This window comes from Semicossyphus pulcher, unplaced genomic scaffold, assembly GCF_022749685.1.
Source record: "Semicossyphus pulcher isolate SPU_LCO1_2020_fin unplaced genomic scaffold, fSemPul1.0.p SCAF_9, whole genome shotgun sequence".
NCBI lineage: Eukaryota > Metazoa > Chordata > Actinopteri > Labriformes > Labridae > Semicossyphus > Semicossyphus pulcher.
In genome coordinates, this window is record NW_027211770.1 from 7,575,302 (window position 1) to 7,719,480 (window position 144,179).

Here is a 144,179-nt window from a genome sequence, read left to right on the forward strand (position 1 = left end):
GCTATTATGGCCTTCCTACCAAGCAGAGGTCATCTTTGCCACCCCGCCCAAAAGAGGGGCCGCCTCACCGCCGTGGTTAAAGGCCCTGCTTTCACCCAGACCAAAATGACAGACGTGATTTTATCTTTGCATTTCGAGCGGGGTTTGTGGTGGAGAGTGCTGAGAATCCTATCTGAAACTTTACAAGGATTTAGCAGATACTCGCTGATTAGTGGCATTGTTTCAATTTTTTTTTTTACATTGGGTGAACCGTCTGAATCTTGGCTCTTTCTTCACTTGCGACAACTGATTCTGGGTGCGGCAAAGTGACCAAACATTATGACAGTTGTCACACGGGCAAGGTGAGAGGGAGTCAAACATATTGTTCACTTACCACTATGAGAAACAGAGAGAAAGCATTTGGCGCAGAGGCACGCATCTGCTACATTCCAGCTTTGAGCCAATCCAAGAAGACAAACGTCTCCCTTTGAACACTCACATGGTGATAGGCTGCGTATGTGCTGCAGAGAGGGTCTGGTCATTGTTACAGTGAGACACAGCAGTCCAATCAGATCTATCAAAACCATTCCAAGTGTATTTGTTTTAACAGGCCACAATTCAAAATACATGCAGCCAACTGGTTTTATTAAACATATTACTTAGATACCCAAAAACATCAGGCAGATATTTTACAAAGCGACACATTGAAAGCAGCATTAAAGCACACATCTTAATCTCTTTACTTTGGAAATAAAAAAAAACACAAAGAAGTAATGAGAAGTATAAACTGTGTAATGTTTGTAATTGTGTGTGTGTTACATTAAAACTTTGGGTCTATTTGATTAAAAACCAAGCCATCCTCGCTCTGACGTCCAGCATTTTACAAATAGCGCCACGGGGAAATATCAGCCGGTTAACTGATTTGTAACACTTTGAAGTCGTTCTCTCCTTTCTCCTAAACTCCCCTGATGGGTTGACTTCAGTACTCGAAACACAAAATAAAAGCAAAGACCTTGAGGCGCGAGGCCATCTGGTCTAGCGGGTCTGTCTTATGCCTCCACTGTAAACATTTCATTAGCGAGCTGATGATTTGAACCCCACAGGCCTCAAACTGCACGAGGAGTAAATGACCATAAGGCAGCAATCCTGTACACAGAGAGGCCCAGCAATGAGAGGCTGTCTAAAACACATCAACACGAGCATGATGCTTGTTTGTGGATTGTCGGCTGAACAGAGAACAGAAAATAACTGTCACATGGGGAAAATATGCAATACCACAATATGGAATAAATAAGTCCTTTTTTTGTTTACGTTACAGAAAGAAGCAGTTTCCACATGCTTGTGTGATTCTGTGTGCAGTCAGTGTGTGGCTCAGAAGTACAAGAGACCCTAAAGGAACGGCCTGGCTGCAGTTTGTGTGGGTAGATGTGCTGTTTCTTAACAAGAGGAAATCCAGCTGGAAATGTCAATAAGTTGCTTTAATATTGTACAGCTAAATTCCACTGAATCATTCCATTCAGTCAAACTTGGAATCTTTTCTTTCAGCTCGGAAAAACTCTGCAGTCATGATTAAATCAAAAGAGAACTGCAGCTGCTCCACAGACCGTGAATAATTAAACAACACCTGATATTAACTGAAAGTGCCTCCAGGATTTTGTGATTCACAGATTAAACATTCAAATGAAACTCATTTGGATGCAATTGTCATTTGATGCCGGTCAGCTATATTAAAAGTTTTAAAGCTGCACTTATGAATTCTTTAAATTAACAATAGATCCATGACTATGTGTAAAGTGAAAGTGGTGTCATAGTGACACAGAAATGTATCACCAACTCAGCCCCTCTGGGGGAGACGGTAGATCAGTCTGTAGGGACTTGGCTTGGGGAATGGTTCAAGTCCTGGTACAGAGCAAAAACAGGGAATTGGGACTGGCAGCTGGAGAGGTGGCATGTCCTGGCTACTGCCCTTCAGCAAGGCACCAAATCCCACACTGCTCGAGACGCATGTCCACGTGCAGCCCCCTCACTCTGACATCTCTCTCCATTAATGCATGTCCATAGAGTCCTGTTTGTGCATGTGTGTGTTTTGGGCCTCTGTGTGTGTAGCATGTTTGTAATGACAGAGTGAAAACATTGAACTTCCCTTCTCAGCTCTACGCAGCGTTTTAGTGTCTTTCAGCTCAAATTTGTGTTTTTTTCTTCTTAGTTTTCATCAACACATGTTTTAAACAAAGAAGCTCTGATGAACTGTGTGTATGATACATTAAATGGACGACAGACAAAGTAAGGGACTAACTGGTAAATACCGGGGAGCATTTAGGAGCTTACAAGACAAACATTTCCCTGTGATTGAAACACTTTGATGGAGGATGAATCTGTAAATTAATGCTAATGATGGTTTGAATCGGCTTGATGTGTAATAAAGCAACAGCTTGCTAATGCTTGCCATGATAACCCTTTAAGGCATTACACCAGACAACAGTGGTGTTTGGCTTTGTTTTTTTTGTAACATTTTAACATAAAATGATCTAATATAAAATACAAAAGCCTCTTTAAGGTACTTGCTTTTGCTTTTCCCCAGCCCTACATTCCAGCAAATATCAATCTTTTACAAAAAATATAAATTGGATAAACCAACAGGCCACTCTTGATTTTCTGAACATATTTGTCTTTTTATTTCACACACCAGCTGTCAGGATGTCAGGGCAGTTGAAGACGCCTTCGTTTCTCACCAGCGTCTCCTAATGGACGCCCGGCCAGAACTTCCACTTCTGCAGTTTTCATTCCTGTAACGGTAATAATTTACCTATGATTCATGATTCCTCAGACACGCTCGGCAGAAGGACACAGAGTTCTAACAATGGCCCTGATTGATCCCATGACTCTCGCAGAGAAGTTTTAGACGGTTGGAGACGGATAAAAGTTTTACAAGGAGAGACAATTTTCCCCTGAAACACAGTATGTGGAAAGTTCTTAAAACTATGTGAGCACAAATGTTTCACATTGACCATAAAGAAAAATTAAATGAATATTTTTCGTAATTAGCATTTGTAGATGAAAATAAAAAGAATGTTTGCATTAAGGGTTAACAGAGTGAGCAACTGTCTAAAACTGGTGTGTTTCTCTTCATCCCATGACTTCCCATCGAGGTAACCATGTGAGACAACTTGTTTGCTTTTTGCTGCCAAAAAGGCACAGTCAAGTTCCAACAGGTTCAAAGCAAAACAAATCACCAAATCATTTGTTTTCACCAATTCTGATTAGTTTATTTTCCATAAAAACCACAGATCCATTATATTAGTACAACAAGGGTCAGTTCATGTCAAACTAAATAAAGATTAGAGCAGAGCTGAACACAGTCAAAAATAATAGCACAAAGAACCATACAGTCACAGATGCAACCTTATAATCCCTACAGTAACTCTCACCAAAGAGGAAATTAAGTGGTATGAAATATGTTGATGCAAAATTAGAGTTTTAGCAAACAGAGTGGATCAAGTTGTTTTGTAGAAGAATGAGGCTTCTGATCCAGAGGTATTGTAACAGTCATTTAGCAGAGGACACAGAGGGACATGGAGCCCATCTGGGTGCTGCTTCCCGATTGGATGGTCAACAAAGTGTCTTTTCCTGGCTGCCCTCCACGGATTGGATGAATTACGAGGAAAAGAGAAGTGAAGAGTGTTTGGGGCTCGTGGTGACCAGAAGATAGCACTGGAAGAGGAGAGAGGTTCAGTGAGTTAAAGGGGATAACTTGGCGACCCAGGACGGATGACTGATGAGGAGAAAAAGCAGAGCTGCATGGAGAAGGCGAGCAGTGAGCGTAAGAGGTGATGCGTTCAGATTCAATTAAATATTTCATTAATGGCCTCCTCCAGTTTATTAATCAAGGCCAACGTTCTCATGGCTGTAACTCAAGATGACACCGACAATTAAAAAGGGATTACGACAGAGTCTGGCAGACTGACGGTCCAATATCAGAGGATTATTCAAAACTTCTGCAACCAATGAAAGACAATAACATACCTACAGGGTGAGGTAGCAGTATGAGGTTGCACAACTTAATGGGGCATATCAGTGACATTTAGGCCCTGTTAACACTTGGCACTAAAATCTGGATTGGGTGGTCTGATTACAAGTTGGATCTAAATACAGGTGTGAATACACCCAAAACAGATGCTTTAGAATCATCAGTCAAGCTTCACATTGGAAGCATGTCCACACATAGGTGGAGTAAACACAAACACATCTTTGTACTGATTAGTGCCGTGTCAAAATGTTACAGAAGCTGCTATGAAGCTATTTGTTCATGAGGCCTCTTCAAAACAAAAGGAAAAAGTGGTAGAGAGTATTTGAGGACCAGTGCGCTTTCTCTGACCCCTCGATCCCACAGAATCGGTCTCTGGCGCGTTACGTCTGCATTCGCGAGATCACAAGACCGCGCGAGAACTACGTTTCGCGCGAGAATTGAGAAATTACGCAATAACATCAATGTTAGCAGAGCAACACACAAACTACAGTTCAGTTTGCACATCCGAGGTTGATTATCTGCTCATTTGGAAATCATTCTGTGATTTTTGTTCTTCTACCATCGAGGACTACAGTACTAAATTAAAAGTGTTCTTTTTTCGAGATTTCAGTGTGTTGATCTTAAAATAAACGGAAAAAAACGGGAGTCTGTACCAGTTTGAACATGGTGTTTTATTTTGAAATGAACGGATGCAGTATGCTGCTTTCGTGTGTTACTTCCTGTTTGGAACGATCTGTTCTGTTCAGCTTGACGCGTGTGTGAAGCGGCCTCCGTCAAAAATAGATAGGAGAAGGACAGGGGCGCGTGCTGTGGAATCACTATTATTGACTTGAATGGGCGCGATCGATTCCGGAGGTCGCGGCGCACACGGAACGTGCCGGAGACGGATCCTGTGGAATCGAAGGGTGAGGCACTCTTGACAGCCTTCTCCAACAAAAAGTTAATCAAAAACAATGTTGAAATATGGGAAGTTGGGAACTTTTCACAGAGAGAGTAAAGTTCCAAACAAGGTACTGTTGTTAACTGGTACAAATGTTTTGATAAAGCTTATAGTTGGGGCTAGGTGTGGCTTGGACCACCACATAGTTATGCTGCAATAGGCTTAGACTGCCGGAGGATCTGACACACTGAGCTCCTGTCTCTCCCTCTCTCTCCCCCACTTTCTCTGTATGCATTTATGTTATATTAATTAATGCATCTTATTAACTATGTAGCTTCTTGTCCCATTAGCTTAACTAACCATATATCTTCCTGGGAGTTTTTGAGCTCCCTTGTCTTGTCGGTTCCTGGGGATCGTTGCTGCAGACCACCTGCTGCTGTGGACCTCCTCGACTCCAACTGCTACAACTATTATTATCAGCCTTTCATCATTACAATGCTGTTCTTGCTAATTTTACACACATTTGTACCATAATTATTGGCATTGTAACCATAAGTATGTGTCTGTTGTTGTTCATGTAACAAGAACACATGTTGTTGTTGCTCTCTTTGCCTGTCTCTTTCCTGCATCTGCTTCTATCCCACTTTCGGCCCATCCAGTCGAGGCAGATGGCTGTTCAACATGAGTCTGGTTCTGCTCGAGGTTTCTGCCTGTTAAAAGGAAGTTTTCCTAGCCAATGAATAAAATGTTGCGTGTCATGGTGATTACGTTGGGTCTCTCTCTAAATAATATAACAAAGAGTACGGTCTAGACCTGCTCTGTTTGTAAAGTGTCTTGAGAGAACTTTGGATGTGATTTGCTGGCCGGGAAACAAAATACGGCCCCTCCTGGATACTAGAGCTACATTTCAGATGTATGTCATACAACATCTGAATGGGTCTCTGGAACTTGCCGGAATGTCTGGATAAGAATAAACTATATGTCTAGTGGAGTATAAGCAAGATAAGTAGAAGAGTGTGGAGGAAAATAAAATACACAAAGCAATTACATTTTTCCCCCATGATGGATGGATATTTATTCCTGGTGGCAGGTCGTACTTTTCATGTCTTGATAACAACATTACTGGAATATATATTGCAGATTATAGGGTAATAGTTGGCAGGTTCTAATATGCACTAAGTGTTTAAAACGACATAATGTCTCCTCAGCAATTTAACTCAAAGGAAACTGTCAGATCTTTCTCACCTGACGGGGTTTAGAAGTTGATCATCTTCTTGATCGCTTCAAAGCACTTCCACTTGTCTGGGATGTAGAAAGGCTCAAAGATGTGAGGGAAGGGGGTGTCGTAACCACAGACCCTACTGATGGGAGCCTCCAGGTTAAGGAAGCACTCCTCCTGCAAGAAACAACAACACAGAAGAGGACAAATACTTTCATTATGGGCTGAATGCTGTCAGACATTAAACATCATGCAATCAGGCAGGAGAGCCAATTTAACATGTTCAGACTGCGAAGGCACTTACCCTGAGGTGTTTGATACTTTAGGTTAACACTGACAGAAAGCATGGAACTGTTGCATGGCCTGTCTTGACTGTTCATTTCAGACATAATGGTAGGGCTTGTCCCCAATTTAACCTACGTTTTTGAAGTTTTTGACTGGAAAAACACACATAAAGGGTTTTGTAAGAACTTGGAACAACTTGACATCTTGATTTCATTGTATTGCCCTATTCGATTTATATGCTAAAAGCCAAAATGATTCATTCAGGCTCCTCAGAGAAGGCCAGTGCAGGCAATTTGGCCAGAGTGCAAAACAAGCCATGACTCGTGTCTCTATATTGGCTTTTGACCTCTTCCCATGGAGACAAAACAGAATGAAGTTGGCCAAAACACTCCAAATGGGACAAACCCCCTGATGAGTTAAATGAACACACTGGGACGCGTGCACACACATTTGCAGGAACAGACCTGAAGTACCCTCTTTCAGTTTCAACTGAACTGCAAACAACTCAAGCAACCAAAATAAAAGCATACTAGTCGACTCAGAGGAAGTTGCACAGCACCCTCTTTTTGTGTTGCCTGTTTGTGCGAGCACAGTTTGTCTCTGGCAAAGACACAGAGCAGATTTTCACCTGTTAGTTGTGGCGCTCTTAGCATTTCGACCCATGTTATCCCACGTAACCAACTCACCAATTGGCTGCTTTTTGCCATTTAGCATGGCAGGACTTGTATGTTTCCCACTATGTTTTTCATTTCTTACAAACCATCTGGTTTCAAGACTTGATGAGAAGCCTTTTGTGCTTTGGTACTTTTACAGCCTGTAAAAACACAAACAGAGGGAGAGAGAGACAGAGAGAGAGAGAGAGAGAGAGACAGAGAGAGAGAGAGAGAGAGAAACATGGAGAGAGACAAACAAGTTTGTCTCGCTGTCTGCTTGAAAAGTTGTTACGGGGAAAACCTTTGCAGCCTGGCGACACTTCTTGGGTTGTCAATTCAAATGATTGCCAAGTAGGAAGCCGAGTCTAGAATGATGTAGTTTGGATGCAAGAAGCAATTAATGAGGAGAAGGAATAGAAACAAAAGCCACGCTAGCACCTCTCCAACGCTGTGTTCAGGCACAGTGATGCTCTGAGCTGAATGCTTATGTTCGCATTCGAACATGCTCACAATGACAAACCTAAATTGCTGATGGGTTGTAGGTATAATGTTCACCATGTTCATGGTCATAGTTTGCTTGTTGGCAAGCTAGCATTTGCTAATTGGCAAATTACTCTAAGGACAGCTGAGTCTGATTGATGTATGAGGAAAGCATTCCAAAGTATAGGAGGAATACATATGTTGTCCTGATTATGACAACCCATCAAATGGCTATTGTGATATTTCAGTCTGGACCATGGTGGTGAACTAAATCAGACATCAGACATTGACAGTCCCCAGAGCAACGTTGTAAGCATGAATAAGATACCAGCCTGGGTCTGTCGAAGGTGGCAATGCTGTTTGGGTTGTGGTGGTCATTAATGGCCATGTGGTATAATAGGCAGTTGGCAATGAGGGCACAATTATCTTGTGTTTAATTCAAATCCAGGCACATGTATGTATGATGGAGGTTTTAGATGAACATGGAAATCTGGGATGTGTAAGTGTTGAGTCACGCTTCCACTCAAAGTTCTCAGAGCTTTTGCTCTCAGGAAGTACTTTACTAAGAACTTTAAAACTCATCAGCCCACTGTTGTCTTAATTTCCACGGCAGTCTGAAGATGCACTTTCTTCTGTGGCTCCAGTGATGGGTTGAAACATGATGAACAAAAAACAAACATACTAGTTTGTGGCTGCAGATTGTGCGAGTATTTTACCACTCAAAAACCTTCAGCGCAAAATGTCCCAGTCCCAAAGTTACTGTACTTTTGGAGAGATTTATGCCTCAAGCAGGGACTTTAGACCTGGTCTCTGCAGTGGAAATGCAGTGAGTTCCTTTAAAGGTTCCTGGTCCTAGTTGAAAATACTTTCAGTGGAGCAGCAGCTTAAGTTGATGGGATGATACAAGCCACAACAATCCTTTTGCACCAATAGTGGACCTTATTAGGCTGATAAAATCAGCCATCGGTGAGATCTTCAAAATTGATTCTTCTGCACAAAAAGCCAGCAAAAAGAAGCAGTTAAAGGATGACTCTAATTTCAGTGCAAGTAAGTAAATGAAACACCAAGAATCAGAGGGGGGTTCCACCTGATGTGCTGTTTTGGGCTCTATTCAGCGTGAAGAGCAATCTGCCTGCACCATTGGACTTGCAGTTTGCTCCACCCAGCTAATGAACCGTGATTAGCTTAACTTAATGTACGCTGAATAGAGACAACTAGTTCTACAAACCCTTCCTTCCTCTTCACTGCTCCCTTCCTGCCTTCCTTGTGGACCTGAGAAACAACCTCAGACTGATTTGTGGAACAGGCTGTGGCAGATCCTGACAACGGCGCAGTACGACTGTTGACGTGAAAGCCTCCAGTATTTTCTCTGTTCATGTGCTGACAAATGTCCATATCCTTAGGCTCTAAAGAGTGCATTTAAAGCCAGTGTTGCATTAAAAAAGTGTATGAGTAGAGAAAACGTGCCAGTGGTTCTGGATTGTGTAAAGCTCATTCTTTGAAAACTCATGGCTTTGAAGATTTGTGCTACAGTAAACTAAGGACATGTTCTGTGTTACTGCTAACATAGCCTCAAGCAGGCTACACTTTTACGACTTTTTCTTAGGTTCTTTTGGGACATGATCTTCAGAAGTGCATTTAAATTAGAGACTGATTCTAAACCCATGAGCTCACCAGAACAGTTCAGTCTTGTTTTAAAGATCATTTAAACATCATTAATGCATGTCATAACTGGAACACAGTTTACAAAGGTTATGTGGTGTTCTCGGTCAAAGTGCAGTCTTATCTACTGAAAACAGAAACTTGGGCATGTTGAAGTTGAACAGGAGCGTACTTGAACAGACTGGGCCTGGAGCAAGGCTCGATGTAGGTGTCATCCACTGTGAATCAACAGGCAGGTGGGAGGCCCACACAACATTACATCCATGAGGTTTGGTCATGTTCCATAAATTTGCTTCTGTGCAGCCTTGACTGAAAAGCTCTTTTTTTACAGTATTGTTTGACAGCCTGATGCTGCTTTTCTTTTTAACCCTAACCCCCATATGGAACAAAGTGACAAGGTGATAATCCATGTCCATCAATATTACAATCTCAAGACCTTTCTCCACCAAACTACAGACAACCAGTCAGACAGTGCAAAGGGAGTTTGCCCTTTTGTCTAGGTCACATCTGTAATCTCCTCTAAATACATTTACTGGAAGTGGGAGCAAAGTACAGTAGTCTGACTGGCTGCCACCACAGCTGGACGAAGAATGGCCACACAACTCAGATTTCATTCAAATCAGTGTTTATCTTTTGGGAAGTGCATCATTATATGTAATAAACTTAAATGTCAGAATAAAAATATGTCAACAGCAGTATGAAAACGCTTGCATCCTGCAGTGGTGTAGGATTTAAAAATACTTCACAGTGGGAGCTTAGAGTTACAGTGATGATATTGTGTCTCCTGTCACAAAAAAATCAGAGTTTGTCAGAAACACCCAAAGATTGGGGGTTAGAGTCAGACTAGGGTTGGAAAGTGCCAATATCAACTGCTATATCAGCCTGGCCTCCAAATAGCTTGATTTCAACTGAGAACAGGCTGAAGCGATTCTAAACTTGTCAAAGGAAGGTCTCCAAATGATGTTAAATTCAAATTACACTTCATCCATCACTTACAGCCTTCATTCTACATCCTAAAGAAATAATCAGCTAATATTATTCTTAATATCTACAAAAAACCTACATAAACATGCAAAATGGCAAAAAATATACCAAGCATGTACACTTTAATCCAGTGAGTGTCAGCTCATAGCACAGCCAAGCTTTACTGCAGCTGAGGTTGACTAAGTGCATCTTTGATGTATTTGAAGTCTGACTATGTAGAGCTCTCCCTGATCAGCTGAGTCTGCACTGTCCAAAAAACTACTGCTTACAGTCAGGTACAGTCAAACCTACAGGGGATACTATGAATATGCAGTGACATTTTTTTTTCTTTCAATTAACAGCTTGTGTTAAATGGCTACATGGGCCAGATGGGTTAAGGCCAGGTGAGGGGTCTCTACAAACAAATAACAGGCATAGAAAGACGACATAAAGAACATGTGTTTTCATATTGTATATTCTAATCTACGTTTCCAAAGAACAAATCCCACGTGTAAAGCAAGATTCAAGTCAGGCTACCATGAATGATATTAAACACATCTACCGGATTTTTCAAATTAAGTCTTGATAAGTTTAAGTGTTCAGTTTTGTTGACCGGACTAAAGAAGGAAAAACACAAACTAATTTAAGTGTATACAAGTCTTTTTTTTTTTTTTTTACCACGAAAGCTGTTTAAAAGAGACTTAATTTTCTACTTAATTAGTTTTACAGAAAATAAGTATCTATATGTATAACCATATAAGAAAATACAAAGAAATGTACATTGATTACATCCATGCTTGGCTTCTTATCCATTTTGTAAGGGAGGGCAATATAAATCCACAATGTGGACTGCACCACTTACTATGAAAAATGTACTGTAAGTATATAGAGGAAATAACTGAATGCAAATACATTGATTAGATTGTTTGAAAAAGCGCTTCTATAAACAGTAAAAGAAATGGGGGTCTGATTTATGACAATCTGTTTGGTGATGAACCCTCACTGAGCTGCTTGTCGTTACACTCTCAGTCTCGTGTCACATTTAGATTTACCTCAAGGCTTTGAAATTCAGACAAAATATTTTCATAGTGTATGTGAGACATTCAGCATATGGAAACACTGACATTGAACTCCACAGATGAACTGTCATCGATCATTGTGATTTTAGTGAAGCACATGACCATGCAGGTACATGAAGGTCAGAAAATGGCTAATGAGTGAATCAGGCGTTAGGGAGCTGTAGACCACCATTATATAACCTCCATAACCCCTTACCCAACATCCAACCTTATAAAGAAGCCCTCTTGTATAAACACTGTCCTTTGAAGGCAGTTTAGTGGACCGCTCGGTGGAGAAAGACATGTGGAGAGACTGCCATGACTTTTACAATAGGGCCTGATGCCCCGGGCCTTGGGCCTCCTCTGCTTCTCATTCAGGCAAGCATGACAGGCAACTAAGTAGTCTGACTCTGATTCAGAAGGCATTTATAGAAGAAGCCTTCATCTTTAGCGAACACCAGCCGGGCCAGAGTGGAGCCGGTAGTCTGTGAACCCTGTCCTAGAACAGCACCCGACTCAGTGGGACGTACTGGGTTGGATGTTGGGACTCTTGGTTTAAATTACACACACAGAATGGAAAGCACTACCAGTGCAACTAGATCCACACAATCCAAGGGCCCCATGGATAACTCTGAGACCCCCTGAGTGATGAAGCTATATGATTCTGTGCTGTGTGATCTTTGGTTGTGTGGAGAATAAACTGTATTTAATACAACTCTAGCTTTAAGACTACCATCGCTAATGGACTTTCCACTGTCTCTGCAGCCAAAAGTTCTTGTAAAACATAGTGGAAACAATTATACAGAATGTCATTATTTCTTTCACAACAAATGGAAAAATGATGACTTCTTTTTATAAAATGAAATGATCAGCCAGAGTGTGTCCTTTTGGAGTCTGACACAACTACAGTAAAGTCTGTTCGGGTTTGGCGACATGAGGGAATTAGTGTGATTCACCATTTCTCTCTGTGCATCCTTGAAGTCCATGAAAGCCTCATTTTAAGCCACATCTTCTTCTGCCACACTCTGTTCTATCCAGTCATCAGCCAAACGCTATAAAAGGGTGGCCAATAAATACTTCTCTCTGTTCGTTACACAAAAGTGAAGATCAAACCCATAAATGGATTTTATTGCAAATGCCTGCGGTTGATAGGTAGTAGTTAAAACAACTCTCTTCAGAAATAATAGGCCGCAGCGCTTCAAGTGCTAAACGGGCAGCCAGTCTAATTTATACTTCCATTGATTTTGAGCACGAGGGGCTAGTTAACAAGGAGGTGTTGTACAAGTTAGGATCGTTAACAATATTGTCAAACCCACTCATCCATGTTTAGAGTCACACATGTGCATTACTGATAACTAGGATGAAAGATGTAACTGTGTAAATATTAAATCTATGGTTCTGAGCATGTAATAGCAGAATGGATACAAGCTACCCCAAAGTGCCGTGGAGTTTAATGGGTTAAAATCCACCGAAAATCCCCCTGAGTATCAACCAATAGTCTCGTGCAGACGTTAAAAATGGTTTTGATTTGACTTGGCCCTCTGCTGACAGTGCGACTGTTAGTCAGCTTGGATTCACAACTGTGTTTTTTTTTGCCAAAATATGCCTCAACTTTAGTTTTCAGCCTGGATTTCCACTCTCGCTTCGCTTGTATTGGAAATTACTTATGAAACTATGAGCACAGAGTATGTTATGGACGAGAAGACAGCATGCACTGTGGAATGTATTGCTTCAATTCACTACATTTGCCATCAGCACTGATGAGTAAACCACATACAACTTGAAACAATGATCCTTTAAGAGGATCTGTAAGATAACGCAGGGTTTAACAGGGTGACGGAGGCATGTTCTTTTTACCAACACAACCAGTCTAAGATGTCTTAGATTTTGTTTCCAGTGATCAAATCAAATCACATGAGGCCATGTGAAAACTGCAGATCAATGCAATCAGTGAACAGACTAACAACTTACATCACCCGTACACAATGTGAAAACAGGGAAACATGGAAATTGGGGGGGATGACTCATCAGCGATTCAGGCTCTCGCTGACAGAGGGAGAGAGCAATAGCTGACTGACATTAAATGAGCAGAGGATCGATTGATTTTACTGCCTCAGCTCAATAGTTCATGCACATTAACAAGGAAAGAGCTCCAGGTAACACATGCAATGTTGTGAATATTATTAGCTGTGAGTATAAAGGGGAGAGTTGTTCCTGTTGAAACACAACAAGAACAACTCTTGTTGTTCAGAGCCTCACAGGAAGAAAACACCCCACATACTTAAAATGATTGTCTCCCAACGCGAATGTAATTTGGATGATGGGAAGGGGATGACTTTTCATTTAGTCATGTCACACTTAGTTAAGAATTTGTCATCAGCTGTCTCTGGTATGTGTTGGTTACAGTGTCCAAGTCTTCTGTATTGTCAGCAACAAGCAATATTTCATGAACCTTACATAGGTAGTTAGAACCACTGTAACAACTATCTCAGATGAGTAGCATAAACTTTCGAAACGCCTTCTGTGCAGCTATGGACACAACTGTTGAGGAGCTGCTCTCCTAAAGAATCTAAGCACTCCTCTCGTATTCATTAATCTTTTGACCCACAGCAAATCTCTGTGTATGCATGGAGAGAGGGGAGTCTTGTTGTTTCAGGGATATAAATAGCACGCTGATGAGAAATTCTGATTCTTACTATTGGCAAAAAAAAGTACTGGTAGTGCAGAGCTAAAATGTTCATTTGGTCAATCTGGTAAAATAACGTTCCAGTTCCAAAGACTTTTGAGGGATATGAGTAGGAAGTGTTCTGTCAAGTAGTCATTAGCCCTTTTTACACAGAGCAACAGCGCTGTAACGAGGCTCCCCCATTACCCCGCCTTTATGTTTTTACACAAAACCACACAACGGTGTAATACTGCCATTTACACAGACGCCTCTGTTGCTGACTCCGCGGCAGAACAACTTGGCCTGACCACCCTGCCTCCGTACCTTTTACACAGACTGCGAGGCGTAAAAGCTTGGTCTTGAACAGGCTGCAATTTGAGCCCTGAGTATTATATATACAGTACTGTGCAAAAGTTTTAGGCAGGTGTGAAAAAATGCTGTAAACTAAGAATGCTTTCAAAAATAGAAACAATAATTGTTTATTTTTATCAATTTAAGAAAATAATAAGTGAGCGAACAAAAGAAAACTCTAAATCAAATCAATATTTGGTGTTAATACCCTTTGCTTTCAAACCAGCATCAATTCTTATAGGTACACTTGCACAAAGTCAGGGACTTATGTCAGGTGTATGATCAACCAATTATACCAAACATGTGGTAATGATCATCAATTTTACATGTAGGTTGAAACCCAGTCATTAAGTGAAACAGAAACAGCTGTGTAGGAGGCTTAACACTGGGTGAGGAACAGCCAAACTCTGCTAACAAGGTGAGGCTGTGGAAGACAGTTTCATGTCACAGGTCATACACAATGGCAAGACTGAGCACAGCAACAAGACACAAGGTAGCTATACTGTATCAGCAAGGTCTCTCCCAGACAAAGATTTCAAAGCAGACTGGGGTTTCAAGATGTGCTGTTCAAGCTCTTTTGAAGAAGCACAAAGAAACGGGCGACGTTGAGGATCGTAGACGCAGTGGTCGGCCAAGGAAACTTGCAGCAGATGGAAAACACATCAAGCTTATTTCCCTTCCAAATTGGAAGATGTCCAGCAGTGCCATCAGCTCAGAACTGGCAGAAACCAGTGGGACCCAGGTACACCCTTCTACTGTTCAGAGAAGTCTGGCCAGAAGTCGTCTTCATGCAAGAGTTGCAGCCAAAAATCTGTACCTCCGACATGGAAAAAAGGCCAAGCCACTCAACTACGCATGAAAACATAGGAACTGGGGTGCAGAAAAATGGCAGCAGGTGCTCAGGACTGATGAGTCGAAGTTTGAAATATTTGGCTGTAGCAGAAGGCAGTCTTGTTCCACAGAAGATCTGTGGTTAGTTCTCCAAGATGTTTGGAACAACCTACCAGCTGAGTTGTAACTGTGTGCAGGTGTACCTAGAAGAATTGATGCTGTTTTGATGGCAAAGGGTGGTCACACCAAATATTGATTTATTATCACTATTAACACTTCCATTTTTTAAAGCATTCTTAGTTTACAGCATTTTTTCACACCTGCCTAAAACTTTTGCACAGTACTGTATATATTATAGTTGTTTTTTTTTGGGCCACCTTTCCTCCATTAGATAGGACAGCTGAAGAGAGACCGGAAACACGGGGAGAAGAGAGTGGGGAATGACGTGCAGCAAAGGGCCGAGGATGGAAGTCAAACCCGTGGCTGCTGCGTCGCTGACTTTAGCCTCTGTATATGGGGCATCCGCTCCACAGACTTATCCAAACCAGCATCCAGACCCCACATTTTTCGCCTAAATGTATTTACATTTCGGCCCATCGCAGCATGAAAAGGAATAAAGCTAAACGTTTGTTACCTGGGCTTCAGACATTTATAGTGAATTAAACCGTTGAATTGTTATTTATTTTTGTAGGGACCACCTTGAACAACCAATATTTGACTCTTCTACATCCCAATTTTCTACATTGCAAAATAAATATTTTTGGAACAGTTGGGAACGTCTGGGAATGTATCATGACAGAAAGTATAGAGTTGCCATGGAGTCAGCTAGAGAGCTGCGGGTTACAACTCGGGTCCCTTTTTGTCAAATTGAGGGGACATTTAATAGAAACATATTTTTGGTTGGCATTAGACTCTCCCTTTCATCTCAAGCTTTACCTTTGCCTCACATCTCTTCATCTGGGCCTCCCTTCAACTCTTCTGCAACCTCGCGGGGAGGTGCAGCCCATGGTTTTAAAACCACTGCTCTGGGGCAGTCAGTGAAAGGCAATTTTAACTTTATTACAAAGTTTGGCTGTTATTGACAAAACCATTGCAACCCATTAAGTCCATTAGCTTTGAAGAGTTCCCCCTCCCCCTGGGAGCAACAGATCCCAATAAAGACCATAATATTCAGTATGTTCCCGCACATAGACTCACCTGTACTGTAGAGCTGATTTCAGCAGCAAAGCCTCCGGTCAAAGGTGCCTCATGACTGATGAGCAGACGTCCGGTTTTCACCACCGACTGTAAAGCAAACACATATAGAGATGTTTTAAAAGGGTTCAGATTTAACCTCCTTAATGGTTGCAGCATTAACAGCAATAAAAATATCAGAGTTCATGGTGATGGGGAAATAATGGGTAAAGCATGAACAATTCTATCAAGAAGCAAAAAGCTTCTCTGCATGCTCAAAGAAAGTAATCAAGCAGTGTGTACTCAGACACAAAGATCTGCAGAGGAGAAACCGTAACCACTGGAGGTGCCATGTTTAGGCTGTACATGTGCCAGGAGACGGGTGTTACCAAGTAAGATTGGTTGCATGCTGCCTGCTGTGGTATGCTATATCTGATTACTATTCTCTGGCTGTGTGTGTGTGTGTGGCTGTGCCCATGTGTGTGTGTGCGGCTGTGTCCATGTGTGTGTGTGCATGTATAAAATGGATATGACACAACTGTATAAGCTGCAAAGGGCTGATTTAGGCTGGTACACGGGGCCAACGGGACAATCATGGACATTAGAGGTCTCGGACTCCCAGGCATTTGCATTTGGGTTTTCTGTAACCTGACATTACTGCAGAAGGATGCCTCTGCTCCACCCGTTATCTACCACAGCATAAAACCAATACTATACTATAATCTCATCCGCTGGCCACTGGTCCAGACCAAAGCTATGTCTGTTCTCTGCAACTTCAGCAAAGGTCTCTTCACTTCCACACAGATTTTTTTTGTGTTTCTGTTCGGGCAAACACCTCTGAGACTCAACTCAGAACCTTTACCAAAAGTGATGTGCATGTTGCTGGCTTATTATTTTGGGAATTTAAAGTTATACAGGCTTTAAAGAGACTAAATGTGTGAGTGGAATCCTTATGCGTTGCTCTGAAATATCAGCACTGCACTATAAACTCTTCATTTAAACACAGGGGGGTAAATATGAGATACCTCTCCCTTATAGCCACAAACCAAGGCAAACAGCCGCCATAAGTAAACCGTAAACCACCTTAAATTAAGCATCATATGTCCCCATTGCACTGTAAATTAGGCCTGACGTTTTTTCCCCTCCAAAGGACCACATACTATTAAACACAGGGACATTCTCGGGCTTCACGCTGATGCTAAACAGGCAAATGTTTACATTGCTGAGGTCCTGGGTTTGGCTGTGAAAGACTAAATAACTGTGGGGAACTGCACCACTATCTCAAACTAGTATTGGGGACTAACTGAATCAGCACTGTCTCTCTCGGGCGCTAATGCTATACCGACATGCCTCTTCCTGGTGGGGCACGCTGGTGGAGCTTGAGCCATTTATAAGCTGGAATACAAAATGTTTTTCTCAAACATTAATGTAGAAGAAGCTAAATTCAAGATCATTTTAGCTCACAGAGGGTACAGAGCTTTTTTTAGTAGAGGTGAAGGAGTTCAGTGTGCAAAAATCACTGATTATATGACACTTTGTTCAGGAATGTGGAAGTTAATAGCAACATTGGAAGACAATAACAACAGTTGGCAATCTGCATAGAGAGGAGGAATCAAGCGAGGGGTTGAGAGGAGGGCGATGTCTTGATATGACATGTTGCTGTGAGGTTCGCCTCTGCGTGATGACTCATACAGGTGCGGTGCTGTCCAATCTTCTGCCCCGCCCTGATGCTGAACCCATTCCTCATCTTACACACGAGCGCTACACATTTGGCAAACAGAGACCGCATTAACATAATTTCCAATTTAAACCACGACACCAGCATCGCCCTGATATCCCTGTTGGTCATCACCCCGAGGGGACACCCATCGTAGCACTCGCTGCATCAGGAGTGCATTCCTCAGATGCTTTTGACACAAAAGAAGCCTGCCACTGTTTTTACAATATCGTGGGATAGAATGTCAGACTTGGGGCCAGGGGAAAACTCCTGACCCAGTTAATAGTCTTGTCCCCAAACCCTGTAGCGTAAATACAAGGGACAGTCACTGGCAAAGTGTTCCGTGGCTGCTTTTAAATTGGTTTAGTTGGCTTTTCTCGAAGTAGGGCTGCGTGCCAGTGCATAATATGACAATGTGCTTAATGATGGCAAAATGCTGTAATGTCTGGGACAGTAAAGTGGCAACGCGTGCACTAGTACAGTCGGTAATGGAGTCCATGTGAAGTTCCTACTGTTAGGAAAATATTGCAATACGATTTCAGAAGGGTATTTAACCAGAGATGTTATTAAATATAACATCTGCTGGATCTTTGCGGAACTTGCTAGACATGCATTGCATTTCTTTAATAGACTTTAATACTGTAGAATCTAACACATCTAGGGAAGTCTCATCTAAAAAGTTAATGTCTAAGGAGAGGGTAATGAGTCTTTTTCTACTACTTTCATGTAGTTTTGAAGTTCAACAATCCCTATAGACATTGCACACTTGTAAAAAAACAACCTTGTCCTTGCACAGTTCTTGCCAATCCAATGGACAACTGACACGGTACTTTCATAGCATGACATTTTTAAGGAGGCCCAGATCAATTGCAGCTTGTCCTACAGAACCTCTGTACACATGTTACCCCCCTTAATGCAGGGCCATAAATTAAGCTACAGCCATCGGCCATGATCTGTGAGGCTTTACTTAAACCCAGCATCTCCTTGATCAAGCTAACGGGGGAGAATGCATAGGCTAAAATGCTAATGTCAGCATGCTACGTGCATTAACTTGGCAGGTATTTAGTAATAAACAGAAGTATTATTCTGCAAAAAAAAAGTTAACCTGGAAAAGTTGATTAGGGTTCACCGTGTGGGCACCATGGATGGCCCAAACGAGAGTCACTTTGCTATCCCTAGTCGGGTAGCTAAAAATACATTTATATGAAGAAAAAAAAAAACACATGGAGTTAGATTTTTTGCATACACATTTCATTTCTACAAAAGGACAAATGTATTACCGTACAATTTGGTGTATAAGACGCACTTTTAATACAGTTTTTTCATCTAAAAAGTGGGCTGCGTCCTATATACCAGCTTGACCAATATACCAGTATAAAATGCAGAGAGGTATGTTATTGTGTTACGGTATTTTACCCAGACAATGGCACTATAATCTAGCTAAAGTTGTTGGTTGTTAAGTGGTGACATCACATCTCACATTTAACTGGGTCAAAGCCGCTATTTACAATATACGCCCTATTTACAATATACCGCAGTGTTGTTTTGTGTGTTCCTCACTGTTTTAAGCGAGGAAAACTAACTTGATTGCTGCTAATCATTATCGCTATTGCAGCCGCCACCCTCACAACAATCAATGTTACCGCAGGCTGCCAGCTACTGCTAGCTACAGCACCGGTAAGTAGCAGGATTGCAAACTCGACATGGCGAAAACAGATGTAATTTGTGTGTGTTTTGAATGTGTTTTAAATGAAAATAAATTGAAATAGGGTTGAAATAACTTACTCGCTTTTCCTCTGGGATAGCCCCAAAAACAGACTGCGTCTTATATTCCAGATTATATTGAAGCTTCTGTTGTCAGATTGCAACCAACTCATGAGCAGCCTTGGACCTCAGCTGTCCAAGTCATTCAACTCACCACACTGCCTCAGGTTGAATTACACACATTTTCAACAGACACTCACATGGAGTCATTTTTACATCTCTTACAACAGACTGTAACTCTAACGTCTACATAGTAATTGTGGCTGTAGCCTTTAACCCCAGTAGCTTCCGGTTGCTGGATGGGTTTCCAGGGGACAGAACTATTCATTCTCACTGCGTGGTTTGACCTTTTTCTCAAAAGTCACCCAGTCATCTTATTTACTCATTACAGCCACCTTTCATGTTGGGGGCAAAGCAGTTCCTTTCAGGACACCGGTAGAGGCGCAGGAAGTACATCGGATACTGTAGGAAGATGACTGGTTAGATGCATCCAAGACGAGAAATTATATGCCTTGCGTACGGAGATGAACAGTTAAATATGTCATGAATCTTTCAATATGATCTTAGGAAGACATGCTGGCCTCTTTGTAGCGCTCTCACACCATGGACTGGAGTTTATTACCGAGTGGCTGTGAATAAAACCGCCTCCTCTTACCAGAATAGAGAAGTGAGAGCAGGTTGTCTCGGGCGAATAGCAGACGATGCACCGACTTTAAGGTAGAAAGTGACAGAGGAAAAGGGCAGACTGTGTAAAAAGAGACACCAGTGACAAAACAGAGAAGGAAGGAGAGGACAAGTTAAGGATAGTGTGAGGCTAAACAGGTCTTGAATGTGGGTTTAGTTTTAAATAGATTAAGTTCTGCTGCTGAGACAGAGCCAGAGACATGAGTGATTGAGTACAAACATGCATAAAAATACTGGATTTGGAAACGGATGAATTAAAAGACGGCGGTGAAGTTTCTGTATTGTTCAATTCAACTGAAATCTATGGTTAATTTGATTACATTTCCATTACTTTTTTCACACTTTGATTCGCTCTGTAACGTCTCTCTTGCACTGCACACTATTCTGGGAATTCTTCTTAGTCAAGCATGAATTCTGAATGTTTCCTGACACCGTCTGGCATCTGAGAAAAGCCAACAATCTCCGAAGGAAGTCAGGCTATAAATTAGTTAAGTTGTCATTTACTACTTAAATTTTCCCAGACAATAATTACACGACAAAGCAGGGATACACCCCAGAGCAGTGGTCCATTTAAGTGCCAGCTAGGACACTGTGGCATCGCCTCAATGCCACCAGTTGTATTTCAGTGGAGGCTGGACACTTGCCAATGTAAATCTGAGAAGATAAGGTGGTAATTGGTTCATGAAGCATCCAAATATGAAGACAAAACAGAATTTGCTACTCAGATAAGAGATTCAATCAATGATCTGGTTACATATAAAGCAGTTTGCTAGCACGCCTTTGGTACTTGGTGTAATATTTGTGGATGATTACTGTTCTGTATTTATTATGGCAGCATCTCATTACTGTAAGCTGCCTGCTTGACACATCCTCCTCCCTGCCTTGGACCTTGCCCAGAATGAAAACGAGGCTCCTGGTTGGTGGCTGCTGGTGGGCTGGGCAACAGCTCTGGTGGCTGCAGCTTTACTACTCATTGTGCTGCAGGGCTGTCATTAGATGCCGGAGTCGTTCCGCTGGCTGCAAGAGAAATGTCATGTTTACTGCCATTCCCATACACACCCAAACCTAATGAGCAGCATGGATCTCTTCCTCCTGCATTCCCCCCCTATTCCTCTCAACTTCAATCTGTGTCTCCCTCCGTCAGGCTCCTTCCATCCTGACTCCATCGTTACTCCATCCTGTGGTTTGTCTCATCCTTGTCAACCATTTTTCTCATTGCTTCCCTCTCCAATCATCCCTCAAACCATCCATTTGTCCCTCTCTGCTTTCATGCAGCCTGTGCTCTCAGTCCCAGCGCTCCCCACTATGCGGCCTCACCACTCGGTGGCTGGCCGCCAATGACCTGGCATGGCCTCAGAGGCTAAGGTCAGGGCTGTCACTCTCCCATGGCATATATACACACACATAGGCAGATGGGAGCCCCACAAAGTCATATGCACACACACCACACAGCCACATATACACTTGTATATAGTGTGTGCAAGTACCACACACACGTGCAGACACACGGCCATTCATACATTGACTGATTTACATTTTGTGACAGTGATAGAGAGACTTTGCTGCTGATGCTGTTGTGGTATTTCAGCGAAAGGAGACACACGAATAAAAGGAAAAAAAGGTCTGGAAAAACAGAAGCATATTTATACAGTATTTAGTTATCACAGAGCACTAAGTCATTCTAAAAGGACAGTGTACAGACTATGAGGAGTGAATAAAAACAGTCCACACTTGAAGCTAAACTAGGCTGCGGTTTGACTGGTGCAGAATCACATAATGTGCCTTCAGAGTTTTCAAAACACATGTGAGAGTCTTTCCAGAAGAAGTTGCCAAAACGTATTTGTTGGATCTGTATTTTTACAGAACTAAATTGGTTGAGAATTATTTTAAACTAAAAACTAAATCTGCTGTGCCTTTACTGTATGCACGCACACACTAACACTAACACTAACACTAAACTGCAAGTGACTCCCCTCCTTCCCATATATTATGCCTCCTCTTTCCTCAGGCCGTCCATCAAAACGCGACAGGAAGAGACAGTTTAGTTCTGTGCCGCCACCGAGGAGTCGTCCTTGCCACTGGGTCCGCTGGCTTCACTCCCTTCCGCCGACCCTGTAATTTTGCGTCTACCGCAGGGTCCTAACTCATGCGCCACCATGTGATCTCCGTGACAAATGGGAGTTGGGACAAGGCTCGACTACTCGCTGGGGCCTTTAAAGTGGCACTCTGCGATTAGCGGAGAGGGGTTACTGCTCGGCGAACCGGAGGCCTTGTTAAATCACAACGCTGGGAGGGAGGAAGGGCGGGAGGAAACACAAACACTCACTCGCTCTGTCTGTGCCATACAATCACTCGCTCTCTCTCACACGACAGAGAGAGGGAAAGTGAAAACCAGTGTGAGAGAGAGAGAGAGAGAGAGAGAGAGAGAGAGAGAGAGAGAGAGAGAGAGAGAGAGAGAGAGAGAGAGAGAGAGAGAGAGAGAGAGAGAGAGAGAGAGAGAGAGAGGAGGGAGGGTGAGAGAAGAGAAAGTGTAGAACAGCCTCGGCGCTGGGCGGAGGGCCAAGCCATCCTCCAGAGCAGCCAGGACTCCAGAGGAGACCTCAGACAGAAATAACTCCAAACATCCCATAAAGACCCATTAAAACCAATTCATCTCAATTACTCCCTTACACACACACACACACACACACACACACACACAGTACCTTTTTGCCCTGAAACCACACTGTACTGCCGCCTGTGCATCAGTGTGTACAAACAGACACACGACTACTACTACTGCACACACTCAAACTTGATGACAGCTCTTTGTGAGCTTCCCACTGGCTGCTGCATGTAAGAGCACACAGAGAGGTAATAAAAATCAATCAATCACTTTTAATAGCTCTATAAAATGGGGTATAACATAACAAAGGGTGGTTTCTGTGAATCTAACATCCAGACTATTTCTTGTAAGGAGGACTTTTGCTCAGCAGGATAAACTGTATAAAGTCAGATTATATAGAATTTGAAGTTAATAGACTTAAACTTCAGACTTAGTTAGGAAACAATGTTAAATGCACAAAGTAAGTAAAAGCAACATGCACGTGTACTGTGACCTTTTGGGTTAGAACACCGAGTCTGTTCATCATCAGGGAGAACAGAAAAACAAACGGAAGCACCGAATCACATTATATCATGACTATGGTAAAGATGTTTTGTGTACATTTCTGAGTATTTAAAAAAACAGCAGGGAAGAAACTGCTGGTGTGTGTGCGACAGGGGCTGGAATTTTTTGTATGGATACACAACAGTGCAATAAAATAAGGCATGGTGTCATTTTGGGTTGTTGTTAATACTATTGTCCTTTACTTTGGCATAGGTAAATAGCCAGAATGCTTACAGACGATCCTTCAGCAGTGAACTCCGTTTCACTTAGAGAATTCTCCACCCAGCGATTTAACCCTTTCTGCCGTGTTTAAAAATATTTTGTTATTCGAGCTGAATATAGTTGAATTAATTAAACTGACATAAATGGGCAAAGAAGTTAAATCTCTTCAAAGACTAAGCAGAGAGTCGTTCAGACAGGTGAGCACACAGACCTTCAATTCACTCATGTTTGTGACTCCCACTCTAGTTAAAGACAAACCACAACCACTGTGCTTTGCTGCGCTACATGCTGAGTTAAAAACTGTGCAGCTTTCTTTTGGCTGCCTGTCTCTTAGCAGAATAAAGCTTCACTAAAGCAGACAGACAACGAGAACCTAAGATTTCTTAGCATTGCTAAGTTTTGTCCTTTTTTTTGTCTAATTATAGTTCCCTCTACAAAGGAGGGTGGTTGTTCATAATTTAATGCTCACACTGCAAGTATCCCTTTAAAAAAAAGGACATAATATACATGATATATTATATACAAGTATATAATATATCATCATCAGGCTTGGGGAGTAACGGAATACGAGTAACAGCGCTACGTAATTAGGATACAAAAAACGGCAACTGTATTCTGTTACATGTATAGAAAAAAGAGGTAATTAGATTACAGATACATTTATTAAAAATGGTGATAACTAGCAGGTTTACAATTTTAAAATACATTTTAAAATGAAGACAAGATAATACCAAAGATGCTCTATAACATCTGGCGTCTCATTTCTAAACCGTCTGCCTGACATGTTCGTGTCGTAACACGCACACGTCACAACACACAAATCTTACAACACCGCTCCTCAAAGTTGCCATCAACAGTCTGTGGTCGCCATGGCTTGTGTTGAAAAAAATGCTTTCTCTGGTTGGAAAAGGGAGCAACATCACAGTACAGTGAAGTTCTGCCTTCCGGCTGTGGAAATGCTGTCCTTATCAAAGGATTCGACATCTAATCTAAAGAAACATTTACAGGTAAAGCCAACCGCTAACGTTAGCTGCACAGAATTCCAGTGAAAAAAGTGCTAACCTGTTGTCTTCCACTACTACTACTGAAAAATAGTTTGTGACTGTGGTGATGCTGCGGCCGGGATTGTGTGGGTAAAAACACAAGCTCCAGACTGGAATAAGTTTATGGCAGTTTGGGGTACTTTAATACTAAATCACAAATTCACACTCAAAGTAACTGAAAGTAATCAGTTATGTTACTTTACAATTGTGATACTTGGGTTAGGGTTACTGATAACGTTTTTTTAACAGGTAAGTAGTAACTGTGTCGGAACACATTTTTAAAGTAACCTTCCCAACCCTGCCTGGCGAGGAAATTGTATGATGATTCACCATCATATACAATTTCCTAGCCTCTAATAATCATTGATTAGATAGGTGCAGTTTAGGGTTTCATTTTTTCAGTTACCCATTAAACTGCTCTATTCTTTTTAAACTCCTGTGCTTCTGCACAAAATATAAAACCTTTGAGTAAAGCCAATTGTCTTTGCCTAAAGGAAATTCTAAAAGTTGATATCAGAATTTTCTGGCAGAGCTGTGGGAGATTTCTACTATGATGACAAGCCCACTTCATATTGTACAATTTTCATGTCATTGCCTCATAAATACAAAAAAAGGGAGGTTCTGGAGAGAACATAAATGTTACCACATTAAAATATAAGAGTCAAATCTTCCATGCACATTATATGAGGAAAGAAATGTCTCCAGCCAACACAATTACAACAGAGTGTTGAATTATGAAATAAGTGGCTCATTCCTGTGCGTTGAACTTTTTGGAAATAAAGACAATAATGAAAAACAGCTACTATGCAAACAGTAACATCACAAAAAACACCACAATTTCATAAAAGTCACCACAAGATAGAAAACAATAAGAGGAAGCTATGAAGAAGAAAGCCAACACAAAACCCCCTGCTGAAGCACTTCACAAACCTCTGCCACAGGAAACGTGTTTAATGCGTCCCAGTACCCTCGACATTCCTACAGGAGCACACAGGCGACTGCATCTGGCTCCCATCATGCAGTGCAAAATAACGTTTTTAGTGAAAAAGAAGAAGCTAATGTGAAAGTGTCTGACTGTGACGGTCACACACTCGTCAACATAATTTACTATGACATTATGTACTGTGTTTTATGCAACTTTCTATTGTCATGTAAAAGTAACATCTGGTGGGGAGCAGTGCTAAAGTTAGCAAGCAAAAGCTACTAGTTCCAAAAAAAACTTAACTGTACAATAAATCAACTTAAATGTTAAGTGTTGTTCGTCTTCTATGAGTGTTCTCGGGCTGTACAAGGAACTGATGTGCTTCAGTCAGATCTCCTTCACGCTGACTGCTCATGACAGCATCAGCATCAGCAGCTTTTAAAAAAGATGTTGTCGGAAACACTTACAGAGCTTCTGAGTTTAGGCACAGTTCAAAATATTTAATCCAAAAACATTATTGGATGATTGACTTAAAGATATATTTTAAATATACCTTTAAAGAAATGTCTGTTAAGTCAAAATCTATCCCCAAATGCGGTAACACAAAGGTGATTGAGCCTATGGCCCACTGATGAAAGCCTATGCAGTTGCAGTATAAAGTATTACTTCATTAGGTACACCTGAAAAATGGAATGCAGTTCAATACAACAGCACTGCCATGGATTCTGCTTTTATGAAGTTTAGTTTTAGTTGACTTTTGTTTTGTTGAGAGACAGAAGTGTGTAAATTCAATGATGTTTATTACTGAGGCCACAGTTAAAGGTGGTGTTGTACTGAACTAAATTAGATTGAGATGTGTCTCTAATTTTTTGTCCTCCCTATTTACATACACGAGGGGGCAGAGTATTAGAAACACCTCTGAATATAAAGCAGCTCAGTTCAGCCCCACCACCAATTATGACCTTGACGCTGAAATATCATTGAATTAACACCTCTATGACAGCTTAGATTTTTCAGGTGTACCTAATGAAGAGGTTGGCGAGTATAGATCATCATTACCAACCCAACTCAGAAACATCGATTCATTCCCCGATTTAAAATCAAAACACAAAACACATCTGTTTAAATCTGCCTATTCCACATGACGCTAACTGCTTTGTCACTTTTATTGTTTTTCTTGTTTTTCTTTTCTCTTTTAATGTGTATTTTGTGTATATATATATATATATATATATATCTATGTATGGTGCCCTTGAGTGCAGAGAAAGGCGCCTTCAAATAAAATGTATTATTATTATTATTATAATTATAGATGTATGTAATCCAAATGTGCTTTAGGAAAAGTCTTATTTCAGTCATTTCAGTATAAAAGTCTTTAAAGTGCTGTCCAAACTGTAAACTCAGAAGTGCAGTTAAAAAGTTAAAAAAAGGGAAAGTTTAAATAATCGTTAACAATTTCCAATCATGTTTGAAAGGGGATTTCTAAATATTGCAAGTAAAAACGTATTAGTAAATCTGTTTTCTATTAATTGGGGAAAGAAACGGACATAAAAACTTCAGTTTAAGATTGATGAACATTTTTTTATGACTTTTTGGTTTAGTTTCAGGTTATGTAACCGACTTCGTGATTTATGACCAACTTTTAAAAGGACCTGGCGAATCCTGGGGCAACAGATTATCTGGTGGTGTGTGTTATGTCTGAACAGACCTCTTGGATGTCTCTGTGCCCTTGTGACTTCAAACACTCTGCCTTTCCTTTTCCACTCCTTTCCAGTCCTGCTATCGGCCTACAGGCAGACCTCGATGATCTCAATCTGCCCACACCTCTGGCCAAGGCTACTTAACTAAGCTGTCCTCTCCAGTGGAAAACTGACGACCTGGCCACAATAGGCTTTAACCCGATCCAACCTCAAGTGCCTTTAGCTTTTAGAGGCCTTGTTTCATAACAAAAATGGTCACTGCCATCATCATTATTGTAATGGTACCAAAACTGTGTTGAGCCAAACATCACTGCTGTTTCAAAACAACAGAACAACGATTGCTTATTTTAACAAAGCGACTTATTTCTCAGTGTCCATCAGAGATAGGAGCTCATATGATTGTTCAATGTGGTAATATGGACCTGGTAACATTTCTCTGGTGAGTGACAGTGAGAAGAATTTAAGAAATCTCCAGTGCCTAGCTGTGGAATTTGAGCGCTGCTGCCAGGAGGAAGAATGGAAAAGGAGTCAGTAGCAGACGGTCGGGTGGGGGGCGGGGGGATGGGAAGAGACACAGAAGGGAGACTACTATACCTTAAACATGTGTTGAAAACCACAAATAGGCTTTAACAACCACCATTTTTATTTTAAATTCACATCTCGTTAAGATAAATTACCTAAATTCTCTCGATTGATGTGAAGGGTTTATTCGTTTTGCAGGTTTGCATTACGCCATACTTTTCACCAGCGCATTACCGTTTGCATTACGCCATACTTTTCACCAGCGACACCAGGAGGGAGAAAGGGAGGCTGGACCCTTCACCGAAAAACAACCATGAGTAATTTTCCGATGATTTAGCCACCGAAACACCACTAAAGCCTGACAGAGTTATTACCCACACGCGTATGGACCACCTTCCCCCGACTCCAATCTTTATCTGGCTCTCTTTTGCCCCACATGTTTTCTTTCTTACTCTCTGGTTCGGTTCGCAGAGCGCAGTGTTAACATTGTAATTACAGACGTGGGCTACAATAATAAGAACGCGGGGATTGGGGTCCAAACCTCTGGCCACTTTCTTCCTGTGCCATTTTCTTCTACTTTGATTGTTTCCAGTGTGTGTGTGTGTGTTTGTGTGTGACAGCAGGCCAAAGATATTAGGAGTGATGTGGTGGGCCAGTGAGCAGATACTGGCTGAGACCCCTCAACTGAAAGGGAAACACAGGCATGAGCCCGGTCCGTCTGCTTGCTAATCGCTAGCAGGCTGCCTGCCCCATCTCTGGCTCAGCTCCAGACCACAGATTCAGATAAAGGCTGAGTCTGCTCAACACTGCGCTGGTGGGTGTCCAATCTGGTCAGGTCTCACCAAGGCAAGGGACAAGTTGGAGCCTCTCGATCCTTCTGGCTTTAGGGTTTTAGGCAGGAGGTGTCGGAAAAGTTATGTTACTAAAAAAAAAAAAACTGAATCTAAATGACATGTTGGCTCAGGATGTCCTCATTTCAATCCATTTTGGAATCTCCCACCAGTAGACCTAACAAAACAGGCTGAATGCATAACAAGTTCATCAAAGGCTTTACATCTGCTGCTCGACTTCGCCCCCTCTCCGACATGATGCTATGCTCAGTCTGTAACTTCTGCGACTCCTTGTCATTTCAGCTACAAATTCCGCCCGTCCCCATCCATACAGCGCTCGAACATCGTTCCAAATTTGTTGGCGCCGAATTTGATCAATAGACTGACTAAGTAATAGATACAATAAAGGCCTAACCACCGTAACATCTTGACTGTTTACCAGCCCTGTTTAGAGCTCAAATTGCTGTTCGATCTGCCCAAATGTAAATGTGGCTCTGTCTGCTGGTACCCATCACAGTAGCTCTTTATGGACACATATCATGATGTTCCAAATGCCTTCTTTTGAATTGATTTAAAACAGGAAGTTATTTAATACCCCTCATCCATGTTTTTTGTAAATTCAGAGCAAAGAAAACCCCATTAGGGTCTTTAATAGACCATTTTTTTTATTTTTCAAGATTTTTTGGGGCTTTTGCCTTTATTTCATACGACAGCTGAAGAGAGACAGGAAGTGTGGGGAGTAGACAGCGGCGGGTGACCTGCACCAAATGATCGGCAGACCGGGAGTCGAGCCTATGATCAATGCATCGAGGACTGTAGCCTCTATACATTGGGTGGGGGTCTACCAACTGAGCTAAAGCAGCGCCCCGACCCTTTACTTCTGAACAGGAACAAAAAATCTACAAATTCATGCTTCAGTTTGGTGCTAACAACAAAGGCTAAATGACGGGGGTCAAACACAAAGGAAAGCTAAAGGTAAATTACGAAAGATGTCCTGAGTGTTTATTCATCTTTTTGATTCAGTTGTTTCATCAGAGCTTTAAAGCAACAATTTATTCTAAATAATATTTGCATGTTTTTTGCTTCAACATTTATTGCTACTATTTTTATGATAGAAATTGTCTGATATCATGTTTCAATACTTTTTGGCTGACCGCTGGAGTCAGCCCTTCACATGGGTCTGTATGTGATTGACTGACTGAGTAACTGAGTGAGTGAGTGAGTGAGTGAGTGAGTGAGTGAGTGAGTGAGAGAGTGAGAGAGTGCAATATAGGCGAGCCTCCTATTCTCTACATTTTTGGCACATGAGTCGTGCAACATACACGTGTGTCACGCCAGCAGTGTAAAGACTCTCATCTGTTTTCATGCATTTAAATGAAAATGATGCCACGTCACGCACACACCACGCTTCCAGTGTTGCCCACAAAAGCGCACAGTGACCTGAAGAGGTCAGCCACATACTAGGTTTTGACCTAGCCTTATTAAAATGTTCAAATGACTTCCATTTCTTGTCTTGTAATAACTGATAAGTTATCAGAAAGTCATATGGTTTCACTGTCTCTACGTTTGGCTTACCCACCGTGTTCAGGCGGTGCCATAGCTCCTGTGCAGATAGTTTGACAGCCAGTTTTCCTGTGGCCTTGATCTTATTTCAGTAACACTTTTCTAAAATTGTGAGGAAACCAGCTCTTTAAGATAATATCACAGCAGACGGAAGAAGGTCGCTGCACATCATCTGGAGGCCACCTGTTGGTGGCTGTGATTTGTTTTTAAACTATACATCGTTATCGCAATGACAAGCCCGAGGCTCCTTTTCCTCGTTAGGAAATCAAGCAAAAAGAATGAGCCATCATTTCTACTGTATGTTCTTCAGTTGGCTTTCACTGAAACGCAGAGCTCATTGGAAGCTGCAGCTGGAACAAAGATGAGGAGGGATGTTGCCAGGTCCAGCCGCTGCCATATGCAACAGGCAAAATAGGATCAAGTAAGCATGCTCCGGAGCAGCCTTTGCCAGGAGACGTGTTTCAACAAATTTCCACGCAGACATACAAAAACCTGGTTCCATTGGACACACTCCAGACATTTAACATGATTGTAGCTGAAACATAAGGATAATAAGGCTGCTCTGAGTGGTGGATGTCAAAGCAGACTTTTAACTTGAGGGATGAGGAAAGCATCCAATCCTTTAAAATGTCCATTTGTCACTTTCTCTGGCTTCTGCACAATTGGATTTATATGTTGTTGATTATTTCCACTGACCATTCGACTCTAAATGAGTGCTTCAAGTTATGGAATTGTTAATAAGCTGACATCATCATTTACTCAGGGTCACTGAGCTCAGGGTCTCTTGTGAACGGAGGAAAACTCTTGATGTTTATTATGGAGTTATTAAAAGCACTACTGCCAGATGTGGCAGATCAATCCTGTCAAAACAGGGGGAATGTAAAAAAAACCCTGGCAGATTGTAGCCTCAAGGAAAACGGATCATCAAACTGAAAGCTCATTTCAACCACAATAATTCTGACACTCGAACATTTTAAAATTAGATCAAATTTTCCAAAACATGTTCCGAGAAGCTTTAGAGGAGTGGGGTAAGTCCTGGTGCATGGATATCCCTTGTTTAGTTTTCCCCCTGAAAGCAACAGCCAGACGGCTTCATTAGTCATAAATACTAAAGTTAGGGTTCAGGCCCAAACATTTAAAGAAAAGAAACTGCTTCAGACTCTGTTTTTAATTATTATCAAAAGACTGTTACCGTCCGAGGAAGCCAGGATCAGTTCTGCAGGAAGACAATCAAACGTTTTACCCATCATCTCTTAAATGATTATGTTCCATATTATTACGTGGTGGTAGATTTGGAATATTTTCCATCACTCAATTGTGCTCTGCTCTGCTAAAGTCTCTTCATGGCAACTTAAAATGACAGATCATTTACTCCATATAATTATGTTAGATAGCACTTAAAACAATAACCACCACATCTGTCAAGACCAGAGCTACATGCTGAAGATGACATGGAGCAGAAAACACTGGTGGCTCCATGAGTCCGTATGCTTTCATGTCGTCTTCCACCTCACTGGAAGAAAAACAAACATATTCAAGCGTCCCGTGTGCTGCCTGACTCCAGCCTGCTTCCGTACGCTGTATTTACCTGCCGTCATTGCCGGCTGGGGACACACATGACAGCTTTACACCATTAAGAGACAGTGAGGGGGGTAAGCAGAGCCTTGATAAGGAGGTCTTATCTGTACAGTGAGTCAACAGACGCTGGAACACTCAGAACATGCAGACATTAAAACCTGCAGCACCAAGAAACAGAACAGATGCTTCAACACATTCCTCCTTGAGCACTCCACCCTGCATCTCTTCCTTCTCTATCAACAACCCATTTAACGCTGCCTGTGTTCCCAACAAGTCCAACATTTACTTTATGCTGGAAGATATTGGTGCACTTGCGCACTGTCCTTAAACGACTCCTTCTGCATGTGTTTTTTTTTTGCTGAGTTCAGCAGGTTCATCCAAATATGTTGCATCACTACGAGGGCTGAGATCCAGGGATCACAAAGACTTCAGCGGGACAAGAGACACTTTGAAAGGAGGGAGAAGAGAAGACAATGTGCTGGGGGAAAAACTGTTACCAGGCACACCAAGGAACCTCAGTCCACCTCAAATCCTGACAGCACAGCATACAGTTTGTTTGGTTTAGCAAATCAAGATGTCCTACTATAAAAAATGTAACAATCAGCACTATTTGTCATGATTTTACACAGCTTGTCTTTGACATGTCATAATTCTGACAGGTTTAAACAATAGCTGTAAGTCACAGGCAACGCAGCTGTTGTTTCAAAATGTAGACTTGTAAGCCCTGTTAAGCTCTGTTTTGGTCGGACTTGGAGAGGTAACCAGTGCTTATAAGTGAAAACAGATCCAATCAAAAAGTGATCAGTTCACATTCTGCAGTCCACCTTATGAAGAGTTGTCATAAAAGGTCAAGGTACGTCACAAATGTCAACACAGTGGGTCTTTCTGACTGCATTCATGCTGCCAGGCAGATGCATTCTGGGTAGGGATGTCCCGATCCCGATCCGGGCATTTTTAAATCATCTCAGCCAATCATCTCACCCCAATCATTTACGCCAGCTGTCGTAAACGTGCGACTAACTTAGCATTAGCAACCCCACGGCTAAAATGTCAGCAGTGTGGAAATATTTTAAACTTGAAAGCAAAAACAGTCCAACAGCCACTTGCAATATATGCAATATGATGGTTACTTGAGGCGGTAGCAGTAGTGCTGCATTCAATACTACCAATTTGATACATCTAAAAACTAAACAGGAAAAGGCTGCTGCGCCGAAGCAACAGGCTCTGGACTTTAAAAGGAAGGATAAATATCCTCCTCGAGAGAGCGAAAAGGCCAAAAAGATTACAAGGAAGGTGGTTGAATTCATCGCTTTTGGATGCTCGGTATGTCCTGCCGTCTTGACACTACATTTTTAGACACTGCCTTACTGGGTAAACAAGGTAACACACTTAGCATATAGGTGTACAGCAGACACATGAAATAAGATCAACACACATGGTTAAATGGTATATGGACTGCACTTATATAGCGCTTTTCTAATTAAAGCTGCTTTTAAACTACATGTCATATTCACTCATTCACACACTGATGGCAGAGGCTGCTACGTAAAGTGCCCAACTGTCAATCAGTCATCACATTCACACACCAATAGCTATGCCACCGGGAGCAATTTGGGGTTCAGCGTCTTGCCTGAGGAGGGAGACTGAGGGAGCTGGGAAATGAACCACCGACCTTCCATTTGAAAGACGACCGACTCTACCACTGAACCACAGCCGCCCCTCGGGGCACGAACATGAATTCAACATGCACATGAATTCAAGCTAACCACAGCTAATGTTCAGAGAGGAGCAACCTACACGTTTTTACATCCACCCTTCAGGCCCACAGGGGTCGAGTGTTTTATACTCCACAGACAGATTTGGGATGGATTATGACTTTTATAGGAGCAGATGGGACTCACAGGCTAGCACAGACCTGCCATAAAGACATGCCCAAACTTAGTTACTCCCTGTGGTTGAAATGAACAAATTTCTGAGGGCTGAGTCCAAAAATACTATGAGAGTGAGAAAGGCAGAAGTAATATGGAGATGAGAAGAGAAAATGACAGACAGAGCTTTGTGCTCAGCGAGTTACTAAGAGATACCAACACAACAGAGGCTGTAACAACACACAAGATATCCCCACTCTGTACACTGACAGCCTCTTGGCGCAAGTCATCTTGCACAGTTACCTTTAAGTAGAACTATTAGTGATGTAAAGTTCACTCTTGGAATACATCAATCAGGGAAAGAAGGAAGACAAGCGAGCCTTTGACTCTCTAATGTAAGGCTGGTGCAAAGTAAAGAAGAAATGCAGTTTTTTCTGTACAGTAGAACTCTGATCAGGAGGGATGAAGGCTTTCACTTTGAAATAAAAGTCAAAACTTTACTACTTTTGAATGTAATTTTGGAGCTGCAACAACCTGTTTAAATTCAAAATTATGAGTCCATTAGCCCAAGAGTAGCCTTGCAGGGCTGCACAATGACGCAATTAAAATCAAGAACCATGTCAGCTGTACGACCACCGTCTGACAGCATCGGTTTGCTACGCTCATCCTCAACACCCGGAAAAAGAAGGGCATTCAGTTGATTTGATGTTTGAGTTTGTTTAAACTTTACTTTTTGCAAAAGTGACACTGCCGGGATGAGGAAGGGTTGGAAACAATCAAATACGTCAACAGGCAAGTAGTAGAAATGATTTGCAGCGAGCACAGTGACTGTAGAGCCATGCTGTGGGGCTTTCCTAAATACTGCAACCAATGAATGCCTGCCAGTTTGTCTTGGACAAAGTGGGGAACCTTTGAGGAGAACAAAAAGACCCTTTGCAGAGGTTCACAAGGGTTCCCTCCCTGGTGTGCGAGCTGCTGCCCAACAAGGCCAAAGTGCCATCTCTAATCATGGTCTAAGAACAGACAACTGTTTCACAGAACCGCTCTGATTCTTCTCTGGCCAGATTAAGAATCTGGTGATAATAAGAATGAATCTGAATCAGCATGATGGACAGAATAATGGTAGCTTAGATTTTTCATTCAACCAACTAACAATGTCAAAGCCAAGTCAAACAAATGTGGATCCATGTAACTGTACAGAAACGTTGGCTTACCGACCATCTGAGCCACAATAAATGCCATCAAACAACAGGGGGTGAAGAAGACCACTAAGTGAGGATTCATAAAAGCTCTGATGCAGCATGTGCTCCTTACATGAGATCTTACACAAATACATCTCCACATGTACTCTGTCCATTGCACAACTTTCCACAGCATATCATCTGAGCCGTTGGTCTGGCAGGGGCAAACCAGCCATTTTGTTTATCCCTTAAAGATCAACTGTTACATTTACTGGACCGCTCTAGACAGCGGGATAAAGTAAAATACACTTTTTTACTGCAATTTCCTCCCATGATTCCCTTTGTCAACGAGACTGTTGAATAAATTTAGATCCAAGTATAGCTGTTGGCGGCCAGAATGGATCCCTCAGGAAACAGAAAGATGGCATGTTTCTCCAGAGCACTGCCTTAATGATCGCTCATGCTTAAAGACCCATCATTCTCCATGTATTTCATACATCTGCGCTCAAAAACAACACGCAGGCTACATATAAATCTGCCCCCTACACAACAGTCACACACATACACACACATGCACACGTGAACACATCCTTGACTAAAAGATACGCGAGGTAAATGTGACTCACAGGAAATTTTAATTGGCTGCCAGCAGCCGGATGTGTGTCTGCGGCCTATCTCTCTGTCTGCACACTCACCGCATCTGACGGCCAGTTAATAAGCGGTAGAAAGGCCAGCTTTGCTGAGATGTGTGCTTGCAGGAAAAGCTGGACACCAGGTGTACAATCTTTTGAATTAAGAAGTTGACACAAGGTCTAGGTTACTCCCTCTCTGAGGCTAACAATAGCACTGGCCGCAAGAATCTGTTCATCAGCAGATAAGAAACTTTACAAAAAGGCTCATCCAACTCGTTATCCTTTATTTACTAAGCTTAAAACGTGTCAGCTATTCCCCGGTTTTTATACAACACCAATCATCAGCACTACTGTTCTATGTAGAAACCTGCAGCTGTTCTGAACGACCCATTTCAGAGGCTACCTTCTTAAAAATGTACTTCTGGAAAAACACGGAATTATGCAGTTTTCTTTTTTTCGCTGTGAACAATAAACACCCAACAATGTGAAACATGTGCAAAATATGAGAATATCCATTCAGAAGATATGGCCTCTTTAAAAAAAGTTGTACATGCCATCACATCACAAATGAGACAATCTGCAGAATATTGTCGTCAATTTCAGTAACAGCGTTCACAAGAACGAGGCGATAATAGTGGCTAGAAAAGAGTTTTTTCAGGACACTTTGATGTCACAGTGAGGTTATCCTCTAAAGTTCACTTCAATTCATAATTTTATCTCATTGGACATTTCTGAAAACACCATCAATGTTACATTTGCAAAGTAAGCTGAACATATCACTTTGACGTCCTACAGCTTGCGATGTGACTTCCAACATTTACTGAGTGTTTGCAGAAAACTATTGATCACTTTATTATAAAAGGACAGTTTAATCTGTGAAGAAATGTATAATTATTTTCAGCCTTAAACTGACAATCTCAAAGATTTCAGTTTTGTTCTCTTGGGCGCCCCTAATGGAGATATACGTAATTGCGACGTCTACGGTTGGCTGCTTTTGTCACATCTTCGAGATAATTACTTAAATACTGTGCTATATATAGAAATTCCACAGACCAGTATGTGTGATAAAGTGTCATCTAGTGGGGAGTTATCAGATTGTGCTCAACTGATAAACGTTCCCACCGGCCTCTCCTTCAAAATGTGTAGTAAACCTATGGTGGCCGCAAAACTTGCTTGGCTTCTAAAGTTTGGCTTGACAATCTAAATCCAACACACTGGTCCTTTAAACTTCTTCTGTATGGGTGGTTGCTGTGTGATGAAACTTTGAATGTCTGAGCGTCACAAGGGCTGCAGCCACAGAACCATCCAGATGTCATGCCAGCCCAGAGCGGCCCTAACGACAGAGCACCCAGTAGTTAGGGCACCGCTGTGAGGGGTTATTGAGTACACAAAGGGCAGTGTTTCTCATTTTATGCAGTTGTGTCCATCCTCCTCACTGCTGCAGAAAAGTCTGCACAAACCTTAAAAGCATTTTTTGTACCCATGGAAATTTCAATTTCTGGTAGATTCAAAACATTTTGTACAATTAATTTAAGACGTCTTCCGTTATAAAAGGTCTTTTAATTAAAAAGTAATGGTTTAATTGTTTCACATGTAACTCATTCTATTAAATGTGAAATAGACTAAATATAAAACACAAAGAGCACAAATGAAACACTTCTTATGGAAGTCAAAATGCATCTTTAACCTTGTAGTTAAAGTTCGAAGATCTCAGTTTCGTTCTCTTTGGCGGCACCTATGGTGATAAATGGTAATTGCGGGAGCACACTTCCCAGATGTCCAGACAGTGTTGCATGTGTGACGTCCACATTTGGCTCCGGTTGTAACTCGCTGACGGTCGCTTTCCTTTTTAGACTGTTTGCCTTCATCTGAGCGTCAAATTTGTTTCTTTTTCTTTGGATTTTCACTTATTCTTGAAGTTGTATCTGTCGTCATCGATCTTTTCTCTGTTTGTTCAGCCATAGTAGATTACTGGTTACTCGCAACATTTGCAGAGACCGGAAAAAAAGCCGCTTAGCTCCACCTACCCTCTCTGGCAGACCGACTACTGCTTCGTGATGGAACACGCATCACTAACTGGGCGCAGCTTGTGACCCGGCCTGTAATACTGCAAATGCAAAGGCTTTCATCAGTGGGCCATAGGCTCAATCACCATTGTGTTACCTCATTAGGCGACAGATAGTGACTTAACAGACATTTATTGAAATGATTATCACTTTAAGATCTAGTGGTGGCAGAAACACAGGCAAAGTGAACACTGGCCGACGTGTCTTCCTTTGGACACTTGAGGTAATCTCAGCGTTTTGCCTCCAGCGCCATTCATACATCAAGGAAATGTTGTACTGGTGCTTTGTGCATCAAGCCATTGCTGATCCCACCACAGTGTATTTGTGTTGACAAGTCTCAACAGCACTGTTGGGAACCACATTCCTGATGCATATCTGGATATTTGCTTTTGCACTCCAGCTTAAAGTCGAGCTGAAACGGCATTTCGAGATTATCTAGCGTTTGATCGTGACGTATTTCCGAGTGAAACAGGACGTGCAGGCGGGACGTATCATTAGATTGATTGATCGTTGAGAGGGGGCGTAGACAGACGTTCTCCACAGCGCAGTAGCTAGCTAACTGACCGAGCGTTCTTGGTGCTCTGCGGCTAAATGTTGTAGATTGATTGGTTAAAATTGTTTGGTTCTAGCTTACGTAAGCACACAGGTTGTTGTTTTTTTACAGGAAGAAAAAATGATCAGATTTTGATATAAGAATACGAAGAAATGGATTTCCTTTATTTTTTTTGGGCCTATATTGTCAAATAGATGCACAATATTATCGAGGATGTGATCTAAAAGGATTAAAATGACATTTTTCATTTCACCTTTAATTAAAAGATAACATAAATGGCCTTAATGTACATTCCTAAACATCATTCTGGATGATGAGCAACATGATTCTGTGCCTGCAATGAGATTAGCTTAATTAAATAAGCTCTGTCAGCAGAACACATCAACAAAAGAGGTGTTAATGTGAGTGTTAATGCAGGAATACCAATGTATCGCTGTAATGCAACAGTGACTTTACAGCCAAATATGAAAAAGGGAACAGGATCTGTGAGAGTGTATGCCTCGAGGTTTTGGGGAAATAGGCTTATGGGTTTTTATAAATGGACAGACATTCAAGAGGACATTAAGTTGGAGGAGACGACAAGGAGAGAGGTTGTTGACAAGCCTGGGGGGGCAGGTCTGGCATTAAGTCTGCTAAGTAGCACATAAACACTCGATTCAATTTCATGGCAGTTGTTATAATGTTGCACTACTTTTGGAGGAAAAAAAACACCCCATTCACTTGAGAAGTCCTCTCTCTGAAGCAACTATCTGTAACTGACTTCAGCTCACTTTGAGTCCTTCAGTGGCAGCACAATACTTCAGTCTCTGCCATCAGTTCCAATTGACTTCCTATTAAATTGCTACCCTCCTACCACAATTCTGTCCCGTGCCTTAACTGTTGGTTAAAAGATTTGCTTGGCAGCAGAAGCAGTCTGGTGTTCACTGTCAAAGTTAAATGTCTTACCAGAGAAGCATGAAAAACTGGACAATAAATGTGTCAAATTAAAATGTATCTGGTGATTCATCTGCAAAAAGGAGCAGCGTTGAAACGAGGAGACACAATGTGACGTGTTCAAAAGCCACAGAAGAACAAGCGTCGTGAGAACGGAGAGGATGCACACACACTGTGGAAATGAAAACCAAGGTGTGTGTTAAGGCAGACCTCCACAGAGGTTTTTCCAAACATCAGATCTGATTTAGTCTACTGAAACTCGTCAATGGTGACAAGGAAATAATCTTTCTGTGCCACTATTCTCTAAACTGTCCTTCACATGCACCTTCTCCCATTTCAAAATAAATAAAGATGTACCCACTGGAAAAGCCTTTCAAAGCCTTCCCAAATAAACATTTTGTTTTGGTGAGCACCATAGCCTGGCAAAATAAACTATTTATCAAGCCTTACCAGTTGTGGAAGGAATCCTGTTTATGAAGCACCAAAGAAAACCACACAATCCAGAGAGGAACATTTCCTCTGCACCACAATAAAAACATCTACAGTAAGAGGATGACTCCAATGTAGAACAGCCCTTTCAAAAGAGACATTACTTATGCCAAATCAATGAGATCTATGGAAGAGTATCTACTTGGAAAAGCAAACGTGGCCATGTATTGTGTGACAAAAGATTAATTAAAAAAACATGACACCAAACTAATTTTATATTATTGGTTATGTTGCACCAGAAAGAAATGCCAAAATAATAAATGTAGCTGTTTCTCAGCATAAAATGAATGTGAGAATTGTCCTTTGCTTGAGATGCTGTGTTTGTGAGAGCATGCATGCATCTTTGTTACCTTGCAAACTGTTTCAGTATCCCAGGGCAGGATGGTCTGCAGATCGATGAGCTCGCAGGACACTCCCAGTTTCTCTTGAGCCATATTGGCCACTTCTCTCATCACGTGGACCTAAACAAGGAGAGAACATAAAAGACGGCCTTTAGATCTAAAGAGCTCATGTATTTTACAGTTTGTCCAGGATATCATGCTGCAAAAGTAAAAGTCCGACACTAACAGACAGATGGTGGTTGACAATAAACTCTTATCACTTCCAGGTGTTGCCGAGTTGCAATATTTGACAGACCACAAGTCATCCTAGTTCCAGTCTTTTACTTGGTGAATATAATTTGGACGTTGATGCAGACTGCTGGAAAAACAAACAACGAAGTAACAACCTTTCCAATATTTAATTATGTGCAATATCAATAGCATGAAGAACTGCTGCCTTATTGCAGTAAATCTCAGAGCAATCTGAACTTTATGACATAAGTATTGGAATAGTAAAATAAACAGCAATAAACCACAAAGGGAGATTTTTATAGTTTTTAACAACATCGTACATGTTGTTTCTGGATTTTGGTATTTTAGGTCTGTTTACTTTATGAGAATGGGTTCACAGTCCAACACTGTCCATTACACATAATATAAAAAAAACATCTCATGATGGAAACTGGTGTTTTAAAACTGACATTTATATTAGCTTTTTTAAGTGCTGTTCTGGTAAACAGGAAGCTAGAAAAGGTGATTGCGTAATAATGACAATCATAAACTCTGAAAAGATAAGTGCTTTACAAACACAAACTGAACCCCAGACCATGTTGTTCAAGTTATTTCTAATAATCGATCATTTGTGTAAGAAAGAACTGTAGTTCACCGAGTCCATGATACTGGCAGGCTTTATTGGCTTCTTCTTAATAAGAATTGCTGAACATCATAACAGGAAGTCATGTGAACAGTTGAGTCAGATACAGTCCCCGGCCACCGACATCTTTGTTTTAATGGCAGCATCATTCTACCAAACACGTGTAGGGAGGAGGGAGAAAATGTGATTAGAGGTACTGTCAAGCCGAGGTATAAAACGTCTGTTTCTTTACTCTTGGTTGCGCTTATGTATTTGCAGAACTGCAGATATGAATGCAGAATCTGTAAGCGAGGGAGACGATTTTCTGTCTCAGCTTCCTAGTTTACTATGTAACAGTCTGTATGAAGCGAAAAAGAGGTGAACACATTGGCCTGAATGAAATCCCAAAACCCATTGCATATTATGAAACAACAGTTTAGCTGCATATGAGTGCTAGGGCTATCACTTTTCCCAAAACCCAAGTGGGGTGGGACAGCGAGTGAGAGAGAACGGAAGTGTGCGTGCAGGAGTTACGCGCAGTGTCGGGGACCGGAGCATAATAAAGCCTACGAACTTCTCAAGACTCAAGCTGTGCTCCCGTGTCTTGCTTCCTGCTTGTGCTGGTGTATTAAAGTGACGGGAGTTAGCACCGAAGCTAGCTACAGCTTCAGCCCTGGAGCAGAACAACAATAAGTCTCCCCTGTGCTTTCGGACTACAGTCGGGACGCTGAAGCAGGAAAGGTTAACAACGCATTGGCTTATTGGAATACAAGGCACGCTACTTTAAACGTGAGAGCATTCTGGGACTCTGGAAAGCAGATTACCAATTTGTTTGTGGGCAAGCGTTATCTGCTGTGCCTCTATTTTTAATTCGATCACATCATTACAGTTCAAACTATTAATATTTCACCAGGTTTGAACGATAAAGCGAATTTTGATTGAAAAGTGACAGCCCTAATGAGTGCAGATAAAAATCCAGCTGTGGACATTGTCTCTCAACTTCGACTCACGTCTCAGTTTGCTTGTCTAACTATAACATTTCACCAGCAGACAGGAGAGGAAGTCTTAACCTGGCTATCTTATATCAATCGACTAAACCGGAAGCCCTAAAATATACGGCTAAACGGTTGTCAGACAATAGCCCATGGGTTACAAGGTTGCATCTGTGCAGGCCTGTGGATTAATGAGGTGGGACAAAAACTGCACCTAAAAAAAGAGCCTTGCTTTCAACCTATTTTCTGGTTCCTCTATCTTCTCTGTCCACCCTTCAGCAGAAATACTGGCTTTAATGAAGACGTTTTTTTTCAATGCCCTCAGACCCCCTCCCATGCTCCAGGTACATTATGGCCTGGATAATCCTGTTAAAGTGGCTGTGTACAATCAATGCCGGGGATGACTCCTGGTGAGTTACCGGCATCTTGTTACCGAGCTGCAGAAAATGAAAAGAAAGGCCACAATGGAAAGTGTGCAGCAGCTATCTAGTGTTTACACATGGAGTCAAGAATGGCCCTGATGTTGTGGAGATGTCTGGGCAGATACAGCCACAGACTGCCGGCTGAGGGACCCTGCTGCGACAGAGGGGGCTTGTGTTAGACTTAAAGTTAATCCACTGCCTGCGTCTGTGGCTTTAAGCGTCATTTAGTGGACAGGACACTGGGCTCCTTTTTTCCTGTGGCCATGGAAAATGATCCAAACATAGATGAGGACTTAAAACTGCTCAGGTCGCCCACTGAGAGTCTGTCAATGATTCACGGGATCGCCTACCTGTGTCCCCCAGGCAACCAGAGTGACATCACTTCCTTCCTGTAGGACCTCGGCCTGCGAGAGTGGAATGGTGAAGGCCTCCACAGGAACCTGCTCCACTGAGGAAACACACACACATTAACAGATTATGACTCCCTCTGTGCTTACATGCAAACATTACATGCACACTCACTTTCACAATAAATGAGGTCCGGTTCTGAACTCATTCATTAATCATTTCGCAGTGTACCCTGTGGTTTGCATTTTGAATACTCCTAAACTGACCAGACCTCTAAATGATAGACTAGATGAAAAACTGCTGAAATGACTAATTGTCAAAGAATACAAACTCGGATTCTAGAACATTTTAACCGGCCCATTTCAAATACTTTATGCTTTTTCCAGAACCTCATCTTTTAGAGACACAGTGTGCTTTTATCAGCACAACCTAATGCATGACCTAATGATATCTTCTGCCAGCTACAAGCCCAGAGTCCTGATTAATCTTGACAACAACACATTGGTGGGATGGGAAATGAATCAGAAAAGGGGCCACATAAACAGGACAACCGTCCAAAAAGAGGAGCCTCGCAGCCAACATCTCTTTGAACCAAAGTCCAAGACAAAGTGCATGTAAGTATATGGTTTGAATAATAGTTAATAATGTCTTGGAAAACTGAAACCCAGTCATGGAAACCATTACAATGAAAAAGCTTATCATAAAGTCATACTGCCGTCACTTTCAAACCTGCTGCTTATTAGCAATATTGATACTGCCAGGACACAACATATAATCATTGAATGTATTATTTTTTACTTAATTTAAATCATATTCATCATCATGGCTTCGGCTGCAAACCACGCTGATCGCAGGACCTTCTGTGTGAGGGGATTTTGGGGGGAGCAAACTGCTAAAAGCACTCCGACATGGCAACGCATGAAGTCTGAATTACAATTAAGCAGAGTAATTATACTCCAGGGAGACGCTGGGTTTGAGACCTTACTGGAAACCTTGAATGACTTCCACGGCGCTTTCAAGCTGAAGAGGAAAGAAAAAGTACCCATCCTGACGACTCACTTTGTTACAACAACATGAAGGGTGAATCATACCCAACTTTAAGACGAGACACAGCCGCTTGAGTGGAACAATGGCATTTTACAGAATGTTAAAATTGAATTATGAAAACTAGGTTATGGTTTAATAAGTGGAATCTCAGGCCCCACAAAACAGAAAGGATTCGTTGAGACAAATGTGTGGTTTCTATCAAACGAGGGGCCGCTGCAATTAAAAACATGACTTCATAATCCAGGCAGAGATCATTAGAGGCATGTGGATCTGACATGAGAGCTGGCTGGCTCCGTCCCTCTAGGGTTGTTGCTCTCAAATGTAGGTACTAGTACCCCTGGGGGTAGTTTGGAGAACTGCAGGGGAAATTTTTTTTTTAAATGTTCATTCAAAAATGGTCAATTATCCATTATTCCTTAATCAGTTACACTTAAATAAGTCCAATGAAAATGTATTTGTTAGATCTTTAATCTACAATTTATTAAATAGTTAACTACACTAAACTGTCAACTTTAACAAAATAAACCATCATACTTAACTCAAGTTTGTTTGTTCGTCATTCAAATAATTATAACAGGCTTTGTGCACACCTAAACAATGGAATAAACAAGAAACAACAAAATGGATTCTTGGTTGAAATGTAGCACAGATAATGTGCAAGAAACTTAGCAAGAAACAAAAAAGGGGAGCACATGTTTGTATAATGAAAGCCATAAAGTGATATGTTGAATGTCACGTACCTTATCACTGGCTCTTAAAAATGTATCTATTATATTTGGAATCAGACCATCTGGACATGCTACAAGAAATCATGTGGCAAGTAAGATCTAATCTCATCACTTCCCATGAGGCTAATAAACAAAGATCAATATTAACTGAGCAACAACACAAACAAAAACACTGTCTACAACTTAGACACCAGAGGGGTGTGCTACTAACCGAGATTAAAAGGATCAGCCGTGTCTGTTGAGCCTAAATCCAGGGTTTTCAGTGTCAAAGCTGGCTCTCTTTTCACATGGCTAGATCACCATAGTAACTTACTTGGCTGTAATTCGGCTGTAAAGCCCCGCCCTGCCATGAATAATGTTCTGACGATGTTCTCTGTGGGTGATATAGATCCTCAGCTGAGGTAATATGTACACACAAACTTCTGTAACCGTAATGTTACGCATGTGAAGCCAGAGAACGAAGCTCTGCAGGTACAGTAGCAAACACTATATGCATCGCATCCTGAAATTCTACGTATTTTCTAATGAAGGGAAAGTATCCGACCTAACTGTAGTTCCTGACACTACTGAAATCACGTGTATCATAAGAGTTAAGAGTTGTACTGTGTGCAATTGTTACGTTACTGGATGCACTGAGAGCGTTTCGTGAGGTAAAATAAATACATTAAATTACGCAGCATTTCTCTCTTGCCTTATTTGCAGCAGCAGTGTTGGTTGTCACCGTAATAACTTTTATATATTCATCATTACTTCTCATTTAAACAGTCTGACAGAAGCAGACAGCCGATCGCTCTTTTTGTGCAGAAGAAAAAAACAGCAGAGACAGTATATAACCACCTCCATGATACCCATTATATCTAACTGGTGCTTGAGGCTTTGTCGAGCCAGCTTACTTCGAGAAAGCCCGGTTATGTTGAACTTCACACACAGGGTCAAGTCTGCCAGCAGCTGATGAGCATATTTTACTCGGAGCAAACTATGATTTTAGAAAGATATGAAGAAGTTAGATGTAATCCAGACTAAAATCCACTCAGCTGCAGCTGCTGAACGCAGGAAGGACAAATAGCAAAAAAATCACTGACAGTGTAAGTCTTTAATATCACTGCTCCATTATCAGAGCAAGACATATTGACTATAATGACACTTGTGTTTTACATTAAACTAGAACATTACACAGATGTATTTATGAGGCGTTAATGTCAGATTTAGACTTATTCTATCAGCCCAGACATATCAAACTGACCTATGGAGCAAATAAAATAAATATAAAACTACAATTTAAAGCGGTAAGAAGGCTCTCTTTTACATCTCATAAGTACAACAAGTACAGCACGGAGTCTGTGCTTTTATCAGTCTCTGTTGTATATGTATGTCAGTAAAGCATGATTAATATCTTTCATGAATATATTTCACATCAAAAATCATACGGTAAAGCGGATGTGTTTTACTGGTCTTTTTTCCTCCTCCCTCTCACGATCAGCTCTCAAAGCCACTGAATCAAGAGACCTGATTGGTCAGTAGGTGGCCCTTTCATACGCGCTGATCTCTTATCTCGAACACAACCTGCTCCGGAGCAGCATTAATCAAAGGCTCATTTTTTTACAATATCATCATTGTCAATAATTTGCTTGTAGACAACAGCCAGGTAGACAGGTGGCTTTTAAAATAATTCACCTACCCCAGCTTTGATTTATTAATAATGGTGAAAATAAACTATAAACTAACACAGTAATCATCACTAGTAGTCTATAGGTTTTAACCACCCCTCTGCCTCCCTAGGTGTCCTTGTGTCCCCTGTCCTGCTGTTTTCTTTGCGTGCAGGTTTCAGGTCCGAACAAATCTCCTGAGCCCAGTGTGGTTTTTCTCTAGCTATCACACTAGCTAGCACTTTTTGGTGTTAAGTTGACGGCAGACACGCAGACAAACATGTTTACACTTCTGGTTGTTCGTTAAAACATTTTTGACACACATGTGCCGGGCGTAATATGCGAGTAATTTTCTGCTGCTCCGTTAGTTTTACGCTTCAAGCCTATTTTTCCCCGCTGCTGCGCGTCAGTGAAGTATAGAAAGCCATTGACTGCTATGTAAATGCATGCCCACAACCAAGGAATCCATGTTAAACAATGTAATGTCTTCTCACCTTTGGCCAAGTTTAAGTTATTGATAGGCTCGATGAGCAGGCAAGATTAATTTGCAAGAGCAATGAATATGTAAATTTACTCAACATCTGGTTATACCAATCCTATTCATTTATTCTCATCTGAATTTATGCACAATTAAGAAATAAGTCTACGAATCGGTTGCAAAGTTGTCTTCTTTTACTGTTTCTGGCGGTCTGCATACTTTTTGGTCACTGCCACACCTATTTATAGACAGGAATCACAACTACCTTTGGCTTACTCATCTTTGCTGTAGTCGCAGTTGGTGTAGATCGTAAAACAGATGCTGATTCTGATTCTGAGATGCTGCCGTGACTCTAAGTGTCTCGCACGTCCGTCTGACGCTACAGTGTCGGTGTAGATTCCAAGTAAGTCTTTTCTATGTTTCTGTGAGTAGTCACAATGTTACTCTGCGTCAATAACCAAATAATTTCTCATGAAGATTTATAGATGAATTTCAGGTTCATTGGGCCTTAAAGTTTTACCTACCATTGCTCTTAAAAACACCTGAAGAAACAGTGATGGAGATGTAAGGAATGCAGTCACTCTTTATGCTTATGAGTGGTTTAAATATCAGACAGCACAGCAACATGAGAAACGTTTTGGACAATTATCACCCCCACTATGCACTATGTTCATCATCACCAACATATTGCCATAATTGAAACAATCTTAGCAGTCAGCTATCATATTTCACAATCTCATCTGGCTCTTATCAAAGCGGGAAACTAGCAAACTTGTGAAAATCAGAGGCGCCGCTTTGAGGCTGGTAGTACCAATCTGTTGTGCGTCTGTCTTTCATTACTTTAATGAGCTCAAACATCATCTTCAAACTTCCAACTCTGTTATAGATATCAAATTATTATGATGTAGCCAAGGCAGAACTGTTTTGCAACTGCCAACATATGTTAAATAGTTTATTACGTCATGGCTTAACACCATTTGGCTCTTCAGCCTGCACAAAGCCATGCTGGCATCAAGTATAATCAAGCTTCGCTGCACACAGGGAGGGAGAGAGGATTCAGCTCGACACTGTCAACACTTCACAGCCCATTTAGACTTCACACTCAGGGTCCTGCTGATCTCATATTGTTTGCAGTGAGGAACACTGTTTGTTTGTCTTGCATGACTTCTCTAAAAGGGAGAACATTTGCTTTCAATAAAGAAACCAGGCGAACACATTAAGGGCAGGGGAGGCATGATGCTGGAGGAAGCTGAACATCAGGGGGTGACAAATGAACCAAAGAGTGATCAGTTACAAGTCGAATTCAGGTTAATAAACAGTGCAGCTCACCTGCTGCTCTGTACAGGATCTTGGGTTCAAAGAATATGCAGGGGTTCTTGTCAGCGATGCAGGCGAGGAGCAGCCCTTTGGCTTGCACTGGACCACGAGGGACCACAACCTGAGGAACACATGAAGCGCATTATGAACATTTCATATTTGACCCTTCTGTTAATAATTCATTTCAAAGTGTGTAATGTAGAGCGGCCCCAGAGGAAGAAAGTAAAATTTCAAACAGACCAACCTGCCTCACACTGGATCCCAGTGCACCATTTCTGTTTGCTATGAGTACACAGAACTACTTTATCTACAGACCAACTAAAGGGCTGAGAAACTCTTCATATGAACCGCTAACTGCACTGCGAAGGTTTTTCTCTAAGGTCTTTTTCTCTATAGCATAAAAATTGTGTCATATAATAAATCTTATGTTATAAAGATCAAGTCCGTCTGCAACACGATCAATAGGAGAAATCATATTACCCGTTTCCACTCCGAGCTAACATTAGCAGGAAAAAAACAGTTGTTGTATGCAACCAGAAAGTTACTGAACAGACACTCGTATCAAAGCTGGCACCTAACTCTGACAGGGCCATAAAGATAACAGAGGCTATCGCAAGTTTTATTGCTAAAGATATGTGCGCTAACTCGTACAACGTCCCGTCCGGGTGATTCTTCACAGACACGGCTTTACCAACACTTTGCAGAAACACCACCGCTCAGGTAATGGAGTCACTGAGAACTGACTCAGCTGCTAAACAATTAGTTTTTTCAATATTAAACTGTTTTATTTTGATGTATGAAAATGTCATGCAAAAAAGAGATTTATTTTTGTTTATAGTTTTTGAGCACTATGTTCAGTCTTAGACTTAGGACTTATTTAAAAAGGGTAATTTACAAAAGTAATTTGTGACAAAATATGTATAAATAAAAGGGTTTTAATTTCACCTGATTGTTCGTTTCGATGGGGGAAAATAAACCAGGTATAGAAATCTGAAATTGAGGGCGCCGGTTTGGCTCAGCGGTTGAGTCGGCGACCATGTGCAGAGGCTATTAGTCCTCGATACGGCGGCCCTGGGTTCGACTCCCGCCCTCGGCCCTTTGCCGCGTGTCATGCCCCACTCTCTCTTCCCCTGTTTCCTACACTGTCTCCTGTCCTCTCTGTCAATAAAAGGCCCACAAAAAAAAACTTAAAAACAAAAAAAAGAAAAGAACTCTGAAATTTAGATACATCTCAATGCATCGAGAATCGTTTAATAATCAAGTCATGACCCTGTGAATTGTAATCAAATCTGACGATTCCCACCCCTATTATTGAGGTCAGAATTGGGATATCATGACAACAAGAATCAAGCCAGTGGGGCTGTTTGTCTGACCCGACCCTCAGACGGAGCGCTGATAGTTTACATTAACATTTATCAGCCTGACCTTTGCTGGGGGACAACATGTTTACTGCTCTCAGCAACAGTGGATGAGCTGTAGCTGTAGCCACACAGTCATTCCCAGTCTGTGGCGTGTGAGAAACTCTGATGATGATGATGATTATATGTACGCTCTGTGGAGGGAGGTTATATGTTGACATTTGAACATAGACTTGTTTACTTTGAGCACATGCTGTTAAATCCACGTCTCAATTTCCTCTTTGTGCCTTTTTCACACGTACAAACTACAAGTAGCAGGCCCTCTCTCGCCTTTTTACAAGCCTGAAACTCGTGTGTTTATCGTTAAGCATGACATTTATATACCACTATATTTCTATGACTGGACAGTTTCCACTGTGTTGTCACACAACTAAGTGCATTTCACAAGTCATCTGTTTCTACACATCGTCTTTCATCGTCAGGCGACCGTAAGCTTGTTACAGTTATTTCATGCAGAAAGGGGAAGCTGTTGACAGCAGCGACGGAGCATGAGTACCATTTCCTCACATCTTGGTTAGTTTATGCCTCTGTGTTATATAAGACTATACAGTACTTTAATCATTGGTTTCCCTTTAACCATCACACTTGTCACCTGTGCACCATTTCCTCTCCTCCTGTTGCACTCTAGTACTAATATATTTATAAACCCAACATACGGTATCCTTCTAGATGTATGCCCCTTTTGGAGTGTGTTTGTGTGAGGCAAGTGTGCATGCACAACCCAATGTTAGTTAGTTAGTAGTTTAAAGTAATAATCTTGAATATTTCCATTTAAATAAATGTCTGTTAAGTCTCTATCTATCGCCGAATGAGGTAACACAATGGTGATTGAGCCTACGGCCCACTGATGAAAGCCTTTGCATTTTGGGTGTCTGTGACGGAGCTAACGTAAAGCGGCTGCTTTACTCGCAACACTTGCAGAGGCCAGAAATCTACTATGGCTGAAGAAAGAAAAAATCGATGACTACAGATACAACTTCAAAAATAAGTGAAAATAAAAAAAAAAAAGAAACAAATTCGACGCTAAGATGAAGACAAACAGTCTAAAAAAAATTAAGAGTTACAACCCGAGCCAACCGTGGACGTCACACATGCAACACTATCTGGATATGCAAAGTGTGCTCTCGCAATGACGTTGATGATGTTTATCGCCATAGGTGCCGCCAAAGAGAACGAAACTGAGATCTTCCAGATTATCACTTTTATCTGGCACAAAGCATCTCTTCTCTTTTGGAAAAAAATGTATTTTGTACATGGTCCCTTGTCCAAAAAAAAAAACATTTAATAAACTCTGTGCAGATTTTATAGAAACTGCTTTAAGTGGCCTTTGTTTTCAGCTGTTGAGTCCGTTCTTGGGCTATAAACTTGTAAAGCTTTTTTCCAACATTGTTCGTGGCTCATGTTGCAGGGGGAATAATAAACATGATATAATTATATACCTCGGGCATTGTAACAAACACAATTCATCAGATTTAAAAGGGGGCAGCTCTCGCTGTGATCGAATCAATCAAGTCAATAGAGTTGAATAGTCCTTTACAGTCCTGTAATAAACCCCGTGGCTCACCTTGATTCCAGGGCAGTGGGCGAAGAAGGCCTCAGGGCTTTGAGAATGGTAAAGTGATCCGTGGCCGACACACCCCCACGGAGCTCGAATGGTGAGGTTGCCGCAGTCGAACATGTTGCCAGAGCGGTAGCGGTACTTTGCTGCTTCATTGACTATCTGGAAAAAGACATGAATGAGATTTGATTTAAGTTAACACATTCACAAGTTATGAGTTCTTTATGAACGGTTAGTTCATTGTTATGAAATGTTGTCTTTTGTGTCTCTGAATAACGACCACACCAGTGGACATTGGATTAAGGCTTTATGTGTGGAGCCACTCTATCTCTGTTATTTCTCCTGATGCTTTTAAAAACTCTACTTAATTTTTTACGAGCACATTCACCTCAAGTGTTTGGTTTCTTTTAACTTCTTCTACAGTTTCTCATAGTGGGTTTCCTCCAAAAAGGTATCCCAAGTTTCCCCCCAGAAACTCAGGTGGGCTGTTATTTCAGCTTTAATGTCTCTCTGAGGTCAGTTTGGACGCCACCACTTTAAGTGAGAGCACAGACGGAGAGAGAACGAGCCCACTCAAGGCCCAACAACAGGTTTAATAAAATGTTTAGCGCCACACCAGGAGCTTCTAAGAAACTGTCTTAGCGCTGCCTCGACACAGCAAGGACTCCCATTCATCATGTGGAGGGCGGGAGCACACACAGTGACACTAATGTCAACATGTATGCATGTTAAAACAGCAGCGCCGTCCACCTCTCAGCCTCTTCATGCTACATTAATCTGTCTTCCAGTCCTTGAGGAGAGCTTGTTTTGTTTAACAGATTTTACCAAGCTAGTCATCAATAGACAACTGGAGGTCTGTTTATTAAACAGCTGAATGAAACAAGGAATCTGCTATACAAACAGACACAAACACTTGTGGCTACAAGGTAGTGGAATCATTTTTTCCCCTCCATCCGTACTCTGCAGTGTTTCTGTGGATAATGAATTTAGTATCTCATCACTTCTACACTAATAAAAACTGTAATACCAAAGCTCTTTATCACAGTTATAGCATGAGGGGGGTCACATGGATGTTAACCAAACAGATATTACATAACCATATTGTCTAGTGTTCAGATTGATTCATCATTAAGCTAACTTGGATCATGTTGTTCAGGTTTAATGATTACGTTTGCACTTGTAATTGTTGACAATGCAGGGCTGAATAAGGTAAAGTGTACTGGGATTTCAGGTAAATAAAGATTTCTACATATATTTCTGTAGCATAGCAGTAAGTTGTATTGTGATTTTAAACTATAGTGACACAAATTCACTTAAAACGTCTGCTAAAGATTCTTTTCTCAAAAATTGTTATCGTCTTTCATGTGCTTAAGATTTTACTCGTGCCTATATGATGGCATTAACTCATTGTTTTTGGTAGCTGAGATCTCTTATTATTAGGATTAGTCAGGCTACTCAATTATGCATAACAACCAGGTAGAGGGTACTTTCTACCTTAGTACTGACATTACATGTTTTTTTGATGTAATAGGGTTTTTAATAAAATAGCTAGTTTAATGTTTTCTTTCTTTTTTCTTCCATTTTTGATTAATATGTTTAGATTATTACCATTGTGCTTTAGATAATGCAAACAGGACGTTCACAGTGTTGCCATGGACGCAGTGAGACAGCCAGGGGACTCATTCAGCCTCTTTTGTGATGCAGAAGAAAAGGTTTACATTTGATGATTGTGGGACATAATCTGAAGTCACCTTGAATAGAGTTTCTTCCTTCAGGTTTAAGAAAAGCAGCAAGTAGCTGTGATGTCTGTGCGTTCCCAGTTATGACAGCGAAAGGAAGGATTTTTGATGCAAAAGGCAGGTTTTAAGAGTTACGTCAGTGAACTTTAATCCAAACGCTGTCCCTTTAACCACACACCTATAGGGTGTCAGTGAAAGTGATCTAGCTCTTAGAGAAGGTTCCTCCTGGACCAAATTAACACTTAAAAATGACATGACATTTTGATTTCCAAGTGTTTATATATTTAGGGACTTTTTGTCTCCACAGTGTAAACACTTCATGTGCTGCGACACTGGATTAGTCTGCTATAGTTTGCTTTAGACCAACAGAGTATACCTTACCCTTAAAGCTGCAACAATAAGTCAATTGTCTGATTGGTCATTTCACAAAAAATGGAACCATTATGATGATGGATTTAAGTCTCTTTGTCTAGGAAAACCTATGTTGGCTGACTGAAGCTTCCACATACGAGAATTTGAATGCGTAGAATTTTTCTGCCTTAAACAAAAGTAAACTGACTTTCTTTGAACTCCTCTCCAGCGGCGTCTAACATTACAAAGTCTGACAATTATTCATTTCACTGTCTCGTCTCCCTTCTTTTTTCTGTCAGTAATAAATTTGTTGTCGGCCACCATGAACGCGCAGGCTAGAATCAGTTGTGGCCTGATTGGAAAGTTTAGCTTCCTCTGATTGGATGGTCAGTGGACAACGTAGAGGCGAGCTGATTGGCTGAGGCGTAAAGAAAGGGTCACATTTTGTGCTTGTAACTCACAGCTCGTAGCTTGGAGCTTTAGGTTCACACATGCACATAGGAAATTTGTGTGTCTGTAACTCAGACTGACTGAAATCTAAAAGTTGAAAATATTGTAGCAGAAAGTCCGCACACAAAGTTTCTACAGCTACAAAGAGTCTTCACACATTCGTAAATCCTTTCTCTTAGCAAAAAAATATTTCTGCACCTGTAAAACTTATTTACAAATTCACAAACTTGAATGTGTGAGGACACATTTTTTTACGCATTCACAAATTTAGATACTTAATATTTTTTTACACACACACAAAACGTGAAATACAACTGCGGGCTGTGAAATGATTTGTGAACATTATTTTGCGAGCCCCAAAATCGTTTTGACCTTTACTTGACTCCATAGACATCACCTATTTTTCTGACATTTTAAAATTCATGATTTGTTTATTAATAATAATAATAATAATAATAATAACAGATTTTATTTAAAGGCGCCTTTCATGGCATCAATTAGATTAGAATTTTTCCATAATTGCAGCTCGGGCTGCACAAGAAAACGCATTCATTATCATTGCAATATGAACATGTCGCAATAAATACATCACAGAACACTTCCTGAAACACCCACAATAGGTCATAAAACATTTGTACACTATTTTTTTTCACGCTTAGCTTGGAAACATTTGACCTATTATATGGAGCGCTGGATATATGGGCCATGTGTTCACACCATTCCGCCCTGCTATCAGTTACCCACAGATCAATTTCAATATGATGGTGACGGCTAGGCTATCTAGAACAATGGTTAAGGAAGGAGATACGAGGAGAACAGCACTTGTACTACTTGGCATTACTTTGCATTAAGGAGAGAAGACATGGTAAAAATATGGATATATAAAACATGTAAAACAGTAGAAATATATCAGAACTGTAAGTAAGATCATTTGCGCCCTCCAATATGTGTTATTGCTCGTCACATCGTCACCTCAATATTTACCCAACCTACTGCACGTCACAGAGTACCGCAGGCCTACCTGCAGCCCGTCTTACCTGGTCAAACGCAGGATAAATGTAGTCAGCAAACTGGATCTCAGCAATAGCAGTGGCACCAGCGACAGCGACACCAATACCAAATCCCACAATCCCCTGCTCACAAAGAGGAGTGTTGAAGACTCTGTCCTTGCCTGGGGAGAAAGTAGAAGACAGGAGGAGAATGACTAAGAAGCTGAAGTACAAGTAAAGGAAGGCAACCAGGGACAGCGGGGTAAAGCAGGTCACTTTTATCAACTTGCACAGAAATAAAAGTTCACACAGAGGTTCAAAGTGTAACATGTTGCAGCCTCACTCATGGCTGGGATCACTCACCAGCCAATTGTATGTAATTATTTATTTAGGACCACTGACCACAATTGTAGAGGGTGTCATATGAATAACAGGGTTTTCTGATAACAGAGTCAGGCCCACATCCCACACTTGAGTGATGAGATTGCAAAGAATCCCCTCTCTTAAAATGCCAGGCAGGCCGAAAATAAAAAGTGACACGCTGATGACTCCTCCTCAGCTGTAGCGAACCGAGCCTGCGATGCATACACAACCCCCACGGAGAAAAACTCAGGATTTTTTTTTTCCATTCTCCACCCTGTAATTTGAAAGAGAGCCGCAGGAGTGGGCAGAGAGTGTTATTTTTGCTCTCATCTTTGTGTATTTGCCATACAGTCTTTTTATGTTACGCTGGGAAGAGTGTGCAGTGAAAGTTTGCCCTGATGTGGCCTTCTGAGAGCTCACAGAGTTCAATTAGCCACCGCAGCGCCACAGACCCTTTGAGGAATAAACTATTAAGGGAACAAAATGTAACTAATAAACATAAATCTACAACATAGTGATGTTAAAATAATATGTGTGAAGAACAAATTCCTCGTTTTGTGCCTCAGTAGTTCACACAAGTCTGGAATACACCCTTAAATTAGACATCATGTTTGGGTAACTTCTATTGTCAGCTCTGTCTGAAAACGACGCTGCTCTCAGTGTCAAAAACTACACACTCAACAGACACACACACACACACGTGACAAGTACAGCTGGTCAGCGCATAGGGTCAATGTGTGCTCTCGTTTTCAGGGAAACAGCCCTGGACATAGCCAGCGGCCAGCGACGTAAGAGCTGAATCACCAAGGTGAATGCATCCGCCTCTTGAAAAGCCATTCATATAGTGTGTCCACCCTGCATTAGCCTCTGTTCTGTACAATGGCAGGGGGTGGCAGAGGTGTGCAGCATCCCTTTCAGTAGTGAGAGGGATAAAAACAGCTTAGCGCTCGTCACTGTACACAAGGATGAGATGGAAAATAATGATCTCTCTCCAAAAGGTCATCACTTCTGACGTCAATGAAAACTAAAAAGGCAAAGCCGGTTACTGTAGGCTGGACTTCAGACCCTCGCTATTGAACAAGGAAAAAATACAAAATAAGATCAGTTTTCTACTGAGATCTCATTAATTTATACTACTTTAAAGTAATAATCTTGATTTAAATAAATGTCTTTTAAGCTGCTATCTATGGCCAAATGAGGTGACACAATGGTGAAAGCCTTTGCATTGCAGTATTATGGACTGGGTGTCTGGTGCGACTTTCACGGAAAAAAATCACAGGTGGCGCCCAGTTAGTGACCCGTTTTCCATCAGCCAGCAGTGGTTGGTCTGCCACAGTCTCTGCAGGTGTTGCGAGCAAACAGTAATCTACTATGGCTGAACAAACAAAGAAAAGATCGACGACTACAGATACAACTTCAACAATAAGTGAAAATCCAAAGAAAAAGAAACAAATTCAACGCTCAGATGAAGCAAACAGTCTAAAAAGGAAAGCGACCGTCAGCCAGGAAAATCAAGAGTTACAACCGGAGCCAACCGTGGACGTCACACATGCGACACTGTCTGGATATCTGGGAAGTGTGCTCCATAAACTGTGTAAAAAGATGGACGACATGACAGCTCCCTTAAAGTGGCGCCAAAACATTTTGAGCGCCCCCTGCTGACTGGCTGCAGTATAGGTCATAAAGCCCGCCTCCTCCATGTTAACAGATGGGATATGAGTCAAACTATAAAATCAAAATACACTTCAAATACATTTTTCTCAAACATGGTTTCTGTCATTATAGTTAGTTCTTATCCTGCTGATTTACATCCAAGTGTTCATTTTTCTGACAAGTTTTTTTTTTATAAGTTATTTGATGCTGTAAAAATGATGATTGACAGCTCTGTTGACAAATCTGTTCCTGATTAGCAGAGTAGAGGAGGATTGGCGAGAGGAAATGTAACTGAAACAATCACTACAGTCAGTAAAGTTTACGTATCTGTCAACATTTGCTTCTGACCAACACAAAGAAGCTGTTCTGCTGTTAATAATGCTGGCGTGCGGGATTCCTGCCGGTTTTTTTTGGTAAGTTGAGTGTGTGTTTTGGTTAGCGGAAGTGGCTACGGTCGCTCCACCCGCCGATCTCTACTGTGCAACTCTGGCTCCCAATGACGTCACCATCACAAGATGGCAGCGCCTGTCACGGGGGCAATCTTGGCATCAATTTTGTACAATGAGATCAGATGGAGAGGCATCGTCCATTTATACAGTAATTGGCGTGCTCCCGCAATTACCGTTTAGCGCCACAGGTGTCGCCTAAGAGAACGAAACTGAGATCTTCGAGATTATAACTTTAATAACACAAAAATATTTTGTATACTTCTCACTATCTTGGGGGAATTGGTACAACCACAAACTTTTCTTCTATGCAGCATCAATTATGCCCACAGCTTTTCTTATGTAGAAAACAGCTTGATGCTATTTCCCTGTCTTTGATTATCCCTGTCCTCATTGTGATTTATGTTTATTGTCAGACTGTCAACTACAGAATTAAACTGGACCTTCCAGCTTCTTTTGAAGGGAAATCCTGACTAATACAGAGTTCAAATATAAATTACTAAAGTAATAAGCAGCAGATGCAGAGCTCTCTGTGGGTTCAGACTTCAAAGCAAATGCTTTCAAAGCTACAGGCCAAAAAGCTTTTTTCATGGAAGACCTTTTTGTTGTCATCTTCTACATGTTACAGGAGAAGAAGCAAAAGGTGGAAATGCTAAAATGAATGATGGCCAAATTCCATTCAGCTGCTTCAGGGTCCTGTTAATATGCATCCTGCCTCTGCTACAACATCAAAACTTAATGGGATAGAGGCTAGATAAAGTGTCTGCTGTGGATCAGTAATTTCACAGGATGATATAATCTTACCAAATGACATGCCAAAAAATCTGTAAAAAAGCGTATATCTGCTTTGATTGCTTCCTAATAAAAGGATTAAATCCATTAAAAAACAGAGCAGTATCAGTTTCTGCCATATGTAATTTAGAGCCAATTTACTTCCTGTTATATTCACATTTGAGGCATACACTGGAACATTTAGCAAGAAATGCAATTTAATTCACACGCCAAGAAACACTGTCATAGCAACATTTCCCTGATGAATGATTAGATGTAAAAAGTGATTCTAGTCATAATAGTGCACTCGTTATTCAGCAGTGACATACTATATGAGCTTACTGTATCAGGTTTGCAAAGCTACCCTGCTACAAAAGACAAGTAAGTGCAAACAGATCCTTCTGGTCCTCTGGGTGAACAGTGAGCAGTAACTTGACCTTACGAGAGACAAGATGGGGAGATTCTTTACAGTCCTCTGCTGCCATCTAGTGGCAGGTTCATGAAGTGCAGGTAGGGGAGCAGGTTGCTGACACTTGCTGATTCTTTTGAAAAGCAAACTCAGCAGTAGATGCTGGTAATTGGAGAGAATCAAAGGGGAATATTCTTACCATATTTGTCTCTCAGGCCCACCGTGCATCGGAACACTCCACCAAAGGCAACGTCCTCCCCAAAGATCACTGCGGATAAAGACACAGCACAGTTGGTGGTTACATGAAATGTTTCTTCTATAGGAAACTATCATACTATAGTTACCCATGGTCGTCTTTGGCTCAGAAAACAGCCAAAACTTATTCATTTGAGGATGCAGCTTAAAGGGGCCATATCTTTTAAAGGGACATTCTCATATTTTGCATGTGTTTCACATTTTCAGGTGGTACCGCTATTCAGCCCACATTTTCTGGTAATGTGAGAGGTTTAGAGATCCAATATTCAATCTATCGTACTGCTCAAACAAATTAATCTGAGCCTTCCAGATAATATCAAAAATCTAAGATTTCTAGGATTTTAAATCTGGATGATTACGACAGTACTTCAGTACTTCAGTACTTTCCAAGCAGGAATTGAAAAGCCAATGAGAGAGACAATTAATCTGCTGATGCTGTTTCCAAGCAAGATGAACACACTAGCCTTGAGACCTATGATAGCTAGCAGGCTACTTCTTCAGTTCTTGTTGAAGAATAGCAAAAACCCTTGTTGACTGTCCCCCCCCCCCCCCCCCACACACACACACACTTTTCGCTTGTGTTGATTTTCACTGCAAAGTATTACTACAGCAGCTTGTAGTTTGTCTGTTTTACATCTATTCTGTAAATACTTCCATTTTTTTATATTCCAACATTTTGTTTGAGACTTTAAAAGCCAGTGTGTTATTATAACCCTGCATTATGACAATTAAGATTTAAAAGTGTTAACTGTTCAGACTTTTAATTTAAAAAATCAGCTGTGATCATTGACTTCCTGTTCCTCCTACCTGCTGTTGGATCACTGGCGAGGGTGTTGTCCAAGGCACTTGTAACTGACTGGAACAAGTTCATCTTCTGGGTAGGACCTATAAAGGTTTTAAGATAAGGAGAAAAAAAACATTTTAAAAAAGGAAAAGACAAAAGCAAAAGTCTGTAGCCAGCATGTTAAATACAATCCAGAGTTACAATCAATCAGACTTTATTTCTAAATCTAAAATCTATTTAATCTAAAATGAAGTACAAAGTGATTTACAAAGACAGAAAATAAAATAAAAAAACAATCAGACTGAAACGGTAGGTCTTTAGTTTGCTTTTTAAAATGTATTACTTTAAGTAGAACTTTTAATTGCACGTTACTCAATTAGTCACTTTCTACTGATTAGTAGTTGAGGTCATTCGTGATGGCAGCATTAACATTTTCAAAGAGATTTTGGTTTTAGCTGGAGCTAACCAACCTAACACCACACAAAGGGCAGCAAATATCCAGTTTATAAATCATCTAACTTAGTTTTGAAGTCCTCCTCAACCCAAGAATGTGCTCGCTTTGCTGACATGGAAGTTTGAGCTCAAAACGTGCAGAATGGTGTACAGTACATGCAGAGTTTAAGCACAGAGGGACGTTTTCACATTGATCTGCTGGAGATCTTTGGTCTGCTGAAATCACACTTCAGCACAAGGAGATTTTAGTAACATCGCAACTAGTTTGGAGCTGCTTTATCCCTAATGCAACACACACACAGTTGACTATTAGTGATGTAGGTTCGACTCCCCGTCTGCCAATCATTTGGTGCATGTCATTCCCCACTCTCTACTCCCCACATGTCCTGTCTCTCTTCAGCTGTCCTACAAATAAAAGGCAAAGAACCCAAAAAATAAATGTAGAAAAAAAAATAATAATAATTGGCGAGTGAGTTGTGGTAAAGAACTTCAGGAGAGCTGGCGAGCTAAGAGGTAGACGGGAGTATTCCAGATCCTCCTAACCATAGCGACAGCTGTGACGATAGCTGAAAGAGCAACGTGGATCCAAGTTAGCCACTGCAGGAAGGTACCAGAGGTGTTCAATGATTTCCATCCCAGTGTCCATCGCTTCCATCTGCCTAGGCCCGACACCCCAACCCCATCTGAGATCTACTAAAGCATAGATGTTACGGTGGTTAGGTCTTTATTGTGTTACTCATTCAGTCTGTGTATCAAAGTCGCCGCCGGCAAAGTTGGAATGATGTTCAAGCGCTGCTTGGACGGAGATGGGCAGAATTTGTAGCTGAGATGACAAGGAGTCACAGAAGTTACCAATGTATCATAGCATTCACAAAACGGCATGGTACTGGCTGCCTCTTACCTATATGTGTAGCTGTGGGAATGACATGTAGCACATACATCCATGATAACAACACTGATGATGAGAAGATCCAAAGTGAAAATGAGAATATGACTCAACTTTGGGAGTTATTGATAAGTCCGAAAGAGTTTGTGACTAACTGGTGATCTGTGTGGCTATGTTCCAAGTGTCAGTCTCTTTTACACACCATTACCCGTTGTATTGTTCCTATCGTAGGCAGCTGTATAACTCGTTTAACAGCACAGTATGGGACATGAAGATTCAAGGGGAGGTAGTCTAGTATTTTACTAATGATGCCAGTTTTTAATTTTGTCTGCGAACAAACAACACGCGATCTTGTTTGTGTGACCTTCACATTTTAGTCCCAGATAAAGAGTTGTTCTTCTCAGCACCATGATGTATAAAGATGGACTCAAAGAAAATCTTCACTTCTGCTTAGGACTCGTTAGTATGCAGTAGTCCCTTTACAAAAGTTATGTCAAATTCTTACAAAGACAAGTCAGCTGTTTGATACTCTTCTTTTCCACGAGTAGCATCAAAAGGTATAAGGCCCCTAGTGTCTTAGAGTTAAATCTTTTGAATTGAAAAACCATTTGCATAGTTATAAATTCAGAATTTATTCATGAGGGAGAGGTAAGGGATGTTCATTTTAAACGTAGTTATGTAGTCTTAAATACAAATCAAACAGTTACATTCCCAGCACATCATTTCTTTATTTTATATCTAAAAGCAATGTCTACAGAGGAGCTTTAAATATGTCAGCAAAGCGATACATTTGAACAGACTGAGACTCAACATGACAAGAGAATAGATAGCGATAATACAGCCCTTCCATATCTCCTAATTAGACACTTTTCACAATGCTGGTAAGTGAGTGTTTTTTTAACAGCTAAGTTATGTTAAATTCCAAGTTGTTCTTGAGAAGTTAGCTAAGGTTAGCCAGCCGGCTAAGGTGCCACTCACCGAATTGTGTCGGTTCGGGGTCAGGGTAGTAGGTAAAGTGCGCTGCATGTCTTCGTTGTGTTTTTGTTTTGGAGTTGCAGCTCGGCGATAATTTAAGCAGAGTCGCCCCATAAGAGCTTTGAGCCCCGGTGCCAACACCGGAGAAAGAAAGTTTCGAGTGTGCACCTCGGATGAAGAACCGTGCAGCCGCCGCCATCACTGTTGTTTTGGCTAACCAGGAAGGGCAAAATGAATCGAAATGTAAAGATCGTCTACTAAAGCGAGGATGTCACCACTGGGTGGAGAGAAACTGGATTTTATCCTGGTATGTAGCCTTAATCCCGCCCACTTCTGGGTTACTTTGTGTATTGCGCTTTTGTATTGCATATCTTTCTTAAACCAGACACATGATAATGAGGTTTTTCTATCAGTATCCTCAATTAATTTCGCCACAGTACTTGTTAGTGATGTTTTAGCACCGGTTTAAGATAAAAACAATTACTTTGTTTGCATTCAACAATATAAACCATGGCGGTTCAAACAATTTATTTAGTAATATGCCTCTGTGTTCACAGTTGAAGAGCATATAATATTAAATCCCATTGAGGTTGTATTATGGTGAGATAACCTCTTGTCTCGTTGACGGGCCGATAAAAAAGAGAAATCGAATCAGGAACGTCGGCTCGCTATTGTACCCGGAAATTGTGTCAGAGTGAGAACTCTTGTTTCTTTATCTCCATGCCAGCCTCACCGACCAGAAAAATATGTGATTGGTCAAAAAGGAGGGCGGTGTGCGTGGTACTGATTTTGTATAGGCTACGTTGCGTACAAGTCAGGTGGCTAAAGTCGCACCATCCACAAACAGCAATTCTTCAGTCTGCATCAGTTTTTCAACAATTGATTGCAAAAGTGTTCAAGTCCTGTTATCAATTTTCCAATCCTGGCACACTTGATTGATTTGAGGTATTATTGCACTTGACCCCTCCAGAGGCCTCCATTAAGAAGCAGGATTTGTAATAAAACTTCTTTACATATATTCTTGAAGGGTATTCATCACCGATAGCATATACGGTACATCTATAACAAACACTGAAGCATTGCACTTCCACTTATAAGATAGAAAAGTAAGCCTTCTTACAGCTTTAAATTGTGGTTTTGTATTTCTTATTTGCTCTGTAAGTCTGTAAGTCATTTGTCTTGAGATTTACAATTTTTAAATTCATTTTATCCAGAAACACAATATCTCCCAGAGGCATATTCAGACTCTTCGAGGGGCAGGGGCAAAAAAATAAAAATAAAAAGGGCACCAGTACGCAGAAAGTTGTAATGTGCAACAGTGCATGGTGAAACCAAACCCTGGTTAAGATTAAAATATTATGTCAGTACAACTACTGTTACTATTGCTTTGTAACCTACCTCACATAGTAGGATGTCAAGGTTACAGCTCAGACTGTAAAACCTACTGCACTGACAGCATGTTCAGACTGAAGTGCTGAAAAGTGCTGCGAAGCGTTAATTCTCATGTGAGCAGTAGCCTGCCCTGTTCACACCAAAAGCACATTTGTTCATACAGGCCAACAAGCAATTCTGCTCCTCTGCTCTTTTCTTTACAGAAGAGGATAAGGAGGGGCAATAGGTGAACTCCCTAGTGTGAAAGGTAAATACTAAACAATTGTAATGTTATCAGAACTAAGATTATGATGCATTAGTCATCAGAATAACCGGCTTCTGCTAAATATGAGCCTTCTTCTTCCATTTGTCTTAAAGAAAGAAAAAAGAGGTGTAAGAAAGAAAAGGAGGTGGCGTTCTGATGTTTGTGAGCAACTGCCTCCTGTCTGCTATTTATAATTCAAAGAGAGGAGAGAAGAGATTGTGGGAGGGTAATTAGTCTTATGTAAATATTATTTAATCTATTGTTGTATCATAATAAATGTAGTTATGGATAATTAACCTGTTCAGATTCTTATCTAGCCACCCTTACCCAAGTCCTAGGCACAGCGTCATGGAGATATTTGACATGACATTTAAAATACAGATATAATCATCATCAACCAGCCTTGGGCTGCAAGTTTAGCTGAATTCACACCATCATATTTATTATTTTGGTGTACATACCATATGCTTAATAATTAACATAATTTATTTCTGAGTTTGGAAAAAAAAAAAGGATTTTGAAGATTATTTTACACTGATGACGTGTTGTAGTAACACCAGCAGGGCACAAGATGGTGCTATTCTCCAATAAGTCCAAAATGAGAGGATATTCCTCAATGATCCAAAATTGAAATACTGTCCCATTTAGAAGCTCTTTACTATTTGCACCTGTCAGTTCTTTAAAACATTATCCCGAACAGCATCATGTACCTCTAACAGTTATTAGGCATTTTATCTCCCTGTAGTATGATCACAAGAGAACAATACACATATTGTTTGCGACCATGGAGAAGGTTTAAATAAGCATAAAAACAGCACTTGCATTTTATCTTACCGCGATGTGTTTTGGTATTTTCATTTAGCACACATGTCAAGCCTTTCTCCTCTCACAAAGAACCGTGTTAAAGTAGTATAACGTGTTTGTTACCTATCCATTAGATCAGCTTGGACAAATAAAACAACTACCAAGGGTACATTATGTTTATTTGACTAGCCTACATTTATTATCAGAGGGTATCTGTTACAATAAGGCAATATAATGATAGTTGTTTCTAGGAAACAAACATAAAAATATAGATGTGTTAGTTCTACTAGTTAAAACAGAAAATATTGTTACTAAACAGAAGTGTTTAAGAGGGGCAAAAAAAGAACAAAGACGTATTCACAACACTTGTTTCAGGACAGTTAGGTTGACTTTGCACACTCAGCCACATCCAACTTCCTGCCGCTGCTGCACATTTTTGCCAGGTTCTGTGAAAAACAGAAATTAGAGTTAGAAGCTGAGAAACTCATGAATGGAGAGAAAGTTCCACCAACACCGGTTTTAGTAAACTTACATTAGCTGCTCTGATGATGCTGTTTGGAGACTGGAGGGCTGCGAGGTCTGTTAGGATCTTCTGGAGGTCCCCGTTACATGGACGTTCTGAAACAGGTGAATTGTGAACAAGTCGGTGTTAAAGGGTGCACAACAGAGGTGGCCTCCAAGTACACAGACATGGTACTGATGACTGTGCTTCCGTGTATATGCGTTTGTGTGAGTACCTGGTTCAGGTGATGCCTGTGGCTTCAGCTGCAGGTATGGATGCTCCAGCAGCTCTGCAATAGAAATTCTCTCTCTGGGGTTTCGCACCAAGCATCTCTGGAACAAGCACATAATAAAAACAACTTGTTCATATTTAAAAACGTCAACAACAGTTAGCCTTTGTTTTAATTTCTCGACTTATATAACAAAATATATATTTCTATTTAGTTATATTTAGTTAAAGGCCCCCTCCAGTGAAAATCAAGTAAACCTCTCCATGTGGTGTTCTTCATGCGCTACAAGACATATCAAGGACAACATCAGCAGTCATCTCCATGGCTGGGCCTGTCTGCTTTTAAACTGCAGTGTACCAAGGACAGGCTGAACAACACGTTTTCAGATTGGCAGGTTTGAGACGTCACAAACCTAAGGAGCCGATCGCTTTAAAGGACGGGGTGACGCTATGCATATTATTATGTGCAACCTATGGCAACTAATTTATTAGTATTTATTAGAAAATGTATTATTTGTATTTCACATGTCTTAAAACATGACTGGAGCTGGTCTTTAACATACTGGAGGTATCTGTAGGTCAGAATATAGTCTCAGTATATGTTTAATCCTTATTGAAATGTCAACATTTAAGCAGGAACCATGGCGGTCTGCTTCCTCTTAAACTTTTGTGTGTACTGTATGTCTTTAAAAGGCATTTTATTGCCCTTCTGCTTAATTTCTTACAGTTTTATAACACACAAACAGACACAAAAACTCAAGTAAGTACTGATTAGGCTGATACAAAGCTGATAAAAATTTAACAAAAATCTAAATAACTGACCTGCAGTTCTTACCCAAAATAATACACTTCTTCAAATCATTATTCTATATATAATATTTTTACCAAATATTAACAGGTCGTAGAAATGTATTTTCTGCCGATAGCATGAAAATGTCGACGATGTACGAGTGCATTGACATAAAGGTTCAAGCAATAAATGCTAAATAATTGGCTCGTGAATAATTTCTAACAATCAGACTATCATAGAAACAGATAAAACCAATACAATTGTTAAGGACACTGACTGACTCGCCTCTTATGTAAACAGTAAATACATATACTGTAAGACATGTCTACACAAGTATAGTTTAGTTGTGGCCTCTCACCTTCAACACATCCAGCAAATCCTTCTCTGAGATGTCAGGAAATTCAATCTTATGGGAAGGATCGATGATGGCGTGCAGCTTTGCAATCTGATTGGTGATGCTTTGGAAAGGTGTTTTCCTGTAAGTCATACAGTACAGGATACATCCAAGGGACCACACGTCACCTTTTGGGCTGATCTTCGGAGGGGAAAAACATAACACGGTAAATGATATTTTTTCACTGATGTGATTAATCAGAAAATAATGCTTTGTGTGTATAATTTAGTTATTTGGAGTACCTTAGAGCGTGCTTTTCCATGCTGGGATGAAGTGTCTTTGATGGCTTCAGGAGGCATATAGTTCAAGGTTCCAACCTGCATTTGACAAACAGCCATGTATTACTCGAGAGCACTTTCCAGTGTACATCTCATCCAGCTTTACTACGTTAAAAGCTGCATCTGTTTTCTCTTTTTACAAAATGTCATATATTTATAGAACACCAGTGAGCGTATGTATTTTGCATGCACAGTGAGTCTTCTTTCCTTAATGAAACTCTCACACTGTCTCCGTGGGATGAGAACTGACATTGAGCAGTTGCACAAAGTGAAGATGATGGTTTTCAATGCTGAAGAGCGTTTACACGTAAACTTAATTTGTTTGCTAGCTAAGTGCATTAAATCAAAACACCATGGCTGCTTGTTTACACTACATGTAAGACTTAGTGTGTTCATTTATTGAATGTTCATAATTGACAAAAATCATACTTGTGAATCCTTCATGATGCTCGTTACATCTGGTTGGATTCTGTTTGCGATGCCAAAGTCGATCAACTTCAAGGAAGCATTCACGATAACAAAGTTTGCTGGCTTCAAGTCACTGTGGACAATTCCTGCAGACGAGAAACAATGACATTTATATTTAGAATCTGGCTAGACATTCACATGATTTTAGTGTGCCTACAACACTCAAAGAAAAAGTACCATGTTTGTGGATGGTCTGGACGGCCTCGAGCATGTTCTTCCAGTAGAACTTCCTCTCCAGTGGATTTACAGATTTGCGATTTCGCAACCAAGTGTTCAGATCCAAGTTTCCACACTCCATCAACATGTAGATGTAGCTGTTTGTTATTTCACTGCAAACACATATACAACCATTATTCTGTGCAGCAGTAATGAGCTGCTACAACACTCAAACAAATAAAATCTCATCTTTAAGAGAACACAGTTTCGAGGTGAATCCTTCCGGTCATGTACTTACTAATCATAGAGCTTGATAATTTGATCACTGTACTGCTGCAAGTGGTTCAGATGCTCAATCTCATTTTTGTAACTCTCTACCGTCTGAGCATCAGCCTCCTCGAGGTCGACGTATTTCACAGCAAACAGCTGCTTTTTGTGATCAAGGACCTGGTAGACCTAAAAGAAACAGAACAATGATTCTTTATAGCTGCAAATGACAACAAAGAAAAAGTGAATGTATGCTGAGTCACAATATGAACTCTCTGTTAATGTTTTACCTTGCTGGATCCACCACGTCCAATCATCTTTAGTATGAAGAACTGCTTGCCCTTGATGGTAAGAGACTCATTTGACAACGCAGAAAAGGAACCCTAAAAGGAGATTTAATAAATGTTTAGCATGTTTAGAATGATTCCTTGTGCAAGTCATTGAAAACAGAAAAGGGACTTTATGCATCTTTTACCACTAAACAAGCTTCTTTGTTTTCTACATGCATAGATAATAAAGGATAATGTATCCATCTCTGTAACTTATCAGTACTAATTTATGAAAATAAAATAATTCACTTCACATGGTGATGTGGTGCGCCGACACTTTTATGTCAGTAACAAGATGGTTAAAGGCACCGCACAAAAAGTTTTTCAGATTAATTGGAAGTCTCTTACTGACTGTCCTTGACCCTGTAATGTTATTGTAGCCTTACCAGTTATGATGGGTGTTTGTGTTTATTACAGTTGTAATATCTATTCAGAGTTTAAAATATGGATGTTCTATATAAGAAAACATTAAAAGTACCTGCTGTGCCTGTGGAGTCTGGAAACAAGCTGCTTGGTTTAGTGGTGTAAATGGCTGCTGGACGGGTCGAGCCCTGTGTGCTGCCACTGCAGAGGAGGACACTTCAGGCCCTCTTTTTCCAACAGGAGTGACAAAGCTGAGAGGGAGAAAGATGGAGTAAGCGTTAATGAGAGAAATTGTATGACACACATATGATAAATGAGAAACAGATACTGATTCTGTTCCAGGTCAGCAGATATCAAAGTCAAGTTAATACCTGTAAGCAGGTGGGTTTCTGTAGCTGTTTGGTGTCTGACAGACTGTTTGTGGGTTCAGTCTGGATGGAAGCTGGAGGGATGGAGTGGGGAGTGACTCCAGCACACGAGGAACAGCTCTGGGGTCAGGAGGTGTTTTGCGTTTATCCTGAGAAGGAAATAACTGGTTAGGTTTTGCGACTAAATCTTAATCTTGTTGATAAATTATTTTGAAAGGGTAATAAATCAAAAGAATCAATATATCAGAAAAGGGGAGCTAATATAATCAGCTAATGGATATATATAGATATCCCCTCACTTTGTAAACTGTAATTTTGCTGACAAAAGGTAGTTATTAATGCCTAAATCTGCCAGCAAGAGAGGGTATACAAAACAAAACAGGGTAACAGATGGAAGCAGAAACTTCAAAACAGCTTAGGAAATTACTGATTGAAGATTCCACAAAAACAATTTTTAGGAAACATTTAAAACGGTTGCTCTTAATGCTTTGGACAAAATAGTAGTAGATTAAAGAATGTCACCAGACCTCTGGAGAAACATGCCGGTTGACGAGCGCTGGCATCTTCCACTCTGTTATGGGCTCCTTGCTGGCAGGTTTCGGCTGTTCTACTGACCGGTTCACAGGAACCCGAGCAGGAAGCTGCAGATCGTGGTTTCCCCCACAAGTAGACCCACTTACTGGAACATCTGTTTGCATATCTAATTAAATAAAAGCAGAACAAACATTTCAGTTACCATGTCCGAGTCTGTGCTTTCTGAAAGGCTCTTCACTGAATCTGTACCTGTGGAGTGTTCCTCCTCCCTGTCAGGCACAAGCCGTTTCTCCCCACCCTTTAGGTTGCACATGGCCATCTCCAGGAGCTCTGCTGGCCTTGCATTTAACGCTTGGGCCTTGTGCAGAATTGAAGTTGCTTTCATGACATTGCCTAAAAAGGAAAGGAGGAAGAAAAATTCACTTAATATTTTACACAAAGTCTAACCAGGAAAGTATCCCCTTCACCTACTTAACATAAGTTAGATATTGTAAGTATTGGGAAAATGTCCACTCGCTATTCATGCAAGAAGTAGAGCTGCATGTATTTGATGAATTATGCACCTGAGGAGCACTGTTCATCTGTTTCTGTTGAGGCTTGGTTCCACTGTAAATCGTAAGTTACACAGAAGCTGCACTGTGGCTTATGAAAGCAGTATTAATCCTAATAACAAACCGCTTTTCTTGCAATTCACTTGTAATTAACGGGTTTTACGTTTGCTGAAATTAAAGCATCATGATGCAGATTTGTAAAAGGTTTGTTGAATTTAGGTCAGATTGATTACTGGTGCATTCGAGGAAGTCAGGAAATCTAAAGGCTGAACAGCTTTCATGACACAGCGTCAAGCGAATTTGTCTCAAGTTGAATTTTTGGATCAAGAACGGATTGTTAGCTGAACTAACATGCATGTCTTTTCTGATCTGATAGAGATTAATAAGAAGCTAAATTGTTGTCAGATGACTGATGATGACGTTCTGCCTGCTTTTGCTTTCCACACAGACTGTTTGTCCTGCATACGCCGCAGCCTGCTGATACATGATTAGTCAATACTACTCGGACTAGAAACGTACCACAAATGGATACCAGAACACTTCCCACACTAAAATCTGGTTGTGTAAATAGAAATTATGCATCTATAAATGTTTTAATGCGTGCATTTGGTCTTCGTCGGTCTATTGCATATATCGGACTACTGGAAACTAAAATAAAACCAAATCCACTGTACCTTGGGAAACCTCAAACTGTGCATGCGCTATGTGGACAAAGGCGAAGCCTTTACAGTTTGATCTTGCAACTATAAAGTGGTCTTGGGCTTCATCTGGGTCTTCAATCCTACAAAGCAAAACAGAAGAAAAAGAATTTCAATTAAAAATCCAAAGATTTAAAAAAGTTCAAAGATTAAAATTCATGTTGAAGGGCTTTATGCACTGATTTTAATCTACAGAGCAAGAATTGGCAGTCATTATATCCAGGCTTTTTTATGTAGGAGACAACATTTAATAAATGTCATACAGATGCACCTTTCTAGTCACTCAACAACAGTAACACAACACTTCAAAATGGCAATAATTCAATATCATTTGACTCCTGTCTGTAAGAGTAAGAAATTCTCATTGACATATGAGCGTTCAGAGCGTCATGTTGTAAGGATAAAAAAAAGTTTGCCAAGATCAGTGTGAAATTGTGAATATATATTTATAGATTACAGGCTGCTGAGCTTCCAGTAAAACAGCACTTAACCCTTCACTTTTTGTCATTAACATTTTCATTTAAAGATCATGCTGTTTTAATCACTACAATCCAGTTATTGTCTTCCTGCTAGGCCAAACATGAATCACACCTGCCTTTAAACACCCCCTTTTTACCCAAACACCACAAAGTTCCAAGACTGTAATGAAGAAAGTACTCTTGTCCACACTTACCCCTTGAGTTCTGCGTATCTGACCAGTATTCTGGCATAGGTGGCGTTTTTGCTGAATTGTCTTATTGGCAGCCTGGAGAAGATTTTGGAATAACAGTCTTTGAGTTTATTGAGGAGGTTGATGTCTGTGTGAGGGTTGCCTCTTTTCTCCAGGTTCATTAAATATGTCCAACACGACTCAGGGGAATTTGTATTGACGACCTGGTCAAAGTTGTACGTTACATCTGTCGGGAACAAATAAATGCCATCAAAAAAGTTCATAGCACCAAAACCACAGGGTGTTCTGTGCATTTATCAGAGCTATACAGTACCTTCCATTCTCGAGATGTCCCTTGTGTCATGTGTGTGAAGGAGTGTGGTGGTGGAGTCCACAGATGCCTGGTCCTCCCAAGAGCAATGTTCAGGGCTGACAGCTGGTGGCTGAGAACACAGGGATTGTCACTTAAATTCAACATCTTTGATAAAGCACTAATAATAAGAAGAGGACTAATAATAATAATAAGTGTTTCTGTCTTAAATCAAACTGCAGTAGTGTTTTATACTCACTTGGAGATCTCTATTAACGCTATTCTTCTTTGAGGATGACAGCCCAAATACTGGGTTCACGTTTGAACCAGATGTTTGCCTGAGATAAAATTAAACATATTAAGTTACAACACTTATAACTAATTATCAAACATTTAATTACAATATTTAAGAATTTGTATGCAAAGTATAGCACTATACTAAAAGTATAAAGCGAATGAGGTAACACAATGCTGATTGAGCCTATGGCCCACTGATGTAAGCCTTTGCATTTGCAGTACCTAGTATTATTATGGACTGGGTATCTGTGGCGACATACACTATTGTCATGACTTCTGTTTAGGTTGTAATATATTTTTTGGTAAGGTTTTCCTTAGCTTGAATTAGTGAGTTGATAGTTTATCATGGATCTTTTCATTAACATTATGTGTGCTCATGTTATGTTTACTTAGTCAGGAGGATGATGTTGGTAATATGTTTATTATTTTAAGTATTGTGTCCAAACATGCAGCCATGGCAGCACAAGGGACTAAGCAGGATGACAGTTTAAGTCATGTTAAACTATTATTAGTTTTAGAAAGCATTTCCAACATGATTTCAATACAATGGGATATTAAAACAACAAAGTTTTGATACAGTTCTCCGCAAGACACACTGAAACACATTTAAGAAAAATGTTACCTAGACAATCTGTTGTGGACTGACGCATCATTTCTCTTTGAGGGTTTCTCATAAATGTAGTTATCATCATCATCATCCTTTTCTGGGATAGAGAAAGGCACTATGGGAACTCTCACAGGCTGGAATAGATAAGATCAGGACACAACTTTATAACTTCAAAATCTATTTGATATATACTGTAGTTCACGTTATATTTGGATACAATTTTAACTCACCATGCCTACTGCTCTCTTGCGTTGGGAACTGGATCTCCAGCCTGGTAGCTGGTCATCTGATGATCCACCAGGAGGCTCTGTCCTGTAGACCACAGATCAAAATACACTGTTGCATTCCTCAAGATCAAACAGAGGCCTTATTATACACTAAAAATGTCTTTTTTTCTTACCCTGAACCAAAAATGCTTGAAAGCTGGAGCTCGCCTGTCCCATCTGAAATTCGGCTAACTTTCTGTAATTCCGAGCCTTTTCTGACAGAACTGTGCACATTACTGTTTGACAAAACTGGTAGAAAGAAAACACAACAAAAAGAAACAATAAAAGTGACAATATCATATGATAAAACTGTAATGTAACAGTAAACTTTTCTGATCAGTCAAGCATTTTAACTGTTAAATTTAACAAGATTATACTCACGTGATACGTTTTCCTTTTCCTCCAAACTGAAGAGCTTTGTTTTTCCTGTCACCAAGCTTTGCAAGGCAGCCTCGAGCAGTTCCTTTGGTTTGGCACCCAGTTCAATAGCATTCTGCAATATGTAAATGCCTCTTTTCGTGTTGCCTGATAAGACGATAAAGCAGACACTGACTTACCCCAGATAAAACTTAATTAGAGTTAAGATGTATAAGAACAACAAAATAGTAGATATCTGTACCTTGAGAATGTTCAAACTGTGCATGTGCAATGTGAACAAATGCAAAATTCTGGCTGTGAGATCTCGCCACGTTGAAGTTGGATTCTGCCTCGTTTACATCTTGGATTCTAATAAGAATAAACAGGAACAACAGTCTAAGTACAAACCCATTAGGTATTTGAAAAGTAAATCAATATATTTTTTATAAACGGTATACTAAATCTAATGATGAACACAGAATCTCTAGAAAGAGGGCAATGATCTTTGAATGATCAAAGTAATAACTCTGGATACTTACGCTTTTAGCTGTGCAAATCTGACTAACATCCTGGCATAGCTCTCATTCTGACAGTGTTTCCCCAGTGGCATATTGGAAAACACTCTGGTGTAAAAGTCAATGAGTCTGATGAGGAGGTTACGATCCAGCTGAGGGTCCCCTTTCTTCTCCAAGTCCGTCAAATATGAGTGGCATGATTCAGGGGAATTTGAGCCAATGACCTGGTTAATATTGTCCGTGTCATCTGAAACAAGTCCACAGTGCCATCATTATTATTATTATTTAAGGAAGCATAAGGACATTGACTTATCTGGATATTACAGTGGCATGACTACTGGGCATACAATTACCTTCATTGAGATACTTTTTAATTTTGTTGAGCTTTTGATAAAGCATGGCAAGCTGCTGCTTTCTGTCGGTATGCTCCTCTTCTTCCATCTGAAATTGAAGAGTATATACATTACGTTAGCCCAGATAAGGTTGGGCGTGTTATCTTTAATAGACATGCACACAAAGATCGCCGTTGGCCGTTTATAGATTTAACATTTAATAAGCCTTTACTTCGTAAGCATAAAGCATTAATGATATGTAACACGACTTCTTTCCTGTCTTTCAGGAAAGATTACTGTACATAATTAAAAGTATGTTCTTTCGTGTTTACAATCTGAGTTAGCTTAGCTTAGTTAGCTAGCTGACATGTTAGCTTGCCGTATTGTCAACGATTATTTAATGGGAAAAGTGGTTCCCCTGTGGTTAAAAATGTATAAAGGGGCATTTAATAACATTTAGGACAAATATAAGTATAAATAGGTTCTTACCGTGTTTGGGTTGTTATTAATCCCTTTTCTCGTATACGGCAGGAAGAGGGCTCGAGTTCAACTGCCAGTTTTCAAATATCCCACTTCCGCCCAAGTCATGTTTTGATTGGACGGTTTGTGATGACGACATGGTTATTCCTTGCGGTGCAGACGCGTAATGATAATAGTGGTATTTGTAATGGTAATGAAATAATGATAACAGATCTGTTAATCTATAAATTGACTAAGATGCGTTCTGATACATTATGGTTTATTTTTATTCTCTAGGTTTTATTTTTCTCCACACAACACGGTGTGTCTGGTTTAAGGTTTAAACCGTTTAGTTTTTTCTTGAAACCCCCATCATTTGCAAAGAGAAATCAAGCTATACGAGAACAAAATCACCTTCATATAGCCTGTAAACTAGGCTAATTTTACCTAGGGGGCGTAGATTTTCCTCTTCTTAAGGTTTTATCTCTGTTGGCACTGTCTCAAAACTCTAACCGACTAATACTTGGCCTGATTTCTGAAAGTATAATAATACATGATATTTTTGAAAGCTGAAAAACTAGAAAACACTATCATGGTGACAATAAAAATAGAACAAGTCGGTCTAAAACTGGGAAATTGTGGTGTTACAGCAGCAGGTTATCAAAGCGAATGCAGCACTGGAGAAAATAAATACAGAGTAAAAATAACCCTAACACTAGAAGAAAGGAATTTATACATCCAGGAATTCTAACAGCAATAATAAATAATAACCTAAACTATATTAATCTAAAATATAAACTAACATATATCTGAAAAGTAAACCTACTCAAGTAAATCTAAAATATAAAACTAACTTTTATCTGAAATGTAAATAAACATTACAGGGAGGTAGAGGTGTTAATGTACCATACAGTCTTCAGAGTTGTAAATGTACAATTACAGTGTATAGGTTGTTAATGTGCAAATGTGCACATTTAGGCATTCCCACTTGCATGTCTCGTGGTAGTTCGTTTAGACCAAAAACTGAATATAAATACATATTTATGTATGTTAAATATCTAAATTGAATAGTTTATAATCGGGAATTAGCGTATGGGAATAACAGGGGTTGTTCCTCCCTCAATTTCCGAGGTTACGTGAACGCAGCAGGACCACGCTGCACTTCCCTGTTCCTGCTCCTCCCAGATCAAAGATGGCAGCCATGGGACAGAGATGAGAGACGACACATATTAAGGAGTTTTGTCATGAAACCACATCGGTGTGTACAGCTGTTACATGCTTGATTTTGACATGACAACGATATAATTTGTCGCTGCCAATGTGTCGTCCTAAGCATACATTTAAAGGATTCAGAAATATCATGTTTTCCTGTGGGCTAAGCTAGCAAGCTGCGGTTAGCACATAAATGAACCTGTCTCTGCTGCCATACAAGAAGAAAGCAGCTGCTTTGCATACGGTCTATTGACATTTTGCAAGGTTAGTATCTTTTTTATAATAACTATAAGACGCGAGAAATTCTGGTGTAAAGACACAGTTTAATTGCGTTAATTTGGACTTGTGTTACACCTTCGCTTGTGTTGCAGTGAAAATTCCCTAAAGGTTGTTTAACAAAGGTATACATCTGCCAATATTATTGCATGTGTAGCTGTCTAGTTGTATTCATTGCATGAAATGTCAACATTTGCAACAAACTACACTTGCAAGGTTGCATTTTACTAACAGGCCAGTGTCACGACTCTTGGAATTATAATTAATAATATGACTGATCTGATGTTATCACACGCAGGAACTCTTTCTCTGTACCGGCTGACACCTGGCCAGCTATTCTCAATGTTATGCCTCCATAAATACAGGTCTACTGGAGACAGGGTTTACTACACATCCTCATGCTCTGTAGCAAAACAAGAGTCACATCTACATTAAAATACAAATGCTAATGTTTTCTCTTTCCTTTCCCACAAGCTCAAAATCATCATGGCCGTCACTCAGTTCCGTCTTTTCAAGATCTGCACATGTCTAGCCAGCTTACTTTCTTTCTTTAAAAGATTGATATGCAGGTGAGTACAACTGAACACTCAAAAAAAATGTAATGTCCATTACACCTGATTCATACATGCGTATTTTCTTATTAACGTAAATGGTGGAAAAACCCTTATGTAACAAAAATGCACAGCATATAAAGGTAATTGTTGTTTACATTTTTGATCCACCACCAAATAGCTGTTATCCTGATTGGAGATTGGCACTTAGGCCCCTGCCATTAGTGTGTGAATGGGTGGTCGGAAGACTAGAAAAGCGCTATATAAGTACAGTCCATTTACTGTTTATATTATTTTTTTGTGGATCATGATAAACTAGATCATTGTTGATGTGTGCAGGCTCAATTAGCACTGGAATGTAGCAATACAAAAATGTTGTCAATTCAAAGAAGATAGCTTGTATTACAAAGGGACTTTCATGGCTGGAGAAGGAAGAAAAATAAATAACTGTGCATCGGTAATGCACAAAAATTAAACCCTGTCAGTGGATCACTAATTTTATGATATTGCATTGTAGGAGCGGAAGAGGCCGCAAGCTCAGTGGTGATCAAATAACCCTCCCGACAACCGTGGATTTTTCGGTACCAAAACAGGTTGGTATTGAGTCAATTAACAGCATTTCCCATGAGAAGTTCAGAGTGTAACGTTAAGTGTTTGACATGCAAATTACATCTGTAATCGTTGGACTATAATTCTAAACTTGAATGTATATGCAAAAAAAATTAAAGCTACACAAACATCTGCTCTTCAACATTTTTTTTTAATTGTCATGTCTGCACAGCCAGAGATTGAGGAATGGAGCTCTTGGGATGAAGATGCTCCTACGAGTATAAAGATTGAAGGAGGAAACGGGAACGTTTCCCCTTCACCCAATGATGTAGATGAAGAGCCCGACTACTTCAAAGACATGACCCCCACCATCAGGAAAACACAGAAGGTATGTTTGCAGACAGTATAGCTGATTCAGCATAATCAATTGGCTGCAAAACAGATGATAAACTTGTCCTGAATAGATAATTTCTAAGTTAGTGAAATGCGCAACATGTCTCTCTGACATTGCATTGTAGTTTAAAAATGATTAAATGTCAAAGGTATAATAAGCAGGATTTTTCCTTGCATTTTGTCAACAACACATTCAAACTGGGCCCCTCCTCCTGGGCTCTTCGTCACCAGAAGCTCACTCTCACTCTCTTGTGCGAGAACACGCCGACCCCGCCCAGCTAACACCAACAACATCACGGTTACCTTTGCGCTAGCATGCTAACCGCCGATTAGCTTATCCTACCCGGTTTGAGGCACCTACCTGTCCAACAGAAAGAAGGCCAACTCTGCATCGCTCTTTCGCCATGTTCGCCGGTCTGAATGGGGCCCAGTTGCTAATTTAAAGCACTCTCACACTCACCTGTACGCTGTGATTGGCTCAGGGAACCACAACAGCGCCCCTCCTGAAAACGTCCCGTGCAAAGCAAAACAACAGAATAGATGCAGAGAGAAGGGTCTCACAAGGGTCTGCACACACACTCACCAACACACATGTACAGAGGCCCATAAGTGATTTATATTATATTTTATTTGTAAAAGTCTATATTTTATTTTTCTAGGAAAATCGTACTTATTATACCTTTAAATTAAATGTATACTCAGACATTGAGGGAAATATAATGTGTGCAGTCTTTATAGATAACATCAATTTCACTGCTACTTGATGTTTTTGCCGTAGCTGATCACAAACACTGGAAGTAGTGGTAGGCTTTCTAGCAATGCAGTTTTCTGCCAGGAAATGATCCGACGCCAATCAAAATCGGCCGATTTGGGCTGTAATTAGGGGCTTGGTGATCGGCCGATCACCTTTTGAAGTCCCGATCACTCTAACCGATCGTGTGACGTAAAACTTTTGAGCACCATTCACGCAACACACCAAGCAGATTAATGTTTTTTTCCGCAGTGACAGTGAAGGCAAATAAACTTGTGCGTAATCAGGGAGGATGGCTGCAATTGTCATTTGGTTTTCAGTCTTTACCTCGGACAGAAAATGTCTCATGTTCTGAGGCTGAACCCGCGCTCTGCTGGAATCACCAGCGCCACTTCAGCCAAAGTTTAGAAGTCAGGCAGTATTTATCCCAGGGAAGTGATTAGAAGTTAGCAAGATTCACTCAACGGATGCAAGCACTGGCTTCACCAGGAGGAAATCCTGCAGCATGCTCTCCTCCTGCTCCAGAGGTGAAGCGTCACCGCTCTGTGACCCGCAGTGATCACAGTCAGACGTGCTCCAAAGATGGCATTCCGTTTAACACACTATAAAAAATAAATGTATTCACATTCTCAAACAATGGGACTGGGCTGTGAATGACTTCAAATGACTAGATCGCGCTCAATTTTCTAATTTATTAAACCGAAGGATGTTTATCCATCATTGTTAAAAATAAATCCGTCATTGAAGGAAGTACAACTAGATAAAATCACCCACTGTAGACATTAATACGCATGTGAGCCTGTTGTTAAAATTGTTAAAGTTCCTTGTTTGCACTTATTGCTGTTGGTTAAACTGTTTGTAGAGAATGGGTTCATTTGTTCTTAAGACTAGACGTTTTTTAACTGGATAAACAGAATACTTCTCCGCTGTCACGTTTTTATGTGTTTAGGTTTTATTATCAATTTCTATATTTTTGCAATCGTTATCCTTAACATTGTTAGGCTAAGTGTTTCAGAGCTGTCGCTTGTGGACACAGTTGATACAGAGAGCCCCATTTACTTGTTGTGTAATATGTTCGCAGAGCCTACAGGTTTCAGCGTATATATTTGTTTATTTGCGTTAATGGTCTACATATGTGCAGCACACTTAATTGTTCTGAACAGTAAACACTAAGGTCATGATGTATTAATTTCTCCCTCTGTAGAAATGTTGGAAAAATGCCTTTAAATCGGTGATCGGCAGATCTCACTATTAAAATCGGTATCGACCCTAAAAATTTTGATCGGTGCAACCCTATGTGTGTCTGGATTAAATAGCAACTGACAACTTTCTCAAAATGAGGATGTATCGTTAACAACATCTATAGACAGATAAATTGGCGGCTCAGTGGTCAGCAGTCCATTTACCATTTTATCATTTTCAACAGGTTTGACCATAACTTTGTTTATCGAAGCTTTATTTAAATATCTGTTTAAATAAGTAAAATGCCAGACAATACATCTCCAGACCAGTGTTAAAGGAATATCAGTTGAATGATTGCGATTCTTCTGTCCTCAACCTTTGCCTGTCATTCTGGGTAATAGAGTACTTGTGATGCTTATGATTAATGTACATACATAAATGAATGGAAATGCATGACATAATGTAAACAAGAATAATGGACTATAAATAACATTATCACGTGCTTGATTTTTTAAAATTTTAATATTAGAACTACTATATCTGTATTATATAATGTGTTATATTATAATAATATGGGATTCATATGCGTCACAAAGTGCCTTAGTTTAAGTGTTAGCCTCAGTCTCTCTGATTTCCATGTTGCAGATAGTGCCAAAGAAGAGGGAGCCTTTGAACTATCCTATACCTGATGGCTCAGCAGGTTTCTCCAGCAGACTGGCAGCCTCTCAGGACATGATGACCTTCAGCCCACCTTCAGTAAGTTCTAGTTGTGTACCTTCTTTGTTGTGAAGGCCCGAGTTCCTACTTTTGAGTGCTGTCAAATGAAAGCAGCTCTGCCATACATTTTGATCATTCATGTTAGAGGTGTATGTGTGAAAAATCGTCAATTTGCGACCCAAAAAGCAAGGATGAAGCCGATGAATGTGTTGGCATCCCAGCCTTTATCTCATATATGTAGACTATAAAGGTTATACAGTATAGGTTAGTAAAACGTGCTGTAACTTGTAAGGCTTGTAAAGACTGTTGTTTAAGCTGTTAAAGGCAGAATTTGAATAGAAGTGCAATAAAATAATTATTTATTCTCACATCTTTTACTGATATCTTTAAGGCCACAGTAGATGACAAATCAAGCGTTCTTGATGTGTAATATACAGTACACATTCAAGGGATCAGAGATGTAGATGTGATTTTTTATGTGGAAATAGCTTGTGAAATTAGAAAGTGGTACAGGTGTACAGTAGAAGGCCAATCACAGCCCTTTTTAAACAGGTCTGCAGTAAGATAAGATAATTCTTTGTTGATCCCTAGAGGGGAAATTCAGCTGTTGTAACAACTCAAATACAAAATAGCAAGAAGGTAAATACAAATAGAATAAATACAATAAGAGGTGTAAACAACTGGTATACAAAAGTGACAATCTAAAGTGACATGGTATGGCATAAAGTGACATGAGTGGTTAATAGCAGCAACATTTCAGCAGTATGAAACAGTACAGTATAAAATGAGGTATAAGATGACATAAATAAGGCCCCCCATTACACCACTTTGCACTTTTACACCATGCCTAACAACGCTGACGTATTGCTGTACCAGTGTGTGATGTTAGATATGATGACCACAATTCAGGAGAAAAAGGGTAAAAACAACAGCGTCTGCCACGCACACCAAACACACAGACAGAGCCCTGTCCTGCCCACTGCCCTTTTACACAGAGCTCAATTCAGCTCTGTTACTCCCCCTGCTGACGGCTTAGAGCAGGGGTGTTCAATTAAAATTGACAGAGGTCCAGTTAGAGACATTTTTCTCAAGCAAAGGTACGGAACATCATAATGTCTAACTTGTGTTGCAGTTATTAATAATAATAATTAACAATTTTGAGTGTCAAAACATTTATTTCCTGTATTCTGGTTATTTTTTATGCTCCAGTTTGTGATGGAAGTGTCTTTATATAACTAAAAACAAATTTTTATTTTTAATTAATTTTATTTATTTTTTAAACAACAAACAAGTAGCTCTGTGTAACTCAGGTTTATCAGTGAAGTGTTTGAACTTAACTGCCGCCTGAAGTCTCAGTTAACATGACAGACAGGCAGAGTCAGACAGTGTCCACGTTGAAGTATGGCCACGGTCACGTAACGAGTCTAAACGCTCTGTTTTCATTCTCTACTTTTGTCATTTTAGAGCATGCCATGTCTACTTTCCCCTGATTCACTTCTCCCACTATGTCTCTGTAACTCTCCTCTCAGCTGGCTCCTCTATGTGTGTTTGTATTCTCACACACCCGCCATCTGGGTCCGGATCCTGACCGTGGTTCGCCATTTGGTGACCTAGGGTTCAGAGGAGAATGGCATTACCCCCCAGTTCTGTCTTCTTACCTTTTAGAACAGTGAGGCAGAATAATGATGCAACAGGCTCTCTAAATGGGACTGCTAACCTTTCTTTCTTTGATGCTTGTACATTAGATTTTGCAGTCGTTTCAGCCTTTGGAGTTTAGGAATAATTACTTAGCTAGATTAGTGATTATTGAAGAGTTTTGACAAAATTAAGAAAATTAAAGCTTTAATGTGGTAGTCAAAGAGCATCCCTAAAGATATAATCTTTTGGTGCAGGCTGAACTGGGAGAAATGGACAACTGGCAGGAAGACACTAATGCCTGGGAGGATGAATCTGATGCTGCCTGGGAGACAGAGGAGGTGCTCAGGTAACTAAAGTGCTTCTGTGCTCATGTACAGTACATACAGTAGATTTGCAGCAATTCTAGTTTGGCAGAATTTTTCAGTTCCGCGTTCATCGCTAATAATGCACTAGTAATTATAAAGCTGTAAATGGAAAAAGTGGCTTCTATTATGTAACATTTGTATAGTATCAGTATGAGTGTAATATGACAGTAAAATATGCATGTCTACTGTAATTCTCATGGAAAGATGGATTTTGTTCAAAGCATGAATTGAAATAGGCTCCCTGGCCACCATACAAACACTGAAAATTATACTGCAAGCTCACTTTGTTTTTTATTTGAGCAGTGTAGTTTCACACAATGGCCAGCAGGTGGCAGTGTTAGCCATTAAATAATCACATGAGAGCAAAGAACAGGTTTTTGTTTTGCCCACACCCTGCTGACCTAGCTTCCATTGATGTGCACTGTAATGACATTGCTTGCAATCGTGTGTTTGTCTTGCCTTCATTTACCAGACAACAGAAGATGGCTGAGAGAGAAAAGCGCTCCATGGAGCAGCAAAGGAAGAAGATGGAAAAAGAGGTTCAGAGGATGATGAAGAAGGAGCAGAAGATTGCAGTCAAGCTCTCGTAACATTTTAGAAATGCTCAATGTTGAGCCAAAGGGATGAGGGGGGGGCAAAGACTCTTAATCATTTGTTATTCTGTCTTTAAAGTCATCAAACCAACCCCATGCTACTTATCTGTTAGCAAACTGTCCTCCTTCTCCACCCTGTTTCCACCAGCAGCCATATTAGTCACTTTTCCAGCTGCAGCAGTGTGAAGTGCATTATTCTTGAGGGCGAACATCACACCTGGTCTAAATTCTGTTATTGTTGCTAAGTCATTTGACTTCAAGGGAGAACTGTATGCGTACTATCCGGTTCATCTTACGTAAATGGTTAGCTGCAGCATTTGAAGACGCCATGTAGATTTTGATTCGATCTGTCGGGTAGCTTAGAAAAATGTTCGACTTTGTTTTTTCTCCAGGAGCATTTGTAAATAAACAGGTACCTGTGCTACCCTTTGAGACTCAAATAGGGAGTACAATTCCTTTTTTTGTCTTATTTATGATTAATTTTATGCTTCACTGTTCACCAGTGACGTCCCTTGGTTTGCTTAATTATTGTGTTTTTATATTTATGTCTTTCATTGTATGAAAACAGATTTTTTTTTTCTAATGAATGTTGCTTGATGTTTCATGATCTCCCTGTGCTGTGCAGCCGTAGTACACTGGAAATAAGCATTAAAAAGAAGGCGGAAGATTTTCAATATGACTATGATTAAATGACCATAGACTAGTTAGCTGTGGGTTCCTATGGTAATCACATGGCTACTCATCTGCCATTTAATCTCCTCCTGTGTCAGCGTGCGATATTCAAAGAAAATATCTTGTGATCACAGCATTGATTTTTTTTTTTCTTCTTCAGGGGAGGGGAAAGTTTCTCTGCTCTTAAATAGTTGATACACTCGCTGAACAGATGCTGTCTTTATAAAAGATGCAGCACTTTCGCAGTGGGACCTCAGACCAGTTACTTTGGCTGATATGCAGATACACTTTAAATTCTTGCTTCTTTCACACGTGTAAATGTGAGGTTGACAGCCAATGTTAAGGTTATGCATTGTTACAGTGAAATAACCAGCCAGTGGTGGAGGAATGGGCAACAGTGAGGATAGGAAAGGAGTTGTCATGGAAACATTGCCAGGTGAAGAAAGGCCCTTATAAATTAAATGTGCAGACATGATAGAATAATGCCTCAGGTCTACGATGTCTGTTTAAGGACTCGGGTGAAGGTGAGGGAGGCACTTTTTCAAACCGAATGTTACAGTGAAGGCTTGGCGTCTAAAGTGCTGATTCTGTTCACACTGAATGATGAAATCACTAATTAATGCATGATCCAGTTTAAGAGTTTAATAGAAAGCAGTTGATTATTTTAAGGGACTCAACAAACTATTAGTGTTTTTTGGGGGGAAATGCTCTTTTCCAGTCTGTTCCACTGAGAAAAGCTGCATTCTCTGTCTGCTTTTGTCATTTTGCACTTTTAAGTTTTCCAAAAATGAATCACAGAAAGCTCCTTTGTTTCTCACTGTTTTTTCTCATTGAGTGACTTCATGTTATAAGAAGAGGAAAAAAAGCTCAACAATCCAGAAGGTATGGCAGATTGTTTACCTGCTGTATAAGTCCACACAGGTTTTAATAAAAAGATTTGATTCATAACTCTTGAGGTGAACAACTTCGGTAATGAGTCTCCTGCCTGATGAGTGCATTTTACAACAGTACCTGGAATTTTGTGGTAGATGTATCACGACAGATGGAATTTATATAAAATCTGAGTTTCTCTGATTGTAAAACAAACTGAAATATCACTTTTGCCATTCAATTTCGTCTGGACATATGTGCTGGCCAGAAGATTTCTCCCTTGCCCCCCATTAAAGTTAATATTTGTGGGTATTTAGGTCAAACCTTTAAAGTGATAATCTCGAAGATCTCAGTTTCGTTCTCTTTGGCGGCACCTATGGCAATAAACGGTCCATATTGCGATCAATAACAACATAATTTTTACATCCACTGATAGATATTTTTGTATTCTTACTTAACCAAATTTACAATTCGTAACCAATGGTTAAAGTGAGAAATGAATGACATTATGGCAAATAAATTAATAAACAGATGTATGGTTAGGTTTGTCAACTTATACACTTGGTCAAAGTAGGAGAAACTTCATGGTCACCATGAGTAAAAATGTGTATTGTAGGTCTTCAACAGAACATGAACTCTGGTCTCCTGTCAGACTTGCTACACACACAACTCACAAAAATAAGTCGACTAGTGCTGAATGTTAGCATTTAGTGTAAATAAGGAGGTATGGAATTGTTAAATATGGACGTAAGTTCAAGGCTCCACACTGACAGGTAAGAGGACATTCACATTAAGTTAAAGTACTAATCTTGAACATTTCAGTTTTGTTGTCTTTGGCGGCACCTATGGCGATAAACAGTAATTGCGGGAGCACACTTCCCAGAAATCCAGACAGTGTCGCATGTGTGACGTCCACGGCTGGCTCCGGTTGTAACTCTTGATTTTCCTCGCTGACGGACGCCTTCCTTTTCAGACTTTGTTTCTTTTTCTTTGGATTTTCACTTATTTGTGTAGTCATCGATCTTTTCTTTGTTTGTTCAGCCATAGTAGATTACTGTTTACTCGCAACACTTGCAGAGACTGCAGTGTCCGCCTATCCTCTCTGGCAGACCAACCACTGCTAGGTGATGAAAAACGCATCATTAACTGGGCGCTGCTTGTGGGGTTTTTTTCTGTGAAAGTCGCCACAGACACCCAGTCTGTAATACTGCGAACGCAAAGGCTTTCATCAGTGGCCCGTAGGCTCAATCACCATTGTGTTAATGAAAATCTTTGAGATTATCACTTTAAAATCAGTATTAGCCTAAGCTATAATGTTTAGTTCCTGTTATTAAATATTAGCATGCTAACATGCTAAACTAAAATGGGGAACGGGAAAAAATTACACTTCTTAATCATCAGCGTGTTCAACTGTGAAGAAGCTAGAAGCATTGCTGAATCTTATAATGGCATGCAAGCACAGACACTAGTCTTGTTATAATGACACCATTATAATGTCTGACACTGAGGTGCTGTTTAACCTGCATTGACAGACCGCTGTCATCCCTCGTCTGACCCCTATTACAATGTCACCCCAATCTGTCTGGGGACTCTGCCTGCCTGCCAAAGCCTCACAGAGACTGGCCCACTTTCAAAAAGGGACAATGCACGTAATCAGTCTTCAGAAAGGGAACAAGCTATATGGGTGAATGCTTGTCCCTCAAGGGCCAGAGACGCAAATGTACTGATTTTACACGACAGTTGTTTTCTCAGCTGGCTTAACTTAATACTATCGCTGCCCACTCATTTTAATCTAGCATCCACAAACTAGTGTGGGTGGGGATTAGAGCATCTGACGAATCATTAGTCTGAGGCCTTATGAACTGAGAAAGGTCATAGTTATGCAATCTAAGACACGTTACCATATGGCAGAGTGCAACACGGAAATGGAGAAGTCAGATTGTAAGCACCAGGTCTTAGTTCATTTGGACTTATGGGTGTAAGTTATGTAATAACGAAAGCAGTGCTAGTTTTCATTGGTAGACGAACATCTGTACTGGCATTGACCCAGTTTGTACTGTTGTGAGGGCACAGACAGCATTTTACAGCCTCTGCGAGATCCTAGTTAAGTGGATCTAATGCACTTTACATTGTCAGCCCCACAACCCAAGGGACATCTGAAAATACAGGCTGAGAAAGCCTTACGTAAGATGAGCTGTCGAGGGAGCACTGCTTGGTTGCACTTGGGTTCATATTTTTCCTTTTTATTAATTTATGTGAACATCTTGTGCAAATGTAGGAACGTGGTCCCTCCCAGTCTTTCCTAGCACTTACCAGAGGTCTTACATAAGCCAAACTTTAATTGTTTCTGTTCAGTCATTTTCAGCCCCGTAACACTGGGATCTCCAGCAGGCGAGTTACCCTGGTAGTAGCTCACCAAGAGGTTCACAGACTCTGTTCAAAAAAGCCAACGACAATAAATGCACTTTCAAAGCCTCTTCCCACATCAATCAAATACACAGATGTCCCACCCCCTCTAATACAAAATAATAGGATCAGCTGTCAATTAAAAACAGTGATGCTCCTGGCAAGTTTGTCAACGCCTGAACCTTACCAATCACAGCAATGCTGCAGCAACCTCCATTGACAGGTGGGGTCAGTTATGCTGTACGCTAGTTGAGCTAAAGTGAGTTCGGTGCTATTAGCCTGTTTAGGCAGATTTATGATAGACAATGAAGGTGGCCACGCCAAGAAAAGCGGAAAACATACTATTTCCACAGGGAGTGGGAAAGCAAGTTTTTTTTCACAAATGTGAAGGACAAGTGTGTGCGCCTCATCTGCGGTACCAGCGCTTCAGTCTACCAAAAGAATCAACATGGGGCGCCACCAGCAATTACAGCGATGTAATGCAAGGAGCTCATGGCCACTTTAATTTTTTCAAATTAGCTCTCAGATGAAAAAAGGTTGGAGACCCCTGCTGTAACAGACCTGTAAGAGGACCAAGAATAGATGAAATCGAAACATTGTCAGATTTATCATGCTTTAATAATAAAGATACAAGGACATTTGATGTAAACCACCAGTATTGCACATAGCTCAGGCACATAAACAAGTGTCAATTGCTTTTGAAGCGTCAACTTATTTCTATGAACAATACACAGGCTGTACCGAATAAAGCTCTACTCCAGGGGAGGGAAAAAAAATATATACTTCTTCACAAAACAAGAACAGTGAACTCACATTAAAGCTTTGGCTGAAGGTTTAAGGTTTCTTTTTGAACAATAACTCAAAAACTGTTGAATTCTTAGAACCCATCAAACAAACTAACATTCAATCTTTCACCTCTTATAAATCTCATCCCAACATAAAGAACCGTTTCTAAACACAAGGACAACTAGGGACACCACAGGACGATGATATCACATAACCATCTACCCAGATGATTAGCTTATACATGTAAATGATAAATAAATATATAAATAAACCCCCGTTAAAAATAATCCATTTCATGTCACCATTTAGCTTCAACTCATGGTAACTGTACAGTGCAAAGTAACAGTGTTGGAACCAAAATAACTGCATCAAGTGTTCAACAAAAATGCAACAAATACTGTTGAGAAGATGCTTAAGTGCTTTTAGTTCAAGGTTAGGCGTGTGCATGCGTAGTGCAGCCTTTACACATCAGGCCTGTGAGGGACTTGACGAAGAGAGTGCAATCCCATGATGCAACAGCCCCTGATGAGAGCGGCAATGTTGTACACAGGAGCGCTTCCATCCACACCGTGCCGCGAGTACAGCCAGGCCACCGTGGGAAGTACAGGGGCTGCCACTGCCACCAGATCCACCAGGAAGCTGTTGCTCCAGTAACGCTTTCCGACCACATCGAGCCCCGGAGACAGAAGAGGATCCTCCTCACCAACACCAAAGTCCAGCTCCTCCATGAACCGTCGGCTCTCTACATGTTCAGAGCAGCACGTGCCGGAATCGGTGGACGTATCCGGGCTCTCCGGGGGAACGAGCTTTGGCATGCTGGGTGGGGGAGGTGTAGAGTCATGCAGATTGGCAGTTGTAGAAGTGGAGGTGGGCAGGTTTGGGAGGCCCAGAAGGCTGCTGGAGGCTGACTGAGCTGTGTCCCCCCCTGTCGCCCCGTGGAACTTCAGCAGCTGGAGGAGCAGAGCCTGCAGGTCTGAAGACATGGGCATCATATCCGTCTGGATTCCTTTATCGTCTGTGTTCTGCTCGGAAGGTGTGCCTGAGGTGTATGTGGTGGAAACTGTGTTTGGTAGATCTGGTGGGGGTGCAGCAGATTCATCAATCAACTGTCCCTCTCCTGAAATAGCAGACACCCCAGGTCCAGCCTCTGTCCCCGCCATCAGCTTACTGCTAGAGTCCTGACTGAAGTCCACAGCAGTGGACATGAGGACCTGCTCCAAAATGTCCTCTCTGTTGGCCATCTCATCATTCACCAGCAGCCCACTGTCCGCCATCGCTTCTGCCCCTTGTTCTCCCATCTCCAGCACAACCTCTTCTTCCTCCCCCGCCACCTTCTTCCCACCACTATCGGGGCTGTCACACATGAACTCCAAGTTCTGTTCATCTTGGAGGTTGGAACCACTCTGTGCAAGCTCCATGCTTTGCAGCAGGGACTCTAACTTCCTGTTTTGGATGTTGATGTCAATGAAGTACTTCTGAATTCCTTTATCCTTCTCCATCAGGCTGCTCTTCATCGTTTCCACCACCTGGCGCAGCTGCTTGATCTCTTTGCGAGCCTCTTTGAGGGACAGCTGAGCTTCCACCCGGTGACACTCCTCTTCAATCCAGTCCTCCCTCATTCTGCCGAGCTGGGACTTGAGCTCCTCAATCTCTGTCTCCCTGATAAAGAGGAAAGAAAAAGTCCAGTAACTCAAGAGAGGTATGCTCAATTCATATCCTGCTGAAAGTTTTTAGACCAATACCACTCTCGTATCTTTATGCTAAAAATGAGACTACAGCCAGCTGCCAAGTTACTTAGCATATTAAAACAAGCAGCAGGGACAGAGCGACATTGCTTAGCTTTAGCGAGTGCAAGGATATTGAAACTTTATGACAAAGAGAGTATTGGATATTAAGCTTGTTGTTAGCCAGCTAGCCATGCTGGCTTTCGCACACACTTCAAAATCTGGTCATGTTTTGTGGGTTGTAAAAAGGTGTTGTCAGGCAGATTTTGTTACCCAGACTAGCCATTTCTCACTGTTTCCAGCTTTCATGCTAAGCTAAGACAAGCTAAATGGGTCTACCTTCATATTTAACAGACAAAATATGTGACTGGTATCAATTTTCTCAACCAACCCCACACAGTAAAGAAAATAACGAAATACAATAAAATAATAAACTAACGAAAGTACAATGAATCATATAAGACAGAACTACTTACTATAAATCTTTAAAAGAGAGGCCTTGTTTGTCTTGTGCATATTTATTGCCACATAGAACGAGCATCATGCGGTTTTTATAGCTTATGTAATAGTCATTTTCCAGTGGTTTCACTCTTCAGGGGAGTTTGTTAACAGTTGAGCAGAGCTGCAGAAGGCATTATGTCACAACCATAGTTTCACTTTCCCCCCTCTCATACAACAACATTCATCCTTCCCCAGACCCAGAAAAAGATTAAATCACAGTCTGTTGTGCCTTCAAAATCTCAACTAACCTGTCATGGACTCTGTTCTCAGACTCCATCAGTTTGGTCTTCAGGTGTCTGATGGACACTTCCTTCTGCTGTAGAGGGGTGAGATACTGCTCGGGGTTTGGGGGTCTGATGCCATGGTTGTCTCCACAGGAGTGGTAGCGGCCCAGGTTCGCTCTTCTGCTGCCCAGAGAGACAAGTATGTTGAATGAAGGCCAAATTTAACCCACACAACCCCCCCTTTCTTTAGAGACAACACTATCAATCAGTACCCAACTAGACATATTGACGCAGCAGCAGAAAACAAACCAATTTGATGCTTAAAAGTAAAATGGCTCCCTGCAGACGGCAATTTGTCTGTCTGAAAGAGTGCTGTTAGGGCAGATGCTCTCTGAAGCCTGGAATTACTGTCTGACACCGGATTACTGGCATGTTGACTAGAGGCAAAAAACCCTAAAAATGCTGGTTTATCTCAAAACAAGCAGAGTCTGCAAGGACAGAAATCACCTTACAAGACAAAAGCCTTAATCTAGAAGCTAATTGCATTAACATTTAAATGACCTCTGCATGTCCTATGATCAGTGTTTTATCGTGCTCAAAGAGAACTGATAAAAGGATTTGGGTTTTTTTTCTATAGAAGATGAGTGGGTGGATTTGGACAATATGCAAAGCAGCATGTTAAGCCCCTCGCTTCCACTACAATATCCTAGCAACCTGGGGTACTTGAAGCTTTGATGCAAGCGCTCTGCATCCCAGCCAGAAATAGAAACAGCCCAGGAGAAGGAACCATGTGAGAGGGAAAGATGTCACATGACGCTTAGCCACGCAGAGGAAATGTCTTAAAGTGACAAGAGTGGAATTTGATGGAAGCTGTAAACATGAGATAAAAAAGGGCAGATTCCGCTACTGCGCAAAACTCTAAAGGCTGTGGGTTGAATGTTAGTCATTTAAACTGCTGAGGGAGTATTTTTAGGTTAAACCATATGCAGGGCTTAGCTGCCAACAAACATAAGGCTTGAGAAATAAACCTCTCAAGTAATACAGAGCCTGGAGCATAGCAGAAATTCTCCCAAACACCTGCTAGCTTCAGGCTTCTCAATTCACACATTAATTCTGAAATATTTACGACCCCGTTCTCTTTTCCAAACCCAAGGTGAGTTCACTCTAATCCAGTTACGATTTGGCTTCAACCAGCAGGGTCACTGTCTGGGCACCATGGTCAGACATTTGTTTTTTTATTTCCAAAAATCCTCATTAATCCCAACCACAGCCAAATCATGACCGGTATAATCCCAGACGGCTGCAAGAGAGGAAATGATAACAGTCTGAGCTTAATCCAGCCCACCCACTCACTCATCGTTATGCTGCGCATGTCCTGAGCCAAAACCCAAATCTCTCAAGTCTCCAAAATCTGCTTGTTTCTCTGGCTGAAGGTTGGATTTGTAATGAATCCTCAAGGATAAAGGTTGGACTTGACCAGGAGGTCGATAAACTGATCAACAATGTCTCCTCCCTCAATTATTAAACCGCAGTCTTTGCTCTTTAATTTTTAATAATAAATGACATGAAGCTATGTTTGGTACCTGGATGTGGGGCTGGAGTTGCAGCTGCTGCTGTTGGTTGAGGAGGCGGCTCTGGGAGGAGTCCTGTAGGGAGCATAGAGCTCAGCATCGCGGTTTGCTGTGGGGCATCCGGCTGGTTTGAACACTGGGAGCGGTCTGATGTGGGCACCGCGGCTTCATTAAAGAAAGCATGAGGGAAAATAAACCATTGACTTGTTTATTCCAAAAAAGTAAGATAAATAGAATCTTTTGATAAAAACTCCCTTTACTGCTCTAGTTTTAATTGTTTTAGTCTCAGCAAACCATTCCTAACCAAGGGTATACATATATGAACCTCTTACCTGCGTGAAGGAGCTTTCTTTCCGGCTGAACTGAAATTGAGGCTCTCCTTAGCCTTCAGGCTGCCAGTGCTGCTGGAGGAGCTGAAGTCTGCCTCGCTACCTGCAGGGAGAACCATAAAAGTGTTAGTGATAGCAGCCTTACAGCCCATGTAACTTCTAAGACAGTGTAAAAATGTTAATAATTGAAAGAAAAGACAAACTTGCTAAAATCTCTACTCTGTTGTTTTTGTTTTTAAAATATGCGTTTTTGGTCAGGTATGACCAGAAGTCTATGCAGGCTAAAGTTAGCATACATTAGTTAGGGCCTAATTTAGCAAACTTCAGATAGTTATTAAGTCTGTTTGGTAATTTCATAATATCTCCAGACTTGTCCTACTGGTACAACACATTTAAGTATCTCACAGCTAAACATCTAACTGGATTTAATAAAAAGCAAAACCAGTAGTAAAGCACATTTGTACCTCACCAAGAAACATGTTTCCGGCACCTGGTCCCATTCCACCTACTCTTAAGCTAGCTCAAACAAACCTAAATACATTCTTCTTCTGTGTTAGCATTTGGCATTAGCGTCCAGTTTTACTGTCTGTTTATTTTGGCTTCTCCTTTGATAAGCACCTTCTAACGTAAGCTTGTTAGGATCAAACGCAGAATAAAGCAGCATCATGTTACTTCCATTAAGTCTCTCTGATAACCAGATAGCACAGCTATACACTCACTAGTGTGAGTTTGTAGATAAACCAATTCAAGTGATTACAAATGCCATTAACACTCCACAAGTGCCCAATAACACCCAGTCATTAGGCTTTGTTTTAAGCTAGCTGCTCAGCAGATACTGTAAAAAAAGCCTTAGCACAATACTGAAGCCTAACAGCGCAAACATAAGCAGAGAAAAACTACATTTTGTGTTGAAATCAATCAATAAAATATTCAGTTTAAATTCATACCTGAGTAGCATCTCTTGCCATCAAACAAAACCATAGTACTGTGTCCAGTGATGACTGTGACAAATAAAATACTTCAAAACTAAGTGATCCTCCACCACTCTGTGAGTCAAATGAGGGTCTGTGCTCATTCAATCAGTGTAGTAACCTCCTGCTAATCAGTCTAATTGGCTAAGCTCCTGGAACTACTTTTCCTCCACCAATCAGCTTTCTTCCTCATTTTGACTTGTGATCAGGCAGTTCTTCCTCCCTTTCCAGATAAAAAAAAAGTAGATATTTTATTTCAGGATAAAGGCTGGAGTGAGCTGTATCTGTTATTACTCTCATTTTAGGCAAGCAGCTGCTTCAGTCAGTGTTTGTTTAAGTCAACAGGGAATCTGCTAGCTGCTGACGTGACAAATACACTGTTATTGTACTTCAGTCTTTGGGGAACCACTGCCATGCATAAGTATATGTGCTGTATATAAGTCAGTGCACGTAGAAAAAAGGTTTATATAGAATCAACGCACATAATCAGATTTTTGTGCAGGATCTGATCATGATAGCACAGGCCTAAGTTGAAGATTTAGATCTTGTTTGTCTTCATTGAACTTTTAGAAAGATAAAACAAAAAAATCCTCCCATCTTTTCACCTATATCTCTGCTTTCTTCCTTACCTCTGGCTTTCATGGCCGACCTCAGCTCCCTCTTGTGTCTCTGCGTGCTCCGGGGTTCGCCGCTCCACTCGGCCATCACCCTCACCCTCTTGACTTTGGTCTTGCGCTCGGGGAGTTTCGGGGAGCTGCGGGCACTCTGCTCTGAGCCTGACGGGGTTTTGGAGGGGGACACAGACTGACTAGTGGGGCAGCCGGTGTCATCTATTGTAAACAGGCACACAGACAGTAATAGCCAAAACAGGCAGCGCGGGGCAGGCAGACAGAGCTCAAGGTTCAGCCCGGCTGTTATCTGACAGATAGCAGGACAGCTTTCACAATAACTCGACACTTTAGTAAAATCGTTTACACACACACATGCACACACACTGAACACATAAACAGAACACATTTTTGGTCTCTCATTTGCTCTGATTGTTAAGTCGGCCAATTTTGGTGCACATTAAATAAACATGACTGAATCCTTATTTTGTTGTTGTATAATCCAGTATGCGCTAGAACTGTACTAATGTACTTGATGTACTTTCATTTGACTTGTGTTGTTTTGCTACTTTATGCTTCTACTCCACTACACGCATATATGATAAATACTGTACTGCGTTGTCAATTACATTAATCTTTTGATTGCTTGAATTACTTAGGAATTAGGTAAACATTCCACTTAGTGCAAACACTGCAAAAATCTTTATCTCAACAAGTACTGTGTGTCAATAATAGGGATGGGACAAAATATCGATATTGCAATTTAACATCGTCACGACTGGTGTTATATGTTTGTCGTATCGTGGCCGCCAAATATCAATATTTTAATTTCAGCGCTCTAAACATATCTCTCTGCCAATTTGAGTCACCGCATCACTGTTTATCTCAAATTGTGTCAAAATCTGTGAAACTGACACCCAATTGCATCTTTTTAGGAGCATTTTGTATTTGTCAGTTGAATAGACGTCATGATCTATTGTTATATGATTGTCTTGCAATATATCAATTATCGTATGATCACTGTATTGTGATATTATCGTTACCGTCGGCCAAGTATCGCGCATCGTATCGTGAGCTACCCTGTGATTCCCACCCCTAGTTATTAAATCTTTAATTTAGGAAAGATAATTAAGAGTTTTATCAGTTTTCTCAAACAAGGTAACATTTTTTCTTGCTGCTAAAGCAGTGACCCACTTATGCTATCTTCTTTCAAGATTCTCATTTGTATTTAAATTGACTTGCAATATGTCAAACAAATTGGAACAACAGAACTATACACAACAAGACTTAAGATTTATTTATTTTTAAGGCTGCTCACTTCTTATGTTAACAAAGATGATAAAGTGTTACATAATCTAAAAAAAGCAGAATGACGTTGTTTTGCTGACAACACTTCTGAGCTTTTACTTAACTAGAATTTAAATGAATGACTTGTTCTTATAATGGGGTATTTTTACACTGTGAATTTTTACTTCTGCCCCTCCTGCTGTCATCACACATACAGAGAGGATTCTATATTTACCCAGCCAACAAAGAGCCCTGCATCACAATGTTGCACCTGACAGCCTGTTAACAGTGTTCAAAGTGATTTTTTCTTATCAGCTGTCCTCAGACTGAAGCTGAACTTCTTACCTGAGCAAAAGCTGTTGGTGCTGATGGTCCGTTTGGAGTGGTCTGAGCTCATGTCACACTCCTTCCCCTCCTCCTCTGAAAAAGGTGAGTCAGACAGAGGCGAGCCTTTGTCCTTCGGGCGGAAGGGATGGAGGACCAAACGTGGGATGCGGCTGCGGGGGCTTCCCTTCTCCGGTGACTTCTTCTCCTGTTTAAAGCAACAACTGTCAGTGCCGAGACAGGGGTGTATCCAACCACCCCAACCAAGTGTACAGTGTCTTTTTCAGGGTGTCTGTATTTTAAAATTCTTCTTTAAAAGATTGAATTTTGTTCATATTGTCGGTAATGATGTAAAATCACAGTTTGCCCATCTTTTTCTTTACTGCTTATAAAAAAAAAAAGGCACTCCTGTTTGGAAAAAGACTAATTTGACATGCATAAATCCATCACTAGTAGCAATGACAAGACTCACCTCATATTCTTGGAATGGTCCCATTGTGCTTCACGTACTGTTTTCTCCTGATGACAGAAAAAGAGAAGAAAGATCAGGTGAGTCATTTCTCTCTGGACTGTGTATGTGGCAGCATTTTGACGTGGCGCTTAAACCTTTCACAAACAAGGGCCCTCTGTCTGAACTGTGCTAGGCTACTAAATCCCACCCACCACACACACACACACACACACAGAGAGAGAGAGAGAGAGAGAGAGAGAGAGAGAGAGAGAGAGAGAGAGACATCCTGCCTGGTACAGATGGCACAAGAAGCCCAGAGCCAGCCATGACCAACACACTCGTCATCCCTAAAAATAAACCGCAAGGGCGTTTTTTATCCACAATTTGTATGTAGGTAAATTAATTTAAGAGGAAAAACAAGTAAAGAGGAGTGACAAAGTAAAAGTACAAAATTATGAGTCTAAGCACAGTGCTGTGCTTTGAGCTAAATGCTCATGTCAGCATGCTCACATGTTCAGCAGATATATGTTAACATCTTAATATTGTGTGTTAGCTTGCTTACATTTGCCAACAAGCAAGTACAGACAAGGCTGGTAATATTATCCCTAACTTAGCAGGTATTTGCTCACAAAGCAACGTGTCAATGAACAGAAATTTTGTCTGGATAAGACTCTAGATTCAATAAAAAAGTCAGGGGATCACCAAAGTCATGAGGATACATCGTCTGGACAAAACTTCATGGCAATCTATCATCCACATTTTGAGATCATTGACTGTATAAAAAGATGGACGACATGACAGCTCCCTTAAAGTGACGCCAAAACCTCTCTATCGCCCCCTGCTGACTGGCTGCAGTATAGGTCATAAAGCCCGCCTCCGCCATGTTAACAGATGGGACATGAGTCAAACTATAAAATCAAAATACACGGCAAACACATTTTTCTCAAACATGGTTTCTGTCATTATAGGTTAGTTCTTAGGTTAAGTTTAGTTTTTATTAGTTATTTGATGCTGTAAATAGGATGATTGACAGCTCTGTTGATAAATGTGGCTCCTGCCGCCGATCTTTTGCAGATTAGCAGAGTAGAGGAGGAACGGTGCTAGGAAACATAACTGAAGTTTTCATATCTGTGAACGTCTGCTTCAGACCAACACAGAGAAGCTGTTCTGCTGCTACGTCAACGCGTGGCATCCTTGCTGTTTTTTTGGTAAGTTAAGTGTGTGTTTTGGTTAGTGGAAGTGGCTATGGCAACTCCATCCGCCGATCTGTACTCTGGCTCCAAATGACATCACCTTTGCAAGATGGCAGCGCCTATCACGGCTATTTTGGCATCAATTTTGTACAGTGAGAGCAGATGGAGATGTGTCGTCCATCTACTGTTATTGTTTGAGATATACCAATGATTATTTGGAAACATTGACCTTCTACTGTTAAAGGACAAGTCACCATGTCCTGTTTTCCCTTAAAGGTCAGTGAATATCTGTACAGATTTTGTGGAAATCCATTCAAAGGTTGTGGAGATAATTCACTCTGAATGACAATTTAAAACCTTAGTGTTGCACCATGATGCCGGTGGATCACCAGAGTCTTCAGGATTCATCTTCTTGGGGCCATGACTGTTTTTAGATTCAGGACCAAAGTATTGGGCCGACTAAAAGACCAACATTGCTTTAGAGCTGTAAGTAGTTTGTGTGGCGTAAAACGATAACAGGGTTAAGACAAAAGCACATTTATAAAGCAAATGCATTTTAATTAACTTGTCTGCTTGTGCTTTCAAAGGAGTAGATTTTGCAGAGTCTTCACAGATAAAGCTATAAAGAAAAAAGAACTGTTTCCATATTCGGTTTGTTCATCAAAGTCATCTGGATTAGGACGATCAGATGAAACACAGTAACAGATGAAAGGTGTCCCACTTTAGGTTTCGTCACTCTGCTAAGACAAACTTCACTAAGTCTCCTTATCAGCCTCCTGTGTCAGAACTGTTGGGCTGCTGCCAAAAGTGCTTCTATCATTAAGATATAATAGATGATGGAGCGATATTCTATCCCTCTATGGAAACATTGTTATAAGTAGAGACCAAAGTAGACTCTGCCTCTTATCTAACACTGAACTTTTAGTTTAGCACATGCACATTTAAACAAGGAAGTAGCATCTTTTATTGAAGCTTTAACGCTAAATAATGCAGAATTTCTCTCACGCTCGGATAAACTTTATACAATCACTTCACTTCCTCTCGCCTGTTGATTTCCTCGCAGAGTCGCTGCCAGAGGGGGTTAGTTGCGTAAGCGCATACGTGTTTTCCCCTTTTTTTTGCATCGGGATGATGTAATTGACCCCAAGGCCTGTGTGCTGCTGTCGCATCAGTGAAGCACAACCTGTCCGCCTTGATCATCTCAGCTCCCCAAACAGTCTTCCAACAATAGCAGAGTGATATCACCATTGATGCAATAATATATATCGTATAATGTACAATTCTCCATGGGCTTCATGCTGTTTATGAAGACGCTGACTCACAACACATCTACAGAAATTCTTTACCATGCAGTGTGAACACAGTTAGAAAAGTCGATTGCTAGATTTCAAGAAAATGCTTAAAATATATAGTTTTACTACCAAAATTAGGAACATAAATCCAACTGAACCGTACGTCAAAGCAAACTTGGATTATTTCTTTAATATTATTACTGTCATCTGTGTGTCTACTTTTGGTTTTTCTTATTATTAATGGTGTCTTGTAGGCCTGTTTTGTGCTGGGAATTGTTTATACATGACACAATAATAAAACAACATTTGCAATCATCACAACTAGCCTCGTTCCCAGTATGAGACCCACAGACTAATAACCTGCAAAATCTTCTTTCTTCAAACCACTACGGCGCTGAGAGGATTGCAAAAATAGAGCAAAGAGGCATGGGAATTAAATTCCAGCTCCTTTTATCAGACTCAAAAATAGATCTGCGTCCTGGGTGGCCTGCACCACCTTCCTGCAGTTTCACTTTCACATTCAGGCATCCACAGTATCATCACACTGTGGCGATGCCCAGCCTTCTTGGCACTCTGGCACAGCAGAATCACATTATCAGCGCCACACAGGGCAGAGCAACCAGAGCCGTGCCCTAGCAACAGTCTCAGCATCCAAGCTGCAGGAACGTCTCGGGCTAGATGGGACCAATTATGTGCAAATCTGCACGCAGTGTCGGCTTCTGCTGCTCATCCTGACACACTTTCCCTCACTGAGAGAATATCTGGAGTGTGCCGAGGTGCTGTGTGGGTGTTCACCATTCAGCTGTACACTGTTTTTCTCTGACTGAATGAACAGCCTGTCCTTGAGCAAGTGAGGCTGAGCTCAGGGAGCTTCTGTATGTACTTAACCAAGCTCCACTGACTTACATTATAGCTGCATGTCATATTTTGGAATTTATCGGGGATGCTTTGCTTGTTTTTGACAGATTTTCTTCTGCACGAGCTCCATTTTTCAGGAAAACAAACTAATGGTGATGTTTACAAAATTAGAAGCCATAAAGCCAATAAGATGAATGTTAAAAAAAAGTCTCCCGGTCATCAATAAATTCATGCATCCACAGGCAGACATACAAAGGAAATGTAGGCTGTCAGTGACATCAGAACAGTCAGCTCAACCCCTCAAACAGTGTTTTGGAATAACGTTATATTCTTTATCCACTGCTATCTTCCTCTGCTAATGATCCCATAATAGATTGTAACCTGAAACCATGCTAGGTGTTTGGATACAGATACCTGCCCTTGTCCGCTCTGCTAACACTGTTAGATATGATTCCTTTCATCATCGCTGTGATGCAACTCCACCTGATTCCATTATATTTGCCCTCGTTGTGGTTCTGAAATAGCCCCTGTAAAGTAGGATTATGCCTTCACTCCTCTGATCCTCCGCTTGACTCCAGACAGTGTTGATTGGCTACCTACTGAGCGACAGGCTAAGCATTATCTAAGTTGCAAACACAGGATTTTCAGCTTTAAGCTTGACCAACATAAACTCAATTAAACATAAAAGTGTCCTGATTTGATGTTCCCAGATGTATCCGGAAAGGAGGACTCAGATGGAAGCTGTCGGTGGGAGATGATGTGAACGCGACTGATAAACAAGTCTTTAAGCCCGCTCTGAAGCTTTTTCCCTCATCCAGATGGTCTCCAGCATGGAGTGGGCGTGAATAATAAAGTCCCTTAATCCATCCCGGTCTATGCGCTCTCTAGTGTTCATGCAAACAGGCTGATGTGAGGCTGTTAATTGCATTTTGAAATGAGACCTACAATGAACTCAATCCATTTGTACTGTTTGTACAAAGTGTCCAAAAGCTCCCTCTCTTCTGAGCTGGACGTCATTCGAAACACTTGCTTTGAAGCTCATCTTCTGACTGCATGATGTCATCACTGATGATGAATCATTCCAGGAAACATAAAGGAAACTGAAAGTATACCAACATTCATAAGCTGTTTTCCTGATGATGTTCTTTAGGCTTGTACCATATAAAAGATACAAAAGGGTTTCTATGATTGTCTTAATTGTGGCACCATGTGGTCCCACGTGTGGATGTTTTTAGTGCTAAAACTCTTTACAAATATGAAACTCTCAATATATAAAAACAATTAAGAATACCAGCCTCCGCTCTCACCACTGGACCCTTTAAAGTTCCCTCACATGTGTCCGCATGTTTACATGCCTCCCTTTGTTTTCCCACATCTCCCTTCAAAACCATTTTCACTGTTTTTAAATGCACATTTTTTAGATTTTTGTTCTTTGATATCCCCTGACAGTGCCGGCATCTTCTCCAACCCTGCCTTTATGCCTTGTTTTACATTTTATCATGTTGTATCCAGCGGGTGGATTTTTGTTTTGTTTCATGTGGCGCCCCCTCAGCTGCTGGGGATGTTTTTCTCAGGCGCGGAGATGCCGCCGCCTCTAGAATAAAGGCACGAGAAGTACGACACAGGATGTAACCAATTGTGATGTAAACTGCCCATATCAGATCTAACGTGTCCACATTTCACTCAATAACACCTAAAATAATTATGATGTGCGCAGATTTTTTAATGATTTGACAAAAGAGTCGCTCTTGAACTTGTAAACATCTCCTCCTCACCTCATCTGCTCCCATCCAGCCAGTTTCATTTCGCTTTTTAACCCAATCATATGATGTGTATGTTTAAAAAGATTTTTCTTTTTTAATGAAAGGAAATCTAAATAAAGGCTCACCTGGATGTCTTGTGGTGGTACTTGTAAGAAGGATGCTCGTCAGTCGGTGAAGCACAAAGGGTCGTTCCGCTGCTGATGCTCCGGCGGTGGCAGCCTCCGCTCTGCTGCTGCTGGGTGGATGTCGGGTGGAGGAGAGCTGAGTGCTGACTGAGGACACGCACGATTGGACAAGAAGACCACTGACTGTGCACGCGCAATATGACGACCATCCCAAGTGAGTTACATAACGCGCGAGGCACTTAACCACTGAATCCCCTCCACCATATAGGACCGTGAGGTGAATGAGTTACATGTTCTGACATGTTTACGAACCGCCCATGCGTAAGTCTGCCACATGTTCAATACAGCCTATAAATAGAATGTATGTCAGCATAAGACGTAAATGTCAATGCATGTTTTTATCTGAGAATGCTCAATATGTCCACGTGTTTATCCAGAATCTCAAACATTTGCTCCTTCAGTGCTGCTTCACACTTTTTGGGATACAGGATTTGTGGCATAAAATATTTCCTCAAGGCAACGTTGCTGACTGACTTACATTTTAACGATGCCATATAAAATGCACATATGTCTCACAGGCCCAGCATACTGTATGTTCAACACAGGCATGAGATCTGTGTGTAAGAGAGTAAGAGCCAGTATGCTCTCCATGGTGCTGAAACCAGGGGGGTAGCCGCTGCTTGTGCCGTAATTTATATTCAGATTATGCCATGTAAAAACAGCATGATGCCTGATAACTGCGCCATTGAATCAAGCAGGACAAATACAACAGACACCAAACTGACAGTTACTGTAGCCCAGAGGAATCATGTGAACGAAGAAATATCCTAACGTTCCTGTTGCGCGTGGTCTCGCGTGCACAGGTGTCAATCATTACACGTGTCTTGTCGACTTGTGACGAAGCTCTGGACACAGGGTGGTACTGAATCAGATGTCAGCAGGCGATCTGTCAGCAGCAGCAGTTTGTCTTCTTATCGCTGAGGCCCTCTGCTGGATGATGTCAGATTAAACGGGTTGACATTAAGATTTATTATCAGTTTATTTAACTGTGGTTGACTGCACAATTTACACAATCCTGCAGGTTATAAGCTATCTATAGCAGCTAATAACACAACGTTTATTTGATTTACTTTAAACTCACGACAAACTGGTTAAAACATGTCTAACGCAGGCTACACAGCCCTCCTGAAATCTGTTACATTATGTTCTTACAAATTTAACTTACCTCTCTGTGTTTAGTGATCTGCGTTATGTTACCTTCTTTTACTCCCACAGGGTTTTCTAAAATAGTCTACCCTACAAGATCAGGCAAAAAGACGTTAAGGTAAAACGTGGCAAACATGGCAAAGATCTGTATATGGTTGTGATATTATTGTAGTGCCAAGGTTTAAAGAGTTACACTACGTTATAGTTTGAAAATAATATGAGAGGACAGATGCACAGATAGTTACCAATCTGTCCACTGTCATTTTTGGATCTGATTCTTGCATGTGTATCTTTCTTTCAAACTATAATTGTGCTTCAGTTAATTATTATTATTATTGTTATTATTATTATTATTATTATTATTATTATTATTATCATTATCATTATCATTATTTTAGAAGTATTATTTATTTGTTTTTTAATTGCATTCCCTTTTATTTAAATATTTGTTGTTTATTTATTTTGTTATAACTATTAATTATTTTTTCTTTGAAATTGTATTATGAATAATACAATTATCTTTTCTATTATTATGCCTTGTTTAAAAAAAAAGGATGTTCACTTTGTATTTCCATTCCATAACGTTTGTAAATGATAATTTTCAATTTAAAAAATAAATAAATTAATACAAATCTTTCAGACACAGACCTGATGGTGCATTCAGGTGAATTTTCTCACTGTGGCTACACCGGAACCTCTTGATTCTGCAATGATCGCTGGTATATCTGACCTCCTGAATTTTGACTCCTGGCTCCAAACAGACATGCTCAGAAAAGTTCATTCAGAATTTAATTAAATAAATAGGCCTACGTTATTTTTTCATGATTTTAGATGAAAACCCCTTGAAAGGCATGAAATCAGATTTTCCTAGAGGACCCGAATGCAACATTTGTCCTCGTTTTTTTTTGTTTAGAACAATTGGGTTGTAACACACAACAATGGCCACTAGAGGTCACTGGTGTTATTTATAAGGTGTTACGGATTTGAATGCCTCTACATTCAGGCTAAATGCTTTGTGGTTACTGTGTTTACACTTCTGGGTTTTGATTTAAACACACGAGACCTCTGGTCTCAGATTATTCAATATTGATTTTGTATTTTGGAGCTGACTCCATTTTCTTCAAATGCCTGCTGTAAAGTAAATCATCTGCTTGTTCTCTTAATTATTCCATATCATTTTAAATGATCAAATTATAAACGCGTTCAGTTAGATGCAAATAAAGTTACTTAAATGCCACTGCTTTATGTCAGCCTGGTGCACGCAGTAACTTCAGCCTATCTGAGCGCAAAATCTAATCTAATCTGATCTGAAGCGTCCTTGGAAGCTTTCAGGCTCTCAAAGACTCTGTGATAAGGAGGACTATAACTATTTCAGTTTTTTTCTGAAAATTGTGTGGACCTACACATCCTCTGTAGTTAACTCTATGAACTCTGTAATAACGACAGTATTGCTTTAGTATGCTTAGACATGTGGATTTCAGCTTTTTCTTCTTAAGTACGTCCTCGTGGAAGGATCAAGATTGTTTAGGCCTTATTAAAAAGTTTAATGGCAATTTAAATTAATTAATACAATAATTTAAGTTATATCCATCCAAAATTATGATACCAATAATGAACTGTCGGATAGTTTAGCATTTGGCTGCTAAACCATCAACAACAAAAAAACTTTTCCACATGGACTCTTCTGTAAATATCTTGTGGCGGTCCGTTGGCTCTTTGCGCGTCCGTTTGGTGGTCTGTGACATGAAAATGTTTGGGAAGCCTTGCACTGAGCGACCATGTGGGCGTGTTTCTCTCGGCCCAACAGTCTCCGCTCTTGTGTGGAGTCCAGAGCGCAAAACGCACTTCTTCTGGTGCGACCGGGGAGCGCAAAAGTAGCAGCTCTCCGATCCTGACGCGCACACCATCTCCGACTCCGGCGGCCCCACGAATCCAGCTTCGCTAAGCGGGAAATAAAGAGTTTCTTAACATCTCCCGGTGACTCTACCAGCCATGGACGCATCTCGACTCGTGACGCTATATCTGAGCCTGCTGCTTGTTTTCCTTGGGAATATACCGTGTTTCCAGTCTGCTGCTATCATCTCTCCCTCTGCGCCGAGGAGAAACAGGGGAGCCAGGATCTCTCATCAGGACGGACAAAGGTCATCCAAATTCCTTAAAGACATTTTCACGTCTTCGCATCCCATCGTGGGCCATCACAAAGAAGACCTAAAGGACGCTATTGTGCCGCATGAATACATGCTCTCCATATACAGGACATACTCGGCTGCAGAGAAGCTCGGACTAAACGCAAGCTTTTTCCGCTCCTCTAAATCTGCCAACACCATAACAAGTTTTGTGGACAGAGGAACAGGTTGGTTTCAGTCTGCTGCCAGCTCCATCAGCTCACTCTTGCATAATTCTGTGGCACAGTTTGTCCTCAGCTGACATGTCACTTATTCTCCTCTTGTGTAGATCTTAATAAATTGTGGTTAAAAACTACAGGTATGCTTAAAAGCCACAGAAAAACAAAGTTCGCAGCGTCAACTTTTACGCACGTTTCAGAAGAGGCAAAATGATGTGCAAATGCGCTTTAACGCGCACAAATGACATGTATTAGAAGAATATGTGTTACACAAGAAATGTCTCTTGCTGCAGGTTTATACGTCGAGAGAGCAGTTTTGTGATTGCAGTCTGGTCTCTTTGCCGCGCAGCTGACGAAACGTAACTTTTTCCGAGTATTAAGTTATATTACACTTAAATTAACCTCGGGGTAACACGACAGTAAAACACTAATTACGGCGCTCTCTAAATGAAGGTTGTAAATCACTGTCAGTGCAGGCTGCAGAAAAACTACCCAGCTCCCAACCTCCACGTGAATGCAGAGGAAACAGTTATTAGTTCACTCGGTTGATATATTTTCGATTTTGTCATCTCCAAACGCATCGCCATGAAATAAGCCCAAATATTTAAAATACGAACTCCTTAAATCCCGCACATTTCGAAAAATTCAATCTTTTGCCATTATGGAGTTTGGCCCACTTGTGCTAACAAAGGGAGCTGGGGGGCGACGGCAGAGCGGGTCGGTGTGAGAAGCAGGTGTTTGGGTCAGTTAACATGTGTAACCAAGTGATTTGACCAGGCCGCGAGGACAAACACAATCTGATAAACACAAACACATCCAACACACACAAGGGGACATAACCCGAGTTAATCTTTGCTGGAGAAATAAAAGCAATCTTTGTTTGCGTTCCCTCCTGTCTCAAACACTGCGAGCCTGAGAATGCGCGCTGCAAAAAATATCCATCAGGACGAGATATACAGACCGGAGTCGGCTGCTCAAATCACATTATTGGTGGAATGCAATTATTCCAGTGCAAATAGACTTTATTTTCAAGACTTTAATTATTATAATATATTGAATCTCAGGTGGTAGTTTTTTCCCCCTCTGAATGAGCTTACTGCATTGAAACAAGGTGCAGGGTTGTTTCCAGACACAACACACGTTATAAGAATGAAGAAGAAGCATAAAGGCTCGTCCCTGCGGCCATTTCTTGCAGTGTGAACTGATTTGATAGGAAAAACGCCTCACTTTCTCCTGTGATTTTGATGTGATGTGTCACTGGCTCTGACCCCGAGCTGGACCCTCTGAGAGCTGCTTGGCATCGAACGGCTGATTGGAGTATTTGAACTCGGTGATCTAATTGAGTGTTCATGTCATAACATATCAAACACTGTCTATTCTCCCATAATGACCCAGCTTGGCCACGATGGGCACATCACCAAAAAACGACGACAGGAAAAAAAGAAAAAAAGAAAGAGCACTTCCTCTGCTGTGAAGTGGCTCGTATTTTTTTTGTCCTGCGGAACCTCCCTTTGCGACCGCCACTTTAATTACGGAAATTATTTTTCTTCCCGTTCTTTCAGCTCAAGCGCCTTTGGTTTCTTATGGGATTCCTCCCAGCATCCCCAAAGTGTTGCGTTGCATTAACCTGCAGAATGAACCTCAGCTGGGAGTTTGCATTATTCAAATCACCCCCATCAGGAAAGAAATGCACATGTGGCAGCTTTTTGACGCGTAATGGAACAGGTTTTGCGTCATTTACGCATTAATTATCCGCACAGAGGCAGGTTTTACTGAGTGCACCTCTGATCTTTCACACTTTAGTAGGTAAATGAAGTTTGCGTTTAAACCCAGGCGGGGTGTTTCCTGGAGGTCACAAAAGGCAAGATCAGAAAAGAATAACCCGAATCTGAAAATTACTTTTGGCATTTGGGGTAACTCATTAAAGCGCAGATGGCGCAGCCAGGCCTCTCTCTCTCTCTCTTCCAACTCACTCTCTCTCTTTCTCTCCTCCCTCTCTCTAAACAGAGGCATAGATGACAAAAATATGTTTTGCATTTGTTCAAATACAAGCAACAAGGTCAAACAAAAGTGCACAGGATGCCGTTTTAACCGCACAGTTAAATCCACCGAATTCTCTCCCAATTATCCACCGTCAGACAGCTTACGCGTAATGGAAAAAATAGGCTTTTTACATAATAATGAAATTAAGAGAACTTTGTACATTTCTGAACTGTCAACACGAATATCTCCCAGTAATCCAAACAGCCAGTCAGTCAGTCAGTCCGTGCAGGCGCGTTCAAAGCGGAATGTTGTCGTTGGCAGGATGAGATGAAATATAAGAGGGGAAGTGCTTTAATGAGGAAGTTGGGAATTCAGAACTGTTAATTATTTGGTGAACTTGTATTCGATTTGTTTGAGGTCTTATTAAAAAAAAAAAGAATCCTAATTCAGACCATACGGCCAAAAGTCCCTGAAACGAGCACAAGGTTTCAATCTGCTTTTACTGTTGGACCCGGCAGGGCTCGCGCAGGAGGGGAACTGACAACTGGATTCAAATACCTCCTTAGACCAAGTCTTACGAATGAAATCACAGGAGTGTTTAGAGGCTGTCATGTCACTCTTTTTTCTTTAAAAAAAATCACATGAGGGAACGTGCTTTTATTTTAAGTGATACAAATAAGCTACTAAAAAAGTTTTAGGTAGCCTTCAGAAAACGTATGTTTTTCAAGAATTAGATATAGAATAAAAATTAGAATCAAAAAATCACTTCCTACTTATATCTAGCCGTCACTTTGTCGATAGATTCCTCTCCGGATTCTGAATTAAATAAAACTACTGCCAGTTGTTGCAAGAACATATACAGAAAACTTAAAATGGAGGGAAGAAAAATAATTCACTCTTATTTGAAAAATTATTTCCGTTTTTAAATGGAAAAGAAGTCAAATGGGAAACACTACAAACCACATTGTTATAGTGGACACTTTCTTTACAAAAAAACAAACAAAAATATGCTGTAAATTGGAAATATACGTATATGAATGACAACATGTGCTGAACATTAATCAATCTGATCCAAACCGTATTTTAAAAACACTCAACTGCTTGTTTACTAAAGATGAAAACATTTCATGTGTTTAGAGGACGCTCGCGCCTTTCATGCATTGTTCCACACTGTCAGATTCCAGCCTCATTGGTTCGCCTCGGTGGAATATTTGCAGGCCTCCTGGGTCTGCAGCGGGGAATAATGCATTAATTGTGTATTGTTCAGTTGAGTGTACAGTATGTCGCCTTTGGTCCGTTGTGTCTGGCAGCACCCAGGGGCCTTCACATCACTAGGCCCCTTGTTTTTTTTTTTTCTTTCTTTCTTTCTTTGCTTCACAACTCTGCAAGAGCTCTAAAAAAAAAAGAAAACATCTCTGAAGTTCTGACTGCTGCTCAGATTTAAGAGCTTTTGAGGCTGTAAAGAGGGAAAAGTTCACTTCCACTCTGTCAAGGAGCTGGAAATTAATAATCAATCTGTCATCAAGTGAAATGAAAGCAGAATATTTTTATTAAAACATGCTGGGTTTGATTAAAAGTGGCATTGCATTACATTTTGATTGGATTATTGTCACTGCAACGAATTTTTGACTTATAACACATGTTATCAGAGGATAAATACATTATAGGCATTTTTGTTCATATTCGTTAATGGCATGAACGTTGTGTGCTTTAAATCACAATCCTATTCCCAGCAGATTAAATGCAAACAACGTGCATGAAATGAAATGAAGTAACTTAAGGAACCACAGTTTAGGGAGAAAGCTCCAAAGCGTAACTGTTATTTAGTCTTTAGATGTGAGGTTTTATTACAAGAGAATTCAAATCTAATCAAATCAAAAGAAATTGGCGGAAAACACAAGTAGAAATGGTTTTATAATTATAATATATACATAGATTGAATCTGGATGACCAACACAGTTGCACCAATAATGAACGTGGTGTTAACTGTGAGTTTTTTCACTTGTCAGCTGCGGTTTGTTTCAGGCAGGTTCAGGGTGGACATTTGAAAAACAAGAGAGGGAGAGAAAGAGAGAGAGAGGGAGAGAGAGAAGGCCTCTGTGGGAGAATGTGAGCCCCCACTCCCCCCTCCCTCTGAACACTGTACACCCTAAGTGAATCTGACTGCAATTATTTTCTTCTTTTATCCTTGCAGACGATCTTTTGCACTCTCCTCTGCGAAGACAAAAGTATCTGTTTGATGTCTCAACCCTTTCAGACAAAGAGGAGCTGGTCGGGGCGGAATTAAGGATATTTAGGAGAGCGCGCGGGGATTTGCAGAGTCCCCTCCAGACGACGGGTCTGTACGACATCCAGCTGTACCCCTGCCGCTCCGACAGGCTGCTGGACTCCAGGTCTCTGGACCCGCTGGACTCCACCAAGGCCGGCTGGGAGGTTCTGGACGTGTGGGAAATGTTTAAAGCACACCAGAATCATCACCATCACCCCCATCATCATCACCATCAACATCAGCAGGGTAACCAGCTCTGCTTCCAGCTCCGCGTCACTCTCAGCAAAACAGACACCGAGGTGGACCTGAGGCAGCTGGGGCTGGACCGGAGCGGCCGGTCCCAGCGGGAGAAGGCCATCCTGGTGGCCTACACGCGCTCCAAGAAGAGGGAGAACCTGTTCAACGAGATGAAGGAGAAGATCAAGTCGCGGAGGTCGGTGGGCGAGAAGGAGGAGGCGGTAGTGGTGAAGGCGGCAGCGGAGGAGGGGGTGTCACTGAGGGGGGTGAAAGGAGAGGGGCCCCGGCGGCGGAGGAGGACGGCGCTGAGCAACCGGCACGGGAAGAGGCACGGGAAGAAGTCCAAATCCAGGTGCAGCAAAAAGGCGCTGCACGTGAATTTCAAAGAGCTGGGCTGGGACGACTGGATCATCGCGCCCCTGGACTACGAGGCGTACCACTGCGAGGGGGTGTGTGACTTCCCTCTCAGGTCGCATCTCGAGCCGACCAACCACGCCATCATACAGACGCTCATGAACTCCATGGACCCCAACAGCACCCCGCCCAGCTGCTGCGTCCCCACCAAACTCAGCCCCATCAGCATCCTGTACATAGACTCGGGCAATAACGTGGTGTACAAACAGTACGAGGACATGGTGGTGGAGCAGTGTGGGTGCAGGTAGCGACCCGTTAGCTCCTAAAACAAACTTACAAAGACATAAAATCAAAGATGAGTCTTGATGGGTCCCTGCAGGTTGAAGATAAAAGCCCTCACAGGTCTGAAATGCTTTGACGCATGACGCGCCTCGTCTTTATTCAAAAGGGATGCACGCGAAGGCGATTTCTGCTATTTATTCAGAGTCAGCACAGTCACAATAATTCACACTCTTTGCCTTAAAGTGTTACGCCTTCATTCCCATCCACGCAACAGGTCATCCCTAATCATACAGGCTTTTGTTTCCCAGAGAGAGAGACGTGTCCAAATGGCACAGGGACTGGGTACGAGGCGCGAGGGGAGCCTGTTGGGATGGGAGCCCGACTGTGCACCTGTTCGTGCCGAGGCCAGAGGACAGCAGGCTCTGCCCGTCAGCGCTTTGTTGCAGCTCTGCCGTGTGATCCTGCCTGCCAGGCCGGGCTCTTTTGGGTATGTGCATCCAGGCCGTAATTGCCACCGTCCAGCTGGAGTCATTACAGGCCCGAGCAAGTGCTTGTTTTCCAAAAAAAAAAGGGGGTGAATGTCTGATGTACCAAACACGCTCTCACACACACACTCATACACGGACTGGTCTGAGGAGAGGAGATAAGATGGTGGTGGTAATGCCGTCAAGAGATTTTTGCCTTACCGGAGACCAGTTGAGAGGCGTCACGCGCCTCCGTGGACAGAAAGGACACACAGAAAGACTCGTGCCTGACTGGGGCCCTGTTGTAAAAAAAAAAAAAAAAAAAAAAAAGCACACATAACTGAGGCGAACTTTTTGCTCAAAAGTCTGCATCTTTACGAAATGCACTTCCACAACTGACTGCGCAACGGACACGCGGTCAGAGAGAGAGTTTGTCTTCTCTGATGACGAAAATATAAGAAAAGAGACTCGCAAACGAGACGCTATTTAAATGCACATTAGCTTTGAATGCACTGCTGTTCATTATTTTTTGAGCTGTAAATATTTGTACAGTGGAAAACTTTACAAAGTGCAACGAATGAAGAAATGAGGAAACGGCATTTCTTTGTAAATATACAAAATGCACTCAAATCGGTATAATTTCTATTCTATAATTATTTTATTATTTGTGATGTACAGAGTTTCATGATAATCATATATTTCTTACATTGATAAGAGTAATTTAAGGTGTATTCGATATTTTTTTTTTGCAGAGGGTGGAAAATACCATTATTAATGTCTACCTCATCATTGCATATCGGATCTGAGTTTTGAGGTGCATTCAGTTAGAGTGTAAAGAGCTTTTACAATGATATATAAGATCATTTATTTACATATATTACTGGATAATATTCCACACCATTACTGTACAAATAAAATTCAAAACAAAGTCTGGTACTTCTGATGATTAATGCAACTCTTTTTGCCTTCATGTCATTCATTTGAAGTGTTTGTAAAAGTGTCTTCCCGAAAAAAACACTAAAAAGATTCAATAAGAACAGCGTAGAGCTTTTTCTTTTTTTACACAGGTATGAGAGATTGTCTTTATATTATGTGAAAAAGTAAACTTAATGTACTTTTCAAATGATGTAGGATTTGATTCTCAGGTTTATGTCCATGTAGTCTCAAAAATATATTTTCTTTTTCTTCCTGTAAGATTAAATTCACTAAAATAATAAACACAGCTTCCAAACAGGGTGTAAACAGCACACTAATAGACCTTTTCAGACAAAAATACTATATTGTGGGAGTATTCTGTGTACTTAAAGACAGTCTAAGCTTATAGTTTAATAGAATAGAACCTGAATGCAGAGCATATGGAGCACATACACCTTTGCCTTCAGGTATGCTAGCTAATCTTCTCCCCCTTTGTAAACAGTCTCTCATCACAGACAACAAATGTCATTAGGCAGTGACGGCCCGGCTCAGGATTGTGCCCCACAGAAACCATGTAAACATATGGTGAGCATCCGAGCAGAAGGAAACCCACTGACTGACTGTCACTGATATGGCACTGGATGTACAAACCGCAGCTATTTCCCAATGAATTAGCCTGCCTGGGTCAAGTTTACTTAACACTTTAATGTTTCCCAATCTGTGGATGAGAAAAGTTTGAAGGAGGGATTGCTTCCATATAGGCTATCGACCTTGGCCTGGAAACAATTAGGAAATTGCTTTGAAATGTTATATGTTGTCCAGGCTCTTGTACAGTATCATGTCACTCCCCACATGTTTGCGCGGGGGGAAACAGAGGATGCTAAGTGCACTCTTTAGCGGTCGCTACAAATGACTGACACAACAAGCATTCCCCTGAGTATAACCAAATGGCCCTCCAGGCTAAACGTCTGGATCACCATCGCCGGGGTGCTGCTGTGAGCCATGCTATCCCTGCTGCACAAGTGCACCATGGGAGATACTGTTCCCCTCTCTGTGAGTGAAGCTGTGCAGCTGATTCTGGATTAGAAATACTGTCATGTTGCACAATGCAGTCTAAATTTCTTAGAAATTTCACGGTATCCTGTGGGATAAACGTTTACTGTTTGATTTATATTTATTTGACAAGTTCCTCGGTCTGGTGGGCACAGGCCTGGAGGTGAGGCTGAATGTGAGGGGAACAGTTAAATGGTGATGAAAGGGAAAGGAATGCTTTGTTTACCCGCTTCAATCCCTCACTCTCAAGTTAAATGTTCCTATAAAGTTCTTCATCACAACCAGCTTATTGTCCCTCAGCTACACACCGAGGCACAGAGCAAAAAAAAAGTTCTGTTTATTTGAAGCTTGGTCCTAATATATTAGTCCAAGCAAACCCAAATCGGCACAGAGACGTCTTCTTTTCATCCAAGGCACAAATAGTCTTGACACCCCACATCTGTGCATGGAGACCCCTCCTTAGAGATCTGTGAGGCTGCATAAGTGAAGATCTACTAGGTGTTTCTGCGAGTGAAAAGCCCGGGAGCCTCTCCAAGATGAAAAAAACCCCATCTTGGCTCGTACGGAGACATAAATGTTCCTCGTGCTTAACCTCTGCGTTATCAGTGATGTCCTCATCAGCGACAGGAAAGGCATAAATCACGCTGATCTCCCAGACAGCGGGGACCTCTTAGCAAGCAGAAATTTGTTTAATGGGCATTAAGGTGCATTAGAAATGTTATCGTGCGGGCTTAGATCTTGTGCTTTGATTTGTTGAATGGATAAAATGTAAATGTAGAGAGAAAGAGAGAATATAGGCGCTTGGATTTAAATCTGCTACTTAAAAAAAATCCAGCAATAACTTATTTTTATTTCACAGACTTTTACTCGTCTCTCAGTATGTTAATATTCTGCCTCTGCACAGGCCTTTCTCTGTTTTTTCCACCATTGTTGTTCGCATATACTGTAGTTTTTTTATTATAATAAATCTTGACACCTTCCTCCAGCCAAGAGCAACAGGCCAAAGCATTAAACAGATGCTGTATAAAAACACTCTGACAGACGCGTCTAGGTGCATTTACACGCAACATTAAGGAGTGTGCCTTTCTGCATGCATTTGTGTCTGCGAGTGGACAGAAGGGCCGCGGCGTACACAGATGGACAGATGAGTGGTGCAGGAGGAGAGCAGCAGATGCCTGAAGTGACCCCTACTGCCGCCTTTCATTGAACCACTGGCTGCGACACAAAGGCAGGGGCGGCCCCAAACATTAAATACACTTGCTTGTGCCTTGATGCCAAAGGTCACTCACTGCTTTCTCGCCTGTGATCTGTTTTAAAACTTATTTTGAAAAAAAAAAAGGTTTTTGAGACACTTTCCAAGAATTGAAACTGTAAAAATCAGCTGATTCAGAAAGTGGAAGTTGGTGCACTTGGCAGCTGCTGTTTTAAGCAGAGAGAGATAATAAACCAAGGACAGAGGAGCCAAAGTGTAACAAAAGACCAGGGTGTTTCCTGTGAGGGGGCATCTGCCCGTCTCTTCCTCCTCCTCTTCCTCTGTGGTCCTGCAGAAAGCGCCCCTCCCTCCTGTCAGACCATACGGTAACAGGAAGAGAGCAGATACCTCCTCTTCACCACAGATAACCTGCTAATTGCATTAAACTCACTCCCAACTGGGCTTTTGAAATGTGAGGATGAAGCTAATGCAGCTTATTTTAACTGCAGTGAAGATTTTGCTTAAACAGCACTCATAATGGTTTAAGTATATGGGAAAATATGGTTGTATATGTTGGAAAAAGGCCTTAATTTAATCACAAAACAGCACAAAATAAATTCAACTTGATAGATCTACTTGGAATACCTGTCCCGGGAAGCCGCTTTTGTTCTGTTTATTTTCTAAAGGAATGTCTGAGGGTGCCCTTTCACCCCTCCTCATCCATTTACTGCCCCTGGTCTATGTTACAGATGGTGACCCTGGTCCTCAACATCCCTGATTAACAAGTACACCGTCTGATTCTCCTGCAAATCTGTGCAGAAAGGAAGGACTCTCTTTTTGTGTGCTCACAGTTCATCTTATTTTTCTTGTCGAGTGTCTCTGTGTGTTTGCGTGACCGTCTGAATGAGCTGGAGTCAAAAGTAAATTTACTCAGTTAACTCTGACAATGCTCATGTTTGGGAGCAAGGCAAGGACATGACCCTGCTGCCAATTCACATCCGCGGAGGAGAGGGAGGGTCGTTGACCAACGGGGGCCGGACAATGGCATTCACACTCGGCCTGGGAGGACAAATTAGGCCTAGCTTTGACTTGAAATGTCAGAGGAAAATACAGGAATAAGTCCTGGATAAGCTTAAAATAGCCTTTAAGGATCAAAAGACAGGGAAAATCAGTCAGCAGCACACGCCCAATAAATACCCATGAACTGTTTCTCTCAGATACCTAACTTTTAAGAGGGACCTGGGTGGTAAAGAGAGGTTTTGGTTCTGCATTGTAAAACGAGACATGTAGGCAAACAAACATGGGTCAGGGGCAATGAGGCAGCAAGACAAGGATCTGCCTTTGGGAAGGGGGGGGATGATGGCGGGGCGGAGGGTGGCGGGCCGCAGGAGGACTTGATGGACAACTCCACAACTCGGCAGAGGCAGAGCTTTCACTTAAAAATGGTGCCTGGCCTATCTCAAAAGGTCAGAGCCCAGAACACTAACACACTACATTAATCATGAGAGGCTGCGGCTTACCTGTCTAACGTTTCAGCCGTGCCGTACAGTTAACCTCAATTATGCTTGATTACGAGGTGTGGAAGATGCAAAGGCCCGAGTCGGGCCGCGCAAAAGATCGGGCATCAATAATGCAGTTTGAGATTAGATGTGCCCGTCTGTCACCGCGCAGAGCGGACGGAGTGGTTTCTTGGGGATCAGGGTCACAGAACAGGTAAAAGTTTTTGCGACATAACTCACTCTGTGCTTCTTGTAAGATCCCCCGTGTACGGATTCTAATAGCACCAACATAAGTATACACACAGACATGCATATGAGACACAAACACATACACTAAAGCACTGTGTGGTGAACCAAAGAGAGCTAAAGGCTTCATGCTGTCCCAGCCCCCTTCTTGGTAATTGCCCCATTATGTGTTGGTGGTGGATGGAGCCATTACAGATGTTTTATGACGGGGCCGTTTTCATTTTGTCTCCCCAATGAGGGACAGATTTATGGTGCAAGGCAGTCTTCCATTCAGGGGTAAAAAAAACCCCTCTGCATTCCCTAATACACAAACACACACTTGCATGCTTGCTTGTGTTTACTCACACCAGACTGAAATGCATATAAACGACTGTCACAAGCGTGAACCTGACCTGCCCTCCCTTTGCCCGGCTCACTGCGGTACCCATGTTGGCAGCAGTATGAGATGAATAAATGTTTGATGGCCTCGTGGAACAAGGCACTCTTCCAGGCCGGTCGTCAGTCTGTTCCTCAAGGGGGGGGGGCGGGAGAGAGGTTGTTGGGGGGGAAGATCTCATCGAATGTCCCAGGTCTGCGGGGAAGCATCACGCCTCAAGCAAAACCGAGACTGACACTTTCTCACCAAATGTTATCCTTTTAAAAGGAACCATCATAAAGGGCAACGTAAACACCAGTTAGCTTTTCAGAATGAATCTCTGTTAGCGCGCAGTGAAGTGTTTGAAGTGCTGAAGACTCTTTTGGCTGTGCGGTTTCTTTCCAGAGACTGTTTTGGTGTGGTTCCCCCCGAGTTCCCGTTTGGAAATCAAATCTTTAGCTCGGTAGCGCTCGTGCCAAGAAAAATATTGGTCATAAATTTGTGCCTGAATCGGCAGTCTAATTACAGGGCTGTGGTCTGAGAATCTACGCTGCAACTCATGGCTACAATTATTAAGGTTAACAATAGAGACGCTGGGGTCGAGATCGAAAGCTTCAAAGAACTGAATCGAGACTCGTTAAAGCGGCACAAGGAGACATTCTGAAATCGAAGAAGGTTTTTCTTTTGTGCACAAACTGTGGAAAGTTGTTAGGTACAAGTCTTTTAACAAACAAGGTCAGAGGAGGAACACGCAGTATTAATTATTTACCAGAGTAGCACAAAGAGAGCTGGAGGGACTAGATAGATAGAGGACCCAGAGGTTGTGACTGAAACGCGGCCTCATCGTGTTACACACACCGGCCTCTGTGATATTTCTGACACCTCGCTCCTATCAGCCCTACCCGCCCAGCGATGATTGATTTTCTCATTGTTGCGGTCACCTCAGACAAGACGCACATGTCCCTTCATTCCTGAATTTGTAACTGTTTGACTTCACTGAAAACAAGAACTATTCTACCGCAGCTGTTTGAGCTACATCAGGAAATCCGACCTGGCTGGAAATCTCGCAGCGAGGATGTGGAGTTGAATGAATGATGTATTGCTGACCATGTCCGAGGTTAGTTTCTGTCAATTCTCCCAAATACCGCTCTTTATTCACTACAGCATAAATTCTCCCGCTCTGGCATGAGGAATGGAGTGAGGTTTGTTTGACCAGATGTAACTTTATCAGGGACTCTCTCTCTCCCCTGCTATTCTTGTGTCTCTCACATCTCTGAGCTCTGGCACAAAAAAAAGTGAGCTCTCACACAATATTTCTGTTTGCCGTAGTCTGACCTCTTTGTGAACTGCGGTAAAGTGAAAGGCACTTTCAGCCGAGGGGAATCGGATGGCAGTAACCATATGCCTTTCAACTGATACAAAGGTGGGAAAGGGGGAGGCCAGGGGTGTGTGTGTGTGTGTGTGTGTGTTCAGTAGGGTGTGTGTGTGTGTGTGGGGGGGGGAGTTGCATGCAAGGGTGAAAAGGAAAGTGCCGTGCTGCATCTTTTTGTGTTGGTAAAGTGGTGGCGGTTTAGGGTTTGGGGGTTTGGGGGAAAGAAGGAGGGGTGGTGTTGGCTGGATGTGGTGCTGAACTCAAGGCGACGTCCGGCTGACTGACTGTTGAGATGGAGCCCTCTTATGGATGAGTGCAATGAGTAAACAGCATTCCTTTCTATCTGTCTGACCCACCTATTTCTGTCTCTCTTTCTCATCTTTCTTAACGTCTGTTTTAGCAAAAACACTTCACCTCCCCGTTCGTGTCTGATGTCTGGGGCCCACTCCAGTCACTCCTCAGCTGCACATCAGCCTCTTTATTACAAAATAACACATATGTGCCTTTTTTCAGGTGGGTGACCAGTGAAATAAAGTGTTTTTCACATGCTCCCTTGTATTCTTGAAGGCATTATATAACAATACAGGTAATTCTCCAATAAAGCCTAAAGACGTGTGCAAAAAAACCCTGCTGCTCAGAAGCAGCTTTTATGTTTCCTCTTGGAGCTGAGAAGCCAGTCAGGCTTAGCTCTGTGGCTCTTGCCTAATGCCTGACAAAGTAGCAAAGATGAAATATGAAAGGGAAAAGTGGACATTAGTTACCTGGACCTAAGCCATTGGTTTGTTTGGCCTTGTGGCTCTTGCCATGAATGTTTGCATTCAAAGTAAGCATTTTGGGACAACAGGGTGGATTTGGAATCTAGCTTGGGGCAAACTTGGCAAAGGCTAAGTTATCAAAGTTATGCAATCTATCTCCAGGGCTAATTCCTTGGCCGGCTAATTATATGGTTTATCACTGTGTTTCCCATAGGATGATTTTGTTTTCTGGTGCTTGGTGTCAGGAGTTGCATTCATCTCCAGCGAGAGAGCAAATGGTAGGTAAAGTAAACGCTAGAGTTGAGCACTTGATTTTGGGCCTCTATCAGGATAGAAGTGCTTTTGGAGCCAGCTCCAAGTGGTCAGCTGATGAACTGCAGTTTTTGTCAATTCTCTATTACCTTCATTTTTCAGCCTGGTAGGTGGCCTACGTGTGAAATTATCAGTACCCAAACATATATTTGTTTTGTTGACCTTGCCATGTATAAGTAGTACAAAGTGATCAAAGTGATTACTCTATCATCACCTTAGCTAAGAAGACCAGAAAATAGCTAACCTGAGCTGTGTACGACACTGTGCCATATCCTGTCCCGTTGAACCTCCATGGACTTTGCCAGAAAGGGCCTGCTTTGTGAGGTGTGGACAAAACCATTGGTTCAAACTGTTGGCTTGGGACCTCCTTGGCCTTATGTTCATTGTTTGGGGGAAACGGAGGAGATTCTCCAGCCAAGATAGGTCCTCCACATCATCTGTGGCGAAAACACTGTCGTAGTCTTGTTATCCAGGCTGGCTAAAAGTGCCTGATCCACTTAAGCCCACACTTACCCACGCCTCTATAACCAAATAATGAAAATATCATGCCATGGGTATATTTTTTTTATTGGATTGCCCGTCTGATGTCTTTTCCTTTCGCAGGAAGTGAGACACCAAAACTTCCAGAAAAAGGGTTTAAAAAGTTAGAAAAAGAAAAAAACTGAAAAACTCATTAAGTTGGTGTTGAATTTTTGCTCCAAACATTGAAGTTCAACCAGTTCTCTCTGGCTATTTGGAATCGAGCTCAGAATTACGTTTCTAGTAGGTATTTAATGCCCTTTTCAAAGACGTTGCAGCACATCTTAATGACGGGTGATGTGTTTTGAACAGGGATTGTCTGTCTGGTGCACTTTAGCCACAAATGCTCCTTGCTGCCACTGCACTTCACGACACAGATGGCAAATGAAATGAATTCACTCATCAACAGAAAGTTAAGTACATTCCTCATATACGTTAAACTTGACTGCAGAACAGTTTGTGCATTGTGTGTTTATTTGTCCCTAAACAGCCAATGTAGAAATGTTAGCTGCTGTTAGCAACATACACTTACTGTGGCTGTGAGCCGACTAGTGTCTTTAGATTGACAGTGTAATACTAAATCAATTGACTACTCCCTTATAGGTTACATAAACAAATAGGTTTGAATGGTATGTCAGTTTATTGATTAAGAGGAAGTTTGCATGGCTGGTAGTTTGTATAATCAGTGACTCACTTTAAAGAAGAAACATTGATACTTTTCAGCAGCGATGTGGACTCGAGACTTGGTGACTTGGACTCGAGTCGACTCGAGTCACTGTTTGGATGACTTGCGAGTTGAATGTGTTGTGTTCACAAGTTTGAATGTTGCTGTTTGATATAAAACGATATAATTCAATTTTGTCATGTTTCTGTCAAACTATATGTATGCAGCGCAAACTGGGAATCATGATTGGACGACTCCTGTTAGTCCCCGGTATGTGATTGTCATGATTGGCTGACTGGCTGTCAGTCAAACTCCTCTCTATGGCAACACACAACATCAAAGACCCCAGCTACCTGATGTTTTTTCCCCAAAGAGAAGCCTCATCAGTCGTACTCGTTACTACTCAATACGGTCTCAGACCAAACCATCATCATGGCTGCGTCTGTGCCAAGATAATACAGATACAATTCATTGTCATACTTTTTCAACAGGTTATATAAATTAGCCAATAATATCATTATTAGACGGGCTGCTAACACCTTGTCTTATATTTTTATAAAGACCGGATAATACAGATAAGAATGCTATAACTTGGGTGGAAAAAAGGGACTTGGGACTTGACTTGACATAACCTGTGACTTGACTTGACTTGCCCAAGAAAAATGACTTGAGACTTGCTTGAATCTTTGACCAAATGACTTGAGACCTACTTAGGGACTTGAGCAAAGATGACTTGGTCACAACACTGCTTTTCAGTACACTTCCTGTTGACCTATATTGATGCAGGAACTATACAGTATAATATGCACATATGCCCTTGCTACTATGACATAAGTACATTATCTATTCACATGCATTTCCTATTTAGTTGGCTTAACATATATGCAGTACTTTAAATCTAGCTTACATAATTGGAAACATCTTGTGATATAGAATTTAAAAGAAGAAGAAAAGCCTTATCAGTTTGAAATCATGGCCAGTACGATGTTAATACACACTCACATCTTAAAATGATTTGCTGCCTTGTTACTATACAGTCTGTAATCTCTGTGCATGGTTACAGTAGATGCAGGGAGCCAGCATGTTTAGTAGAGGAGGAGGACAGACAGGAAGAAGGTTTGTTACAGAAGCGACATTAATCTATTCCTCTCGGCGCTCTTTGAAGAGCAGCAGCAGCTATGACAGGCTAAATGTTTCCAGATATGTCACATTTCCACAAAATCTAAAAGGGCTCTTGCGAGCACTCATCCTTTCATGTTTGATTGTGTGTTGGAGATCCTATGATAAACAGACGAGGGTGGTGGTTGGAGGGGAAAGGGGGTTGGGGGGAGAAGGGGCTGCTGGATGGGAACGTACTCCAGCGCTCGGCCTGCTTTGCCACCGGATCCAGATGCTTTTCGCAAATTACCTCTTTGTCTACATCAGAGGGGTTCCAAATGCAAGTCTGAATCAAGATCCGGGGTCTCTGCTCAGACTTCTAGGATTGCAGGGTTATTGCACAGAATCTGATTAATCTGGAGCGAGCTATTCCATCCAGCCCTGTCACTCGTGCACTTATTGGCCCTAAAAATGCATATCCACCCTCAGACAGACATTGAACAGATGCTGCAGGGCTGCTGTGAACCATTAAACATGTGAGATGAAGCTCATCAACTTCAACTCTGACCACAACTGGGCAGAGCAGGTACATTTAACACCATATGTCCTGTGGAAGCCAAACTTCCTGTGAGATTTGGAAATGACTTTATAGAAGTAGAAATGCTTGGTCATTACGCTAAAATATGTTGGCAGCACACACACACACACACACACACACAGACACACACATGCACACTCTTCCTCTTCCTGTCTGCCTCCATCTCTCTCCTCTTCATTCCTCCAAGGCTTTGTGTCCCTGTTTGTCAGTCCCGTCCCGCCGTCTTTTCCAGCGCTGCTTAAGTGTTTTGTGTCTCAACACTCAGTTAGAGAGTCGTAAAATTCTTGTGGAGAAAACAGAGCACTTCCAGCTGAACTCCGGAGAGGAGGCAGTTAAGCGAATGTAAACTGAAGGAAAGCAACCAAACGGAAAGGGAGGAATAAATGATGTTCTCATAAAAATAAAATAATAAAAATACCAGAGCAGTAGTGAAACATCTTTTCAGCATATTTTAATAAAACCTCTTAACAAGAGTGTGCATTGATGGATACAGTTTCATGACGGAGTTCCAGTCACTGCATTTAAATTGCACAAGAGCCTCCCTTCAGCCTTTTATCATAGTTTATGAATGAAAACTCCAGAAATGATGTGAAATATGAACAATATAAACAAGTGTCTTGTCTTTTTCTGTTTGCAAAATGAAAACATCAGCGCTCTCTGCATGAACCTTCAACCTCTGGGAGCTTCCTCCCGTTACATTGAGCTTGTGTAGAAACAGCACTCTGGCATGCACAGATACAGAGCACACAGATGCAAAGCATTTGTGCTCATAATCCTCCACCTCTGGGGAAGTTGGTGGCAGTCTTCTCATGGTCTGAGGATGGTGCGGTCACAGATCTCCTGGTGTGTTTGGTATGAGCCATTAGGAAGGGAAGGAGGAGGAGGGGGGAGGAGGGCATTCCTGATTTCCAGCCAGGCTGATCGGCAAAAGCCCGCTCCTCACCTGTCCCACAGAGGCAGTGCTCTGTGCAGCCAGCAGGGCGCCCTGTGACTGGCACATCTCGTTAGCGCGGGGAGGAGGGGACGAGCGAGGGTGAAATTGAGAAAATGAGGCTGGGAGAGAAGCAGGGTTAGTTTGTTCTCGAGCCTGCAGCCTGTTTGCTTTGCTGTAAATGTAGGGGAGGAGCTGCAGAAATGCATCATTTGAATACATCTAACACAGCAAAATTACTAAAGAGCCATAACTCATCAACAGAAGCCACGTGAGAGCCATTCCTTCCTTCATTGCGCAGCAATTTGAGACATGAAAGGACCCTCTTCCGGGGTAAAACCTTAACCCATAATTCATGGCACGTTTAACCCATAACATACAGTGCTTCCTGTCGCTGGGTGGGATCACAAACTAGATTCTGAACAAGGTTGCAGCCCTGTTCATGTGTTCTTAAACTACTACACCTACTTTTAAAAATAACCCCTATGTCACATAGATATTTATTAATTTCTACTGATCTAATAGAGAAAAAAATGTTTGGACAAAATACATAATAGTGCATGGCTGATAGTTTCAAAGTAAGACAGGAGACATGCAGCACTCAACATTATCTTATTTTACAAAATTGAACTCTTATGATAGACCACTTGTGCCATTGTAAAAATGCATTTCTTTACATTGTATGCATGTATGTACCGTAAAATCGGGAATATAAGACACAGTCGTTCTTGTGGGCCATCCCGGAGTAAAAAAGGCTTCTATAGCTAGTTATTAATAAAAATGTGTATACAAGTTATTTCAACACCATTTCAATTTAGTTTAATTTAAAACATATTTAAAACACACACAAATTACAGCCTACCATCTGTTTCCGCCATGTCGAGTTTGCAATCCTGCTAGCTACCAGTGCTGTAGCTAGCGGTAGCTGACAGCCTCATTAAGGTTGATTGTTGTGAGGGTGGCGGCTGCAATGGCGATCACAACGGTGCAGAAGTGTTAGCAACAATCAAGTTAGCTCAAAGTTTTAGTTAGTTTAAGTTAGTTCAAAACAGCACTGCGGCATATTGATAATAGGAGACGTAGCGACACCACCACTTAATAACCGGATAGTGCCATCGTAAATACCGTAACACAATAGCATACCTCTCTCTGCATTTTAAACTGGTATATTGGTCGCACCGGTGTATATGACGCAGCCCACTTTTTAGATGAAAAAAAAAAACCTCTATTAAAAGTGCGTCTTATACACCAAATTTTACGGTATATAAATATATGTATGAACAAATACATCATCACTTGTTCATCAAAAACACTTTGAAAGACAAAGAAATGTTCAGTTTTTACACATAATGATGTTGCCACATATTCACAAAAAAACCCAATAAATCTTAAAAGTCTTATTTTGGGTTGGCTGCATGAAGGGATAGTGATAATCAATCACCTGCATGTGTCTGGACTGTGGGAAGAAACTGGATCACCTGCAGGAAACGCAGACAACACATGCAGACTGCACACAGAAAGCAGCTCTGCAACTGTCCCATCAAAACATACTCTCTCCTCTGCATAATGTAATGGTTTGTCCTTGTCTGAAGAAGAGACCCCTGATAGCCATAATATACAGTCAGCCATGACTCTTTGGCTTCAGTTCCTGGACTCAAACTGAACTTGAGTGCATCTGTGCACAGTAAACTTTCCTGTTTTCTGTTTAGTCTGGCCGCAGAATTCTACTAAAGATTTTGAAACTTGCCTCTTAAAAACAAAAAAAAAGAGAAAAGCACTTCCCTCAGACTGGGAACCTCACCCAGACTGTACAACTGTTTGAGAATGAAAAGGAAAGTGCAGAATGAAATAGCAGAGAATCTATTCATTTGTGTCAATAAATGCATGAATTTACAGACATGTCAATTTTACGAGCCTGTGGCCGCAGTGCCAACACTTTCCAATAACAGCGAGTTGGCCTAATAAAATGTCTCAACTGTTTATGATTGACTGCTCATAGGAACAACAGTTAAAGCTTGGCAAACTGCGTCTGCCTACCTAAAGCAATTTTTATAGTGTGTGTATGTACGTGTGTGTTTGTGTGTGTGGGTATGTTTAATAGTATTGTGAACATCTGCTCAGTATGAGAGCAACACATATGCAATACAGATGCACACGTTTTCACACATAATTCCGACTCCACTTATCATAACTTATTATTAAACCCCGGGATCTGTGCTTATAAAGAAAATTACATGAGCTATTTGAAATCGATAACAGAGCCCCCACCCACACCCCACCCCTGTGCAGAAATGAGCGGGACTGTTGTGGTCGGCTGTTTGCTGATTTATTGCCCTTTTATACTACTGTGTGTACTTAACGTGCCTCGGAAAACATGTGGACAGACGTTACAGCGCCTTTCTGTTTTTTCTCTCTCACACAGACCACATTGTGCTCCTCACCAATCATATCTCAGGCCTCGCCATGTCATTTTAGGTGGGAACCCTTGTAGGAGGGCCTGAAGTGAGGGAGGGGTGAGAGGGTGAGTGAAGGGTGGGGTGGGGTAGGAGTTAGTTCTTAGCCAGACACTAGGCTGAATAAATAAACCCGGAAACATTAAAAGGCCTTTTCCCCTTCACCTTTGAACTTGTGCATTAGATTGTGTAAACATACATCGAGACGTTTAGACACAGCTTGTCTTGACACTGTGCTACACACTCCGACCGTTCCTCCTCGGCAACTGCACGTCCACCCTCTAGATTGTCTGTGGGAGTGCAAAGAGCCGTGAATAAAAGCTTTACTGAGTATTTATGGAGGGAAAGTGTCAAATGACAATCACCGCTGCATCCGACTCAGCAAAGCAGTGATCTTCAACCTTTGTGGCAGGTGGTCCCTTTAAATAAACCAATATCTGTTGCATGTGTAATGGTTGTGATCATTTCTAACTAAATGTGATTTCTCTTTCTGTTTGACGAGTTTTTTAAGCACTGAAGAAGTTAAATGATAACACAAGGATTAGCTACAAGTATTAAAAAATAGGCCTAATTTCTGCATATATGCAGAGGGTTAGGGTTAGAGTATTTTGTGCCATTGTAAAAATGCATTTCTTTAAGAGTATTTAAAGATCTGTCTACCAGAAACCACCCCTTTCAAAATGTCTAGAAATCACTTTTATTTTTTTAAACATAAAAGTAATAAAACACTGCAGGTTAGCGCAGTTCTCCCCGTGCATGTGTGGGTTGTCTCCGGGTATTCCGGCTTCCCCCCACAGTCCAAAGGCATGCTCGTTAGGTTCATTGGTGACTCTAAAATTGTTCGTAGGTGTGAAGGTGAGCGTGAGAGGTTGTCTGTCTCTATAGGTGCTTTTCGACAGCAGGAACTTTCCCCAGGAACTAGGAACCTTTTGCAGAACTGTGCGTTTCGACAGCAGGAACCAGGGTCTAAATTTAGTTCCAGGGTAGTTGACTTACCCCCTGAAAAGTCCCTGCTCAGAGGGTAGTACTTTCCAAAGGTCCAGGAACTTTCAGGGCAGGGCCTGCAGTGCTGACCATTTCTGATTGGTGGAGTACTCACAGCGTTTTATTTCACCCAGTAGGGCTGCACGACATTGGAAAAAAAATACTTGGCGAGATATTTTTGTTTGTTCTGCAACATATTCTGCGCCATTAAAAAATACAGGAAATTATACCAGATAATGCAGTGTGTTTTCATGTCCATATAAACATTTAACAATCATATTTCTTATTATTTTCCTTTAACATAACAAACCCCCCCTTTTACTTTTACCACTCTTGGTTCAGACACCTTGTGGAAGAGTAGGATAGTTCAGGTAAAGTGACACGTTTCCTTATAAAAATAAATACACAGTAAAGTGTATTTGCTGCGGATATAACCGTTAAAGTAAACACTCTGCGGCACGTCCGCTCTGTGAACTGTCCGTTTATGTTTCCTGTAACAGCGGCTACATAAACGGACGGTTCATGGAGCGGACGTGCCGTGGAGTGTTTACTCCCGAGCTCATTGAATCCATTTGCAATGCAATAAAGCACGATAAAAAAACAGCACACGTTGAATCTTCTCCATACTAGCAGGCTAATCGTTGTGTTGCACAAATGATGATACCTTCTTCTTCTACATTTTTGAGTTTTAATGGCGGTTGGCAAACCAGCTTAAAGGTGCATTACCGCCACCTACTGACCTGGTGGTGTAGTGCAGGTACTTTTACTGTTTCTTCATACATCCTTGGCCTGATTTGCATAATGTTCCCGGGACTTTAGACCGCTGTGGAAACGCAGACAACTATGGGCCACAGGAACCATTTAGTTCTTTGAATAGAAGTTCCTGGAACTAAAAGTTGCTGGTACTTTTGGTGGAAAACCACCTTAAGTGTCAGTCCTGTGATTGACTGGCAATCAGTCCAGGGTGTACCCCGCCTCTGCCCCAATGACAGCATGGTTAGGCTCCAGCCCCCCCATGACCTAAATAGGATAAGCGGTATAGATAATGAATGGATGGATGGTTTTTGCTCAGGTCGCAGTTTTTTTCAGCGAGAAAACAAGTGGGCAATTGGTATCTGTTTTTGGTGCAGCTGTACACAATGATGTTTTATTAAATTAGTTGGTCAATTTGTGGGAAAAACTGATTACAGAGTTTGAGTGATAGCTCATTTTTTGCAGTGTATTTAAAGAAATACATATTTGTTTGCTGATGTTGGATATTAGATCAAATCTGATGACATGTTTTTGAGTTCCCTTTTCTCAGTTTAGTTAACTGAATGAACACAGGCATTTCAGCAGTGCCATACTTAAGTAGAGTGGAGGATGAAGTTACCACTGTGTACTTCTGAAGAACTACCTGGGTGGGCAGAGAGGAGAGAAGTTTGTAAATGGGCAGTCAACACACACACACACACACACACACTTACACACTTACACACTTACACACACGCTGAGAAAGAAGGGGAGCAAGAATGTAGATCTGAGGTAAGACTGTAAGTGTTTCAGCTTTACAAAGCGAGTTTTCTTGTTGGAAACATGTTTTTGTCCCCATTTTGACGAAGTCCTTGTAATAACTGTAAAAAATTTAGTCCCAACAATGTCTTTAAAACAAACATACACACACAGACTGGTAACAAATGAAGGCTTTTCTGCCACAGAGGATTATCAGAGGTTGCTTCTGGTGAACTTTCCTTAACAACATGACTCCAAAGTCAAAACAAACAAAGCCGTGCTGTGACAAACGAATTCAATTAAGTTGATATTCCACTTTTAAAAAGTACCTGCACCAGCCACTCAAACTTCTAAAAGCTCATTTTCTCATTCGTTTGTCCTCAAAAGTAATGTTTCCCGCATGCGTGCATACAGTTTGTTTCTGTGTGTGTGCCTGTTGGTGTGTGTCAGCGTGTTTGTCTGCATATGACCTGCATTATCCTGCTTTACTTTGGTTACAGAGTCCTCTAGGTTTTTTTGAGTCAGGAGCTAGAGCCCGAGGCAGACAGCAGGGGTTCCATACTTAGTTTCCTGTAAAAAATACCTCCGCACTCCACATCCTAATTAATGTGAAGGGCATGCCCAAGATCCCTATAAAATCATACAAGACTATACCAATTTCCTGGTAGCTTGCTCGCTACATGTGCTTCTTGTTCCTCAGCATAAGAGTTTCCTTCCCTGCAAACCCCATGAAGATTTATACACCAGCACCAGCACGGCTCCCCCACCTTTTATTCTCCTCCTTTCTAGCATTTTCCCTCCATGTGATTTGTACTTTATAACATGTTTCACAGAGATTAGACTTTCTGTCCCTTTAACTCTGAAATAAAACATGAAGATCTCATGAAAAGGGGCCGTAAGGGCAACATGAGAAACACATGGCGTCTGCTGGTTGAATGAGCAACTGGCTTAAATCATTGGCTTGGAAAGTACAAGACTGTTTTGTGTGTATTTTCTTGTATGTGTGTGTGTGTAAGCGTGTTGGTGAGTGAGTGCTGAGGTATAGGAGGTAAAAAAAAGCTTTATTGAAATTATAAAGAAACACAGACTGATTGCATGCGCGGCTGCACCCCAACACTCAGAAGCAGTAACAAAGCCCTCTGTCTGAAACGTAACAGATCCCCCAAACACACACACACGCAAAACACACAGGCAGACACGGACACTTACACAAAGCATGCATAATAACCCTCATACCATTGTTACCATGTCTTCTTTATGTACCTGTTGACTTTCTAATCACTAATTTTCGATAGTTCATTATTGGCACACTTATTATTGAAGCTTATGATCAAATGTGATAAACTGATGACTCACATAATGAGTAAATAATCATCTTCTAAAAGAAATAATATCGGCTTTGTAGGCATTTCAAGCATTATGCGTTTGGCCACTTGCATTAAGTCAAAACACTTTTTGCATTCTATAATGTGTAAGTTAAACTGCATGTCATAATTTCAAACAAAGGTGTCCCTTGTAGTACATTAACAGATAACAAAAAACATGCTGTTGTCACCAATCAAAAGTCGCACAGTGGCGTGACGCGTTTTCCATCACCCAGCAGTGGTTGGTCTGCCAGAGAGGGTAGGCGGAGCTAAGCAGCGGCTTTTCTGCTCTCTGCAAGTGTTGCGTTTAAACAGTAATCTACTATGGCTGAACAAACAAAGAAAAGATCGATGACTACAGATACAACTTCAACAATAAGTGAAAATCCAAAGAAAAAGAAACAAATTCGACGCTCAGATGAAGGCAAACAGTCTAAAAAGGAAAGTGACCGTCAGCGAGGAAAATCAAGAGTTACAACCGGAGCAAACCGTGGACGTCACACATGCGACACTGTCTGGATATCTGGGAAGTGTGCTCCTGCAATTACCGTTTATCACCATAGGTGCCGCCAAAGAGAATGAAACTGAAAAGTTCAAGATTAGTACTTTAACTTAATGTGAATGTCCTCTTACTTGCCAGTGTGGTGCCTTGAACTCACATCCATATTCAACAATTCCATACCTCCTTATTTACACTAAATGCTAACATTCAGCACTAGTCTACTTATTATTTTGGATAGTCGTGTGTGTAGCAAGTCTGACTTGGCAGGAGACCAGAGTTCATGTTCTGTTAAAGACCTGCAATACACATTTTGACTCAAGGTGACCATGAAGTTTGTCCTACTTTGACCAAGTGTATAAGTTGACAAACCTAACCATACATCTGTTTATTAATTTATTTGCCATAATGTCATTGTTTCATTGGTTACCAATTTGGTTATAAGTAAGGAGTGACATCTTACACTGGCTACAACCAAGTGAGTTTGTCTTGATTTCATCATCGAATGCCAACACAATGTTTTCTCTGCTCCGCTCAGATGTCTAAATGTGTTTCAAAAAGATTGTTGTTAATATCATTGGCTTCCAAATCTGCTTTGATGAAACTCCAGGAACCATCACTCTACAAATATTGGTACAACATGAAGAAATAACAATCCAACTGGTAACGATCTGCTCAAAACAAATTGCCCAAAAGCTTCAGACTCTTAAGAGTCAAAAGACATTCTGTCACTCTATACGCAAAACTAAAGGTGTAAAATGCAGTTAATAGTTAACTACATTTGAAGAAATGTAAACCATTAAAACATGTATCACATCTGTACAGTCACCTGTATCGTTCCAGTGCTCTTGATTGGGGCGGTGTTGATGATGCAGGTCTTTTTCTCACTGCTGCATACGATTGAGTGTAGGATTAAACTCTGGTCAGTCACATTAAAACTCTTTAAATATAAAGCTACATGACTTTAAATGGATGGCCTGTATGTTTACAGGTTCCTCATTAAGGATCAAGTGTGGCAGCGACCAACATTCCCTCAGTGCTTTTGCTTTTATGGCGGCTCGGGATGAATCATCCCGCCTCACTGAAGTCCTTTACACAGACCAGGTCCACTTCAAGGAATGTGTGTGAGTCACCGCCGCTCATCGAACGACTGTCTACGGCTCGCCTGCAGCTTCTCTCCCTGATCACTCCCCGGGGACCCATTCAATCAAACCCCCATATATTTAGTAATTAACTTTAACTGATGACTTTATGCTATAGTTGTGTTTTACTGTCTCCTTTAAATGCCATTTATCATTCTCCACGTTTGTAGGTCCGCAAAGCAAGACCCTCCCCTCGGCTGAGCCAGTAAGGTCCGACTGAGCCTGTGCTGGGCCGTGACCCTGCCAACCCCCCTACCCCCAAACCCACACACCAACCCCACCTTCTTTCTCTCTCTCTCTCTCTCTCAGGGTGTCTTATGACTGACCAAGACAGTTTTATTAGCCTTCGACTAACCCGGCAGGAAAGGGGGCGCTTTTGCCGGGTCTTAGCAAACACGCTGGCAGTCGAGGAAACAACTGGCAGAAACAAGGAGCTTTTCCCCGAGAGATTGATGACGGAGCTGAGGGAGGATTGATAAGCAAACAGGGGGTGGGGGTGCGGGAGTTGTGGGGTCAGGGGACATGAGGAAACTGTGGCTTGAGTGAATGAGAGGAAAAGGTGGAGATGCGCCTCATAAAGTTGTTTTCAGCGTGCAAATTGTGTGTTTTTAACACCTTGGTCAGCTAAAACGAGGCAAAGCACCACACTTAAAGAGAGTGTTTCACGCTTTTGTTTGCTGTGGGTGCAATGATCATGTATTCATCAGAGTATTTAATAATAAAAAAAATTAATGAAGCCTAAAAGAAGGAAATATTCTGCACAAAACACTGCAGAATCAGGAGGCATATGGAGCAAAAGAAATGTTCAATGCGGGCCTGTTACTTCCATACAAACAAAGAGAAGTCTTTACATGCGGATGTCATTCTACACAGTTACACGAGCCAAACAATAACTGGTGCTGCCAAGCTGGCTGCTGCTTTTACCAGTGTGTCCCCAGATGTCTGGGCAAGCTGTGTGAGTCCCTGAATATCCTCCTTTATCCTCCTTTCTTTCCAGGTGCTTTTGGAGGTCTCTTGCACACAAAAAAAAAACGCAGCACATGCAGAGCTGAGTGTGTGCAGTCAAAGGTTAGATGTTCCAGAGGCCTTTAATCAAGAAATGTTCTCAATTTCCTCCCTGCGTGTTCCTCTTCTTGACCTCTGGTCCTCATAGTAAAGCTAGACGTGTACTGTAACACCCAAGACAACGTGACTCTTTAATCTTCTGCTCCTCATTAGAATTACTAATATGTCTGCGGCTGACGAAAGGTGTGTGAGCAGCTGCGTGTGTGTGTGTAGGTGTGTGCATATGCTTGCATGCATGCATGCATGTGCGTCTCCATTTGGCCGAGTAGAGAGGGAATACTTGAATAACAGCCTAATAAATATCAGGGGTAGGTTTATTGGTTTTGAAGCATATTTGCCGTTTGTTGAGAAACACTAAACCGAGGAAGGTTCCTGGCAAAGTGGCAGGGTGGTGCTCTTTTCTGGGTTACGGAGAGCGCAGAGGAAATCTACTCTGACATTAACAGGCTGCTATAGGAAGTGTTTTTGGATTAAATTAGCATGGCATGAGAGGCTGGCTGGTTTGAGCCAAGGGTGAGGGCACAAGTGTTACAAAGGTTGGAGTGAAGGGGGTCCAGAGGGGCACTTTAGCCCTTTGTCAGGTTAAGATGATACCACAGCGCGGGATCAGATGGCCAAGGTGTGGGCGCAGCTGCAATCTTTGTAAGGGGTTTCATTATGCCCGGGGCAGCAGGGTGCGTCACCCGTCACAGATGACAGAGCTGGAGGGTGAATCATGGGATGGACGGACGCCGAGACTTGCCGGTTTTTTGAGATGCAGGGGAAACCTTGAGAGGGTTGGGGTATGGGTGGGGTGGCGCTGGTTGTTCCTTTAAAGCCTCTTTAAAACTCACAGGTTCTGGCAGCGTGTAAGGGTTCACCCAAGGGAGGGTGTGTGATGGGTGAGGGCACAGGTTCTCCTCTGCCAGCAGTAAACCCTGCAGGAGACGTTCTCCGCTGCAGTTTTAGTGCCCTGCGGTATAAAACACCATACTTATTTCCAGGCAGCATTTTCCCTCCAGTGGCACACAATGTTGATATTGGCTAAACCGTCAAAGACTCTAAGGCAGTGACGGGGTTACTTGATAAACCTGAGGGGCTTTACAGAACATGAATAGTTTATTTTTTCTGACATTTATTTAAACATTGCATATTACTTGTAAAAACTGGATATTTTCACCTCTTCAGGCCTCTAAATGCACTTCAAGTGAAAAAACTTCACGTGTTACCGGGGGTTCTTTAAAAAGCCTGTAGTAGAAGAAGAACATGTTACTCCCACTGTTGCAAACATTTCAGCCGCATTCCATACCCAGATGTTCGTACCTGCACAGTGCTGAGTCGCTCCTGTGACCAGGTGACTTTCTGACCTCCATAATTTATCGTCCCTTACATCCTGCATCCAACTTGGAGAGAAAATTTCGTTTTTCCCCCTGAATTTTGAGAAGAAGGAGGGAAGTGAGCTCCAGCTCTTTGTCCTTGAAAGAGGGTCACAAAACCTGGAATGCACAGGAAGGAAGTCACAGAAGCAAGGCTATCTGTACTCACCCCCTTCCTTTACTTCCCTCCTCCTTTGTTTCCCGCTCCTTCTCATTCTGATAAAGGAAAGAAGGGATGATGGAGCAATAAATGAGTGGAGCCCTGGGGTGGGGGTCTGTGCGTATATGGGTGCACATGTGTGTGTGCATGTATGTTGTGGGAGGGTTAAGCGTTTCGGAGGCGGCGGCCTCCCCTCCTGGGCTGTCTCTCATCACACCGTTGACCCCCCAGGAAGCTTTAGATGTCCGCCTGGCTTCATAATTCTCTTATCGAGCTAATCTGGGAGATAAGGAAGGGGGAGCTGAAAGTGTAAACCCAGCACCGCGCGCTGGAATCCAGTTGCAGCGGGTTCATTCTTTACCTGGCTGCCTGGGAGACTTGTGTGTGCTGTGCCCATGTATGCATTGCACTGCACAGAAACTACCACAGCTTTTGTTTGTATGTGTGTGTGTGTGTGTATGGGAGTGTGTGTACACTTCCCAACCCCCCCTTGTACTGATATGGTTGCCCCCCACATGCAGGTCTGCCGGAGTATGATTGATCTGGGCAGAGGTAGTGGTCACATCCTGAACTGGAGTTGATTTCCTCTCCTCCCCAAATACAGACCTGGTGTTTATCATCGGCTCAGTGTCATGTTTGTATGTTTTCATAGATCAGCGCTGGAGGGTGGGAGGCGGGAGCGGGTCTGAGGAGGAAGAGGAAAGGAGGAAAGAAAAAAGAAAGTCTGAAATCAGAGCGTGCTTTCTCTCGCTGTCTTTTCCTCTCTCAGGCATAAATCTCCGGGCAGACGGAGCGGAAGCAGACTCTCTGGGAAAGTGTTAATTTATGGACCTCATAGAAGGTTTGGATAAAAAAATGATTTATAGAAGATGCTGTCACTAGAAAACTAGCAAGGTGCTGTTTGATGTCCGTTTTCTCCATTTGTTCTTTCAGTTTGTCACAAAAATAAACCAGATTCCAACTTATGTACGAGTCAGTTTGTTGACATTTCCTCAGTATAAGAAATTACACTGTAGTGACGGACAAAATCTGAAATCTAAGTATATGAAAAATGAAACAATGGATAAATGATCATCTCATTATTGACATCCTGCCCTTGACGCTGTGTTCCAACCTCTTTATCGGTCAATTTCTATTAATATTGCGCCAAATCATAACAAAAGTTGTCTCAAGACATTTCAGTCTACTTCCTGGTCTTAGGTAGTGAGCTATCTTCTGATTGGTCACTTGATCGACCTGCTGACCTCATCAGTCTTTGCTTTACATGTTACCATTAACAGAGGGATTAAGTGTGGTTTGGGACACAACAGTTTCTTTTAAATATTTCCATACAGCTGCAGCTTACATTCACTCATGCTGTACAATGTAACACTCAACTTCTTCTCTCACTCAACTTTCTATCTAACTATCAAGTATGTACGCAGCGCAAACTGGAAATCATGATTGGACGACTCAAAAAGCTCCCCGGTATGTGACTGTCATGATTGGATGACTGGCTGTCAGTCAAACTCCTCGCTATGGCAACACACAACCTCAAAGCCCCCCACTACCTGATGTTTTACCACAAAGAGAAGCCTCATCAGTCGTACTTGTTACCACTCAATACAGTCTCAGAGCAGACCATCATCATGGCTGCGCCTGTGCCAAGAGAATACAGATACAATTCATTGTCATACTTTTTGAACAGGTTATATAAATTGGCCAATAATATCATTATTAGACGGGCTGCTAACACTTTGTCTTTTTCTTTATAAAGACCGGATACTTCAGGTAAGATTGCTGTATCTTGGGTGGAAAAAAAGACTTGATTTGGGACTTGACTTGCCTTAACTAAGGACTCGACTTGACTTGACATAACCTGTGCCTTGACTTACCCAAGAAAAAATGACTCATGACAACCAAGTCTTTGATTCGGATCAAACAAACAGATTTTAGGTGTGAAAGCTCCCCAAGTTCAGTCCATTTAGCATTTTATTTTTTATTTTTAAGATTTTTTGGGGGCTTTTTTATGCCTTCATTTAGAGAGAGGATAGTGGATAGTGCTGGAAATGGGGGAAGAGAGAGTGGGGATGACATGTGGCAGAGGGCCGAGGGCGGGAGTTGAATTAGTATCTTACCAGTAAGTAATAAGATTTGTTTTCACATAGTTGTAGTTGTAAGATTTGTTGACTCTAACATGGATAGTAGTTGGAAAGACACAATTTCGGACTATTTTGTGACGTCTTCTTGAACAATAAGAATTGCCTGCCCTTAAACCCGTGTGTGTGACTGCAGGCTGTTCAGTGTTTTCCTCTATACATGCTTCACACTCTTCCTGCCCTCTGTGTAATTAGCCAGAGTAGTTTCCTGTGCTTCACCTTTCTGAATCACTGGCTGCTCCGCCAACAGCAGGGTGACGTGGTTTCAGTAATAGATGGCTTCTTATGGGGTAATTAATAATCAAAGGTGTAATTCAGATGCCCCCTGGCTTACAGGGCTCTTAATAAAGTTTCATACTCCAGTACTCCCTCGGGTAATATGAGTCATGCACCGAACACGTTTTTGCTTTGTATCATTCTGTTATATGTAGGCGTAATTTAACTGCTTTACGCTTTTGAAGACGGCGGCAGTAAGTATTTGATTTCAAATGATACTGATAGAGGTGTGAACATGGACCTGCAGGATGCGGCTTGCGTGCCAATAAAAGGAAAACACCTGAAATCCTCTTACGGTCATGATTTACCTTTGACATTGTGAACTCTCTGCATCCGCGTGTCTGCTGTGCCTTCGTCTTCCTCTGCAGTGTCCTCTGGCCGAGCTTTAGATTATAGAGCAGGCTGACTGGAGCTTCTCAGGGATATCACAGGAATTGAGTAATCGCATGGCATGACAAGATCCTGCCCTCTAATTATCCTCCGCCAATGTTCGCTTTGCCGTTTTTTTTTTCCTGTCTTTATTTTCTTTCTATACATTTTTTCTCTCTCGGCTGTGTTGTCGCAGTCTGGTCCCTTTCATCTGTGTTCTCAGCTGATTGCGGGATGGTGTGAATTGGAGGGTAGAGCGTGTTCATTGACCTAATGACATGCCAACACTTACACGCCACTCTCTTCTTCTTCGTGTAATGACTCTTCAAGCATTCAGCAGCGTCCCCACAGGCCACAAAGACTGTACCCTCCCCTCTGACACCATTTAATCTCTGTGATTCATATCTGACAAGTCAAAGCAGAAGTATTCACCTTTGAACGGAGGTAAACACCAAGAGAAGGGAATTACAAGTGTTGAGTTGTAATGTGTCGGGTGATGACTTACAGAGGTCGGGCTTAAGGGGGGGTGGAGGGGTTGACAGATGTGTGATATGTCTTGTAAGCTACTGGATCCCTTTATCTATCTATCTATCTATCTATCTATCTATCTATCTATCTATCTATCTATCTGTCTATCTGTCTATATTATATTATAAACGTGTAGTGCATACAGACATAATGAGTCAGTCAATAAGTCAATTTACCATATTAAGTGAACTCTATTTGAGGGATAAAATATTTTTCATTTCGTTCCATTTCATTGGGTTTGACAAAGATAATTTCGGTGCATTGTCAACTGAAGCGATGGCAAACTGTAGTGGATCGTATAGTATAATGTACCATTGGTATATTTATCCAGGACTGATACTTAACAAATATCAACTTTCTTGTATGGGTTTATTTAAAGTTTTAACTGCAGCGTACAGTCGTGTTCGGTTGCATCTCTGTAAATAATATGGTGTCATCTGCATACAAGCGGAAGGACCTGGCATTCAACTGACGAAGTCCTCTACAGGTCATTAAGGTCAGAATCAGCTGAAATATGGTTTGTCATTTTTAAATCAGCCTAATGTAGTGTATCAAGACCAATTAGTAGAGAGTAGCTATATATCACATTGTGGTCTTTGGTAAATCATACAATGATACGTTTTTTGTCTTTGCAATTTAATGTTTTTGAAGACCAGTGGCAGGTTTCTTTAAGGTAACTTCTCAGGACTTGCACCAATAAAGCTCAGTGAAAACCACATTTTATCAATAGCAACTTTAGATGTCGCAGGGTGACTTAACTATGCTAAAGCCAATACATATTTCTTAAAATCTGCTGTGAATGTGCCAACCAAGGCAGTGTTTGTTTCTTAGTGCATGTATTTCCAGTTAGAGTTAAACATTAAAATGTGACCTATTCATATGAAGAAGTTGCTTGCCTTTGCCTTTGTGTAAGTTGTCTTGGACCTATCAAGCCTTAACTCTTTTGGTGGTATGGTTTATGGTTTCACCTCTTGCCCTCTTTCAGGTTGAGTCAGGTTTGTTTAATTTATATTATTGTATAAAAGCTCTTTGTTTAATGTAAGTGACATAAGCCTTCCAACTCTTTGATGTTTCCATCATAAGGTCAAAAAAGAATACCTTTTACGATTTATGTCTGCGTTTATCTCCCCATCTTTGGATGATTGTATTGATCAAGTGCCAGGAAACTTAAAACCCCACCTGTGTGCATTACCTGTGGCAGGGCATTATATTCACTGTAAGATGCACTATGATGAATTCATGTGTAATACCCCAAATGTTTATTATGGATGCTTTTCCCCAATACTCACTTAATCAGGAATAATGTGATTCATGTCAGCCATATGTTTCTCATGAAGTTGAATGTTGAGGAATGTGCACTTTAGTGAGAAGCTGCTGTGATTTGTGAGGTGTGTGTAGTGGAAGGACAACAGGGGGATGGGATCCTGCAGGGGGATTTCCCCCTCTGAACAACCACGATGCTCCCAACCTGTTTACCTACAGCAGGTCCTTCCTCCCTTTTATCACAGTTTTACACCCACTCACTTAGCCATGTGTTTTAAATGTAGCGTACGTCTACTTCCGTGTTTGTGCACAAGAATGCACACATGCAGTATTTGCTCTTGGCAGCTCCGACATATATATGGCCAAATATCTACATGTTTCCCAGGCTTTCAGGCCAAGCCTAGTCCCCACAGTGCGACCCCTGACACATGGGTCCCAGCCCATTTTGAGCTCATATAGGATGAGGCAATACAGGACCTGGGGAGGTTAGCAGTAAGCAGACACTAGCCGGAGTGAGGACAGGCTCTCTCTTTCTCTGTCTGTCTCTCTCTCACCTCACTCTCCATCTCTTTCCGTCTTTCGCCCAGACAGATCGGGGGGAGGTAAATGCATTACTCTGCTGACAGAGTTAGTTGGATTGGGACCCTGTCCTTCTCTTCCGTCTCTCCCAGATGGTCAACACTTTGGACCACACAAAGAGAGACGGAGGCTGTGAGTGAGAGAGGGAGCGGTGGTGATGATGAGACCTTGCCTGCTTGCCACACGCCTCAGCCGACTCCAAATCAGAGTCTGGACCGCCACAGCCCTCTGAGCTGCAGGGACGTCTCTGTTAAAGTCTCTCTGATGCTAATGGCTTCCCCAGCTCCACAGCTGAGCTGCTGGGACAGTCTGAGACTCAGCTGATTTTTTGATTCCTGGTATTGATGTTGAAGATTTTTTTTACATTATAATTAGTTCTCCATCACCTAAAGAAACTGTTTTAGAGTGCATTTATTCATATCTAAAAAGCCTTGGACAGTTCATTGTATCTGTAGCAGGGATTTGGACTGAAGGACCATGGACCGGTAAAAGTCTGCAGGTTTCCATTCCAACTAATCACTCAGCCAGCCAGTTTTACTGATCAGCACTCTTTCAATTACAGAGGACAAATGATCAGCTGAGGTGAATGGGTTGGAAAACCTGCAAACTGCTGGCCCTCAGCTACAGTGTGTCCATGCATCAATATCAGCATGCATTACAAGCGAGTGACTCATATGACCTTTTGTGAAAACACCTGGACACATAAATGCAAACCCACATATTTTTTCCACATTATATTTCCCAGACATTTTTTTTTTAGATGTCTGGCTTCCTTTTGTTGTGACTCAGGGAGGCAGGTACAATAATAAATATATTATAATAAATCTGTAGTTTCTTTAAATAGGTCCAACTGTTGATCAGGTTGCACATGATGCCCCCTGGCCTGCAGATTTACAGGCGGAATGCCTTGTAAGAAAGAAACAATGGCATTTGGGCTTAATGGGTCTATCACATCAGCCCCATATCAAGGATCCAGTTGGAACAAAGCACAAGTACCTGATAGTAGAAGCAACTCTGACAGAGACTGTTAAGTTTTTAGTTGTAAACTGTAGGGCAGTATGTCTATGGCATTTCCTCCATAAATAATGGTTCCCTTTGCTGTGACTTAAAATATTTGACAACATAGCTGCTCCTTCATCTCCTGTAAAGTGCCATGTTTCATGATGACTAAGCTAAATCCTTTGTAGCGCTATAAAATGTCCTTTCACATTTGTCACATCAATCACTTGACAAATAACAAAATTTAACATGAAAGTGAGTTCCTTCATTTTGTGCGTAAACAATGATATCTGTCACCCACAATCTGAGTTGTTTTAAAGCGGCACTGGATAGCTGTTGGGAAAGAAATACCGTTTTAAAGTAATAATCTCGAAAATCTCTCTTTGGTGGCACCTATGGTGATAAACGCTAATTGCGGGAGAAAACTTCCCAGATATCCAGACAGTGTTGCATGTGTGACGTCCACGGTTGGCTCCGGTTGTAACTCTTGATTTTCCTGGTTTGCCTTCATCTAAGCGTCAAATTTGATTCTTTTTCTTTGGATTTTCACTTATTTTTGAAGTTGTATCTGTAGTCATCCATCTTTTCTTTGTTTGTTCAGCCATAGCAGATTACTGTTTACTCACTACACTTGCAGAGACCGGAAAAGCAGCCGCTTAGCTCCGCCTACCCTCTCTGGCAGACCAACCCTTGCTGGGTGATAGAAAACGCGTCACTAACTGGGCGCTGCTTGTGATATTTTCCAAAAGTCGCCACCCGGTCTGTAATACTGTAAAAGCAAAGGCTTTTATCAGTGGCCCATAGGCTCAATCACCATTGTGTTACCTCATTCGGCAATAGATAGTGACTAAACAGACATTTATTTGAATAAAAATCTTTGAGATTATACTAAGGAGTTTGACCAATATTCATAAAAGATGGTACCTGCAAGTACCCCCTTTAGCAGGGCCTGTCGCACAGTACACATTTTGAGTAGCCTTTAACAGTTGTCTCTGTTCATTAAAGTGTCCCAGTAAAGCACATGCACAATACAAGGCCCCTGGCACTATAGATTTAAATGGAATGCAGCCATATATCAAGTTTTGTATGAACACAGAAATTGGAAACCCAAAAGTAGACTGTAAGGTTAATTTCATAAACAAAAATGGGAAACAAAAGTGCACGGGGCACAAACAAGATAAGGGGGAGACATCCACACTAGAAACAAGGTTTACTGGCACAGAAACAGGGGAAGACAAATACTTACTACACTGGCACAAGGTGAGGGCAATCAGGCACAGGTGAGACTATCTAGGAACCTAACAGGTGAAAACAAAAGGGTGGGTCACACAATCACACACACGGAAAATGACACAAAGGCAGTAAAGCTGCATAAGGGGGGAAAGGTAAGAGAATAAGTAAAACAGGAAATGATAACTGAACACTAAAACCACTGAAAGACAACTAGACAAGAGGGCCAATATGTGACACCATAACTAAGCTACTTAATTAAACTTTTACTTTTCCTGCTCTGATATGTCAAGTGTCTATAATTATAGAGTTTGTAATCTATTTCTATCTGCTGCATGAAAGATGTGTGCATGTCCATACATGTGTATGTGCGTGGGTTAATTTAAGGCTTTAAAAAAGGTGTATAATTTGAAAATACTGTCGATTCAAAGGGAAACCGCACTGACTTTACACATCAAAGTCCCTACCAGTAGCACCAATGCATATGTGAAGAATATGTAAAGCTATTTATGAATCCAAAGGGAGTGCCGCAAAACTGGATAAATTACCTCAGGGGATGTAACTTGAGTCTGTGTCCTTTGGGCCTGAAGATTAAATGGGACTGTGGAGTTACAGGGAAGAAGCGTACTTACCTACTGCTCATCTTAGCTTAAAGCTATAGGCTAGGCTTGTTAGCCGCTTCTAGCATTAAATACTCAATGCCAAATGAACTGTAGGTCTAAAGGTCCAAACAGATCTAGTTCCAGCCTGCTGCATCCCTTACTTTCAATGTGTATAGCCTATTCCTTACCTTGAACAGGACTCACTCAGACCAAGCAGTCAGACTTTTGTACCTTCGTCTGTCCACATACAGCTCAGGTTGGACACTGTCCTTAGCTTTGGTCCAGCTCTGTGACTGAAGCCAGAGCTCGTCCCTGGTCCCTGTATGTACAGAGCAGAGGGAGGGATAGACACATTTGCGTGTGTGTTTCTAGCCTCACAGAGGATCCCAGAGACCCCACCCTTTGACTAAAATGCCACAATTAGTGCAAGAAGTGCAGCCTGGATCACATCACACAGTGAGTGTGTAATTGTTTAAGAGAAAAGCAGCCTCAGTTTCTAAAGCACGCAGTCAGGAGGCTTTGGTTATTTCTCAGTAGAAATCTCTGACCCTGCACATTATTCTACGTCTCTTTCCATTACACCAGGAGATAAATACTGCCGCTCTAATTGTACAACAGAGATAAATAAGGAGAATTCCTTCTCTATTTTGTAATATCATCTCCCACAGAGGAGGGTCAGTGCAGAGCGCACACAACCAGAGTGTTTGCTGGATCGAGTCCGACAGCCCATAACATCTTATAGCCTTACTTTCAGGACCTCTGTACATCTGTCCCGACACCCCACCCCAGCCCCCAATACCATATTATATACCTTATTATATACTCCTCATTGACCCAGGAGGATCAGGGATCTGCTCTTAATCACATGTCCCTCTTTATAAGCTCCCTGTCTTATTAAAGCACCTCGTGGATGTATTTAGGGCTATAAATCATATTTTGTAATATAGAGGGGGACCGTTGGCAAGGAGCGTGTGTGTTGATATGAAGCCGTCTCATTTTCACCCCAGGGGACCCCAGGGCAGACTGACATGCGCATGCACACACACACACATACACACATACACACTCAGTATGTGTCATCACGGGTTGAAAGAAGTCAATCCTCTGATCAAAGAGCAGCTCCCATGGGGAACTGAGTTTGAAATGACTACCTTATAAATGGTGATACACTTGTGTAATGGTGTTATCCATTAAATGCATCAAAGCATTGATTCTGGGCACTTTTAGATTTTAATATCAGCAGGAGGATGACATGTCCCTCTCTGAGGTGAGTGGAGGTCAGTGAACGTTTAACAAACTCAAACAAAAATGACACTTTCTTAATCAGAGAGACAATGACATCCCTCTGACATCATCTTGTTCAAAAGCTTAAAACAAACTATAAACAGTCCTACAGAGGCTAGTTTATTGTCAGACTATCTATGTAGGCCTACAACTTAGGTTAAACAGTCTAACAGTGTTGCCTTGAAGTAATCTCTATTAACAGATCATGTAGAATCTGTAGGCAGGGACGTGGATGTCCGGGGACGTGGAAGTGTTCTGGTTTCTGTTTGTACTACGCTTGTAGTCCGAGTAATATTGACCAATCACGTATAGGCTGCAGCGTATGCAAGAAAAGAGTGTGGAGAGCAAATGCAGGTGGAGTGTAATCCGCGGTGATGACATCCCAGCTCCCATCAGCGGTCATCTGATAAAGATTTAGCTTCTTATTAACAGACATCTGCATGCTAACCGCTAACAATCAGTTCTAGTTTTAAAATTCGCTTTGAGATAAATTCCCTAACGCAGCGTCACGAAAGCCATTCAGCGCTCAGATTTCCCAGCTTCCCTTAATGCATTAGAAATGATCGATCCGCCCTCCGTTCATCAAACGAGTATTTTAAAAGTAGCCTTCTTCTCCTCTTGAGGACAGACCTGACAAAGCTTCATTCTTACTTTTTACTAATCTGCATCATGATGTCGAAATTTCAGCAATTAAAGTAAATCACAAGAAAAATAGTTTCTTTTTTTGTTAACAATGCAGCACGCAGAAAAGGAAGTTGAGATCCAAGATTGGCCTTGATGTGACCAAGGCGGTGGACAGGGGGTCAGCATGGGCACCCTGACTGGTCTGTTGCTTAGCAGCCCCATACGCAACAAACTGTGATGCACTGTGTGTTCTGACACCTTTGAGCTAGCATTAACTTTTTCAACAATTTGAGCTACACTAGGTCTTCTGTTGGATCGGACCGCACGGACCAGCCTTCGCTCCCCACGCGCATTAGTGAGCCTCGGGTCACCCATGACCCTGTTGCTGGTTTACCGGTTTTCCTTCCTTGGACCACTTTTAGTAGATACTGACCACTGCAGACGGGAACACCCCACAAGAGCTGCAGTTTTAGAGATGCTCTGACCCAGTCGTCTAGAAATCACAATTTGGCCCTTGTCACAGTCGTCACATCCTTACGCTTACCCATTTTACATCTTACACATCAACTTAAAGGACAAAATGTTCACTTGCTGCCAAACATATCCCACCCACTGACAGGTGACATTGTAAGAAGATAATCAGTGTCATTCACTTAACCGGTCATAATGTTCGGGATGATCGGTGTCTGCATCTTTGCTATGATTTGTATACATTCATAAATTAATTGTAAGTTATAAGAGTCATTGTAGTCCTAATTGTCTATTGGCAGCCCTTAAACATACAATATAACATATCAGTGGATATATTTACCTTTTAATCTTGGTTCAAAAAGCGTCAGTAATTCACAAATACTGTCAGATAGGTTTATAAAAAAACGTGCACTTGTTGTGAACCTGTTATGGATTATGGCAGGTAAGCAGAGAGAGAAGTTGGCTGGGTCTGAGGGAGGGAGGCTTTGAGGGATGGAGACTGTTGTAAATGTGGGATAGTTGACGTATGGTTAGCCTACTTTTCATTATTATTACTCAGAGGGACGGTTCCCTTCCCACTGTGGTGCTCCAGCCTCCTCGCTGTTTGTTTAGCCGAGTGGTTCCATATGGAAGAACACATCAGTGCAGCATCTGGCCCCGCAGAGAGACGAGACAAACAGGTCTGAGGCAGGACACGTGTGTTCACAGCAACTACCCACTACTGTACACAAGTCCTCATGTCAGCTGTAAGAACAATAACTGGTCTGTGTCCCGATCGTTCTTTACTAGCTTAAACGAATATAAGAAACAGTTGCAGCTTCATAAAATCATTCCTTACACGTTTGTGATGTGTGAAAGACTTTAGCATCAAATAAACAGTGTTGTGTAAGATGTGCTGAATGCTGAGTGGTTGCCTGGTATCACTTTAGAAATGCTCTACAGGTTTTAAGTGCACTTATTAACACTTCCTTTGAAAGGGAATGTTCCCCGAAGTAAGGAAATGTTATTTTATTAACTTCCTTTTAGTGCACACAAACACACGCACCAGAAGGCAAAGCGCCCTCTGGAGAAAAAACACGTTTAAACAATTATCAGGCTACCGTAAGTCCATGGTGCTTACAGAAGCATCCTAAATCTCAGGGCTTAAACTTCCCAGGAAAATGTGTGGAGTCCTGAGGGGAGGAACATGTTGAGCATGACATAAACAACAGCCCCAGGCTTTTCTTACAGAGCAGTGTGAATGGAAACTGGTTAACAAAGTGTAGCAGGTGTTGGCTGTCTCTCTTTGTTTGTTTGTCCCTCACATGCTGCTGATCAAATCTTATTAAAGGTAGGAGCGGATCTGACTCATGAGCAAGCAATGATAGCAGATTCAGCTAGTAAATCCAGATGTGGTTGCAGATTTGTATGTTGCACCCCCAAAAAGAACCGTCCGAAACACATCCATCTTCACGTTTTGCAACTTTGATTAAAGAAATGCCCACAGCTCGAAACAAGCACATTATATTTCAGCCTAGACATACAGCTTCTCTCCTGAGCTTCCCTTAAAGGAACAGTGCCCTCTTCTTAAAGGGTAGGTAATTTTTTTTCCCCTCTTTACAGGCAGTAAGTATTCAGGTCAGTACTGTTTCTAACAGTTTTTAACTTAAATATACCGATCAACACTCATGTAAATCAAATGAATTTAGCCGGACACATTGATAATAAAAAAATAAGCAAGAAATGTTTTTTTTTTTAACTATTCAGTGCGCTACATGTCCTCAATAAAAGTAATTATGCATTAGTGTTGGGGATCATGGCTCTTTGAAGGGAGCTGGATCTTATGGATCTTATGGTTACTTTTTTGGGAGTCGTTCAAAAGAACGGCTCATCGTTCAAAAGAACGGCTCATCGTCCACGACCGAAAACAACATTTACGCACTTTTAAAATTTAAAAGGAAACGTAGGACCAATTCATCAACGTCATTGATTTGCCAATAATGTTTGACACACCTCTTAATGACCACAGAGATGTCAACAAAAAAACAACAAACTTGGCGGATGGTTATAGTGTTGCTCACCGTCGGCACTACATTGTGGTGACATGATTCCACTGCACGTGACCGAGTATAGCGGAGTTGCAGTGGAAGAAAGCTGCCCGTGGTAATTCGACATAAAGGGGAGTGGATCTAGGGCGAGCAGTGAAATTTGGGCACAACTGGAAAAAGAACAGCTCTCACCTATGACCCGGTTACCGTTGTTCACACGAAAGAGCCGTTCAAAAGAATTGGATCGTTTGTGAACGTATATGCATAAAGTGGCCCCGGTGACAGTTGCGATATAATGGTTTACAGTTTATTTTGTTGGTATCTTATTACAGATGCATGAAAGTTTAAGTGACATTTAGATTTTTTAGGTGAAGCTTATTTATATAGTATAAGTGTTGTTAAATGAACAACAAATCATTTAACAACACTTATAGTAAAACAATCATAAATACAGTATGTATGTACTGAGTACAATGTGTGGTATTCCCCTTGAAAATGTGGGTAAAATATTATGTAAATAAATGAGGCCAGTGCTTCCACCGCTGCTATAGCAAACATGTACTGGTAAATAGTTAGAATGTTTGACCGGTACCATCATATGTTTACTCTCAGTGTGACTTTGAGCTGTCATCAGTGTGATGCATGTATAAATCCAATGTGTTTGTGCAGCCCAACACAGCGAGGAGGATTATTACCAACAGTAGAACTCTCATCCTTCAACATCCAAACATTCCTCGTCCCGCGGAGACTCAGCTCTGGGTGTTGGAGAGGAAGTTAAACAATGACTCACTTCACTGACAGACAAGAGCAAATCGATATCACATGTCAGAGAAAGTCTTCTTACAATCATTCACCTGGACGCTGTTCCCTGAGTTAAAACGCTTGTCTATTGTGAGAAATGAAAACGCCTTTAATTTTATTAACACTGATTACGTTGTAGCGCTGAACAGGCTTTTAACCGGGGACCTCCCTCGCTCCTCTTTGCCTCCCTCTGAG

General features: G+C 41.4%; 5 protein-coding genes across 8 annotated transcripts; 2 read left to right on the forward strand and 3 right to left on the reverse strand.

The window, feature by feature from the left end:
• Positions 1–3,219: 3,219 nt before the first annotated feature.
• bckdhb (branched chain keto acid dehydrogenase E1 subunit beta) lies at positions 3,220–61,498 on the reverse strand. Its single transcript, XM_069656196.1, has 11 exons — positions 61,296–61,498; positions 59,002–59,079; positions 58,139–58,207; positions 54,346–54,479; positions 50,775–50,930; positions 47,805–47,913; positions 42,579–42,676; positions 39,992–40,102; positions 16,251–16,337; positions 6,132–6,282; positions 3,220–3,690 (listed from the first exon to the last, which is right to left on the reverse strand). Exons 1-10 carry the CDS (start codon positions 61,489–61,491, stop codon positions 6,142–6,144), a joined length of 1,179 nt encoding a protein of 392 aa, XP_069512297.1. The 5' UTR covers positions 61,492–61,498; the 3' UTR covers positions 3,220–3,690; positions 6,132–6,141.
• Positions 61,499–63,913: 2,415 nt separating this feature from the next.
• Positions 63,914–73,536, reverse strand: ttk (ttk protein kinase). The gene is made up of 25 exons (XM_069656597.1): positions 73,481–73,536; positions 73,013–73,100; positions 72,684–72,906; positions 72,407–72,513; positions 72,169–72,312; positions 71,922–72,036; positions 71,752–71,833; positions 71,537–71,655; positions 70,877–70,955; positions 70,642–70,750; positions 70,332–70,554; positions 69,635–69,741; positions 68,659–68,802; positions 68,403–68,575; positions 67,879–68,024; positions 67,623–67,758; positions 67,106–67,198; positions 66,847–67,004; positions 66,570–66,721; positions 66,354–66,478; positions 65,889–65,963; positions 65,611–65,787; positions 64,470–64,566; positions 64,265–64,350; positions 63,914–64,178 (listed from the first exon to the last, which is right to left on the reverse strand). The coding sequence occupies exons 2-25, from the start codon at positions 73,098–73,100 to the stop codon at positions 64,113–64,115; spliced, it is 3,024 nt and encodes a 1,007-aa protein (XP_069512698.1). The 5' UTR covers positions 73,481–73,536; the 3' UTR covers positions 63,914–64,112.
• Positions 73,537–74,644: 1,108 nt separating this feature from the next.
• ebag9 (estrogen receptor binding site associated antigen 9) lies at positions 74,645–83,285 on the forward strand. Of its 2 annotated transcripts, none has more exons than XM_069656262.1 (7): positions 74,645–74,708; positions 75,413–75,507; positions 76,007–76,082; positions 76,271–76,426; positions 79,010–79,120; positions 80,974–81,065; positions 81,557–83,285. In XM_069656262.1, exons 2-7 carry the CDS (start codon positions 75,425–75,427, stop codon positions 81,672–81,674), a joined length of 636 nt encoding a protein of 211 aa, XP_069512363.1. In that variant the 5' UTR covers positions 74,645–74,708; positions 75,413–75,424; the 3' UTR covers positions 81,675–83,285. The 2 variants fall into 2 exon arrangements, with proteins under 2 accessions (XP_069512363.1, XP_069512361.1); XM_069656260.1 differs by having other exon boundaries at positions 74,651–74,926.
• A 2,936-nt stretch (positions 83,286–86,221) lies between these two features.
• sybu (syntabulin (syntaxin-interacting)) lies at positions 86,222–99,732 on the reverse strand. Of its 3 annotated transcripts, none has more exons than XM_069657094.1 (8): positions 99,633–99,732; positions 94,423–94,469; positions 93,972–94,158; positions 92,361–92,507; positions 90,764–90,863; positions 90,444–90,596; positions 88,885–89,043; positions 86,222–88,070 (listed from the first exon to the last, which is right to left on the reverse strand). In XM_069657094.1, the coding sequence occupies exons 2-8, from the start codon at positions 94,444–94,446 to the stop codon at positions 86,873–86,875; spliced, it is 1,968 nt and encodes a 655-aa protein (XP_069513195.1). In that variant the 5' UTR covers positions 94,447–94,469; positions 99,633–99,732; the 3' UTR covers positions 86,222–86,872. The 3 variants fall into 3 exon arrangements, with proteins under 3 accessions (XP_069513195.1, XP_069513194.1, XP_069513193.1); XM_069657093.1 differs by having other exon boundaries at positions 88,885–89,040; positions 92,361–92,561; XM_069657092.1 differs by having other exon boundaries at positions 92,361–92,561.
• A 3,098-nt stretch (positions 99,733–102,830) lies between these two features.
• On the forward strand, positions 102,831–109,674 carry gdf6a (growth differentiation factor 6a). The gene is made up of 2 exons (XM_069656293.1): positions 102,831–103,191; positions 107,360–109,674. The coding sequence occupies exons 1-2, from the start codon at positions 102,831–102,833 to the stop codon at positions 108,331–108,333; spliced, it is 1,335 nt and encodes a 444-aa protein (XP_069512394.1). The 3' UTR covers positions 108,334–109,674.
• Positions 109,675–144,179: the final 34,505 nt, after the last annotated feature.

Bases quoted from the DNA above. Each gene is read 5' to 3' on its own strand.
- gdf6a (XM_069656293.1), top strand. From the start codon at position 102,831: ATGGACGCATCTCGACTCGTGACGCTATATCTGAGCCTGCTGCTTGTT. The intron at 103,192-107,359 runs GTTGGTTTCAGT...TTATCCTTGCAG, and splicing joins TTTTGTGGACAGAGGAACAG to ACGATCTTTTGCACTCTCCT.
- sybu (XM_069657092.1), bottom strand. From the start codon at position 94,446: ATGGGACCATTCCAAGAATATGAG. The intron at 92,562-93,971 runs GTAAGAAGTTCA...TGTTTACAATAG, and splicing joins CACCAACAGCTTTTGCTCAG to ATGACACCGGCTGCCCCACT. The intron at 90,597-90,763 runs GTAAGAGGTTCA...TCTTTAATGAAG, and splicing joins AAGAAAGCTCCTTCACGCAG to CCGCGGTGCCCACATCAGAC.
- bckdhb (XM_069656196.1), bottom strand. From the start codon at position 61,491: ATGGCGGCGGCTGCACGGTTCTTCATCCGAGGTGCACACTCGAAACTT. The intron at 40,103-42,578 runs GTAGGCGATCCC...CTCCTTGTTTAG, and splicing joins TGGTTGCCTGGGGGACACAG to GTCCACGTGATGAGAGAAGT. The intron at 6,283-16,250 runs GTGAGTCTATGT...TGTTTCTTGCAG, and splicing joins AAATCAGCTCTACAGTACAG to GAGGAGTGCTTCCTTAACCT.
- ttk (XM_069656597.1), bottom strand. From the start codon at position 73,100: ATGGAAGAAGAGGAGCATACCGACAGAAAGCAGCAGCTTGCCATGCTT. The intron at 70,751-70,876 runs GTGAGTATAAAA...CTGTGTTCTCAG, and splicing joins GCGTTAATAGAGATCTCCAA to CCACCAGCTGTCAGCCCTGA. The intron at 65,964-66,353 runs GTATGATTTTTG...TGTCAAATGCAG, and splicing joins GCATCATGAAGGATTCACAA to GTTGGAACCTTGAACTATAT.
- ebag9 (XM_069656262.1), top strand. From the start codon at position 75,425: ATGGCCGTCACTCAGTTCCGTCTTTTCAAGATCTGCACATGTCTAGCC. The intron at 76,083-76,270 runs GTTGGTATTGAG...ATGTCTGCACAG, and splicing joins ATTTTTCGGTACCAAAACAG to CCAGAGATTGAGGAATGGAG. The intron at 79,121-80,973 runs GTAAGTTCTAGT...CTTTTGGTGCAG, and splicing joins TGACCTTCAGCCCACCTTCA to GCTGAACTGGGAGAAATGGA.